Here is a 144,179-nt window from a genome sequence, read left to right as displayed (position 1 = left end):
ATTTTTACGTTTTAAAACACTACAGAGTATTAAAGAAAAATAAAGTAAAATAATATATATATATATATATATATATATATATATATATATATATATATATATATATATATAATTATATATATATATATATATATATATATATATATATATATATATATATATATATATAATTATATATATATATATATATATATATATATATATATATATATATATATATATATATATATATATATATATATATATATATTTCTATCGTTTGCTAGGTATTTTAATTATACGATCGAATTCACATAATATGTTAATTAAATTCCAGTTAAATTATTCTCATACATTAGTGCTCCGTCTGTTCGCACTGATAAATTGTTAAACAATCGAAATGCATCGCAACCAAAATTCGGCGGCAGCAACAACTTAAATCCACATTAGCGGTCTACGAATCAATCCCACGGGACTTGGGTATTAATATTCGATTGGTAATTATTCTGGTAATTAGTCGGGCGATTTACGATTAAATTCACCATACCACACCTACACAATTCCAAACGAGTCTAAGCGCCTACCGTGGGTAACGACTCGTACACGTTTCGGTTTCGAGACACGTTCTAATCACGTACGATTCGTGATTAATTGAAATATGGCATGGTTTTGCATGCGTTCGATTAAAACCCGAACATTATATGTACATTATTAGAACCGCTTGAAATTAAAACGTGGGGAAGTTCGCGGTTTTGCGCGACGACGACGACGGTCGGTTTTACTAACGACCGAAATGAGAATAAATTTCATTGAAATTCACTTTATGGTTACGACCCCGCAACCCCGTCGTATATGTTTCTCCTTATCTCGGTCTAGATGGCGACATTGTCCCCACGTATGCACGAGTCTGGGGCCAAGTTTGGATTACACCCAAACATGCAAATGTATTGGTGTATGTATACATACTAATATCAATATATTGATATTTATGAAAAAATAAATAGTACTTATATGACTTACTTTGCAATTTATATTAGTACATTTTATTACACGCATAAACGACTTAGTTTTATTTTAGTTACTGCATTGAGATTTCTGCACATGCTTAAGACCATCCAATATGCTTTAATCCACAGAAATCTTATATGTGTATATTTTATCATGGCAAATTTGAAATTGCTTACCTTCAGGCAGGGTTGCGAAAATAAGTTAAAAAAGACTGCTTAAACCACTAAGTTATATATTGTAAGTTAGTACTACATTTATTATATAACATTTTATTGCACACGTAAAATGTGTTTTAATATAACCATAATGCTAAATAAAGAATGTAAGAAAATATTTTAGGAAATATTGGCCAATCTTCTCTAGCTCCTCTCGTTTTTGAACTCTTGAAAGCTTGGAATCCGACATGACACTAGAAGAAGATGGATAAATTATGTATAAACATATATGGTGGACGATTGTCAAAAGAATATTTTACCCCTCGGGGGTTCCTCAAGGATCTAATCTGGGACCTCTGCTTTTTGTGTTATTTATTAATGACATAAATACAGCAATTAAAAATTCAAGTTTTCTTCTGTACGCAGATGATTTAAAATTATATAAATGCATTCGATCCATCGTGGACTCCTTCTCTCTACAAAGTGATTTAGACTCTCTGTGGAGATGGGCTTCCATTAACCGTCTGCCCTTTAGTGTCGGAAAGTGCCATATTGTGTCATTTTCTCGATCCCGTTCGCCATTAGCTTATTTCTACCATCTCGGTGGTAACATTTTGACTAGAGAAACTTCCACTATAGATGTCGGAATCACTTTCGAGAGCAAATGGAGGTTCTCTCTACACATACACGACGTCTGTGATAAATCTTCCAAGATGCTCGGCTTTGTTATGAGGAATGCCTTTCACTTTGACGATCCGTCAGTTATTCGCATCCTCTATGACACCTTAGCTCGTAGCATTCTTGAATCGGGATCTATAATTTGGAATCCCCGAATAGCCAAATATTCCCTTTTAGTGGAAAAAATTCAAAAAAGGTATTTAAGATACCTTTACAAAAGGACATTTGGTTATTATCCGTACTTATATCCCAGCGCCTTTCTTTTAGGAGCGTTGGGATATGATTGGCTGAGTTCTCGCAGAAAGCTGTATGTCGCTAAGCATTTTATTAAATTACTAAAAGGCGCTGTTGACAATCCAGCTATTCTTGAGGAATTCCAGTTTTGGGTTGCGGAACATTTTCGAGAATCACGATCGAGACCTCTTTTGATGGCCGTTAGGGCTAGTACATGCTCACTTGCCGACTTGCCTATAACTGTGGCCATCCGGTTCCTTAATACGCTGGCATTACATATTGACTTATTTAATGTTAGCTACGAGGATCTGATCCAGTTTATATCATTTAATTTTATTATTTTATAATTTTTTGTTATGTTTAAGTATTGTTATATTTATGTATATATACGTTTTTTATGTTTTACTAATTTAAAATTTGTTTTCGACCATCGTGGCGCATTGGGGTAACCTGTTAGGCTACGATGGTCTTAATTTAATCTAAAAATAAATAATAAATAAATAAACCTTATTTACAACTTACTTTTTTTACATGTGGTATGATTATAGTATAAGTACATAGATATATGAATGATTGGAACAAATTAGCATTTATAAGTAATTTACTCAAAATTGGAATGAGGCAATTTTAACTTAAAATCATTGACTTAAGATTTAAATTTAATTAAAAAATTTCTGTTGTACTATTAAAACATGTTGAAAAATTCTACGTCATATTTTGAAAATTGCACGTCAATTGAGAATCGGCATTTGATACATCATACAGACTTCGTTCGTATTATTTTATTTTAAACGATGAAAAACGAACGTTTTAAAAACCCCTCACAAATTGACAGGCATGAAAATAATAAATAAAATAAAAAATAGCAGCCGCACGTCATGTTACGGAACACGCCAACAATTCGTTGTATCTATTGCATTTGCGGTGCGGTATTATTGGTGTTGATTAATTATTAGAAGCGATAATATCGCGAAACAATATCGAATACACGAGATCGGACCTGTCAAACTAGTATCGAATGCAACTGACGTTTTATGCATATTATAATATACACGCATGCATAAACGGATATCAATTTCAGTCTGAATTTGCATTGTTAATCGAAAGGCATTCGTGATATGTATAGGGTTGTCCGGCTTCCATGAATACGTACATCTTTGTATATATGTATATTGTGAGCAAATTATACTTTAATTTAAAATTAAATAAATAACTCTAATTTAAAAATATTTAAAAATGATTGCTTATATAAAGTAGTAATTATAGTATTAATTTAAATTTTTCATAAATTTGAAAAATCCGTGATTAAATTGTCACACTTACTCAAAAGTCTAAGAATATTTTTTTTAGTTAACATTTTTAATTCTAGCTTACAAAACTACACACTTTTAATCTCAAGATCTTAACTCCGGCGCACGGCTAATTGCATTAGTTTTATGCGATGTTCGCAGCTGAATTGTGAATGATAAACAACGCAAAGTGAACATTTCAACATTGTGTGAAAATGCAGATTTTCCAACCGATTACAACGTGCTCAGCTTTAATGCATTCCGAGAGCGTTCGCCTATATATCAGCCGTAATAATAGCCCACCCGTGCGCTAACTCCCTAAACGGTACCGAAACGCTAGTAATTGCATAAAACATTATATTTTTATTCATGTACAGTATAAATGAATAAGTATTATTAATTATAAATAAACTATAATTTATACAAGTATCTTTATACTAGACAGTTGCTAGGATCTTTGGCTGTAGAGGGCACCATTTTTTGTATGAGATTTAGGCCTGGTGTTGGGGTGTGAAGGAAAGTTAATAGCACCCCGATGAGCTCCTTCCACCCCAATGTGCCGGTTCGGGTTTATAATCCGATGCTCGCATTCTAGTCAGCTCGTTAGTGGCGGCCTGTAATTGCCGTTGCTAATTACTGATTTTTATCACTAGATGGTGGTAGTACAGGACCAAACTCGCCGACGGAACTACAAAAGCTGTTTGTTGTACATAACAAATATTATCTGAAACTATACATAATAAAATAATTTATTATTTTAACGCGAAATCTTAAAAATAATGTCTAAACTTATTTTTTAAATGTAAATTGTTTTTTATTAATGAAGGGCTTGAAAATTTTTACCTTCTACTGCTGCGTTTTGTCCTAACTTAAATTAATATTTGTACAAGTCAAAAATGAGAGTATATAAAGAAGAAGAAAATAAAAAAACACATAATACGAACTAAACCAGCTCCTCCTAACAGACATGAAATAAATCAACGTGCAATGAGCGTATTAAGAAGCTGGAAACGACAGCCGTAGATAAGTCGATATTCTGACTTTTAAAAATGTATAACATAACCTGAAATTTTTCAAGAATAGTTGCAATGTCAACAGCACTCTTTTTTAGTTTAAAAAAATGGTTAGCGAAATACAACTTTATGCGAGAAAGCAGTGAATCGTATGGGAACACTTTTATAAGAAAGGTGCTGCGATACAAAATCAAATAATAACCAAATATCCACATAAATCTTAAGAACGTTATTTAAATAAAGTTGACTGAAAACAAGTATTTGATTACTTTGGAATTTCAAATTATAGATCCTGAATCTAGAATGCTGCGAAAGTATCAGATAACACAAACAACGGATCATAAAAGTGAAACGCGTTTTTCATAACAAAGTCGAGCTTCTTTACTTGCTCTCAAAGTGGAAGTTTTTGTGACAGAAAGTTCTTAATGATATCGTAAAAATATTCTGGTAAAGAATGATGCGCAAAAATTACATTTTTCGACACTTAAGAGTAAACGGTTGACGGAAGACCATTTACATAGAGAATCTCAATCACTCGATCGTATTTAAACGATTTTATTAAATTAATATATAAACTAATACTTGAGTTTGTAATTGATGTCTTTATATTTTAATATTACTATATAAAAAAAACAGAGTGTCTAGGATAGATTATTGTTAAAGTTATTAAAAATTAATGTACCTTATCAATTACAAATAGTCAAAGTAGTAAATCATTAAGTTTGGTAACTAAAATTCGGTAAGTTGTTATAGTACAACCTCACATTAAACATATTAGTTATCACCCGTACCAAAAACTCATAAAGTGAAGTACAAAATAACTACAACAAATACGCGCACATATTCTACATACCGAATCGAATTTTTCAACAACGTTAAACTCTATAAATGCCCGAAATCGCATACATACATGCTTTACAATATATCATAGTATTTTTTTCTTTGTATTTTATTTCATTATTTAGTGCATCCATTTCAACAATAATGCGAAAATTGCACGCAATGCGTCCGTCAGTCCGGCTCCTGCGCTTTCCATTCCGCGCCCGTCAAGCCTGATACAATCAGCGACGTTCAAAAACAGAAAAGGCAATTAAACCCGTGGATATGTTCATGAATGCCAGCTAGGGGGTTTGGGGGGACGTAATGGCGGGCGGTGGCGTCAAGGGGTTGAATCTCCGTTTATGATTAAATCATACACACAAACGGCGATGCACCCCTCCGAATGTGTTTTGGATCGGATCTGATGTGTGTGTAAAAAATTGACGTGTGCCTTATTTGTATGATGGATGTTAAGAGATGATATGGGTTTAATACTTGCAGATTTTGTGAGGTATAATTCTTGACGTTGATGCACAGTTTTACTGTGTTATTCAATTTCCATTATAAAATAATTTGATCTTTACAGATACATTTTTACCGAGGTCGAAGAAACTGCATTAAACAATACATTTTGTTAGTACCATCCGACCGTAAGAAAACAAGTTGAAAGTAGGTGTTTAAAATGTAATAAATAAATTGGTAATTAATCTTTATAATTTACCGATTCATTACGATATGAGATTGCATCCCCAAATGGACCATAGACAAAAGCTATTTGGTACTTTTACAAATGCAAATATAATAATGTTATCGGATTGGCAAATGCTAACAAACTAGTAGAATGTGCTATCTAAGATTACAAGTAAACCATATTGCTGAATCTCTAGTTGTTTAAGCTACGACCGCTAACATTTTTATAAGAAAGGTAGCAGATAAAAATATATTTTCATCCCCAAATTGTCGCATTTGGTCCAAACATTAAGAGTATGCAGAACACTTCTTCTATCTTGACCTTAATTGTTAAGATATTTAAGGGATCGCCGCCAGTAAAGAGTTATAGTGACAACCTTTTATAAGTATTTTAACCCTTCTGGAGTTCCGCAAAGTTCCAATCGGGTATTGCTATTGTTTTAATTATTCATAAACGTCATAGATACGAACATTACATTTTTTTATTGTAAGCCAAAGACTTGAACATACTTTAATGCGTTTAAATAATTTCCAACTCGTTACCTATGCAAATCTGGATTTATTTGGGAAATGGATTGCTGACAGTCGTTCAGATCTTTATTTCCAGTTAAGTTTTTTATTACCAGTTAGAAACTCGTTATAAATTATTACAAAAATAACCGCTTGTTTTGTCTAATTGAAACTAAAGTATGATTGTTTTACTACGGAAAATATATAGCTTTGATTAAGCCGTTAATTAAGTACATACAGTAAGGTAGTAATTTAGTAAAAGTATCGTTTGTATTTTATTAGACGTATCAGCGCCCGCCTCGTAACAAATGGCCATTTTATCTCGACAAAGCAGAAACACAAAAAATAGTTGCTTAAATTAAGTAAATAAGTGAATTAGAATTGCAAATTTTAAAAACGACTTATTACGCCCTTATTTATGCACCTAACTTGGTAAACAGGGTTACCACTCAATTCAATGAAAAAAAAAATTTTATCAAGCGCTTTTTAATAAAAATAGTATTCAACAAAAATAATGTATATGCGTAATATAATATTATATATTAATTTAAACTGTTTTATCTGCATTTCAAAAAACATATTATATTTAAATTATTTACCTAGCTAATATATTATAATATTTTTTTATGTATTTGTGTATTTGTATTTTCAAGGTATTTTTTTAAGTTTACTTTCAAATTTTTGGAATTTCTTTACGGCAACCCTGAGAGAGTACCTGTGCCATATAACCAACAGGGTGGGCTATAAATCAGCAACGGAAGGTTTTAATTACTCTTTTCTACGTGGTGCGCTACTAGCGAGCTATGAATATATATGAAGTGGTACGCAAAATGGGAATAAGCACCGTCGCTATAATTGCCAAGAAATATTTGCGTGCATAAAGTACCGGCTGGAACAAAGCTGTGCGGATACGGACCAAAGAAATGAATCTTGTTACCGGAATGGTTATTGAGAGGGTCGTTTTAATGACACGTCTTACTTAAAAATTCTAAAATAAATTGCTTAATTTGATTATTTATATCTTATTTTTATATTTTTTTTTTGCTATTCTCTGTTAGATACATGTAGCTCTTTATAAGACAATTACATTAAGATATTGACGATTTTAATAATAAGAAATTTTGCTACAAGTTCGTATTATTAATAAAATATATTTACAACTTAATAAAATAAATAAAAATCAGAAAAAAAAATGAAAATTATGATAAGAAGGAGGTAAAATAAATTTCTCCCATGCATATTAATGTAAAGTTTATATTTTAATTATTTTATTTGCATATTATTATATACCTGCACGTTTGTGTCTTTAAAAAGAAGCATAATAAAATATTAATATTAAATAGTAAGTTTATATTAAAACTAATGATAATAAACTGATTATAATTATTTTATATTTCTGTACATGATCCATTTTCATGTGCTTTTGGATGTTATGTATATGTTTTAATGAACATAAAATTATCATTGCTACATATTGTAAACGTTAAATATCAAGGTAGAGTACATAAAATTGATCAAACATTTTTTAAATTTATTATTTATAAACAATGCAAGTAAAAAATAATCTATAGAATTATTTTAATCGATTATACCTCGTAAGAATATATTTTTTTAATATAAAACAAGCAGACTGTATTATATATTAAATAAATATATAAAGAAAAAACATTATTTTTGTCGAATATTTTGTATGCTTTTTAAATTGGCTTGTAAGTGCTATAATAGAACTAACACAAGGAAACGTGGTATTTTTTTTATGGAAACCATATATATTAAAGAGTATTAAATATCAAAAGATTTTTTCATTTAGACTTTATAACTTAAAAAAAATAACAATATGCCTTTACCTACAATTAGTGTTTCTCATTTATTGCTGTTTTCTATTTCTCGAGGAATTAGAAATGGCTTCCTATATGAAATATATAATATGCATTAATATAATTACAGTTTATACGTCATTCTACATAGAAAATCTATTTAGTGATCTTATTAAAAATAATTTGAAGCGATATATAATAGATATTATATTAGAGTTAATAATTAAAATATAAATTAACGCAAAAAATAGTAAGACATGAATTGAAATATACCAGTACTTAATTATTACATCATTAATTTATTTTAAGTATGTTAAAGTAACAATTACTTGATACGACATGATATTTTTTTTCATGTTTTAAAAAAATGACGGACAAAAATAATTTTATCATATAATTTATATAGCATTTACAAGAAAACTTAGGTTCTTGTTATATTTCACGAATTTTTGTCGAAGACTAAATTATATAATCATTCTTAAGTCATTGATCCTTGCATTCATATTTTTTTATTGACCTGTATATGTTTGAAGAAGTAGAAACAAAATGTTAACTAATCGTAAAACCATAAGACTTATAAAAGTCAGTCATAAAACTTTTAATATTAGACAATGTTATTCAGAAATATTTGTCCCTTTTCTCACTACCTGCTCTGAACATAAATGTAAATTTAGCAGATTTTAGCCACTGTTAGCTTATTCAATTTTAATGGTTTTACCATTTAATCATTTAAAATATTAAAATATATTTATATTTAAGCATTCTTATGAATGCCTAAAAAATCTTAAGAAACATAATAATATAATTTTGAATTTTTTTGAAGAAATTTGCGGAAATTTTTTTTTGAGAAGAAACATTACTAACTATTCGTTCTAGTACACCACCTAATCATTTAATGGTAGTCTAAGATTTTTTCAGTTTTCTTACCAAACTTCTATTAACTATGTATTAAAATGATAACATATATTATATAATCAGTTCTTTAAACATCAATGTAATTAAACTGTGTGTAACTTTAAAGTATACAGGTAACTTTTCAAATGTCTAAATATCGGCTAATAATTTGATTATGTATTGTTAGTTTCTCTATACATATAAAATTATATAACCTATTTATTAGGAAGAAACCTTAATTAGCAAGTTTTTTTATTTAATCCTATAAAAAAATTATTGAATGAAATTATAAAAATTCAGAACCACAAATAAAATATACATTATTTCATTTGCAATAATGTTTATATTAATATTTTAACAGTAAATAATATTAGGTGTTAAATTTTTTTATTTTTACCAGATAATAATTTACAAACAAATAGTAAAAAAACTGCAAAATATATGTTTGTTTATCTTTTCGTTTAACCCTCTGTGAGCCTTCAACAAAGTAAGCTATTTTAAATTTAACCACTTATTAAGGCAGTGTTTTACCACCCCTCGTTTCCTTTTGCGGGTTTTTACCCGCGATAAGCGCCCTTACATTGTCTTGTAATAAGAGCTTCCTCGATTGCTCCGAACGAGAATTAACTCCGAAAGAAAATTTAGTAGGCCGCGGGATAGGCATTAAGACATTTAAAACGTAATTAATTATGATTTGTCACGGACATAGATCATTATAAAGCACTTTTTCTTAACACTTCGCTGGCAATAATTCATCATAATGTCTGATTACGAAATATACGCTTTTAATTTTTACGGCTTTGCTCGGATAAGAGCTTTGCGCGTAAATTCATTATAATTGCGTTTTTAAGCTAGCTTGTAATTATTTTTTTGCGCATTAAACGTGCTTAATTACATTTTTAAGAAATAATATTAAATCATGTATAATATTTTTTTTTGTATAAAATATATTACTTTTATATTCAATCTCAGGTAAAACAATATAAGCTTGGCGTCTTGCCGAAAAGTCTCAGTTCATTATTTTGTGTAGAAAATGCGTCATTATATCTCGTTTTGCGAGCCTTTTACGACGCAACTTTCTCCCTTTATCTGTCTTCTTTTATAGAATAGCCAAGATACCAGGAGCCATTACACGGGAGACAATACTGGCGTAGGAGACACTTGGAGGTATGTCATAACCGTCTACGATGTCGTAGAACTCGTACTAGCTACGTTGTGAGAATATAGTGCTTTTGGGACAACAAACATCAAGAGCTTTCCAACTCGGGGTTTGCGGATAAAATTTATAATAAATAAATATTAAATAAATACATATTATTTATTAATTTTTTCAAAGATTGGCAAAAAAATTATATTATTTTCAGAAACTAGTTAATCAGAGAGCTGTGGCAAATTTGAGAGTCAATAATAATTTACATCTGATTTTGATTTTCATCTCACAGCAGTGTGTAAATAAACCTCAATTTTTTCTTGAGCTGCCATATGAGTAAATAACTTAGAGGTATTTTGCAATTAGTTATGAAGTGTAGTTGAAAAAGCTCGCATTTGTGAAGATGAGAATGTGCATCAATTACTAAAATAATATATTTTTATTATTAGCTAATTAAACCTTTATGTTATAAAGTATATCACATACTGACTGTACAATTTAATCATGGCAAAGATAATTAAAAATTTAATTATAATATTAAGGTCATATAAGGTATACTTTGTTTCATTTAGAATTTTACTGTCAACGTCTTAAAAATACGTTATACAACTTGGTCTGAATCGGTTTTAAAAAAATATATTGACATGTGCTAGAGGAGCTTTTTATTATTATTATTGGTCCTTTTATTTTACTTAGAATGAGCAGATTTTAAAACTAATAACTAAAATTTATGTCACCGTGCTTTCACAAAGATAGAAATTAAAAACAGATAATCAACAAGATAAAGCAGTAATCACCATAGACCAAACATATATTAGGGATGGAGCATAAAAGCAAAATAATCTTGAAAATACTATTTTTTTTATTTTTACAAATATAATAATGCTAAAATAAACAATTTACTACATTATTGTATTTAAAATGATGACAATAAAATAAAATAAATAAAAAAATACTTATTTTTTAATTGAAAAAAGTGTAAGCGTTTATAAAATTATATAAACGATTTCTGTTATCGAGTTTGTAAGCTCTTACTTAGCGAGATTTAACAAGCGAGCTTTTCTCCGTAGATGTACATAGATAGGTAGGTATATATCTAGAAAAGAGGTTGAGATAAGGAGCGTCTCTTTATACGGCATCCCAGCCTCCCTCTTCTAACCCAGGATCCAACCATACCCACCCCATCTCGGACCCGCCTCTGGAACATCCAAATGAACCTACAGGTGTAAAACAAACTTTTCGCAGATCTAGATAGAGACGTAATGCTATAGATAGCAAAGTTTGCCATTGAGACGACATTGATTTATTGTTTGTTGCCCGGTCGTATTTTGCGAGCTTTATCGATTAAGTTTGAGTTTAAGCTCGAATGTTCATTAAGAAATAGGTCTTATTATTATTAAATACAGGTATAATAAAAAAGGTAGTAATCGTTATGAATTTTATATATAAGAAAAATAGCATATGGTTCAACATAGCCCAACCTATTATATTTATACTTAAAAGTAGTAATAATAATGATCAGATTAATAATGTAAATAAATGACTAAAATTAAAAGACCTGGGTTCGAATCCCATATAATGCAGTGTATTTTATCTGGAAGATCGTAATTAGTGATCAATATATATTTTTGATTTTAATGAATCACACAAATCTTCCTAGTCTTAATATATCTCATAGTTTTTGTTGATGCATACATAATATAAAATAATATTTTATAAAAAGTAAGTATGTATGCACAAAATATACGCAAAAAATATTATTAATTCTTAGGTTTTTTAATACAAATATCATATTTAATTATTTAGGGGATTTAAGTACGAGGTTAGTTGAAAACCTAAACAGGTGTTTTGGGTTTTTTATGTTTTTCAGACCGGATTTGACATTAGTATTTATTTAAATAATTACTTAGACTTATAAAGTAACATTTTATATGAATTATGTAAGTTATATTTATTATGTATTTTTTCATAAATATTCTTGTAATTAGGAAGTGCTATTTAAGTAACTACGATAATTTAAAAATCAACGCAATTTCATTATAATATATTTTTTTATTAGAATTGGAATCTAACCCAAAAATGTGATCTATTAAATAACAATAATAAACTAAATTATTTCTAGCCTTCAAAGATATTTATTTTTAGGAATTTGTAATTTATTATTATTAAAAAAATACACGTTTTTGGCAAATACATGGTCAATTATTGTAGATGATATTCTTCTTTATAATGAGATATATTCAAAATATATAAAACGATCTCGATTTCTTAATAAAGTAATGTACATATGTTGTCAGCATGTTTAAGTATATATTTTTCTGAATAAGCAAATATGTGCTACTAAAAAATTCGCGATTTACTAGAAAATTTCGTGATATACTATCACGATATTTCCAAGTATTTTAAGTTATATATTAAATTCATACAATATTTAAATTTAGTGTAAGATATCCTTAAACTTACTTATTTACCATTTATTATAAATTATACGTATACAGCATATCACGTGAATATATTCACATCCAAGGTAACGCACATATACTGCTTCGTGCTCGAAAATCTTGAAAATCTCCTTGAATAATTAAGCAAGAAAAGCTCGTCGGCTGTTCAATATGTAAATACCCACGAGAGAGAGAGCTTTTCTGCTAACTTCTACGGCCGAGATGATAATTCCAGAAAATGAGTCACGTGATTCAGAGACACGCCCATCGAAAGCTTTTCCAAGTATACAGAGCGAGTGGGCGGTCCACAAAGGCGGAGTTCCGTTTATCGGCACGCCTTTTGGGTACGCCCAGCGAGCGAGCTTTTAAACTTTAGCGAGCAAATAACAGTTAAAACACTGTGCAAACTTTTATAATACGCTATTGTGTTATTCGGTAAAACAAGATATAAAATATGTTATAGTTAAAGTTATAAAAGTAATTTTTTTAGGGTATTTTATATTATAAAAAGGAAAACAATACTTTTAATAACGCTATATTGAGAGGTATTTAATACAAAAATCAGTTATTGAGTTTTACCGATTTATTAGTTATGTAAAATAAATAAATAAAAATGTTAAAATTATTAAAAACTATTATAATAAACATTTAAATAAATATTTCACATATGCTAAAAAGTTCAAAATCAAAAAACGATATTTGTGATGTTGTTTTTTAGGTTAATTGTATTCCTGTTTCTGTTTATCTGTAAATGTAATGTAATATCAGAGCTTGTTTTTTATCTAAATAACGATGGCCGTAATGAAAATTAGTGGAAGCATGAAAAATGCAATTTATTTATTACAAATCCTGCATTGCATCATGGCAAACAAATTGCAAGATAGCATAATAAATACCGAAATAAATATTGTCAACGACTACTAGCTCAATATTAATTTAATTATTAATCACGATGTTGATCGTGCGATTATGAAAATATAGGGTAACCTAATCTGTATTAATCGATCATAATTATAATTATCTAATAATCACTAATTCCGGTTTCCCAGATACGAAAATTATTTAAGAAACACCAAGATCCATTTAGGATTGGAACTTGTTAGGTATTAGTAATCGACTTATACCACTGATCATAAGCAAATTATAAAATTATAAAAGCAAATTTATTCTTTTTACAGAATCTATTTGTATCTGTACATTAATTTTTTTCTGATATTATTATCAAGAAAAATAAAGTTTTTATTGACAGCAGCAAAAATATCAGATTTTTTACTATTCCAGTCAAAATTAAATTGTTAACATACGTCTAATAAAATATTTGACAATAATACTAATGCAACTAACTAAGAATATTTTTAATGTAATATCATTTAAATTATATTTAATATCGAATAAAGTTTAATTAATTTGAATTGTATTTTTGTGTGTATTTAAAAGTGTACTATAAAAATACTATTATTTTTATTATTAATAGAATTTAGAAATACCGATAGTGAAAATATGTTATAAAAGCCTTGTTTATAATTCTGAAGCTATTATAAGATAAAAGAAAATAAGATAAGAAATTTATTATAAAATCTACTTAAATTGTTATTTAAGTAGGTAATATTTTATGGTTAAAATTAATTCTGAAAATTACAAATAATTTTAATAGACTTTGTCAATAATTTGACAAAAAAAATTGATCTTTTTAACAAAAATTAATTTTTACTTTTAAAACTATTTTTAACATAAATGAAAGGTTGATGTTAAATTCAGCATATAATATTTACAAGATAATTTTCTCAGAGCGTAAATATCTTTTTAATTCCTAACAAATATAAAAAATAGCAATCAAGTTTATATATTTGATACAGATCATTTGCTAACTTATTCATAAATAATATAAACACACCTCTAACTAGTTATTTGTTATAAAACATTTTTTGCAACAAGGGTTTTTTCTATTTTTAATATGTAAAAAAAATGTTTACGTATTGTTTTATATATGATATTTTAATTATTATTATGATTAATATAGTTTACACTTATTTATGATCAGTATATATTATAACCGACTAGAATGTTTAAAAGTTAAGTATTAGTTAATAAAATATAATAATGATATCTTTCTTGAATAATAAGCAGATGTACTGAAATCAATTTTTAAACTGTATACCCCAAGTGCTATCTTTGTGCTTTGTAAATTTTATAGGTTTACTGTCAGTATCTGCACGGAAAATATGCACGCTCAAGGGTCTGAAATATCTTGAAGGTATTTCACGTGTAGTCTTGCAAACCACACGATACATAACACGTGGAATATTTCATCGCGGTCTGAATAGTTCGGTCTTTTGTTGTGACAAGAACCGTTTATTTATGAGGCATGTAGTCGAGCATTCCAGTCATGCACGAATCACTCTTGGCTTTCGCTCCTGAAAACGTCAAGAGATACTTGTAAATTTGTTTATACGGTATATGTTCAAAGGGGTATATAAATAATATAATTTAATCAAGATACCCGATTAAGCATTTTTTATAAATATTGTTTATAATTGCGATATTTTTTAGTTATGTATCATTTATCAAGACCTATTCAAATATCAAGATTTTAAGAATTCGAAAAAATAAAAAAATCTGAATAAATAAATTATAAGCTTTCATTAGCACAGTTTAAATATAACATATAAAGTGAAACTTTTTGCTCGTATTCACATAAAGACAGTATAAGGGACAAGTGTATTGTTATAGCTACCTTATTCGCAAAACATGATATGGGGGTGACATGAGACTTCAAAGGGTTAATTCTGTCACTTGAAATCCAACCTTTGCATTCTCTCGTAACAAAGAGGCCAAATTAGAATATTGCGTTTAATTAAATCATATATAAATTATATTTAACACACAACACCGTTTGACCGGCGATTTTCAAAGACACTTTACTGACGTTCGGTCTTGTAGGGTTCGTTATATATTATATATATAATTTAATAAGTTTAACGGTGTGCTGTGTCTGAAATGACAAGAAGCGTATTAAAGCCTTCCACGTCTGGACTTGAGAGTATTATCCAACTAAACAGTACATAACTTTCGAATACCGCGAACAGAGGCCAAAGTTGCCAGACTTGTTGGACCAGCTAAGACTGCTTCCCACATCACCTGCACGTCTGTCGGATACAATACCCTGAATTGTTAAAAGCTTCATAAACTATAAAGTCGATCTTATAATGCCCCACCCACCTCTCACACAATGGACAAGTTGTGATCTGGATATAAAACGAAATTCTTCTGAAACAATTCACGGATTAAGCGAAAAAATGGGAGTTAAACCCTTTGCGAAGTTTACAATATTTTATGAAAGTTGAGCATTTATGATATTTAAAATATTTCGTTTACAAAGGCACTTTATGCTTTGTAGGAAGCTGCGGAATGTCTTCCCTCAGGATATCGCCTTGTTTAGCAACCCCTAAAATACCTGATCTTTGAAGGGTCTAAACTGTGAAATTGTTACCTGTCGTAATTAAAAGATCAGATTACAAGGAGAGGCTAAAATAACAGATTGTGCTTTATATAATACATAATGTTGTATAATAAATAGCTATCGTTAAATACATGAGATACGTTACTAGATTATAAGGTATTAGCCTCATTACAAATGCATATTTCTGTGATGAATATTATGTATCATACATTATTTTTATATGTAAGCATAAATAACAATATAATTCAAAATAAAGCCTAGTAAAAGTTATTTTAAAACAATTTTATTTGAACAGACACTTTAAGAGTAATTGCTTATTGTGGAGTTTGACTTTTTAATTATAAATGAGTCACGATCGACAAAATATTATACAGATTTTATTAAAACTATTTTATTACCAGTAAAAATTAAATTAAAAAATAATAACTAAAACATATTTATTTAAAGGAATATCCATAAATTTATGGGTTGCAAAATTAGGTAGTTCTAAACGATATTTAAAATTTAATTTTTAATCTTTAAAACCAAGTGGTTAAGAGCGTTAACTCTTCTGAAAGTCTCAAAATGGCTCGTATGGGGTTCCGATGGAACTGATACATCGCTTGTTTTGAAGCAAAAAACTATTTTTTTTATATTTTATTTGGATGTAATTTAGGCTTTTCAAAGTTTCATGCATAGCGATCTTTTCGTTAAAATTTAAACCTACTGAGTTACGAGTGTTTAAATTTTTATACTTGTCGCCATTTTGCAAAAAATTGGATTTTGATAACGAACATATACAGGATGCTCAAGAATTCTATACTGTCACAGAAATTCAACTTTAAATATGTATAAATAAGCTCACACTGACCTTAACTATATTGCAAGTCTTATGAGCGTATGTATGGTGGGTCGATCGACTCATAACACTAAACGTGTTTTGGAAAAAAATACTTTTTTTTTTTTTAATTTTTTAATTTTTTTAAACGGTATCGTAAGTACATTTAAAAGCTCTATTTCGTATTAAAAATTCAAGTCTATATCTTTAAAAGGAACCAAATACAAGCGTTAAATAAATGCCAAATCGCATAAAAGCTCGTACGGGGACCCGGTCAATTTACCGTAAGACTCGTTTTTGATTAAAAAAAATAATTAAAAATTGTTTTTAAATGCAAATCAAGCTTCTAAACACTTTTTGCATACGAAATTTTTCAGTAGGATTTTATTTTGCAAAGTTATGACAGCTTAACGACCGGTATACCGGTATAAAGATCGGTTACCTAACATAATAATACTTTTTATCGTTTTTATGTTTTTTTTTTTAATAATATATCTTTCGTATTGAAAGATGAAAGGAGTATAATAAACGCTAAAATGGGACAATATATATTATTAGTAGTTATAAATTTAAGTAAAATATAACTAAATAAACCGTTTACTTAACAAATACAGCTAAAACGTTGAATAAAAAAATTAAAAAAAAATTATAAAAAAACTAATGTTGTACAATAATAAATTTTTGTTTGAAAAAAATGTGAGATGGTATATACATTTTTAATTATTACGATATCATTTTTAATTATTAAGTCAATATCTACATTGCTTTTTATTTGTATTTTTTAAAATATATTTGCTATAATGCCATAAAATAATATATATCATATTATATTTATTTAATATTTTGCTACTTCTCAAAAAAATATATATTTTTTATCCACCTGCATATATTATATATACATAGTTATATGTGTACGCCACATTATATTTTAATATTTAAGTAAAAATAAAACTTTGAATAATGTATTATTTGTACATCCACATCCAAAGATAAATAGATAGATAGATATATTGGCTGAAATTAGTTCAACAAACCGTGGATGATTTATTTGAAAAGGATAATCTATGTGTCCAGCTCCGTCGCTTCTATAATATCCTAGTTAATCTCTGGATTCAATGCTGTAATCCTGGAATCGCGTACAATTACCCGTCCAGGGTATTCCCGGGGCCTTCTTCAAATACGCATAACTCTATTCAAGTGTCAAACATTTACGAGCGGCACCTGAGGCTTTTTGTTCGCAAATCTACCACCCCTATATGAAAATACATATTTCATAAAATAACATATAATATAAACATCAATCAATAAATAATTTATATTGCACTATGGTTATTTTTAGTTTGATTTGTTTAAATTTATATTTTATTATAATATATATTTTGTATATTGTGCATTATATGATTCACGATGGCCTATAAGGAGACGCTATAGTACCTACGTGTGTAAACCTTTAAGTTAAATCTGGCAAGCTGTCTGAGAGACAATGCCCCTGTAAGGCATTATCTTCATTATATAAATATACGGTACGGATTTTGGGGTGGTTTCATGGGGGCAGTGGCGAGGGATGTTGCATAGATGGACCCATATGAATGAACCTATGATAGGGGTCTTAAACAAATACCGAGCTCTATTCGGCCTCTGACGGCTAATCTGCCACTTTGACGCTATTCGTTTGAACAATTAAATGCTGCGAAAAATTAAACAATTACTTTGGTCAGTCAGTGTAATGGGTAGAGATCGGATATGTTCGTTTATGTGACACAATCTGGTTTTAGAGTTTACTTAACGGATTAGAAACATGTATTTTACAAACTACTATATATGCTAAATAAAAATATTCAACTCTAACGGTGATTAACTGCTGGAAGTATTTTTAACCGACATTTTTATAAGAACTCTATTAAAGTGTTCTTAATTATCGTCTTTTTGAACAATATACATATTGCGTAGCAAGGATAATCAGAAAAAAGAAACTTCATTTACATTGTAAGTCAAGTCTTCTGCCTTTTGTTTACATACGCTCAAAATAAAAATAATATCATTTGATTAAATACTTTAATGTTCCACTAAGGTCTGCCAATCTTTGCATCCATCTCTTAAAAGTCAAAAAGAAAACAGCATTAAATGGATAGTAAGTGTAGAAACCCAGAACTCAAAGCTTATATTTACTAAACATATTGCGTAGTGTTTTTTCTCGAGAATTATTTCTCGAAATTTTCTTGAAAAAAGTGTTAAGATATAAGATTAAATTTGTAAGAATATTTTTTAAATATTTACTTAGGTTTTAATATAGGTCAGGGAATGACACTTAAACTGGCTTATTTTTGCTTATTAATGCTTTTTAGCTTTCTCAATTTTACTTTTAAGTTATTTTTTTAAATATTGTAGCATATATATGTATAAGCATCATTGGCATATAAGGATATCTAATTATAAAATAACATTTAATATAGCTTACTATGTTTTTTAGAAAATCTCCCTCGAATATAAGTAATAAAAGAAGACACTCAGATAAGAAACCTTTCCGAAGGTGTTCGTGCCAGATGTTTGAATATATGCATATTTTCTTGTAGTATTTGAATGATCAACAATTTTTTCGGTTTTCTATTACTCAAACCGACCGGCGGCTTTATGTGATCTAATAACCACCTCCGAGAAGAAGAAATTATGCATAGGAATCGGCAGAATGCTAAACGATTTTGGGCTATTTTCATTTTTCGATAATCAAAAAAGGTTTTTTGATTTTGGTTTTTTTTTGACAATTGTCTCGCGATTAATATTGAAAGCCGAAGGGGATTTAAATTTATTGTTAAAACAATTAGAAAATATCAATTCTGAGCTAAGCTCGAAATTTCAATGGACAATTCAAGAGAAATTATATAATCGGAGAAACCAGACATTGATGGCATTATTTAAATATTTTCAAAATCCAGAATATTTTACCAATCGGAAAAAGAATGACTTTTCCAGTTATTCTTGAAAAGCAGAAATATGTAAAATTGGGAAAGAAATTATTCACATATTATTTAATGGTTCGACGAATTATAACGACTCTCGCGACTCCATCAAATAATTAGATTATAATTATTTAATGAAGTCGTAATACCTTACTGTATTACATACATTTTTTTATTCATTCGAGAATTCTCATTTTTTGAGAAATAAAAATCATCGAGAAATCAGAATGCGTAATATTGCGGAACTCAGGTCCAAAATCTTGCTGCCATTATGACTGAAATTAATATTTAACAGAATATGCGCATTAAGAAGAAGAAATTTTACAATATTAGCAGATAATTAGACCAGTAAAAATATAAGCTTGCTCGTTTAGTACTGGAAAAAATTAATAATATACTTTTTTAAAGCTTAAAGTCATTTAAATTAAAGTGAATAAAATAATATACAACACATCTTTCTATACTAACATTAAAAAACTTCAAAGTAAATTTTTTATACCAACAATCAAACTAAATTAATCATGCCAAAAAATACTATGAAAATATTACGCGAGACCAAAATAACACATTAATTTTAATGATTTTTTTTTAATTTAAATATTAACATAAAACATCTTATTTTAGATTTATAAATTTATTTCTTAGTTAATTCTGGTCTCTAGTTAAGTTTAATCTTAATAATTTACATAACTAAATTATGTATTTTTACAACTAAATTATGTTGTAGTCATATTTTATCTTTTAAATTTGCTCTTAGCAACTATAAAATAGCTATAAGCGTGTAACAAGTATGTATTTTCCTGTATTATTTATTTTGTAATAAACATTTATATAAAAAACAGGCTCTTCGTGACAAATCATCAATTTCTTATTTTATTAAATGCGAGTTCTGTCACAGGAGTGAAAGGCCAATCGTTGGCTTTAATGCCAGCTTATTCAATCATAACAGTTTGTTTATGATAATGAATGATAAACTATATTAATAATATCAATTATTTTGCCCAACTTTTAGACTTTTAATATAAGAAATAAGACTATTATTAGGCATGGTAAAACTAAATCAAAAATTGAAAAGCATAAAAAAATAAAACTCATATTTTTTTTAGACTTTCTACTTTTTGAGCAGCTATCGTATATTTTTATTGAGAGACTACTCATTAGCCCTTTATAAATAAAAAAATACATGTATGTACTATATATTAAATATTTTCACAAATTTATAATTAAAAATATCTATTCCAATCCAGAAATGAATTATGATTAAAGTATATATATATGATTCACTTGCGCAAACTAGAATAAAAAGTCAAAGAATTTTAATTGAGCACTTTAAAAAGCTTCACTTTCGAAGCGAGCCAACCCTTTTTTGAGCAATAGTATATATTCGCATTATATGTAAAGGTTCGTCTTTTAGCAAACGTCTATCCGGATTAGGGCGAGAGTGTGCCAATGTGAGATAACCAAATATTAACTCAATTAGTAGGTAGCGTCGCGTCGCAATTCTGCCTACTGCCTGCGCCTTCCTCACCGACGACTTCTAATCCCTGCCCTGGGCATACCTCAAACACTCTACCGCAAACGGTATCATACCATAACCATACACCACCCTTCATGATGAATTTAATTCAAAGATTTAAAAATTCATTTCATTCAAAGAAATTGAAAAAAAAATATAACTAATTAATTTCGATATATATCATAAATATCAGTTGATATTGTGTATTAAAAAACTAATTATTTTATATGGATTTAATCCTATTATGCATTGTTCTATAACGATTGCCTCCAAAATATGGGAAGTACTACTTTAATGTACATGATTTTTTAAAACTACTTCAAACTAATTCAAAACTGCTATGTAACACAATGAATATATTATTATTGGACACATGTTCTATGTTCTATAAAAATAAAATAATCTTCTCTTCAAACGTTCCCATGAATTTTTCACGAATTGTCTTCAAGACCGTGCGTTAGATATGCATTGCTCTTTTAAAAAATTGCTGCAATAACACTGGATTTCAACACAAAATGTCAACTTTCAGCATACGTTCTCTATAATACAATAGAAGCACAGGTGTCTGGCATTTTCAAACAACCCCCATGCGCGATACTCTACGACACTATTACGCCACTTTACATGCCCCGGGGTGGTTTTTACGCTCAAGCTATTCATGTTTATGTCGAACCATAACATTGAGTTATACACGTTATCCTGAATGATAAGTATGGACGTTTGTACACGACGTTATCATGTAAATAGTTGGGATTAAAATGTAAAAAATAGAAGCATCATATCAAAAAATGTTAATATTGAAAATTCACATAGGTAGAAGAAATACTGGAATGATGGAGTAGTATTTAAGTGAGGACATATTTGGGATTCAAAGAGGATATTGTAGCGCCATCTGTCGCACGGGACGGGAGGAGTCCGATGGTCAGTTTAAATCAGTGGTGTCTCGTGACATATCCATATGAATCATGTGTATTTTTATATTGCTTAATAAATTTTGTACATATTAAAGAATGATTTATTTCTAGTTAGTAAAATGTGTGGTAAATTTAAGACAGGCCAAAACTACGTTTTAATATTTTTGACTTATGCTATACGTTGCAGATATGAATCTAGGATCATAGTAGCTCATTTACAATATGTTCAGTTTCATCTAAAAACGAAATCAAATGTTCTTAAAAGCATATGTATATATTATTGAATAATTATAAAAAAGGCGTATTTTTTAAAGACAGAATTTATATTTATTTAATCAAGTGAATATACATTAACCTGATTTTGTAATATTTTACATAAATTAATTAATATAAGACCTGTTTAAAAATATTTTTTTTACTAGGTTGATGGTTATATTAATATTTTAGTTTTGCTCATGCAGTTTACTTTCGCGTTGAGGTCATTATTAAAACACACAAATTTGTGATAAATTAATTAAAACACCGACGGGCTTAATAAGTGCGCCACTGAATTTTTGATAGTATGCAGACCGGCCGACTCGCAAATTATTATTTGAAACACATCAGGCGTGATAACACAAACGTTTATGCAAAATGTGCGCCATATTGCACGAAACTCTGCCACTACTTTTATGAAAAATTTGCCTATTTTCGGCTTGACCAAAAGCTCTCGATAAAATATATATATATATTAGTTTTAAATTGAGTGTATTTAATATACTAAAAATATACAGTAAATAATTAAATTTATAATATAAGCTGTATTAAGTATAAATTAAAATAATCATTAATAATATAGCGTTATATTACAAAAATTAATTTTTTCTTTAACTGATATATATGTATGTAATGGTAGTCCCAAAATGATTGTCGTTTTTTTAAATTTAAGTTTTAAAACTTTATTTTGATTTAGCTGTTGATATTTAAGCTCATATTTTGCTATATCTGTGTTGTACATATAGACTCTTTATTAGAGTATCCAATTCGAGTAATCGAGTACTCGATACTCGAGTATTTTTGTCTATTTTTCAAGTACTTGATAATCGAGTATTTTGAAAATTACTCGATTAATACTCGAAATTAAAAAAATTTGAAATATTTCAGAAACAAAAATAACTTTAACTCGGTCCGGTAAAGGTTAGCGTCTTGCTTTTATTTGGCGTTTATGCCCGAAATCCCGAGCTAGAGCGGTTACTATCAGGTATAATTTTTTCATAGTTGCATAGTTCCGGTCGTCGGCTATGTTAGTGAGTACGATGGAGAAATTTCTTTTGTGTTTTCTGTTCGACAGTCCCGACTTACCTAATTTATGGCAATGAAAAATATGAAATATCAACAAAAAAAAATTTAGGTTTTATGACTATGCAGTTGTAGCGTAAAGTGTTGTAAATTGTTTATACTGATCCCTCAGCATAAAATATAAATCAAAACAATTGTGTGTTTTAAAGACATTTAAAGTAAAGTCAGTTCTTTGCGAACCGTTTAGCTCTAGAGTGAAAGGGATTCACCCAAATACATCTTCGAAGGATGTAGATTTAAATTCTTCGCATTAATCAGAAGGAGTAGAATATTGTATATTGTTAAGAGAAAAAATCTATTCAAGAAGAATTACAAAATGCTATTTTGTCAATAGTCGATGGAAATAAGAGAAAAGCAGAGAAGGGAATGAAAGAAGAGAACATAAAAAGAGAGTTCAAAAAATTTTATATCTATAAAAAGCGAACAGATATAAATTAGAAGCCTTATCCAACGTGTTTAATGACAATGAGACCAACATCAACAGCAACGGAAAGGGTTTTTTCCATAACGGGAATAATAAAACCAAAGGTTAGCAGTTGTAATATTAAATTCGAGACACTTTTTGCATTATTGTTTTTAAAAAGTATGTTCGTGAAGTTAAAATAATTGTAAAAATAAACATACTAAGTATTTTATTTATTTATTTATATGTGCACGAATTTGAATAATAGCTATTTTGGTACATTTGGTAAATACTCGAAAGTACTCGAGTACTCGAGTATTTTAATATTCGATACTCGAGTAGTTGATGGTTCGAGTAATTGGAGACTCTACTCTTTATACAAAATTTCATGTTATATGAATTTCTTAAAAAAAACTATGACCGCTAAAACCATTGTGTGTATGGTGAGATTGCAAAGGACTTGTGTATTATGAAACTTTCAAACCTAGCCAAACAATAAAAGAAAGCTTATATTACGATTAGATGGATCGTTTGCACAAAGATGTAAAAAATAAGCCTGCACCTGTCAATAGAAATCGAATAGTTCTACAACACGACAGTGCGCGTCTATATGTGGTGAAATTGACTAGCTTGTTAACATCAAGAAACTTAGCTGGAAGGTTTAATCACATCCACCTTAGTCTCCAAAACTATCTCTTTTCGACTACATTTATTTTAATGCAACACTTTCTAAACGAAAAAAATCAAAATGCAGACAATGTGAATATCTATCGTTATCGCTATCGTTATATTCTGAATCAAAACATTTATTTTTTTGGAACTCATAAAATAAAACTTCTGGTGATTAGAAAAACAAAAAAACCCTGATGGTTTCAGGGGACTGAAATAAAAATCTTCCTGTTGATTTTAATACAAAAATATGTTTCTAAACTTTTTTTATTAAAAATAGGCTAAAACATCAAATTAAACATAAAATAGAAACTAGTATGGAAATAGAGCAAAATATATAATAAAAACACAGAAAGACTGTGTCTTAAACCTTTTGATTTATTAGAGATTTTATACCGATTCCTAATTATGCATGTTTAAAGCAGTTAAATATGCACAAAAGCTTAACGAAACTTGATTAGTTAAAACAATTGTGCTATACATTTTTAGCACAACTTTATGAAAAACTCTGATTTTTGAAACTGTATATTTATATAAAAAAATAATCAGTAATATAATGAAAAACTTTCACGGGAAAAATTTATTTATATTAAATGTGATTTAATATATGCATGTCTTAAATTTTGTTGACTTATTTTATTTCGACCCTCAGATACTATCTCACTGTTTGTAGAAATATGGATTTTTCTTTTCAAAATAATACACAAAATGGCAAATGCTTTATTATTTAATGATTTCGCGCAGTTGTATATTTTTTTGTATGTTTGGTATGCCGGCAAACGGTACTTAGCGAACACACTAGTTTAAGACAAAAATGAAAATGTTAACATTCTCCTTTCTTAGAATATGGACATTTTAAGTAGAACATAATGTTTGAAATTATTATAAGAGGATTAGAAATAATTGTGTCGTACACAATATATATATATTTTAATAACAATTAAAACAAGTAATATTTTAATATTACATATACATTAAGTTAAAGTATCAATACCAAATTACTAGTATTTTTATTGAATTAAAACTTAATAAAATACCGAAAAAACTATTGGTGTCATATATATTTGCTTAAATAATTTTAAGCAATTTTTCATTAAAATATGTACTCTTGCAAAAACATTGGTAGTTGAAAATCTATAAATATTACCGAAAAAATAAACGTGCTAGAAAAATTTATAAACAAACCCTGCTTTTGTATAAAAAAAACTGGTTACACAGTGTAATTATAAATAAAAATATCACATAAAAAATATTTTCCTTATTAATTTGCCAATTTGTTCGGCGTGCCAAATTACCTCAAAGTTCCAGTAGCTTGTTTGTGTTATTTTTTCCTCTCGCACACCGCGTTTTTGTTGTTAATTTACGGTTTTGTTTGCAGGTCCGCGTATCAAGGCATCACGGATCGGGTATTAATATCGAATTTCGATAATTATGTTTGCAATATGCGGACGTGGCTGATGGCGACACACAACATCAACAGTATCGTATTAAACGTCATTAAATCAATATATCGGGTCTCGGCCCGGACTGTAGGACTGTTTGCCAGAACAATGCTTGCACACTGATTAATTAACGGTGGTCCCTGCCAATAATTGATGTTAATACAGGTAACTGGCCGTGGACGAACAATGGTGTTCGGTTTGAGCGCGACACCCGCGCCCGCAATCGATCAAAACTGACCCGAAACGACGCGCCAACTAACTAATCCAATCATTTGCTATCCGATAAAATCCATTGGTCGAACCTAATCGGATCTGTGTGATTAAAATCTCTATTCGTCAGGTTTCTTTGCCGATTTTATCGCTCAATTGAATCTAGATCACATACAGCTGACAACAAACGTTTAGTTTTGTATAAAGTGATTTAGTTGTTCAGGCACTTCTATCATACATAAAATAAGCTTACATTTAAGAGCCCTGCATATGTTAAATAATATGGTCTATTTTAAACCAGTTGATCTTTTCAATAGATCTATGAACATTCGTCTCTCACAAATATCCGCCAAAAAAATATTTGCCTTATACATTTGAACTTAATTAACCTAGAAAACATATTTTGAAATATGAAATAAATTATTTAAATAATATTTATGTATATTAAAAATACAATAAATATATATTATATTAAATTTAATAATCACGAAATTATTTTTATTCGTTTGAAGCTATATTAATGAGTCATATGGTAGAATATATTGTTTTTCACTACACATATGCAATCAAACAATCGTCGGAAATTTTAACATCGCATTGAATGTCAGCAGCGGCATCATAATTAAATCCAAAATGAAATTTTTAGAACAAAACGACTGTCGCGTCCTATTATGTCGCCATCATATCGCCGCTGATCTGCGCCAATTTTGATTTTAATTACATTTGACAGGTTGGTGGGTATCACATTACGACCACCGGAATAAATCTGGACATATCACTCGTATCGATCAACGGAGAGGGGCTAAATGTACGTACATGTGGGTGTCCGCCATTTGTTTTAGAAAATAATTAAAATCTTCCCCTTGACGCCGTCCCAAATTACATGGGGTGAGCAGAGTCGCAACACAAACAAATAACCCTTTATCGGCGACGCCACCCTTGGGCCAATTATGCAACTCGTGTGCCATAGCTGCGTGCAACTAACAACTAGCTACTAGCAACTAGCAACTGAAAATTGTCAGATGCAGGTATATATTTTTGGATTTCAGTAAAAAATATATATTCAGTATCTAATCTGGATGATCACTTATTCTAAATATTTTATAAGAAGATTTGTTACGCCTGCCACTGCATATAAAAATTTGTTTGCTGGTAAAAGATAGTTGGGTTATTTGTTGATAAAAGACAGTTAATATGTATGCTATTTTTTACTTGTCAGATATATTTAAAAAACTGATGTATTAAATAAAGAATTATAGTGACAATTGTAACTTTATAACTTGTACAAAAAATGCTATCCTTGCCTTTGTCAGCAAACTGGAGATTTTTATTTTCATATTATCTAATTAGAGTTCACTAAATTTTAATAATTTAAATAAATGGTAATGATCTCCTTATAGATAATATGTGAAACATTTGCAATAGTTGCATTATGATATGAAAGTTCGATTTATAAATATCTCATGGCCCATGGTTAAGAAACACTGCTCTACACCTTATTATAAATATTTTTAGTAGCAAAAAAAGTAATGTTTTATTATAGATTATTATATTTTTGGGATGATAATACATACATACATTTATTTATTTATTTTTTTACAGCATATGTAATGTATGTCATAATCGTTTTCAACCAAATATCTTATTTAACAGAAGAGTAATTTCCTTATTCATAAATGTGACTAATAATGCTCATATGGATCTCGAAAACAATTAGTTTTTTATGTCAATGATACATCATTCGAAGTTGATTGTTTTTCTGAAAAATTGCTACATTTTTTAATATATTAATATTCGATTATGATGAAGCTCGTATTGGAAATCGATTTTTAACTTAATTGTATACTGTCAGCTGGCAAAATATATAATAAAGTTTCAGTTAATAATGAATTTAGTTGTATAATTATCCATGAAATCAGAAATGACTTTGTTGCCAACCAATATATAATAGCTAAAATCTAAGGCCCGAAAAAGACTATGAATATAACTACCCGACATCTTTTGTAGAATAAAAGGCCTGAACAAACTGCAGTGAAATACTGCAAAAAATATATGTAGTCAAAATTAACTTTTAAAACATATACCTTATAAGCCCAAATATAACGCGATATTTTTTACTCAAAATATTTTACTACAAAAAAAATTCGCGTTATATTCGGGGTTCAGAAATGACTTCACAGTTGCAAGTTTAAGATATATAATATAATATCTATAAATAAACCATTCAAAAACAATTTACGAAAGAAGTACAGAAAGTGGCTCTTAGCTGGAAATCATTCTATGAATAAAAAAATCATATTTTTTATAATACAATTTACCTAATTATTTTTTGTTTTATATTTTTCCTTTCATTCCTGCTCCAAATATATAGCACGTGCTATATTTAGGCTAATACGGTATATTAAAAAAGGGCATATAAACACGATATTTTTAAAGTTATAATTATTTACTATTATACATAACTAAGCAAAATATAAATAGGAGAGTATCTTAGTAAATATACACAGGCAAACTTGGTAAACTCGTTTATTAAATTACATTATCCAACGATAATCTGCTCTTTGAAGACATATCGATACAGATTGGTTCAACTCATCTGTTTGCATCCCATGGGAGTACAGCTGTGCGGTGATTTCGTACGAAAAAGTGGCAATCCGCTTTTAAGGGAAAACTTGCAGATTCGAAAATTACTAAAGACCTAGGAGCCGGTTCTAATGGCAGTTTTCCCCTGTTTGAATCCCCGAGGTGTGATCTGTCGAAGAATTCGAATCCGAAGCTAACCGAAAACCCGCCCTGAACTTGGTTCGATTAATGTATCGTCTCGAACGAATGCTCTTTGGAAAATCGACATTTTTGCGATTGAAACAATCTTGTATAATACATTTTGTATAATATATAATTTACAGTAATACATAAATGTAAATAACTGAAAAGATTATGATTACAACTTACATATATCATAGTCCTGTATCTGAAGAACAAACGCGTTGTCTTTTCGAAGAAGTTAAATCTTTTTCAACTACGTATTGTCATGACACAGCGTCAAGAATTGCCTCTTATTGGTTCAATAATTGAGGTATGTCATTTTAAAGTATGCTTCCAGAAGCATTTAAACACAATCATTATTATATCACATAAAACACAAGCATTGCTTATAGCTTTAAAAGTGCTTAATAGGACTTTTTAAGAACATTGATGTCTTGCTTTGAAAAAATCTACACGTATGTGTGGTAACCACGGCCACAGTATTGTTTTTAGAAAAAAAATAAATAATACAATTACACATTTATTTCTATCATTTTTAAAATTCAAAATTAGGATGCTTTTAAAAGTTTCATTATTTTTGCTAGATATGCTAAAACTAAATCAATAGTAAAAATGAAATGCTCTTTTAATAACGGAATAGGAAAACGCCATAAAATACGCCAAAACTTTAGCTTAAACCTAGTGAAAATACTATAGAGTAACACTTTTTTACTGAGATTTAAAGTGTGTATTGAAGAGAAAGAATTGCTGTAATATGTACCACATGTATAATATATTATTAAAATTTGCAGGGATATCAGTCACATATTATATAAGATTCTCTATTAAGATTTACGAACCAAATAAACTAATTTGCCAGAAGCACTAAAATCTTAATAAACCTTAACATATTATAGATAAGATGTATTGTAATGAAATCCAAATAATCAATGATTATATGTCATGATATTTACATATAAAAAAACGACGAGAAAGAATAGTATTATGTGAAACATATACAAATTGCTATTCGATATCGAACCGCTTTAAGTGTTTATATAATCCCAGTAGTCTAACGTCCGATCCAGAACCTCCACCGACGTCGATAGTTAACTTTTAAGGGCTGTTAAGTCGCTATTACACATTAGTGGCGAGCCTGAGTCCCTTAGCTAGAAGCGAAGTTAACGAAAGTGCCATTGGCACGGCCACACAAACGGCCCCAGCCATAACAACTGCCGATTTGCGAATACTAAATCCGACCCTTTGCGAATCTAGGGCCCTGAGCCAGAGTCCCATTTACATGCTCATCTATCGCCCAAGCGATGAATTTTATTGCTGTTTGCCCTTTTCAGGCTGTGATTTCATTCAATACAATCAAATGGCGTGTTTAATACGGAACGTTATGTAGGTAATGTGTGGAAATTGTATCACTAGAATCAGATTTTGTAGATCGATTTGTAAAACGTAGATGTAGAATTAATTGATACACAGCAAATGTAAAGTATAAATAATCAAAATAGATAGTTAAAACTTAAAGAGGGATAACAATTTTTTGAACCACCATACAATTAAAGTCTTATTAAAATTATCTAAGATTTTTTTGTAAATGTCAGTTAGGGTTGTGGAGAAGGTATTTCTAACCCGAACACTGCCAAGCGTTTATTTAAGAAAATACATACAGTGATATTACTCTTAAAAGTATAATGTGACTTGTGTTCTTTTGATGAAATAAAAATAGACAAATTGACAGAGGCAAAAACTGTACTGTTTGGAGTACTTTTTTTAGCACTTACCATCACAAAATCAAACTTAAGAAACTTCACTATGCCTGAATATTTTTATTCAAGACAAAATAGTTTTATTATTTTAAGCATTTACTACATATTCATTAGTATCTCATTATTAGAAGACCGTCACAGCAAATAAAATAATATATGTATAGACAGGCCTGCCGAAACGGGGAGAGAAGACAAATTCTCAGGGCCCGTTTTCCTTGAGGGGCCCAACTTTTGAAAAAAATCATAGCAAGAATATATTCCTTGCTATGATTTTTATATAAGATACAGGTATAAGTTCCATTAGCGGTTTTTATACAGATACAAGAAATAAAAGGAGCGGAACATTGCCTTCAAAAGCACCGACTTTTTAGGTAGTACTTTCACGATAAACATTATTATTTAAAGGGACAGATTGTAGTTTTTTGACGCGGCTCCGTTTGTGTTAAATTTTTTGCAAAGTATGGTCGACTTTATTGCTTTTTGAATGTTTAAAAAATATTAGACATGAGAGAAAATATTTCACAAATGGAAATTAGTAGCTGTAAATTTAGGTATTCGATCTGAATTTTCAGGAATTTTCTGAATTTTCAGGAAGAAACAAAAATATAACGAGAAATCAACCACAGCTCCAGCTGAATTATATAAATTTAATGCTTTTATAGATTATATTGTCGTTAATTTGACAACTAGATTTAATGCAGCAAAATAAAAAAAATAATATATTAAGTTTCATGTTCTCATTCTTAAAAAAAAAAATTAGAAAAAACAGTCTCGAATCATATCGGAATACATTTTCACCAGTAGATATATATTTTTACCAGTAAAAATATAAATTATCTGGCAGTTGCTAGTAAAATTATATAATTTCAACTTTTCTGTATGTAGAAATATGTATATATATATATATTTACATACTTTATATTATTTATTTACATCCGATGTATAAATGTGTATTCTTTGGTAAAGTTATATTTTCACTAGTAAATATATATTTCTACTAGCGAAAATATAATTTAACTGATTATTGACGCTATTATACTGCTCTAAAATATTTGCTGTTCAAACCAAAACCTAACCTAATGAAAGTTTTAAAACTAATTATAGTTTTAGAGCTTTCATTAGGTAAAGTGAAAAATACAAACTAAGCTATCTCATCTCTCAGGGGAAAAAAAAGCGGAAGAATAAATACAGACAGATATCGCATCTCACATATTGCTCCACAGTTTGTCTGCATTTCGATATTAAGCTATGTTTTAAAATATGAAAACTATCCTTACCGGTAATAATGTGGACTTCTAATATAAGTGAGCTAATCAAAGTATTTTCAAACCGAATTTTGATCAATAGGAGAGCGCAAAATAATTATCACTTCTCAGAAGACAAAAATTCACGTCAAAAACAATAAAATCGTGTTGGCGCCATCGCAGTGGGAACGCTCGGGAACAAGCGTTCCCACTGCGATGGCGACGGCACGATTTTATTGCTTTTGACGTGGATTTTTGACTTCTGAGAAGGGATAATTGTTTTTGCGCTCTCCTATTGGTCAAAATTCGGTTTAGATGTACTTTATTGGATTCTCATTTGTAATATTGTTAAAAAAGTCCTAATATAAGCCCTTGATAATCGAGCGTTTACACCGCGATGGCACGATTTTGTTGCTTTTGACCTAGACTGGAAATTCAGTATATGGCAACACTGAGCAGTAAAAAAAATAATACTAATTATCAAGTTAATATTATGAGTAGATATTTTTAATATTTTTTAATGTCTAATAAAAATATATATCGTAACGGTGGCTAATTTTTATATTTTTTTGTAGCATAGAAAGGGTTAACTAGTAAAAATATTATATATAAGATGCCATTTTTTTATGAGGCCCGGAATCATTGTTTTTCCAGGGCTCAGTTTTGCTCTCGACGGCCCTGTGTATGGAAATTTACTATGGAAATTTATTTAATATTACAAGTTACTTAATTACATTACATTTATTTACTTGTTATATACAATACAATGTCAATATATAAGATTTATTTTCATCTTTAGATTTAAGAATATTTATTTTTAATCTCTATTAGTAAGTGTGATGTATATGTGGCAAAATATAGCAAGTTTATGTTATTAAATCATACTAAGTGCTTTGCAGTAAGTGCTTTCAATGGACATTTCTTTTTAAGCGCGATTGTTCAGTATTTTAGTTTTTTAGTATTTCATGCATTTAATGACTGAAAACTATGTATCCAGAATTGCTTAGTCAGGAAATGGTTACCGAAAGATTAGGCTATCGGACACTTTATGCATGTTGGGTATAAAAAAGCAAGCATTTAAATCCTTAAATAAATTCTCTAGAAATATGTATTATCTAGACTTTTTTTCGAATATCTTTTACAGCATTTTTTGCCTTTAAACTTATTTTATATATAATTGAAAATAACCAATTCAAGTACTTCAAAATGTAGTTTAAATATCAATTACAATTTTCGTACTAAAAAAACTGATTTTTTACCATGAAGCATTGTATTTCATTCGTGAAATTTGAAATAAATGTTTTTATTTTAATAAAAATAATTTTCTTATAAATACATAAAAAAATCTAAACATTTAACATACGAACGTTCCGCCACATCAATGGTTGTGAAAACAGTTACCTCCACGTTCGAATTTGCATAATACAATTTGAGCAATGCTAAATTATGTTATCCAGCGTCGGGGAGGGAAGCCTTTAAGGAACTTTAAATGCACAAAGACTGTTAAAATAACATTTTCCGGCAAAGTTTCGCCCCATAAAACATAGCGCCTCCACAGTAGACTTAACATTTCACTGATATATCTCCAAACCCGCCCCTTCCTTTTTGGATTCTAACCGACATATAACTTTTAATGTCGTGAAATGTTATCGCATAGCTGGCAGTCGAAATCGGGAAGACAGTCTTCTTAGCGCCGATTCGCGACACGGCCGTCATAATAATAATTGCAGAGACAATGACAAAGAGATGGAGTTTGGATTGAGCCACCCGACCCCAACCGTACCCCGTTACAAGAGGAATCGAGGGCAATAAAAATAATAATCCATTTTACGACACTCGTCTTCCCCGAGAACAAAACCCGTAATCGGCGGGTTGTTTGCGCGCCGTATTATTAATTCGGCTGCTGGCGACAAAACAACTTTGTATTGAGGTACTTTCGGTTCGTTTTGCTTTGTATAATATAATATGAAACTAACTTACTCCAATCGACCGTAATAAAATGATAATATCATAGGAAAGTTTAGAATATTTTTTTGTTATCAGTTTTTTATGTTTTGTTATAATCAATAATATAAGATACTTTTACCTCTCGCTTGTGGATATCAAGAGCTGTATGGGTAACATGTATAATAGTATTTTATTGGTAGCTCTTGTCTTCGCTTATCAAAGTGACTAAAAATATCTAGACCAAGGTTAAATTGGCTTATGGCAAAAACACCATCAGTTTAAATCAGATTTATTGGTATTTGAAGTTTTAAAAATATATTGTTTGTGATTCAAAACATAAATTTATTTTGAAATCAACTCCAGTAGCTTACAAAATAAAAATGGATGTATCTGTACATCCGTGAAATTATGCAATTGTTAAGCGCTAACTTTTCTCTTCTATTATTAAGCCTTTTGTCGAGTCAAGTTGGTATTTCCTTTCCATAATTTTGAAACGGTCATTTGAACGATATCTAAGCTAACAGTGTAACTGGTTAGTTATAAAAATTTATTTACCCTTACATGGAAAAGCTTATCATAAGTCGAGTTAAAATTATATTAAATAGCAAAAGACAGTTTTAACTTTTTTTACATATCTATATGTTATAAACTTCTCTCGCATCCCTGAAAATGCTTTCTCGCACTCCATATTAAGAAAAAAATGCTTATTTGAGATCATTATTGTTTGTGTTAAATACAAATGATATTGTGAATATCGAGAAATTAAAATATATAATAAAAATCAATTTTTGTAACATAAACTTCTTGCCTGTTTCTGTTCTATTGATATAGTATTTTATTTATAATGTTTATTTAAAAGAAATAAAATAAGAGCAAGAATATATAAATATAAGTCATTTTATTTTAGTTTAATACATTCATGTGTATGTAATTCACCCTATCTCGATTATAACGGTTGCGTTCGAACACGAAGAAGATAATTCCGAACGGCCATTAATATTCATATCACCTTTCGAAGCTTTGAGCTTTTGGAACTTTTCACACGAGCGCCGAGCGGCAGGAAGAGCCTCCTCCTAGGGTGGAAGGACTAAGAGAGTTTTGCGACAATAAGCCAGCTTATGAAACTTGATCGAGGAAATTAGTACATGGGTAAGTCCCGGGCATACGAGGAATATGTAATGCGGCACACGGCGCATTCGAGAGAAGTGTACAAAAGAAATTAAGAACGGGTACAACAACATTTTGTATCGGAGGTGTTTTGTAAGGAGTTTTGGAGAGGGTTTCAGAGGGAGCCCTCGGCACTCATCAACGCCCAACGGAACAATAAGCCCGCCGCGAATGTATTCCGCTCTCTCCGCACTTATTCGGCGCGATTATAAAAGGAAAATTTGGTTTCCCTCCAAGTTTAATTGCTGTCGCATTGTTTGCCTTGATTTGATTTTGTATCTCTATAGAGCTCGGCGCAATAATAAGGGGTAATAAGGTTTTGTCGGATAGTTGCACGTAACGGCAGAACATCATACTTGTATGGATTTGTTGGGATTGTATCTTTATTTTCAGAGGTAAATGCGAGGCTCTGAGAATATTAGGGAGCAGCTAAACAAAATGTTATTACAACATAATGTTACTCAAAAGAGTAGCATAATAAAAAATACATTCTAAAATATGTTCCAAAGGACATTGTGAATATCTAAAATGTATAACAATTCAAAAGGTTAATATAAAACATCCAAACCGTATTTTTCTGTAACACCAAAATATCTTACTTAATCTCAAAGCTTTACAAATGATGATTAAACGTAAGAATTCATATGACCCGATTTATTTATGAAGTCCCATATTTGTATTATTTTTTGTGACGAAATTTATTAGTGCTTTAACAAAAATATTCAATCGTTATAATATTAAGAGTTATTATTTTTATTTTAATAAAATATTTTCTAAGCTTATTACAAACTTTCGCATTAAGACATAAAAATAATAAATAATATTTCTGAAATTCCAAAACCAAAAACTATATTATATAGTATTAAATTATTTACACTCAAACTACTTAAAATACTATTAGTCTAGTTAGCATTCAATATTCTAAAGACCTCTAAACATTCTTTAATTTTCACATCGAAATATATTATTTTATGCTGTAAATGTTTGTTTAGTATTGATTCAATAATTTTTTTAAATACTGTTCATTATATTAAAATTAATTATCTATGCTCTGCTTTAAGAAAATACTCAAAAGTTACTTGATTGCATTTTAATGTTTGATTATACTAATATATTATAAGATTTGTTAATATATTATGTAATAAAATGTAAACGAATGATAATATATAATTCTTAAATTGAATAGCGTTTTATTAAAAAAAAAAATTTTCAATTATTTTTTGCGTTATTAAAATTTAGTGCAATGATTTTACGAAATGAAAAAAAAAAATTAAGGTAATCTTGAACCCTTTAGCTTAAATCTTGACATTAGAAACTTACAATATTTAATAATAAACTGTGAACTAAGAAGGCAGAGAATTATGAAGAAATTACCAATAAAATCCATAAGAATTATGACCATTTTATATAACGCTCAACTACTATCAGGCTCAATCACTTCTCAACCTAAAATAAGGTGCCTAAAATAATTCTTCTACTGAAACTTGAAAAAGATTAAGAGGACGTCAATCATACAGACCAATATGCTTGCTACCGACAATGTCAAAAATATTAGAAAGATTAATATTAAAAAGAATGCAGCCAAAAATTAAAAATCTTTTCTAATCACTAATTTGGTTTCAGGAATTAGCACTCCACAGTAGAACAAGTTCACAGACTCTCGAGGAGAAAAAATACTGTGGTGCTGTGAATATTTCGCAAGCATCTGACAAAGTGTGGTATCCAGATCTTTTAAATCAAGCGACAACTTTCTCATTATATATTTTTATTACTTAAGTCATATTTGAGCGATCGTCACTGAGGAAAATTAATATTACTTAATACAAATAATTAACTAAGAGATAGAGGGGAAAAAATTCGTATAAAAATCATTTGTTGTCAATAGACATATTGTGTAATAAAGGAGAAAAAAATTATTTTTAAAGCTGAGTGAGATGTGTACAATAATTTTTTTTATTATTTTTTTTGTCACAAAGATTCAATTAAAAGATTTATTTAAATTTAAATATTATTATATTACTACAGACGTTAACAATAATTTTTGTTATTATTAACTATGCGCGATAGATCAAAAAGCTCTATAGTTTTAAAATAACCGTGTAAGTTTCATATAAATAAAAAAAAAAGTGTAATATCTGTAAAATAATGCGTATAGTTACAACCGACAACCCACAAATAGCCGAAAAATAAATTGTACAGTAGTGATTATATTATATATTAAAACAGATTTAGGGAGAATATATAAATTATTTTAATAAATGCTTTTATTACAATTATTTTATAATTAAGCGATAACCTACATGACAATAAAATTGTTCACAATAATGTTTTGTTATATTTTTTTAATTGGGTACCAAAAGTTTATACAATACTATTCTCCATATGTCCATTATTTATGTGATGGCTTATATTTTTGAAAGCACTAAAATTCTATATTTTTCTTTTTCAATGCTTCTTGCACGTCTATATCAATTGTATTATAAGATAATGAATAATTAAAACGACATAGCGAAGCGATAAGTATGAAGAAAGTGCGACGATCAGCAGAAGTTTCTATGAAAAATAAATTACTGAATGAACCTTACTTTTTGCGGAAGAGAATTTGATAGCATTGTTATGGTTGATATCTGGTATGCTCTGTTCCGTCATGCAGATCCGAGCGAAAAAGATGGAGATGTTTTTAACTAAGTAAGACATTGCTTATATGTTTACATTATAAATTGTTTCAATATTCTCTGATATCACGCTAACATAATTAGTTTTTCGATACTTTGTAAATAATTAAAACAATTCAAATGGTTGGTTCAACGTTTCTATAATGCGAGTGCGACTGCACGATCGTTCTTTATAATCTGTTAATTTTTCCGCGTTAAACTTCGAGTCCCTTTGAAGCGGGAATTGGCGGGTTTTGCCGAGTCGAGCACTCGAGGCGAATGAATGAGCTTTCAGCACAATACGCCCCACCGCACGAATAACAAGACAGAAACACAATTAGGCAGAAAGTTGTTAGGTTTTAGAATTTGCCGAATGAATAGACAAAGCCCCTCGTACAGCTTCGGCCCACCGCTCAACCGTGAAATATCTACATATTTTTAATTTTTGCTTTTATTTTTCATTGGGAAAAAATCGGAAAATTCCAGTGGTCTTGGCGTCCGATATGCCCTCGAGCTGTACACCAGACAATGAAGAATAACGTTTGCAATCGATTTGTGTTTTCAGGGGTAACTACATGATTTTTTGATGAGATGACGCATATAAAACGTTAAATTTATTTATATTTTAAGAAAGAAATATCTTGAATGGTTATCTGTAAGAGTAAATCGATATAATTTAGAAGCTAACTAGGAAGGAGCTTCTCAAAATTCTGAGAAAGCATTTAAATTAACTAGATATATTCAATTACTAATGATCTCGAAAGCATTCGATGAGAGGAAAGTCAATAAAGTTTGCCGTGAAGGGTTGTTTAAATTTAATAGCAAATATGTTAGTCACTAGATATGCACCTGATTTTTAATAATATAAAGCTTTAGCATGTAAAAATAAAGTTTAAAGTCAACAGTAGCGTACCAGGCTGAATGAATGCACATTTTAGCATAACAATAATATGTACTAACCTATGCAAATGCCCGTTGAATTGTGTTGATCAACCATAAGATATGATACTTAATAATATATCTCTGAGAATAACTTGCCATAGAAAGTCAAGACAAGTCATGAACATTAAGTTGAAAATCGCGGATTCGAATACTACATAAACCTACAGTGTTTTTTTTAATGTAAGAATTAGTTATTTTGTAACTACAATTCTAATCAATCAGATTAGATTATGTTTTTCTAGATTTTCCTGATCTTGTGGATAAATATCAAGGTTTTTAAACTAAGCTTAACTGCGATGCAACAATAAAAATGCATATTGCTTATTAAAAATATTTTTTTTGTTGCAATGGTTTTAATTTATTTTTCTGTAGCCAATTTTTTTCAGCTAAATAACCGACTGATCGACATTAACCTCAATCTATATTACATGTTCACGTTTAAAACGAACCTGGTTTAGTCAAATCTATGTGCATTAAATAGGAAGCAATGATAATGTTTATGTTTTAAAAAAAAAAAAACTCACTTTTCGGTCTCGGAGCCCGTCGACGGGAATTCAAAATTTGAAGATTTCATTATGAAGATTGTTGTATGATTGTTTATCTAGTTTAATCAAATTATTATTTTAATTCTTACAGAAATATGTATATATTTCATTTTCATAGTTATAACATACCTAGTTAATTTGCAATTCGAATATTTATATTCAGTCAAATCGAACAACACACAATGATTATTGTAGCGTAGCAAAATTTTAATAATAAATAATTATTATTTAAAACTGTTACCACGTTACTGTCGGCCATCTTTTTTTATATTTGAATGCTTATTTTTCATTGGTCAACAACAGAAGAATACATTAGCGGAGGTTCAAAAATCATCGTGTCAACTCTATTGTTACTTTTATTTTTTAATTATAATTAAATATATTTCATTTGTTTATGTATATTATTATACACCGTTCATACAATTTTCAGTTTCGTCTTTGTAACAATACCAATATTTCATAAACGCCACAATTTCATAATAAGTTTCTGTGAACATTATTGAGTTCTATCAATTCCAGAATATATTTCTAAGTGCTAATAAATAATAAATATTCATTTACTTCGGTTACACTATGACGGATTGCCTTAGAATATAAGCAAGTAATTGAAAATTGAATACAAACACGTGATATTACATACTCGAACCACTCATTGACATGACATTAGGTAAGTCTAAAGTTATTTATATTATAAAACACTTTAAAAACTTGATATTAAATTATCTCGAAACATGTATTAAATATTATTAATGCCTGATATATTTTTTTTAACATTTGCTTAATTTAACACAATTTATCTAATAATTTTTTTATGAAATAAATTAGGTATACATATTAACAAAAAATAAATTATATTTTATCATAAAACATATACTGAAATAAGTCAAAATGTTACAAAATACCTACGACCAATTTTTAAATTGATATTTTGCCACTCGTTTACTTTTACCATATAAATTATTTCCCGTATGATACGTGTATAGACGTGTACGTTAAAGACAAGTATGCATATCTTATAATTCATGACAGGTGAATCATTAAAATGATAGCTTCTCAATCAGTCTGAATATCTGCGGAGTTGGAGACGGTGCTTGAACCCAAAGGTATGCATACCCTGCTCGAGGACGTTAAGCTTAATTAACCCCCCCAGGTGGAGGCGTGGGGGTTGAATCGGGGCTGAGATGAGGCTAATTTACACCGCGAGGCCAGGGGGTGTGCACCGTTGGTAGGAGAGCACAAGGGTACGAGCCCTTCAGTTAATTAACTAAACACCACATTTGTGACGTGTGGGCACATTCGTATTACATTGAGTGTTTTTCGCGTGGTTTATGACATCGCCCGTCTATTATATTAAATACAGCATCATCGTACCTAGATGTATGAATACATATATTTAATCGATAATTGGAGATTTTGACGCGATGGGTGACCAAAGTCGGTCGCTTTTCCGTTGTTCGGTGATTGAATTAGCGTAACGGTTCCACCCTTTGGTGAAAAACGAGGCACCCTTTGCGTTTTTATGCCTGGGGGAGAGTTTCCAGGCGGCTTGTCACAGGGACACTTGTCCTGCCAGGAAACCTCCTCTTATTTATAATTGCTGCTGTTCTTTATGAAAGAGGATTTTTTTCAGCACCAGACATGTACGTACCCACACAGCTAACCCGACGCCTTTTTAACCAATTATGATTATGTGGAGTGGCGTGACGAATAAAAATTAACCAAACCGACGGACCCTTCGTACTAATTTGGATGCAGGACAGTATGTGTGCAGGTGGATTATTTTATAATTACACGCAATGAGATTGTGTGTATAATTTATTAGTAGAAAACCTTTTAATGAGAACGAATATATGAAAAATTATACTCTTCTTTATAATAAAAATAAATTAACCATATTCAGTGGTAGCTAATATTATTTTTATATTCCAAACTTGATTGAAGAAAGTAGCATAGCATGTTACATATCAAAGCTTAAATTTTTTTGGAATATAGTGTGGATAAATAAAAACAGAAAAGCAAGTTTTATTTGTCTTTTCCTTAATTTTCTGTAAAATGTTTTTTGTGTATACAAGATTATTTGCATGTAAAAATAAAAAAACAAATTTAAATGTGATATAAGTTGTTATTTTTAACATCCTTAGCTTACTAAAGCTTCTCATAAAGTAGTAGAAATCGAAAGAGTGAAAAAGATTCCAAGATAATTGATATTATCTGTACATATTAAAATCTTTTATATGCATATACTAATTACAAAAATTTTAACTACTATTTTTAAAAACAGTAACTATCATTTATGCATTTTAAAAATGAGCTTAAAAAAAGGAAATTTCTACTGATTAATTAAGATAATTGAGTGAAACAGATGCTGTAAATTTGCATTATAAAAAAATATTTTGCTTCAATTTTACATAATTTTACTTATCCATACATTTCCATAATATTAACTTTTCTCGCTTAAACAAGTCATTGTTTCAGCTAAACTTTTTGTAAATTTCAAGTTTTAATATTTTTTTAAAAAATATTTTTTATCAATTACATTTTAGGGGTCTATTTGTCTGAGGCACGTGTTTGTGCACCTGTTGCACCTGCTTAGTTATGGCACTGTATGTTCCTATTGTTTCGATGTGTTATTTTAGCTTATCTTAAAGGATTTATATTTTTTCATATAATATTTATAGATGAGATGAGTAAAAGTTAGAAAAACCTAACCTGCGATGATTGAGCGAAACTATAATTAATTATAATTATAACTCACAATCTATTTTCCAGCCACAAGAAAAAAATCAAAAATGGGTTGGTTTTTTTTATTAGTAATAATTCCTAAAATACGTACTGTAATTCAAGTTATTACAAACTATCTTAATATTTCATCCAGGGGCTCTGCAATGGAGCACAAATTATCAAGGCGTGACATAAAAGCTCAATTATTAGATTGTTGCTTCTTAGATAAATTAATTAAAATACCGTATTAAAGAATGTCAAACTATTTATTAGTATCTTAAACTAAAAACTTAAAATGAATCTAAAAGAAAGAGAAAATATTTGTTATCGTATAAAACTTGTTATGTATTCCATCGAATCATGAAATGATGAATCAAATTATCCATCAAATGGATGCTGGATGAAGAATATGGAGATTTGATTCAGCCGCGACTCGACCGGCGGCCCCAGCTCGAGTGCTTGCTAATTAATACCTACGCTACTAATTGGAGGTCCCAACACAACCCTTTCGAAACCACCCCCGTTCGATCCACCCCGTTCTAGTTAACCGCCGAACCTCTTTCGCGCTAACCGTTCCTCGATGGCTCGCAATCTAGAATGTATAAAATTGCACTTTAAAAAAATATTATATGATAGTTTGGAATATTCTATATTTTATTAAATATTTGATAAATTACTGTTGGATATTAAAAAAATAAAAATAAATCAAGCATTGTACCAGAATCACGAGGGTCATTACGCCGTTTGCCGTTTAACTGTGCATAACGAACGATGCGTCGGAAATAATCCTGATTCATTACATCACAGGTGTGAATTGGAATTATTCTATGCATTTAAAATATATTTAATTTCTAACTCGTTTTTTTTTATTACCAATTAAATTAAATTTTATATATGTTTAACGCGATATTCCGATTAAATTTTAGATTCTCAAAGGATATTTTGTATATATAAATCAGTATCAAAAACACAGTTTACTGCTAAAAAGAAACGCCATCTAAACATGTGTAGTTTAGTTAAGATATTTTCGTAAAAATCGGTTCAATTTCACGCCATTTTAGAATCATCTAATTAGCTATTTTTACTTATGATTTTTTCAGAGACCATAATAAGAATCACTTCTAGACTTTATATTTGAACAATTATTTTTTCTTCACATACAACATGCATTATTTATATCCTTAAGTTTAGTAGGAAAAATATTTAAACTTCCAGGGATTAATGTATGGGAAAATAACTTAAAAAGCTATTATAGTTTTTCAATGTATTTAATTAATTTACATTAAAAATATAAATAAATATATTGTAAAAGTACGTTTTATTGATACATATTTTCATTTATAACCTATTTACTCTGGCACTTTTGAATGAAATTAACATTTCTAAAATAACATAAAATGTATTGTTTAAGAAGCAACGTAATCTCTAATGGTTTTATATTCAATTAAATTATTCGCAAGTATTATTTTTTTTTACGTTTATTTTAATTTTAGCACGAAAAATTAATTTGTAATAATTTATGTAATCTATTTTACACATATTTTATCGTAATTATTACTTTTTATTCTAAAATTTAATACTTTTTGTAACCCAATCCGCCCAAAAGCGTATTTAATGCATTCCCTAAAAGCTGTCATTGGGAAATCTGATATATTTATTATGTAAAATGGCGTCGGTTGATTATCTGCCGTTTTGATGCTCGCCAACGAGATAATGACCGGTTATTAATCATATCGGCCATTAAAATATAAAACTAGTCAAAATTCGTTCTTTATGAACGCGTTCGAATTGAGATTAATGGACCGTCGATGGCGAAAACTCGCATTTCATTGTTCGCTTTCCGTTTTTCATCCTATAATAGTGGAGAAAATCGTTGTCAACTGCTCCTTTGTAATTTATGCAGATCAGGTGTAAGACTGGAATATCTGTTGTGCCAACAGTAAAAAATGTCTGATAGGATTTGGCGTAAAATTTATATCCGCTACCTGTTTGCACCGCTGACGTTAAACTTGATAAACGCATTTTTCTATAACATATTTGATAAATAGCTAAATATATTTATATTGTGCTACGCATTTCTATTAATACAATTATATTTTAGATATTTTTTTTGTCACACTCCATATTTAATTTTAAACATAAACGATTTTGAAAACATATATATTTTAACAAATTTTAGAAAAACGCTTACAAATATAAATGCATTTTCTGCATTATTTGTAATAATATAATGCAATAGCAGTATAAATAATTAATATTCCAAGTGTTATTATTACTTTAAAATAAACTATATTTTTCGTAGTTAACTTGCGTTCATTTAAAATTTCGAAACAAAATAAAAACGCATAAAAGACCATGAATTTTGGAGCGGCACTAGTCACTCGCGTATATTGAGAGAAAAAACGACTACATGTGTTGCTCAATTACACATATTGTTTTATTCTAAGATTTTTTAAACCTAATTTGAGAATGTATGAACAAATATTTTACGAATATTCGAACAATTATATGGGTGACAGTCAGACGAATAATTCGAATATTCGATTGAGAACCTTAATTACAACCTAGGTCAATAGTCAGCGACTTACACCACTCATTTATTAAATATGTTGGTTAAATTTAATACAATTTAATATTTTTAGTGTGACAATATGTTTACATATTTCACAATTACTAAACATAATTTAAAATATTAATAATGTTTCTCTTGAGAATATACGACAGTTCTGGGGATCTCATAAATATTTATGTCTTTGTAATAAAATAATATTTTATTTCACTCTAATTGTTATCATCAACTTTACATATATGATGTATATTTTTATATTGATTTTATTGATTTATAAATATTATATTAGTATATTCTAAATTCAATCGGATATAAAATCGAATCTCGTTAGCTTTCATTAATACCATAAACGAGCATCCTGCTGCAGGGCGGCTTTACATCCTCACGTGTGCATACATCCGACGGCATTAAACCATAATTTATCGCTTTAAATTTGTTAAATCCTTTGTCTAAACGAGACATATTTCTGACACGCCGTTTTATTGGTCACACACACACGCACGCAAATTTCCAGGACGGGGTAAAATACACCCCCTGGAGCGTAATCCGGGTACGTCACTCGCGCCCGCCGGGTTCCCTTGGAATCCCCGCGGGATTAATCCCTCTAATCCGGTGGCTACCATATAATATGACATTCTCCCACTTAAAATGTTAAATTTGTCCCTGATTTATTGCTCTAATAAGGTAAAGATCTCACGCGCCACTTCATCCGCTGCCATTTGTCATTGCAGCGCAGATTAGGCCTCGTTTAGTCGCCGAATTCGATAAGACACTTAGCGATTCGTTACCTGTTACGATCATTTATTATTTTGGCACCACCCTCAGTATCGTATCGCCCCCTTGGCGTCTGAAGGATTTGAAAAGTTTTAAATATTCGCCCTGTACTGATAACAGTAGGGTATAAGGGTACATCAAAAGGGTACATGTTGATACAATTTAATAAATATTAACAATTCAACATTTTTTTCAATTGTAAAGTATAAGAATGTGGGTTAGTTTAAATCAAATAACTCGATTTTAAATCAGTAGAGGTACACGAATTCGCACAACGTAAAGACCCGGAAACGTTAAGTGAGATAAGACTTCCATGAAAACTTTTACTGTTTCTTTAGCTTGTTTTGTAAGTGGCCTCAAACGAAAATCCATTGGCGCACGAAGGTTTTAATACATTATAATACAAATGTTTTATTATATTATACTTCTAAATAATTATGTCTTTTCAATCGACATTTTAATATGTGATTTTGTATTTAAGATATTATAAAGATCATAATGATCTGTTTTGGGCACTAATTAAACGTCTATAAAGACTAATTTTACTTTTCTGAATTAGTACAACAGTGACAATAGATGACCTTTTATCTTTAATCATAGTCGTCATCTGCTTATAAATTGCCATGTATGGATCAGTTTGGGAATGAATTTAAGCAGCAGTTCCTTATCCCGGTTATTTTTTTTTTATTATACTTTTTAACATATTTAAAGAAAATCTCAAGACTATTGAAAACATACACTAAAAACACAGATCTGTTGCGACCAAGCCATACGAGAGTGTGAATTTTTTTATGAAGTGGAAAATTTGCAAAAATATTATTCGAAATTCGGGCGATACATTGAAATATTTTTAATTTATTATTGAATAAAATATATATTTTCTGAGTTTGAGCTTTCGAGAACCACATCTCCGTTCCTTGTCTAATAGCTTATGACTTTGTACAATTCTCCATTCAAATATGAAATAATTTTCATTTACATTGTTTTACAAGAAAATGCATAATCTGTGAGTCTTTAAATATTATATTTTAAGTGTCATGTTTGGGCGGAGGGGGGGACCGCGAAAATAAGCACTAGGACGCAATTTTTCTTTCGGCAACCCTGGCAGCCACTGAGGCCTGGAAAAACCCTAACCAAAATCGATCGTACTAATCGTGTTAAAAAGTAATACTACTTTACAAATGTCTACTATTTTTAACTAACACTTTTAATTAATTGTTTGGGCGTAGCATTTTTAAATTTTAAAAATAATTTCTCTTAACCAGTGACAATTTTTTTAAGCTATTCGTTTTTAGGAATTGACCTATATAAAAACTAAGAATAAATATTTTTACATATATTATGATCATATATAAGATTTAGTATTATAAACAAATTAAAATGCGAAATAAATATCAAAAATAGTAATGTGATAGGTATAATTTATTAATCATTTCCACTAAATTTATAGTTGATAATTCTTCAAAAATAATATATAAAAAAGTCTAGCAACAAGTTTTTATTAAAAAATTATATAAAATTTGATAATAAATACGGCATCAACTTTAAAATTATTTAATAGGTGGTACGTCTCAATTTTTAATTCTCTGACATTTTAAAGAATTTATCGAATCAGATATATTTTTCCTGTTTTTATTAATATTTCTTTACTATTTGTATTTTATATAGGGTTGCGCATGCGGCTTGCTATATTATTAAATAAAAATTTTAACATAATGTAGTTGAAAAATATCATAGGTATCCCTTTTTGTGTATTGGTCATATAATTCCGTTATTCCATTCAAATGGTATGTCTTAATATTGCCAAATATTTTAAATTTATTTGTATCATATATGTGTTGCAGAAGAGTAACCTAACCTCTTTTTAGCATCCCTGCAAAATGGTTTTCACTACCTGGTGAATATAACTATACTCCAGACAGGGTTCATCGCCAGTTTATTTATTTGTGTCTCTTCGGATTAGTAATTTTCTTGTTCACTACTTTACTACTAAATAACTTTAAATAATAAATTTGCAAATTTTAAGTGTAATATAAAAATTTAATGCCAAATAACTATTTTAATATATTTACATATAGTTGAAAAGTTATTATATATGTCTTTTATTACAAGTTCATATTATGTAGTTCATGCTCGTATAAAATAAAAAAATAAATATTTAATGTTTAAGCTTAATAGTTATAAATTTACTATTGTAAAACTAGTTAATACTGATTATTAGTTTACAAATTTATAATTGAACATAATATGATCTTATCGGTAAGCAAACAAATAAGGATCAACTTACATAAGAGCACATAAACATGACTAAGAAATACATAAGCAAGCGTTATATAGTTAGCCTTAGCCTTAGTTAATAAAATTAAATATATCTTTATATTTGTGAATATTATATAACTAAAAAAAATTATGTATTTACTATTTAATTGAATGTTTACTCTATATACATCCTTACATCTTTGATTTTGTAATGTTCCTGTTTTGCGCATATTATACATATAATAGTATATGAACAGCTTGAGTTTTTCTCAGTTGCGCTTGAGGATCCTGAGATGAATGTAAAAAATATATAATGTTACTCTTTAATGATGTGGTTAATATACAAGTTTTTCTTATTGTTGATTAATGTTATATTTATGTACACATTCTAAAGAGTCGCTTTCCTGACTTCATCAAAATTAGATGATTATTTTATTGCTGGCGCTTTGTTAATTTATTGTGATATAAAAAAAATATTTTAATTAATTGAGTAATAAAATGTGATATCACGAGTCGCGCATGAATTATGTGGATCGCGGGACGCTCGCGGCGCCGCCCTAAGGGACCGCTTTAAATCTGTGGGATTTAAATAAAATTCTTGCCATTAGGTGTATCTTTGCATATTTTTCAAGTCGATTCCGCCCAAGTCATGTTGGGCGGGGGCGGCAGACCGTTTCAGTTACTCTTGACAGAAAAGAAAATCTCAGATCTGTGCTATTTTGCCTACGAAAATAATTAAATTATACCGGTACTAAATCACATTTATTAATTCAAAAAGCACAATAAACATGAATAAAGACTGTAAAAGATTCGGTTAATTACTCAAAGATCCGATCTAAACGAAAATGTATTTAATTTAAATTGCTAAGAGTAAATACTTCCTTTATCATATTACGCGTTTCGCGGTTTGTTTTACAAAAATATATGCGCAGAAAAAATGTTGATCAACGCAAATATAATTAAACAAGGGGATTCGAACGCCCTGTGGCGTTTATGCAACCTTTTTGTCATAAAAAAGTATAAATTAAATACATCTCGACGATTACGTGAAACGAAACTTGGCTGTATCTAATTATTGGATCTTCCAGCGTACCAATTCTTGTAAACGTTCGCAATTAACAGATACGGCGAGACCATCCGAGCCGAGCTTAGTTTCTTAATTGCAACTGCAGCAATTCGGTTCCGATGCAGCTTTTATATCGAAAGAAATGTTTTAAAGTAAAGTTTTAACTTTGGACATTTTTATTTTTATTTCAGGAGTATTTTTGTTAATCAATCAAGAGTCGGAAACGTTAATGACAAATTGAAGGTGGTTTCGCCGCATCGATTTCTACATGTGTTATAAGCGAAGCTAAACCGAAGGCAATTGGAAAAGATAAAGGAAAGCCTCACCACTAATGGGCCCCCGGGGGGCTCTTGAGACAGAGGGCCTTTTCCAAAGTGGAGACAAGGGTAAAGTTAGACGAGAGGGAGACAGATATAATATTGCGAGGAGTTTCCTGGAGAGGTTCTTTTGAATATAAAAATAAAATAAAAAATGTTTTATGTTTTTAAATCGGATTTTATATCAGAAATGATCACGGGCGATTAAGGAATATACAAAATAAAGACTAGAATAGAAATAGTAAATGTAAATTGTCTAGCTCAATAATTGTCAACTTTACAGGCATAGTAAAAAAATTGCTGAATTTTTAGTTTTGCAGAGAATTTTGCAGAAATATGTCAAATTTTCTTTAGCTGCTTTTAAATGCTTACTAATAATTTTGAATATGTAAGATTTTTAAAGCATATGTATCTAAATGTTAAGAGCAATTTAGTATTTTTCTCCCAATATTAATTCTAACAAATTACGCTATTGATTTTTATTATCAATTATTAAAAAAATAATAATGATGTCAATACCGGTATTGACTATTTTTATCTCGGTAATACCGGTATTGAAAATCCCGGTATCATTGAAATTCTTAGTACCAACAATATGGACTTCGTCCCACCATTTTACTGTTACTAACCCTCTGTCTTTCACTAAAATGGTCACAAAAACTTTCGGTGTGGGAATTCAAGTAAACGATATTTATACGTATTTTGAATTTTATTTTTCATGGGTTATTATTAAACATATTTTTGGATTTTGGTCTTCAATAATTAAAAAATCGCGTTCTCTTCTGATGCCCGACTCACATATCGCTGTTACCAACCGGCTCCTAATATGCTCGTATTGCATATTGCTCTGTTTAATGTGAGCTACGAGGAGCTGGTCTAGTTTGTATTCAAAACTGATTATTCATCAGTAAGGATTAACTAGACAATAATGGGATCAAAGGGTTTTCAATAAATTACACGCAAGAATTCTCCGGTGCAATGAATGAATATTTCCTTGTTACAAAACGGTCACTGGAAACAAAATATAACCAGAAGACAAAAAGCACCGTAAGGTCACAAATTCCCGTCGCACATTTCGACCTCGAGGATGTCCATCAAGCAAATATCACTTTCTAAAAGCGTATCTATATTTTGTTGTTCTAAGAAGCAAGTGCAACGATTGGCTGGATGATCGCGGCATGCTTGTGATTCGTCACCAAGCTTTGCAGCCCTGAATATATAAGGTTGGACTCCAACGCATACACCGGCAGACACTCGAAGAGACTAGCGGATAATATACGGTCATGGATGCTCATAACCTGAGAAGGACTCCACCATACGAGCACCGCAATAGAGAAGAATCAACCTCCGCTATACTGTCGCTAGAACTCTTAGGATCTTCCACGGACTTCATCCCTGCGCCAGCTTTTCCACCACTGTCTGTCTGTCGCAATATGTAATATAATCCAATAAAATTTTCACTAGTTTCCACCTGCGCCTTATTGGCTGTGAAGTCACACCCCTCAGGGTTAGAATCCCAAAAAAGTTTTTATTTCATCATTTTTTATTTATTTTAAATAAATAAAGAAAACAAATATTTATTTCAATTTAAATGTAACCGAGAACGATTTTCGAGAATATCATAGAAAATAAATATTATTTACTTAAAAACTACGTATTTTCTAACTACGTTCAGTAAAAACAGCGTATTTTATTAATTACTTTATATTTTAATTGATGTACATACGTATTTTTATACATATATAAATAAATAATATTTTCTATATGTAGGTATGTATGATTATTTATTGCTCACTTATCTTATGAAACTGAACATATCATTTAGAAAATTTATTCAATTCAAGTGTTGTTATATGAATACTTTTAGAAACAATGTAATTAATATAGTTTTAGCTTTCCTGTATATTATTTAAATGAGCTTAATAATTTAATAAAATAAACTGTATTTAATTGTCTCAACCATACAAAAATGTTCCATGTATACATACGGTTTAATTTATCATACGACCCTCTCTCAACCTGTGCAAGGATAGATTGCGAATGCCATCTCAGCGTTTGATGACAAATTCATTTGGGGAAGGGTTTTTGTTCAACGTCCTTTATGCGGCAATTTATTTTTAACTACTTACATGCAATATTAATGTAATTACTACAATACTATTAAATGCAAATGACAATCCATATAGATATATAATATTAAATTCATCTTAATATATGTCTTACCTTTATACCGTTTTTTATATGCGCATAAAATAAGAGCATCCTTAGCGAAAAGACATTATGGGGTAACTAACACATAAGACAGGCAGTTAAGATTCCTAGAGTTAATACGGGCGGCATTATGCGTTAATCGTTAAACGTCCCACGACTGTTATCCACTAACCGAAACTTTGATGGTGTCGTAATCGCGGTTGTATAATTTCCAACTGCTCAACTATGTAAAAACACACTGGAGAATATTCCAAAGTCAACTCTGAGCAAGCTTAAAATAAGGTTTAGTATAGCTTGTAGTGGAACAATAACATAATATCATTCGAGTATCGTGTCGAATCCAACTAAGATTAGCTTTGCTTTGCGGACGTTAAGTTTCGCATGTATTTTGAATAAAGATCACATACTGATCTTGTTAAAAAAAGTTAATAGAACGGCTAGCCATAAATCGAAATGACTTTAAGTGAAGCGTTTCATTTGGCTCACTGGCGACTTTTCAGCTATTTAATTGCCAGCGGTATTAAAGGTGACGCTTAGACAGTTACATTGGTTCGAGACACATTGTAGACGGAATTTTACGACTTCTACAAAAGCTAAGTTTCCATCGGAGAGACCTCAGACAGCATCCGTGGTCCTGTGTAAGCACGAAAATAAACGTGAATGAGCCATTACTTACGTACTGCTGTATGTGCTCGTCTCGGTTGGAATGTGTCTATTGGGATTTATAAGCGATAATAATGAAATATATAATTAGGTGATAAGTCATGCTTCGTACTTTATATATAATATTTAGCAACATTATAAACAAAATTGTAACTAACATTCTTAATGGAAAATTTCTATATGTAACTAGATTCGAAAAAACTTATCTGCAAATTCATACGTTTCAACAATTCGCACATTGTTGCTAAAAAATCTTTCAAACATTTATTTAAATATTTTTAAATTTGTTTAATATATTTAAAGATAAAAAACTTTTTTATGTTTATTTTATATTTGCTTTTAATTTCTGCGTATTAATAATAATGATATTTTCTCATTTTTCGAGAATTTTTATAATTTGTTTTTGCTAAATATTAAATTTGTGCAACTATTTTTAGATGGTTTTAACCACTGCAATTTCAAAATAAAAAAATATATTAATTTACAGGTGTATTCAGAGCAGGTAGTGATAAAAGGAACATATATTTCTGATTTACACTTCGAAAGCATTGTTTGACTATATAAGTTTAATGGCCCATTTAAAGAAATTATGTTTAACAAACATTTCCTTCTAACTTTCTCGAATATTTACATGCCAATAAAGCATTAAGAATTCAAGGATTAATAGCTTAAAAGTGATTATCTTGTCAAATATTTGGCAAGGATTCGTTGGCCGACAGGATCAAGTATACTTTTTCAATTTGCTTTTATACAAATGGGTAGATTTTGTCTAACTTTTTGATTTCTCTTTATGGTTTTATATAAAATTCCCTACAAAAGCTTTTATAAAAATACATATTTAATAAATCACAAGTGTTCCACAGAATAATTAATTTCAATTAAAGAAAAGGTTCATCCCGAAATATGCTTTGCAATTAACCCTTTGAATGCGTTAATCATAAATAAATATTAAATTGTTTTTTTAAAAAATGCAAGTTTTACCTTGATACTGTATTTAAATGTTCTGATTTTTAATTTTTTTTATTTAAAATGATATTTTATGTTTATTCTCCAAAAAAAGTTTTTTCTTCAAAAGCGTTATTTTTACTGATTTTTGCGTAAAGAGATAAAAAATCAATTAGGCGATTTTAGACGATTTACGTTATATATAATATGCAGATATTGTTAACCTATTTACCCACCAAGACTAGGCTTAATTAGTTTTTCTCTGGTAAATATTTTTCTTAGGGATTTAGAAAAAATGTTATTTGGTTTTTAAAAGTATTTCGTTACTTTTTCAATATAATTTATTTACAACACAAATTAACCTAGCTTAAATCCTTGTGCTACTTCTTGAAATATCTTATTTTAACTCTAAGTGTTTATTTTTAATTTACATTAATTAAATAATTTTAGTACTTGATATTTTAATCCATATTTTAACAGGGCAGCTATGTAATAAAGATATGCACCTTAAAAATATATAGAAATACGTGACACGAACACGACGTTCAATATGTAACAGTATTTAAAATTGTATTACATGGATTGTTTGTTTTCAAGATATTGCAAGTAGAGAATAGTATGTATGTAAGTTTGGAAGTAAATATTTGGTATTTAGGCACTGGTATTACATATAAATAAATACCTCAGAGGCCACAGGTGCTCCACGCTTGCCTGGGGTACGAATTGATTAACCCGTACACACTAATTGCGGTTATTCAATAATCGACAAGCCAACCCGTAACTCTGTGTTAACTAAGCAGATAAACTTTGAGATTTGCATCATATACATTTATACCCAAATAAAGATTATATGTATATTATATTCATAGCATACATATTTATATAGTAATAGACCAGTGGTAAAGTCGATAATTAATGCCTTAAAAACATTTAAATCCCATATAAAAACTAGTGCTTTTTACTTTTTAATCGTGTTTTGGAGATTGGAGTTAGTGATTATTAAATAATAAAAATTTCGATAATTATTAAAAATAAGATTTGTCTATTCTTAGGGATGAATATGAAAATAAATAATTAAAATAATTTTGAGCTAAATCGTGCATATTCTCAAAAATATTTCAAAAAATGCCTAATCGAGAATTTTTATAGCGCCTTTTTGCTAATAATTAAATTTATACAAATATTTTTAAATGTTTTACAACCGCTGCACATTTTTATACGTTTTCTTGGAAGCTTTTATTAGCGGTCGGAAATATTTGAATGATCAATTTTTTTCTCATCAACTCTAATTGGTCTTATTTTCGCTTTGATAATCTGAAAATTACATTAATAATCAGATAAAAAATAGCTCCGCGTGAGAGTCGGCAGATTGCAAAAATGAATGGAGGCTTTTGTATTTTAAAACTGTTCATCGTCCACTGAATCATATTTTTTTTGTCAGCTTTGGATACTCTTACACTTCATTCCTGTACAAGGATTTAGTACGCCTAATTACAACACGCTCCGCAATCCTAGTCTAAATTAGGTATGCGTGATCTTGAGTGTGTTTGCGATTTACATCACCGAGGGTTAGTTTGCGGAATAGTTTAGCACAGGTGCTCGTATATACAACATTCATATGTACATATAAGGCGCACGTTCATTCGGACGATTAAATTATTATCACCTCTCGGTGCGCTTTCTGTTTAAATATTGTCGGCCATTTAAACAATTTCTGGTCGGATGCATTCCATTCCGGGGGATAGAGAATATGATAAATTTGTACGGCAAAGGCGATGATACCATTTTGGTTGGATTGACTTTTCATTATTCAGCCTCCGCTTTGCATAGTAATGTAGCAAACGCAGTTAATTAACCGCATTCACGTGACAGGGTGGGTACGCATGCCTCTACAAGAATTTAATACATAATTGGAAGCGTCACGAAATGTTGTGTTAACTATCAGTCGGGATATTTCAATCATCATGATATGCAAAGGAATTACATTTGTGTACCATATTTGCTATTTATCAAAGAGAATACTGAATAAATATAATTTGCAACTATTATTCTTTTATTTTTAAGACCATGAAGTATAAAGACCGATCAAGAGACTAAACCTAATTTTAGATACAATATTCCTTAGTTTTCGTCACAATTGAGAAAATCCAAAATATAACACTAAATTGTATGATCCTTTTTTTAACAGTACATTGTACTATAAAACATATTTTAATTAAAAAATAATATTATTATCATAGCATTACACATGTTTTTGAGGCCAATCGTAATTTTTTTAGTAAAAAGCAACATCTAATTACTAGATGTTGCGCTTTTACTAGATTCTAGTATATAATAAATCGTGAACTACTCATTATGAAAAAATATAGTCTGCAAAAGTTATTATTAATTTTTAGTCTCGTTGCTATTAATTTTTCCAACAATTACTTTTTCACAAAATAAAACAAATTAATAAATATTATTCAAGTGTCGTACATAGAGGCTGTAATTATAAATTAATGTGTTTCTCGTTTCATTGATGCTTTTGCATTCATTTCATTATTAAAAAAATACCATTGCATTAACAAAGCTTTCTAATATAATAAACTTTTGCGATAATAACTATGCTACACAGTTTAAATTAAAAATTAATTGCTTATTCGCCGTAAAGGAGTTTCGGGTCGCGGTTCTAAGTTTGTGCGGAGTCATAAAAACACCTAACAATAAGATCGTTAATTTCCACCAAGTTTTAAATTAGTTTTTACCCCTTTTTCGCGCTCTAAAAATTAAAGGGGCAATTTTAAATTATAGATAATGATGGCAAAAAACGAGCCAACCGTCTATAGTATACACGTAGAAATAGTGTGCGTGACTAGCTTTTATCTGAGTTCATTTAAAATATTTGTTTGTGTGTTTATTTTATTTTTTTAATTAATTTCTGGGACATTATCGGATCATTAGGTATTGATTACGGATTTTAATTTCAAAGTGTTAAATATTCAGGCTGTCATTGATAAATTGCCCGTGGAGATTATTTTTTCTCCGAAGCTGCGAAAAAAGCGATTAAGGTTTTCCCAGGGAAAATAATTAAATCCAAATAATTACCTTTAAAATAAAAGAACAAAGCAAACCGCAGCACCCCTCAAAGCGACGGGGTCGGCAATAATTATTATTCAAAAGACTTAAAAGATTTATTTATAATCTCACCGGTGGGATCTTATCAGGTAATAAAATACATTTTTAATTCCGTTGCGAAACTGAGCGCATCTTGCCGAGAGTGAGGGAGTCTGGCATTGAGGCCATACACGACACAACTTTATCACATTATTTTTTAATAATACTAAATCTACAAGTCAAATATATTACTAAATTTCGCTGCTTGAAACCAACTTAAAATTTGGTTTTATCTTTGGCTAGTCCAGAACAAAAACTAATAATAAAACGTTCTGGTTTATTTTTGGTTTTAGTTTTAAACAAATATAAGATAAAATCTTATGAATTTGTCATTACCATATATATATGTAAAATCAACTAGCATTTTCTTATTTTAATGACCAACCATAGAAATTATGATAAATAAACATTATTATAAATTAAATCAGTAAAAATAATTATAAGTAAATAAATTTAGCGTAATCATATAAATACATATTGTAAATAATATATATTTAATTTTATCATTTATCAAAAACTACACTTTTAGGACTTCACTGCAACGGGTTGTGTGGTACATAATTGCAAATGCTGAATATATGAACAAATAAGTGCAAATAAGCTATAAGTAATTTAATCGCAGTGAGCAAATATTTTTATGTAATTTTAAAAACTAGAATTTTATTTCTTATTTTAACATATAATACATATTCATGCTAGAACAAAATAACGCTATAAATCTTTATATCGATAAAAGACGTGGACAAAAAACAAACAAATAATTTGAAGTGGGGTTTAAATAAATATTTTTATAAAACACATTAAATAACGATCACTTATTAAAAATACATTAAAAAAGTAAAATTTTAATTTTCCTTAATAAAAATCAGGTGCGTACAGTGAGATACATTTCCTTTCGCTCGCTCGCGTGTTAAGTGACGAGAGTGAGTGAGTGAGAGATAAGGACGTGCGTTACATGCGTTCCACGCGACCACTTCTTCTCATTCACTCTCGTCACTTAACACGCGAAGGCGAAGGTAATGTATCTCACCGTACGCGTCTGGTAAAAATATCTCTCATTTTGTTAAATCTTCCATTTGATGTCAAAATCTATTTGGATCTATAAAATAAAAGAAGGTGACACTTGGCAATGCTGGAAGGTAGTCGGCTGTTGACTAATCATATATACAGCGACTCCAGATCTTTTTTTTTAAACAGAGCAAATCTACATTTCTGTGAATTCAGGTCATCAGTATATAATAAATATTTCGAGTTCTCAATTGCCGCATGTATGTCGTTGATGAAGATGAAAAGAAGCAGTGGATCCCTGTTGTACCACATAATGAGCGAAATACTAATCAGAGCGACTCAAAAAACAGCTAACAAGACGGTTTCAGAAACTGAAGTTGCTCAAAAAGAAGCTTATTAAAAAAATTGACAAATGCTTTTTTTTTAAATCGGCATATGTTAAATCGATATGGATTGTAGAATCGAAAATTTTCGTCACCGTCTTAGAAAGGCCGTGAAATGACGCAGACGAAAACCGTGTTTTTATATCTGTGAAGAATTATAATAAATAACTTATTATAATAGCTTGACTAGTAACATTGATTAAGTATGGTTTAACAAAGGAATGCCACCATGTAGTCTAAAGCTTTTTTCTATTATTTAAGAAAATCTCAATCAGAGATAAGTAAGCTTATTTTATTTAGAGCGTGTTTTTTTATAAACTCATATAAATACACAAATAAAAATATTTTGGAAACGTCTTTCAAAAAATTTAAAAATTAAAATTTTAATTGAAAAATAATGAAATTGAGTTTTGGTCGATCACTAATTAATGCTATATATAACAAACAACCTTACTTTAAAGTCTTTGAATTTTAAAACGCATTGCAAAATTCCTTATTAAGAATACATAACTATTTATTGTTTATAATTTATTTTTATTTCAATAACATAGTTTTATGTTGGATATTATATTATTTATATATGAAAATCAAAATATATTTCTTTGTAGCGTGTATGAGGCACGGAGAAGTTAAATTAAACCGACCCTCTAGTGGTGGCAATTTTAATTAGTCTAAGATCGTAATTAAGGACATTTTTCATTATTATCATTATTTATCTTGTTTCACTAGTCTTTAGAGCCCAAAGATGTAAACAATTTATTTTCTCCCTTAAGCCTGCCGCTACCGCATAAATAATGGTCCCATATTATAACATTAAAAATATGTCTACAAACAATATATAATATGGTATATATTATATTATAACGTAAAATATAAATAAGTAGTCGTCAGGCAAACAATATTATCCCCACGTTTGACATTTGTTTGTATCTCAAAAACGCAAGGTCTTAAATGCCATTCAGTTTTTTGGATGTTACTGTGTTGAGAGTATTGCCATAGTCGAATTCTTAAAAGGGCTGCAAACTCAGGAGAGAGACAAGGGCGTTTAAGCTCTTTGATACATTGCGGCCCACGGCGTGATATAAGTGGAAAATCGATTTATAATACATTTTCTTTGGGAAAAATGCGCACAGTGGCGGCGCTTTATTATTATGTTCGTGTAACTATATTATTTGTAATTTAAATAATCATACCGATAGTATAATATAACAACAAAGAAAACATAGAGCGTACTCTTTTTCGTCATAACATATATCTAGTATTTCATAATTAATACTGATTTAATCATAATAAAAAAATACAATACATATTTTTAAATTATGTTTTATCTCGTTCGTTAAACAGTATATAGCATAAGATATTCAAGCAGTTAATGGAACATAAAAAAAAAAGTTAGCAACAACTCTGCTTTAGGGGCAATATATAACAAGCAAACTTATTATTATAAACTTGCCCTATTACTTAATTATCAAAACTTGCTTTTACATATATATGTAATATAATATAAAATGTGACTTTTAAATATTTTTGATATTATTGATGGTAAAATAATAAATATACACCTATTCGTAAAATAATATATATATTTGGTAACATTTTTTGTAAAATATGAGTTTGGAAAGCTATCGTGTACTACATGCTGACACAAGCAAACTAAACTATTTCTTACACTAAGTATTGCCCAAAATTATCCAAACTAAAGGAAGCATGTTAGCAATAGCAAATATATTTTATGTGTTCTACCGTGACAATGCTAAACCACGCGTTTTATTAAGACTCGGCCAAAAATTGTTTCAACTAGGTTAAGATTTTTTAGTGCATCAACTATAAAACCTGGACTTTTCACCTTCAGACTATCATTTATTTAAAGCTTTGTGATTTGTTTTAAATAGTACAAGCTTACTAGATTTATTTATGGAGTTTTGCTAATCAGTATCAGAGATTTTTTAAGAGAGAATTTCTTCAGCTACTAGAAAGTTGTAAGAATGCAATGTATCTAACTGATTCAAATAATTTCTGAATTTACAAATAAATGATTTTACAAGTACAAAAATGGTACGAATATATGTTACAACCCTATACAAAAAAGGGCAAGAACATAAAAAATATACGAAATAGCATATATTGTCGATTTACAACATTTGTGAAGCACGATAAAAATATTCGAAAGCATTAAGAAAGACCTAGAGTCGCTAAGTGTTTTCCTAAATATATCGCACTAAGTATTCTATTAAATATTAAAAAATATTAAGATTAACGAAGCTTTCCTCGGAATTTACTAAGCTGATCGTAATACACTCTCATCTTTAAAAACAATAATTTTAATAATATTTATGATGTATTCCAAGTTGGTTTCCGAGAACATTTATTGGCTTAAAATTTCAAGCCAATTGTTAATGGGGCATTAACTCTAACAAAATTTTAATAAAAAGAGTAGATTGCTGCAATACAGTAAAAATATAACCTACAGGTTATTTCTATACTTCCACAAAGTGAAGTGAAATCTTAAAAAATTAAAAAATATGAATATAGCCCTTAAATAGCAAATCGAGACTAATTAAACGTATAACAACGGTAACCATATATACAAAATTGTAGCAATTACCTTATACAGATAAGATATGTGTATTAAAATCTAGCAGAGACCCTACAACGTGCAATGGGAGAAATATGTCAGCTACTCTTAGCAGTTTCTGGCTTTAGAGCTAAATTATATTGCGAGCTTGACATCGTCAAATATAATATATATATATATAAAAATAAAGCATTGAAAATTCTTAGTCTGCAAAGCGGTTAACTTGTGATAAGCTTGGTGATAAGAAAAGCTTAAGTACGTCGCGTGGTTAAACGGAAAATATCTCTTTAAAGCAAGATATATCCAGGATTTTCAAGTACGGTTTTTCAAGAAAATATCTTCAAAATCAACTGAAGAGGTTGTAAAAGTTAGACAGAACAAGATACGGATTAATTAACACGTGCTGAACCACTAATTTGAATGTAATAAAAGTTTGTATATTACAAAAATAATGTAATTAGTGTAAATAATATATGGACATATATGATATGGTCATTGGCATTAAAAATAATAAAAATCATAATGAGTTGAAGGAATTAATTAGCGGGGCTGTTATAGTACGTTTCTTCAAACCTCAAGGAATTAAGATGAACGTCTGCATCACGAGAATGCTTTTGAAAAAAGGGAGGCAGTGCATTGAATAAGACTTACACACCATGAAATATGCACCTTCAATATATTATGATTCAGATTTTTACGTGTGTAGATAAGCCATGGATATAAGGAATCATTAATAAATGGTAGAGAGCAGATAAAATCACTTACGCTTATACACTTATCACACGAAATAAAATTGTACTGAATCAATTAGAAGAGTCCATACAAAAATATTAATTGGATAAAATCGCTTATTTTATTAATTTTAAATGATCTTTAAGTTGAAAAAATACAAATTTTGATTTAACCATGTTAATAATATAATACTAAAATTATATAAAAATATACTTTGGTTTATTTAGGGTTTAAAGTATAATCGCAAATTTCATTTGAAAAAAATATATTTATAAAAGCAAAATTGAATCGTACGGTCGCCTTTGATTACTCCTCCTTGCAATACCTATTTGGCCCTCCCTATTAGGCGTCGGGGTTAGGGGCGCCCCTACGCACCTCCATACAATATTGATATTGCATGTATGAGAAACTTTTCATTTTTCAATGTTATCTCCAAATTGGATCGCCACGGGGTTATTTAACTTTTTCTCTCGCTCACTCCCATAACCGACGCTGAATAACGACGCCAAATACCTGAATACTAGCGACGCGGACAGCGAAATTCGCTTTTGCCGATTCCGGTTTTGCCAATCATGTCGCATCTGAATTTTCATCATGACGAAGCCTACTCCAATCCGATAATACCAATAAAACGAAATGGATGAACTTTTTCAATGTAGGCTTTGTGAAACATTTTTTATAATTTCTATTAGTATTATATGAAAAAGATGGAAACTGTTTTAAATGAATTGAACTGAATTGGTTATAATGTTATTTAAGAAGTAAAACATAAGCTGTTAGGAATATTTACAAAGATATTGTTTTCTAAAAATTAGGAATGTATATTTTCTATACAAACGAAAGTAAAACATAGTTATTTTTAGATGATAATTTAAAATAATATACAATTTACTGTATAATATGAGTTATAAATAAGATTTTATTGACTATTTTCTGACAAAGATTAAATTTAAAATATTTAAAAATAAAACAAAATTATTGTGATATTAAAAAGATGTGATTATAGATATAAATATATATAATTAAACTAATCCACACAACTAACTATTTTCTATTTATTTCTGAACTTGTATAGTTGGACACATTACAATTTATTTTACTAAATTTATTATATGATATATTATTATTGAGAGCATTTATTAAATATGGTAAATTAATTCAATAATTTTGACACAAATATAATATCATATATATATGTCAATTTTGAAACTTTGAACAAAAAAGTTTTACGTTACATTAATTCGAGCAAAGTCAATTGTACGGTAAAAGTTTCTCGCCAAAGCCTTATCAAAAACAATAAGCTATTATATTTAGCGAAATTTCCTCGTTCGCCCCCTAGACGGCGGATACTCGAAATTAGCAATGCATAAGAGAATTACATTTTAGACAGTTAAACCGGCGGAAAGTGGAGAAAAACAATGGAGCGGGGAGACGAGAAAAGTTTGCCAACTGAGAGGTGTTTGGCAAAGATTTTAATAAGCGCACTCTTTTATAAGCCTTCGTTTACGAATTTTTCCATAGAATTTATTTAAATACAATATAACAATGATATAAATTTATTTCTAAATTCTAAAGACGTACATACGTTAAGAATTTTACTTTTAGGCAATAAGTAAATCACAAAAATAAATTGGAAAATTACATGTGACATAATTTGTCCAGGCCCTAGACAAATTATCAAAAGTGAATTTCAATGTAAATAATCCTGATGTTTCATGTTAATATTCGACAACTAACGATTGTTTAAAAAATAAACATAATAACTAATGTAAACATAGGTGGCAATATGTTGTTAATATTAACCTCACCATGTTTTGTGAAATATATATAATGAATATGTATTCTGTTTTTTAAAATACATACATTTTTTTAAATAATACTTTATTTTACTATAGCTAAAATACACTAATAATTTTTCCTTTTAACAACTAATCGCAAGGTGTTTTTTTACTAAATTTTGCTTGGTGGCCGGGCGATTTCGCAGAATATTAGCAAACAATTATCTTTTTCCCTATAATATTTTATTGAAATTTAATATGTAACTTCCTTATGATATTTCGCATAAATAAATTGAAACATACCTTTTGAAAATTCATCCCTTGACGCACCTATATGACGCTATATGACGCACCCCAAATTTAGGAATTCTACACAGATAAAAAAATGCATTTTATAATCGGAAAAATAGGGGTCTGCCAGAATCTCAAAAATATAAAATTAATACCTCTACAGATGAAACATGGCAGAAAAAGTAAAACGCTTATCCAAATTTGGAAAACATTTAAGAAAAGATATATCAGAATAATATCTACCTTTCATAACAGCCAGATGATAGACAAGGGGAAAAAACCAGAACGACTGGCCTTACAATATATAAGCCTCAATGTATAATAAACTGTAAAAATATATGAGGTGTTGATCGCACTGATAAATATGTACATAGTTACCTATTATTTAAAAAAAAAAACAATGGAATGAACAAAAAATGTTTTTTTTTCATTTATTTTAATGCGCATTGTTTTATTCGTTTTAGTGTCTATTAAAATTTGAATCGGGACAGTAAAATTAAATTGTGAATAAGACTAAAGGATGGATGCAGAATTCAGTGGAATCTATCGATTCTGTAGACATTTCATCAGTTTCTGCCACATCTTACCGTGCCCGTTCTGTCGATCCACTAGAAAGGCTTTCGGATAAGCTGAAAAACCCTCAAGTAAATAAAAATAGAAAGTGTAAATATGTGAGAAAAAAATGTCGTGCTTCTTCTGTTTATGGATTAAGGAAAGATACACCACACATGTGTAGAATATGTTAAATTCCTCTTCATATTGACGAATGTTGTTATACTATCAAAAAATGTGAATAGTGAAAATAAAAAAAAGTGTAAATAATAAAAATAAATATAAATAGTGATATAGTGAGGTTTATAAGTGTAATGATGAAAAAAATGTGTCTGTGATATTTGTAAGCAGAAAAGGAACGCCGAAAAATTTGGTGAGTGCAAATTATATTATATTATAAACGGATTTTTTTTTTATAAATCGCCTATACAAAAATTTGTAGACGCATTTAAACATATATATTATAAAATTGCAAATCCCTGGTTTGTCACCATTGCAATCATTTTCAATTTACACAAAATATTAGGAATGAAAAATACATATTTATTCGTTCATGAATTGAAATTGTTTTAAGTTCAATAATATTATTTTTTTCAATTATTTTACAATAAACTAATTCAGCGATAATTTATCTGAATTGTAGCTTTGTCTCCCTGAATTCTTAATCTGTAAATCATTGCCGTTTTCCAAATGGTGAGGAAATTGCAAAACAACAAACACCCGGTAAAAATGTTCGTAAGTTAATGAATGATATTTTTACCGTAACGATTTTATTTTTTAATTTTGCAATAACATACAGAATCTTAGGTTAAAACCCTTTGTTAATTAATGTATTCGTTAACCGGGATATTTCGATTTATTTTGATTGAATTAGTTTTATGTTTACCTAGCCAGACAGTTTAATCCGCAAATTTATTTCTGTTCAAGAAGTATAACATAAAATATTATTTTTTATATGAAATAAATAATTATGGTTCATACATTTCATGAAAAAAATTCACGTGCACCAAAAAGGCGATGTCTCATTGCATTGCGTCGCAATGGGATAAGACGATTCTTTTTACAAAAATTTGAAGTAAAATATTATTTATTTTTCATTTGATAGCACGTAGAAATAGTATGCCACCTCTGATTTTCATATAGAGACAAACTTGATGGTACCCCAGTATTTTTTTAATAAAATAAAACGCATGACGCAGGACTCATGCCTGAGTTCACGGCCACTAAGCAATGTCCTTTCAAAACTCATATACGAATTCTTTGGCGTTAGGCTGTTAAAATAAAATCAAATTTTCCAAAAAATAAATATCTAAGGCAATTCAGTAACTCGCAATATATATAAGCGATAATTCTTATGAATGTTATTATAAATTAAAATAATATATTTATTAAAATACTTATATAACATAACAGTTGGTGTTATGCTAGTTGCTTATGGTGTTATGCTAAGAATTACTTTGAACACCTGTTAAACATCCAGTTTCAGGTTGCAACTTTTAAAAATATGTTAATACTTAAACGAAACATCGTAAGTACTAGAAAATATGTGGAAAGCCTGAACCTACTGTGAAATTATATAAAAAAAATTAAATGATTTGTTTATAAAAGTAAATATATTTTTTTAATGTTAAGCAATATCCATGCAAAAATAAAAAGAATATATCCAAAATATTTATTTTAAAAAACTTGTACCCTACTTAATGTATCAAGTATTCAAAAATAGATATTAATATATGTTTTTAACGAACTTACGTTTCATTATTTATTGAATATCGTATAATTCTTTGCAAACTTTGTTGTCATAATCTATTTAAGGGTAAAGTCGTCGATTGACACCTGGCCCTTCCCGTGAACGGGCGCTTAATTTAAAAAGCTTATTTTCATACTTCGCTTCTGCTTTAATACTTAAGTTACCACCTTGTTAATTCCGCACATTATTTAGAAGGAACCCTAAGCCCGTCTGCCTACTGAGTTACACTAACTAATGACGCTTGGTCCGTTGCTGGAGAACGAAATCGAACACTGCGCCGAAAATGAGGTTATTTATAATAAAACATTTTATTTAAAACTAAATTTTCCCAGCAGTGGCACATAAATTTTTATTTATAAAAAAATGCGCTATCATTAAAAAAAACGGTCCCAGCTGCAGTGACATCTATTGATTATATATTGTATAGCACATAATAATTTATAATTAATATTATAGATGTCACTGATTCTCAGACTTTCAGTCTGGTTGTTAAATCTTATTTGTATGTATTTATTATGTCTGATTGACTTACTCAGATAGTACGGATTTACGTCGTTGTAGCGCATTGGGTTTGCGCCTAATAAAATAAGTAAATTATTTAATTAAATAAATGTTTTTAATAAAATGTTTTAAGTAATAAGAGCAATATTTTAATATATACTGTGGGATAAAAGACAATAACAAAATATGTCTGTTGAGCTTCAGAAAAATATTAGATTAACTCATATAGGGCAGTATTTGCAGATTTATTCCATAAATATTTTATAGCAATTGAAATATTCGTTCATATTTCGATCTATTTGTGGTAACCTGTTATGTCACAATGGTCTTAATTTAATTTAAATAAATAATTAAATAATATTAAACAATATTAAGTAATTAAAAAAAATATATTCGACGCATAGTCATCTTGAAGGAGTACATAGCTTCTCGCGGATGACTAATTTAATAGCTTAAAAGTTTCTTCTTCGGGCGCTTGAGAAATTATTCGGGTGTTGCATGCTCTCCCTCACCTGCTTCATACCCAATTTGGCAAGATTCTACCGGGAGCATTTGCATGCTAATGTCCTTCGGGAGGAAGAAGGTCCTCTCTCTCACGAAAAAGTTGAAACACTCTTTTCTGTTTTAATTTCGACGAACAAAGAATTAGGACCGGTGTAACGACTGTTTCACTTGTTGGCAACTCGGGCACTTGGGAGCTCGGGTACTTTTCTCCCGCTTTGATAACGACCTGAAAATTACAATATGCCCTCGTAAAAATATAAAGTTTCGTTTCATTATCTTGAAGAGCTTTAATTTTTATTTAGTTTTTTTATACATTATAGAACAATATAGTATACCAGTGACACCAATTTCGCCCGGCGCTATCTAACGTGTCACATCGGACTTGTTACAGCGATTTCCAGTACAGCAGAACATTTTTCCAACTGTAGAAGTTAATTTAATTTTAACTGATAACAATACTCTTACTCTGGTCTCGCTCCGTGTAGAAACAAATTCAAAAACTAATAAATCGTTCTGTTGAAAAACGGTAGAATAAGAGCCGTAGCATTGTAACTCAAATGCTTAATATTTTTTTTATAATTGACTATATAACTACAAAAAATAATTGTTTTTCTTGGTTATATTTTTAAATGCAGTTATTTTTGTATTTATTTAGGTTCTTAGAGAAAAACAAATTTATTTTTTAATATATAATTTTATTTTTAATATATAATAATAATTTTTAGCATACAAAATAAATAGATAACTAATTAATTTGATTAAGAACAATAATACTATACAATATTTTACTACAAATAATAACTCTATTTATATATATAATATCAGGGCTTTTTTTAAACAAAAAAAGCCCTGATATTATATATATTTTGTTATTATAGTAAACTGGCATAGCATGCATAGTATATTTTTGTATACAAAATGTGTATACCTATGTATGTTTTGAATTATTTATTAATCTTTTTTTTAGTACACGATGAACATACTACTTAAAAAAATTGACTATATATCATACGTTAAAATAAACAAGACAAAATCGTATAAATCACTTATCTAACAAATCGCAGCACTTTAAGTAACTTCCAGCAATAAATTGGTTCATTTATCAATTTATATATGCTTTAAAATATAATATAAACGAGCGTCGATATAATGTGTCGTAGCGCGCCGTTTAACCCTTTGCCAGCCTCAAAGCAAACAAGTGTTATTTCTGGAGCGTATCTGCGGCCCGATAAGGAACGGAAGGGTGGCTACTGGGGGTTACTGGCGATGGGGGTGAAAAATCAAAAAGCGCAACGCCGACGAGCGGTAAGAAAAATAATAAGGGTTGGGAGGACGCCCAAGAACACTCCGGCATAATTTCCGTTACGAATGAATGCACGTCCTATAATATGATATTTCTTTTCACTCGCTATGGCAGCAAATTGAAAATTGATTGTTTATTTTCCTCTTTATTAGTTTTGAAACGTGTTTGAAATTGTGGATTTATTTATTTGTGTTTTGTAATAAATTATTACAAAAAAATATGTAATTATAATCTAGATGCATTTATTATTATGTTACAGCTGGATGCTTATTATTTCGATAAATTATATTATATTTATAATAAGTATAAAATAAATGCATTTGCATTTATTTTATAAATAAAAGCAAACATATTTTGTTGAACTTGTAAGAGTTTTCTGGGTATTAGCCGCAGCTTTTCTTGTTTGCAGTGTATTTAAAATGATCATTAAAATTTATAATCAAACCATGTGTGAGGTCCGTAAACAATGGTTTCCAAACTTAATGTTTTTACGCTCCATATTTTAAGAAAATACTTGCCACCTTCTCCCTCTAATTTCATAAAATAATTCAGAAACATTTTTAAATAGTCATATGTTTTTTTTTTAAAAAAAAAGAAAAACGTAATTTACAGAATAATAACAATTAAGTTTACTTATAGGTATATTTATATTTGTATTTGTTCTTAATGCTACGTATGAGCTTTATCGGGGCTATTTTTTTAACAGAAAACAGGGTCAATATTTTAATTTAATAGCAGGTAATTTAGATAATCATATTTCGCAAAAATAGGATATTACTATGATCCACAAATTTGATTAAACCAAAATGAAACTAGATTTTCAATTTCAATATATTGTTCCAATGGACTATCGCATGATTAGTATATCAGTTGCTCATTTTTAAAAGTAGTCAAAACAAATACGTCATGTTGGTTATGGAAAAATAGATTTTGTACACAATGCTAACATTGTGAAATCAAGATAATTATATTAACGTGAAAAGCATCAAACCTTGCAAATGTACAGTAAAAATATTTTTGTTTAATTTAATAATATTTCTGGACTAGAAGACATTTTAAAAAATATAAAAATGTCGAACATATTTTTTCGTAATTTGTGATTTCCAAAGCTGATTTTTTATGAATGCTTTCACTTTGTATTTTTAATCAGGGAATTAATTTGTGATCCATGCATTTATTTATTTATATATATAATTTTTTTAACTTTAAACCAAATATAGAAATTTAAAAATAAATTTATCGTTTCTAAGTAAGTTTGCTTATTCCTTGTGGTATCAACAAAAAAATCACAATTTTCCCTTTAGGTTCGAAAGTCTTTTGAATCACTACTATTGCATAAGATAGCCAATGCACTTTACAGTAGTTTAGAATGTGACGTGTATTTTTTTTACGACTTTCCAAGCTACCTAACTTTTTATGGACTGTGTTTAATTTTAGTGAAAAAGTTCCTCGCACACAGTTTCTGATAGAAGAGCTGCTTTTTAACTAAGTCATGTGTCTTGACATTGGCTATGAATTTATTGCAGTTATTCCACTTTATGTTGTTCTTATAAAAACTCAATCATATTAAAAAAATATTGTACGTCGCTTTTCCAGAAACTGAGTTGTAAAATGGCATAAATTGCCATTAGTATACATCCATCTGCCAATAATAAATCTAGACTTTAAAATATTCGTAAAAAAGATAAAATACTACTTTTTTAGGTACTTATACATACATAAGTGTACATGATAAAAACTAATTTTATGCATATGTTAAAAAGCCGAGTAAATTCCTAATCCCGCTTTCCTTATCTAATTATGTTTATTTTGTGGGAAAAAACTGTTGCTAAAATGAATCTCTAATCTATTTCTGTTTAAAACACTAACTTAATGATCAGACAAAATATAATAGAATAGTAGTGTGAATTTAAATCATAAAAAAGTTGCGTTCATTATAAAAAAATAAGGCTATTCTCTGTCCAGATTAAGCATCAAAGAACTTTTCTAAAAAAATAAAAAATGTTCAAAAGGTAGATATTAAATTATAGGAAACTGTGCTTGACTGTACTTTTATGACGTTAACGCCTAAAAACTTGTTCTATGATTACTCAAATTTATAGTCTATGATGAATATGTACGAAAAGAAGCGGCGTTCTTAAGTTAATTCTAAAATAAAATTATTTATACACATTTCTGTTATGTGCCTCTTAATTTCCGTATATCTTCTAAGCAAAACAGTTATGCTATTCCATTTTGGGATTATTTATACTATAGAACAATTCATTGAACGCTCTCTAATTATGTATTACGCATTGAGGCTTCATTTTTTTTTTAAATTATATTTACGAAAATATTCTCCCAAACTAAACTTTATTTTACTGTTTTAATTTTATCTATAAAATAAATAGTTATTATTATATCAGAGCCTATAATAATATTGGAAATATAAATATATATATTTTTAAAAACGGTAATTGAATTATTATATTAGCATACTCCCGCAACGTTTGAAACTATTTCCGCGAAGAAAATTGTTTTCTCCTCCGAAGCGCTTCGTTCTCTCCCTTCCGCATAGTTCCATCTCATTCAACCGCGTTCTGACACAACGAGCTTTATGTGTGTATACGTCTGCCAGATATGTTGTGTTTAGGTTACTTTGAAATTAAAGATGGTTTTGATAACAATTCCATCATCAGCGCGAGAGGGAGGAACAACGAGCGGCGCTACGGCCAAGGCGAGAGGAAAAACTCAATTCTATAGGCTAAGAGGAAATTGGGGTGATTTTTCTCTTGCTTCTTTCTTTCCCGTGTCAGCCAGGGGTTATCAACTGGCCGGGAACCCGTTCTCTTCCGATGACATGTCAACGCGATGCCATTGTCCGGCTTTCTTCTCGCGGAACGTTAAAATTTTCTTACAATACCGAGGTTCAATTGAGACATTAAATCACTTGTGCGGATATTGATAGAAACATTTTTTCACAGAATATAATTTGAAACATAGTCGACTTATATCTAATACCTTTATTATTATTTTAAATATAAAATAAATTACTATAATTATTTATATGCGAATATATTATGTTTATCTAGTTTTAATGTTTAAAAATAAATATTGATACGTATATTATTCTTTTTTATTAATAATGAACACAAATTTAGTTAGCATTGCATCTATATGTCATATTTAACTATGTACATAAATTAATAGTATTCAAGAATTTATTATCCCTGCTTTTTATGATAGGTTGAGTATAAATATTGCGCTGTGTATTATCATTACTTTCACTGTTTTTTTTTACTTAAGCCGTGAGGGTGAGGGATGTTTCTTCAGGAAGATGGGGTGTTTGAGAGGCGGTATGTTTTACGCATTGTAAATGGTCGATTAAGGGAGTCTGGGGTGGTTTCGCTTATAGCCTACTTGATACAATAGCTCAAGTGATTTTATTTAGTCTATAATTGACTTTAAACACATTTTTATTTTAAAGTATAAAGACAATACATTCTTAGTACTTAATGTATTTCATTCGCGTCGCGTATGGAACGGTAAAAGGATTACGGTCATTTGAATAAAATTATGAGGGAAGCCTCTTTTGATATTGCATGCAATTTCATTATTTTATTATTCTCTTATGCGAAGTGGGACGAAAAAAGGTAGACAATAAAAGAAATTGCCTATCGTGCACGTTAAGTCGAATCGCTAATTTAATATGATTCCTTTTCATGTTAGTTGTTTTTCCCTATCCCCATTTTATATGTACGTATATATCGGTTACGGGGTATAAGATTGAACGTTTTCTGCGGTTTTGACGTTTAACGCAAGATTGGATTATGTGACCGCGAAACAGAAAACGGATTGCCCGAAATGAATCAGAAAATGCGAAACGGAATATGATAAGAAGAAAAATTGGCTGAAAATGAAAATCCGATCAAATATTTCATATTTGGCAAAATTGATTATAGAATAAAAATCTTATTGTACCAAACCGCTTTTGGAGTTCATCGCTCTTAGAGAATCTTATAAAACCATTTGATCAAATACAGTTTTATACCCACAGAGCATTTCCTTTCAAATAACGACTCCGGTAATGATCAATATTTCCGCTAGGACTGATCCTAATGGAACATGTAGTTACTCGCTCTATATTACATATAGATGACCAAAGTCTTTCAGTGTTTTTTTTTATATGTATATATAAGAAAATTACAGTTCCTAGCAGTGAGTAAATATTGTTATGGAGATTTTACAAATTGGTTTAGTTTTATCATTAAGCTAAATATATTTTCCTTCCACACACAAACACGAAACCTACCTCCTTCTTTTGTATTTAATATTTTTGCTCACTAAACACACAATTATTTTACTAAGTACTTACCGATATCATCCTCAGCTGTTTAGTATTTATTGCAAGCATTTTTTATTGTGTAGATAGATTTATAATAACAGGGCTTAAAAAAACATGTACTTGGATTTCATACTTTTTATTTGTCCTTTGGTCAAATCATTGGTTTTAATGGTAAAATTTATATTTACATTTTACACAAACTACAGAGTTTTTATTTATACAGTCTAAATTATTAATAACTTACAATAACAATTGCACTAATAACATAAACAATATATGCATGCATATACTATGTACATAATATGTTATATGAATATCAACGATTTCATATTACTTCAAATTAAATTATATTTTATATAAAAAATGAACAAATAGGTATACTTGATTTTTATTTACATACATGTTATTATTTTTTTAATATTATATATTTAATATATATGGTATATATATATTATAAAATGAATTTTGTGAATGTCACATATGGCACATCTTATATCATAAATTCAAAATCAACAAAATATAACGAAAACTTATTAATTAAATAGGTGATACCTATTACAGTCTATTAATATATTAATTACTATATACGATAATGTATTATACATATCATATTTTAACTGTCTTCTCTCAATAATTAAATTGTCAACATTCGTATTACGTATACGGTATTTCATGTATATGAAAAAATTGTCATTAGGGGTGGGTATAAAAATCACAACACGCTTTTTACCGCCTAATAATAGTATCTGTTGTAGGGGCTGTTGTTGGAGTATCCTAAATTAGAATGCGCACCGGCGTTGTGTTGGTAGTTAGGTACTGCGCCCTCCGGGGCGCGCCCTCAGTGCGCGTCTCAGCTAGGAGCCCCAAGGCCCAGACCGAGACCCAGGTTCGACCCCTTGGGTGCCAGGTGAGCGGACGAGTACGGAGACTGTTGCTGCTGTTGCTGCTGCTGCTGTGACATGTTGTTGTTCATGTCGCCGGGGGGAGGCCTACTGCCTCCGCCGGGGGTGGCAGCGTGGCCGTTCATCATGCCGTGGTTGCCCATCGCTGAATTGTTCTAGTGACAAAAAATATCAATTGAAAACAATGCCTAAAAGTATAGGTTTTGATTGAAGGAAATATTTTCTTATAGAAAAACATAATTATTTTTTTAATTTAATTTAATTTATTTTTAATTCTTATAGAAATTTGATATTTGTGTAATTATATTAGAGAAGTGTCCAACAAGAGTAACATTTTTTTGTTACGACATAACATTGACTTGTTGAGACTTCATAATTTGAAGCGATTCTTAATGAAATACTTTACTCTGCTTGTGATATATTCGAAAATAAATTTATAAATTAGTAATATACTATAAATATTAAATTTAAATTTACTATAAATTACTATAAAAAAAATAAAATGCCAAATCGAGATTTTTTATTTCACGAAAAATTTTCTGAATTTTCAAAAATTTTCGTAGAGCCTTTTTTGTTAAAAATTAAATTATTTTTTTTATTTCGTTGCATAAGAAAGGCTAGTTGTCTAAATTATGCATTCTAAATTAGTCGGTATTTGAATGACCTAAAAATGTTTACAATTCTCTCAAATACTTTAATTAGTTATAATATTAACAACATTAATAATCATATAAGTACTGCTCTGCGTGAGAATCGACAGATTCCAAAAATGTATAGGGATTTTCCATAGAGTTACGACATAAAATTTGTCTGTCGACGAACTTAAATCTCGTTTTTTCAATAATACAAAAAGATTTTTGTCTTTATATTGTTTGAAATATGAAAAGTTTAAAGCAACAACAACTGTAATTGACAATTTTCACTACGACTTTAAATTCCTTACTTGACGCTCTATAATCAATCGAAGTAGATCGATCCATTCTGGTCTTTCGATTGCTTTCGTTCATTATAACAAATCATCATTTTATTGAAGTTTGTTTTCTATAACAACATCTAGTTCTCTGTTCATTAATAATATAAAGATACCTACAATAATATACTGTATTAATAAAATAACATACATTTTATTTTATTTATTAAAAATTCTCGATGAAATCGAGAAGTGAAGAAAAGATTTCTCATTTCTCAAGAAATGAAAACATCGAAAAAACTTGTTATTTTTTTATAAATTAATTTCAAGTTGTTGCTGTTTTATGTAAAGCGCATTCGCGATAATATGTCAAGTCCTAAACACACATTTATATTATAAATCATTAAAATATACATAATTAGACATCAAATTAAGACATTTTCAAAAATATAATTAATAAACTATTTTAGCCATCGTATAATAAAATATAAATTTTATAAATCTGTAAATATATAATCTGCATTGAATTAAATATTGTAATAATGATATTACTGTCTATGATTTTTATTTTTAAAAAAGTGACATTCTATAGTTTCTAACCACTAAAGTCTGATTTATTACATAATAAAAATAATACTAACCGGCAGAGGTGGCAAATGCGTTGTCTGTCTCTTGATGTGTGATAGTGGCGGAGGATTATAAGCCATGTTTGCAAAAACTAGTCGTTCTTCGTAGTCGTACTCGCACAAAATTTTATTTTCACACAAATAGAAGCGATCGCCGACACAAAATCTGCAAAAGAAAAAAATGATTAACCAAATGGCATATACAAATTAAATAATTATCTAATAGCTTCATAATATGGTATAAAATTAATTTAACCTCATTCATTATGACGCCAAATTGAAAGTTTAGTAATATCATAAAAAAACATAAGCGTCCAATTCCGTTTGGTATGTTTTTATGTGTTATTTTTCACCATATCAGATTCGCTTCGATTTTTCGACTCTTTTCTTATCTCTCAAACCTTTTTCGCGTGAATAAATTGATTAGACAAACAAAACGGACGCGGCGGATGGTCCAATTGAGATTCGGCCGCAAAGCACCCAAAGGCGTCTGATCAAGTTTGAACACGTAAACTCTTGCGAGATTGTTCCGCAAATTGCCGGGGCCCGGAGTCCGTATTGAATCAGGGCCGGTGTCATATAATATCGACGGGGGCGGAGGCGTCTTTTAAACCATTTTACAAGTCATGTGGGAAATCAGCGGCCCGGTAGCCCTTGGCCCCGACAAACAAATGCACAAACAAATATATTATCATAGACACGTGCTGTCACTGGACTGTGGGTTGAGAGGTAGAAAGTAAAAATAACTTTATCAACATAGTACATGTAATAATTTCGATCATATGTATCATATATACATAAAACAATTAGCTCACTGTTCATATACATATATGATTTTATAGCCACGAAACAAGCCTCAATTCATGAATTTTTTTTTTTGTAATACTATTATTACCAATTAAATAATAATTTTAAAGTAGCATTTTGATAGCAACAACTTGTTTTCAAACTACTTTTCTTTATTATTTTTTGTAATTGTATGACATATTGTTACTTTATTTTTCTATATCAAAAAAATAATAGACCACTAAGTAATTTGTAATAATATTTGTTATTTTCTGACATCTAATAATATTTTAATAATTAAATTCCCAAGAGCACTCTGTTTTTTGTGATACTTGAATTGTTTATTTTATTGTCGTTAAATTCGCAAAATAAATAAAATCAAACTACATTCAGGGTTAACCGCTGAAGCTTTGTAGTTTAAAAAATACAGTATACCCTTGATTATCCGAGGTAATGCTGGGAAGGATGGGCACGGATAATCCGAGCTATCATTTTTATTCGTTTTTTAATATGTATAATACATAAATATTTTTTATTTTTTATTTATAAAAAAAATATTACAAAATATCGTTTGCTTTTGCCAATCACTCAATAATTTTCAAATGTCAGTACGATTGTTTTAAGAAGTTTTATATTGTTTATATTCATATACTCTTTAGACATGTCATTAGAAATCACTGATAAATTTAATTGTTAGTATCTTATTAACTTGTATTATCACTTCATTCATTTTCTGTTAAAGTGACAATAAAAATGATATCCGTTTTTGAAATCTTAGATCATTTGAATAATGAAACCACTCCTCAATATTTTCCCGATCGACATTATCAAAGCATTTAAAATTTTCCATTAATCTGCATATTTCATATATATCACTTATCTCAGTCTCTTCAAAGTTAAAACCACATGTTTCCACGTTAGCAATAATCTATATCCTTGATCGAACAAATGTTACTGGATTTACTTTTTACTACGATTGTGCTATTCCATGTATAGCAACCAATGACGTTATTTTTTCCATAAATTGGTCAAACGATAATTTTTCTTAGCAAGAGTTTTGGGAAGATCAGCATAGTAAGCCGTCTCATTGATGATATAATACCTTGGTCCATGGGGTAAATCAAACTTGTAAAAATTTTGCTACCGTCAATATGCTTTTATTCGGAATTATCTATTAACAATACTGGTTTCTGTGACAACCCTTTACTTTTTAACAAATTTCTCACTTGAGATATCTATTTATATACTTCTAAGATCTCTCTATCCAGAGATGCTTCTTTTTGGTTATAATAATGAACAGGAACTTTTTTTTATTTGAATCCCATAAAAAAATCTAAGCTCTTTTGCTTTTCAAATCACATTTTAATTTTATTAGCTGCAGATGTATTATCGCAACACATGTCTGTTATAAAATTTTTTAATAACATCAAAATTTAAAATAAATTTAAAAAATAAAATTTATTTATTTTAAGCACTGATTAACCGCACCCGGAAAATCAAGAGTACAATAATAATTCTGAATTAAATTTTGTTGAAAGCGATTAAAGCTTCTTAGAACAAATGTTTTATGATGCTGTAAGCGTATTACAATTTTTTTTAAATGTCTGGATATACCAAAAATGTTATATCGATAACGGCAATACTAAATTATATTTGTACAAAACTGCTGATCAAATTCAACATCCCAAATTTTGATTAACAATTTCATAGTATTAAACTCGTTGTTATTAATTTTACAAATTTAACAGACCTTCAATTTTATTAATTTCAATAAATAATGCGATTTAAATCCCATACTCAAATATAGTATGTATGAATAGCATTCTATAAATCTCTCAAGTGCCATCAAAGGTCTCAGTTTGTACAGCACAGGAGGGAAATAACATATCGGCATTAATAATTCACACGTACCGTTCCATTGGCGACGGAAGTGGAGACATCTCTGGAAACAAGCAAACAAAATAAACAAGTCGGAGATGACATGAACTACTGACAACTCGCGCTATATCCTCACACTTGACGAGATTGGATGAGGGAATCTGTGTGCCTTTGAGGTAACGCTAAACGAACACAAAATGCTTTCAGAAACACTTACAATATTAGCTAGAGTCATAAATTGATTTTTAATCTATTATGTATATGTTTGAATGCTTCATTGTGATTTGTATAATGGTTTGATTTAATGGTCGGTTTTGGACAAAAGTGGCACGGTTAAGCGACGCTTTGGTTCAAATTTAATCATATTTGAATTTGAAACGCATCAGAAGAGCAGTCGGGGACCGAAGGATCGACGGTGGTGCACTATGAATAAACAATCAGCCGGTCCCGAATAAATTTTGGCTGATGGCCCAACGAAGGGTCTTGGAGTTCCTATCCGAGTAGTTTAGTCTTATTGCATTTACGATAGAGGTGTGCACAGGTAAATCCTTCTCTCAGGTGCCCTAGCGCTATACACGCGGAAATTGTTTCACAACTTTTATTAGTCACAAATGTCTCTATACGAGGGATATTCGAAAAGTACAGGTACAAAGATCAGAAAATATTTCTAAAGCATTTTAGTACAAAATTGATTTATAATACTTCAAAAAGCTTAAATAGCTATTTTTAAATTGATTCAATAAGGACAGTGCCAATGAATACACGTATTATTCTACTTTAAATTTATTACCCTAATTAGTCATATGTGCCATAAGCAGAAATGTCAATAAATTTGCTAAAAAATAATTGATTCATTATCATTTTCAATACGTACTGCAATAAAAAATTCTCGCAGAAACGATAATATAGCCTGAGTAAAAGATCATTTTCACTTTTACTATACTTTCTTAATAACCCTTGTTATGTGTGCGAATAAAACGCATTTTGATAAAGGTTAAATATTGCTTTAAGGACGGAAGTAAAGCAGACACTAGATACCCTTGCGTTTTGCTAACTGCAGTGTAGATTGTATAATCAAGTTTTTATATACGTCAATTTAAGCCCATGACCCATAGGTCACGAGTTCAAATATGTATTAAAAAACGATAATTACAAATACTGCAGTTTTATAAGATATTTTCAAATATAAAAAATAGTCATACATATGTAATATGTATGAGATTATATTTTCATTGACACTTTAGTGAATTTATATCGTAATGCATTCTGGTAGATATATATTTCTACTAGTGAAATTATATTCTAAACCTAACTTGATCTAATAAAATTTGTAGAACAAAGTATAGTTTTTGAACTTTCATTAAGTTAGGTTTAGGCTTAAACAGCAAATGGATGATTTGCATCTAAAAATTGGGCGACATAGAGCAGCATAATATTTCAGTTAAATTATATTTTTGTAAATATAAATGTATTTAGATATAATTTCACTTCAACAGTCAGTGAAATTATATTCATATGCATATGATTTAAAATTGTATAAATGCATTCGATTTGTTGCGGACTCCTTCTCTCTACAGAGTGATTTAGACTCTATATGAAGATTAGCTTTCGTTAATCGTCTGCCCTTTAGTGTTGGAAAGTGCTATATGTTTCATTTTATGGATCCCATTCGTCATCATTTTATTCCTACGATCTAGGTGGAAACATTTTGATTAAAAAACTTTCACTAAAGATCTAATATAATAATATAATCACTAAAGTGGAGGTTCTCTCTACACATACACCACGTATGTGATAAATCTTCTAAGATGCTCGGCTTTGTAAGGAACGTGTTTCACTTTGATGATCTGTAAGTTATTCGCGTCCTTATATTTATATATATTTAAAATCCCAGAACAATAAAATATTCCATTTTAGTCGAAAACATTCAAAAAAGGTTTTTAATGTACCTTTATAAAAGGACATGTGGTTATCCATTCTTATATCCCAGCACCTTTATTTTAAGAGCGTTGGGATACGATTCGCTGAGTTCTCACAAAAAGTTATATATCGCTAAACATTTCCTCAAATTACTGAAGGGTACTGCTATTCTGAGGAATTCCAGTTTTAAGTTCCAGAATTAGAGTCTCCAATTCAAGTAATCGAGTACTCGATACTCGAGTATACTTGTCTATTTTTCAAGTACTTGATAATCGAGTATTTTGAAAATTACTCAATTAATACTCGAAATTACAAAATTTTGAAATATTTTAGAAACAAAAATAACTTTAACTCGGTCTGGCAAAGGTTAACGTCTTGCTTTTATTTGGCGTTTATGCCCGAAGTCCCGAATTAGAGCGGTTACTATCAGGTATAATTTTTTCATAGTTCCATAGTTGCATAGTTCCGGTCGTCGGCTATGTTAGTGGGTACGACGGAGAAATTTCTTTTGTGTTTTCTGTTCGACAGTCCCGATTTATCTAATTTATGGCAATGAACAATATGAAATATCAAAAAAAAATTTTAGGTTTTATGACTATGCAGTTGTAGCATAAAGTGTTGTAAATTGTTTATACTGATCCCTCAGCTTAAAATATAAATCAAAACAATTGTGTGTTTTAAAGGCATTTAAAGTAAAGTCAGTTCTTTGCGAACCGTTTAGCTCTAGAGTGAAAGGGATTCACCCGAATACATCTTCGAAGGATATAGATTTAAATTCTTCGCATTAATCAGAAGGAGTAGAATATTGTATATTGTTAAGAAAAAAAATCTATTCAAGAAGAATTACAAAACGCTATTTTGTCAATAGTCGAAGGAAATAAGAGAAAAGCAGAGAAGAGAATGAAAGAAGAGAACATAAAAAGAGAGTTCAAAAAATTTTATATCTATAAAAAGCGAACAGATATAAATTAGAAGCCTTATCCAACGCGTTAATGACAATGAGATCAATATCAACAGTAACGGAAAGGGTTTTTTCCATAACGGGAATAATAAAACCAAAGGTTAGCAGTAATATTAAATTCGAGACACTTTTTGCATTATTGTTTTTAAAAAGTATGTTCGTGAAGTTAAAATAATTGTAAAAATAAACATACTAAGTATTTAATTTATTTATTTATATGTGCACGAATTTGAGTAATAGCTATTTTGGTACATTTGGTAAATACTCGAAAGTACTCGAGTACTCGAGTATTTTAAAATTTTAATATTCGATACTCGAGTAGTTGATGGTTCGAGTAATTGGAGACTCTATTCAGAATGTCTTTGAGAATCACGATCGTGTCCTCTTTTGATTAACGTCGGTGCTAGGACGTCCGCACTTTTCGACTCGCCTATGGCACATTGACCTATTTAATGTCAGCTACGAGGAGCTGGTCCGGTTCGTATCATTTAATTTTGATATTGTATGGTATTTTTGTTCGCTTCTTTATATGTATTATTTTAATTAAATATGTTTTTTGTGTCTTAATAAGTAACTATGCAAAAAAATTGCATAGATTAATATGTGGAGGATTTTTTAATTTTTTAAAGAAAATTTAAGGGATTTGTTTGTGATTAATCATTTAATATTCATGTTTTACTTACAAGTTGTGTTATTTTATTTAAAGAAATATGTGGACGGTATCTTTATTGCAAAGTTTTTAAATATTATTTTATCATGGTGTGCCTTTTTTTTTTAATGATTATATTTGGTAGCGTAACGCAATTTTTTTTTAATAATTTGCTATAAGCTGGTACTTTGTCCATTAAAAATATGTTGTATTAATGTTATCAAATTTACTTTTATGACTACTATTTTATTATGATTCGAAATAACTCTAAAGTTAATATCTTGACTACAGAATGTAGTATTTGTACACATAAAATATATGTTTAATTTCATCTCAACCACAAATTAATTTGTATTTATTTAAATATTTTCCTCTGAACGGTCAGAATTCAAAGAATTTCCAATTTCAGACAGAGCGCATTTCGTTGAAAATTAAATTATTGCAATCGCAATAATAATGCTGCTTGCGCCGTTTCAGTAGCGAGCTGCGGTGGCCGCCACCGCACAGGCATTATCCAGGTTTAATTATGTCATAGTATTTAATTAATTCGAGGGCAAATCTGGCCCCGGCCATGCTGAATGGGGCCCCCGAACCATTGTTTGATTTTGCCAGTTTAAAGCGTTTTAGAATTCATAATTTATATCCCGCCAGCATTAACGGTATCAATGGCGACCACTGCGGAACTTTGACGCTGCAATCGTTGCTTTTATTCAATTGCGAAATTTAATTATTCAACATGAGCGACAATACGACAGATTATAATTTTAAACTATATTGTTCAAATAATAAAAATATAAATTTAAATGCATTTATTTTATTAAGAAAAACTATAAATGCAACACTAGTAAAAGCATACATATAAGCTCCTTGAACTAAGGCAGCTCTAGATCATGTAAATTTTATATTATATTTTTAGAAGCAATGTTGGTTTTTTATTGGAAAATTTTTAAGTTATCCACATCAATTTTTTTTATTTGCCAGGTTCTTGTACAATATGGTTTGAGTTTTTCTTGCTTTTTAGGAGATGTCATATTTTCATAGTTGAAATACTAGGAGCAATATGACATTATTAAATAGTGTAAGTTATTAAAATATACAAATAAACTAAAGGACGATCTATGAAAAATATATAATTTAACAAAAACAAATTTTTGCCCTGCTGTATATTATTTATTACGCAAAGCAAAAGCGCGAGTATTGTTTCATAAGTATTGCACAGGTATTGTTAAAACGTTGCGCATGAGGCTCGTTACGTTCGGAAATAAAATCTCGGCTCTCGTGGCCGTTAATTTTCCGCTCGTTTGTACCCCGGCCGCGATGACTGGAAGTTTTACCCGTAACAAATAACACCGAATTCAAATGGAACCTTTAAAACCAACAAAAGATTATCCTTATCGATTCGCCGGTCGGGAGTCGATCCCGTGGCCGCGTTCAGGAGCCAAATAATGGAGCCGAAAGCAGACAATGAATTCCTCGACAATTGAACCTTTCTGGATGTACCCAATAACTCTGAGCTCCTATTGTGCGGCCCAAAATGAAACGGTTATACTACCTCTCGCCCAAATAAATTATACCATCGCCGAGCTTATGATTTAATACGCCAATTAACATTTCAATTCTTTGTTTTGGCCGGGTTAAAGGGACGCAATAAGAGGTCCCCCTCGTAAATCATTTAAATAGTGAGATTACACCCTCAAAGGACGTAGGCTGTTGGCGCCTTTTGCAAATTGTTTAGGCGCGGCGCCTTGGGATTTTCGCCCACAAAGGTCAAACTGGTTGAATGGTTGATAACCAAAATATTATAAATAGTATTATTTTTTATAAAAAATAATTATAGTCATTTCACGTATAGCTCATTAAAATATAATTAAAATAGAAGCCATTTATCGATGGTGAATTGTTTGATTGTTGAAGCTAAAGAAATGTGTCCAATAAATGGATTTATTTTATCAAGCAGTTTTTCTGTGAGAATAGTTCCTAAAACTGTTAAGCATATTATAAAAATAGTAACAGTAACTATCCATTTTTAAAGGCTTTTGTAAACAGTTAGTTACTAAGTGAGTTACTAGTTTTGCACCAGTGTTTAAAGTGACTAAATAATTGGCTTCCAGAATTAATCTTCATAGAACAACCATATACAAATGAAGTTGAAAAACGTTAACAAAGTATATTCTGAAATTAAATTGATTCGATAGTGGCAAAAATATATTTTGAACAATTTAATATTAAATAAATATGAGGCTTGTGTAAGTACAAAATTTATTGCATTATTTACTAACAAGCACATTGTGGGAAGCATCTTAAACTGGGATGTGTTATTGAACCAGTTATGTCAGTGATGAACTTTACTTGCTCTCGTGAACTTAAATTTCGTCAGCTCCACGACTCTTTTTTATCAAATATGAAAGTCGAATCCCCTGACTTGTTTTATCATACAGCAATTCCATAGCTTAGTGAGCTTGTTTAAAAAAATAAAAGCTCAGAGAAGCATATGCAAATTTTTATCAACGAAAAACCCCTCTTTCGGCATTTATTATCGAATATTAAATGCTGTAGAAAATAGCCTTTGCTGCAGATATCATAGTATTTTTAAACTTACCCTGTTTTGTTCTAAATTTTGAAAAAAATACTTTTTTTTCAAGCTCACACGTATTATAAACATACAGAAATCAAATACAATCTGAACAAAAAATATAATATAACCATTGATTCGCGAAGAAGTTGTAAACACTATATAATGGCTATCAAAATAAAAACAGTGCTCTAATATAAAACATACATTGCGTTTAAAAATTGGGAAAAAATGGCGTTTTATAATCACTTAAATTTTGCTTCTTGGTTCGCTGAGCCCAAAATATTTACGATCTGGCCCTAACAAAATAAATTTGCCTACCTTTTTTACACAACAAAAATATTTTTCCCCAACTAACATAGTAACATGTAGATATTAGTTGAGATGGTTCTTTATATACTTAGCACTTGATAGTATTTAAGTTTTTGCATTAAATATTACAGTTTTATATTTTTTTAATAAAAGGCAAGAAAATCATAAATACTAATTTTATTTTTTGAATTGCTTGTCATTTTAAAACTAACTGTATATGCAAAAATAATACTATATTTGATATACAACTAGAAATAATATATATATATATATATATATATATATATATATATATATATATATATATATATATATATATATATATATATATATATATATATATATATATATATATATATATATATATATATATATATATACATATATATATATATATATATATATATATATATATATATATATATAATTCCTAGGAATTAAATAAAATATAAATCATAATTTTCATTGCGAAACCTCTATTTGGAGTCTGGGAATTTTTTAATTTTCAGCTATCAATTTATTAGTTATTTTTTCACAAAAATATTTTTGTTGTGAAAAAATATTTTTGTGAAAATTGCATGTATAATGTATCGTAATCTAGCATAACTAGCATTATACATGTAAATAAAAATTGTTGTATTTTATAGAAACGAAAAGGGTATAATCACCATGAAATTTATCCGAAAATATTTAAAACGAATCTTTAAAATATAACCTAATAAGTAAAAACAAATAGCACAATATTGTTAACTATATATAAATTAAGTTCACATCATATCTTTGTAGCAAAAAATAAAAAGTTGCTATACCGTTCTCGATTCAAATCTTAATAGCGAAATTAAAAAGTTTGTTTGTGACTAAAGATACCAAAACTGATTTCAATAACATAAAAATAGCAACGTAAAACTTTCCCAATAACACGTTGTGAGGTTTATTTAATTTGTTAAGATTTTAGATTTATTTGATTTTTTGAATTCTCCGTTCTTTTTAGTGTTAATTTAAGTGGCAATGGAATATTCGTTCAAAGGTGTGAGATTTTTATAACATATGTATATGTATCAGAATACCAAGAGCAAAGTCAAGTATTATTTTACTTAAAAGTAAAGTTGGCCAATTTCTACAATGATTTTCTTGCTCTATATATTATTATGTAATAAGAAACTATATACATATATGAAGTAAACAATATGTATACCCGAGTAAAATATTTTAGTAAATGAAACATATTCCACTTAACAAAAGCAGGCTCTTTCTTCTTGATTAGAGTTTTTATCTTATGGAGCTTTTGAATTTATTATAGAACGGTATAAGATTGTTTAACTTTTGAGTGGATTCTCCTGGTTATTCATGCTAAATCTGCTGCCAAATGTCACTCGTTTGAAATAAAAATTTAATGTATTCGTGTTGTATTTTTCAATAACATTAAACATTTCAAAGTATATGCGAAGCCTCAAAGTACGCAGACAGTTGTCAAAAACGGCGAAACAATTGTGCTGCCGTCACAAAGCGGATAAATCGCACACGTAAAGCGGGAAACAATCGAGCGAAACGATAGCGCCCTATAATATTTTACAATTCATTGTGCGGTGTGTGCCTTTTTAATAACTGATGATAATTTAGTTGAAACAATAAAAGGCAGGAAGTGAACCGTGGCTGCATGCGGGACGATGAAAAGCGTCACATTTCATTTTGCGCTCGTCCGTTATTGCGGATGATAATGGATGGCCACTAAAAAATAAATATACGACCACCTCACAAAAGGGCTGCTGTAAATAACGGCGAAACGGACCAACAGTCGACGTAGAGCACCATAAAGAGGCGACTCAATTAAAACGAGGATTGAGCGTCCGAAAATGATTAAATTTGGAGTAAACAGCAACAGTGATGGAAGATAAAAACTATAAAAGAGATATTAGAGTACATATGAAAATAATTAAAGCTGGTATGCACTGCAATACCTCTTACCTAAGATTAATATTACTTATATTCAATTATAAAATCAGTTTTTCGTAATTTGATTCTCAGTTATAAATGTTGTAATAGATTTAATGTATTTATCATTCTGAAAAGAAATTCTAATTTTAGAGATATTGTGAAGGCATATGTCACAAAAGTTATGTTAAACAATGTTATCTACATCACTATTCTATCTTAAAAACTTTTTCTCTAATGCCGATTATTCGAGCTGGAAAAGTTCATACTGTATCGGATGTTTTGTAAAGTCATGGCAGTTACTGTATTGCACTTACTTGTGGACAAGCCTTAATACAGTTATTAAATTAAAAGTTGAGCTAATCATATGTTTAAAGAAAAAGGGAATTAATAAGTCGTTGATTTTTTTTATGTGTATAATGTTGAACGGTAACATATAATTATTATCCAATGCATAGCATAACTATTGAACTATTCCATAGTTTAACTAATTATTTTCTTATGAAATAGCGCTAATTCATAATAATGAATAGAATGCAAAATTTTCAATAACACTTTTTCATATATTGTGTATATGATTCACGTTACACATCGAGTCGCATCACAATGGGCCGTAACTCGCGAAAGTTAATTAAATTTTAGAACTAAAGTATTAATAAAATCGCAATTCAATAAACAGTCCGAGGGTGAATTTCAACATGCATTCGGTATTCACTTAGCGGCGGCCGTAAACAAATTGATAGCAAAAAGTTAACACAATTAAAACATTGACGTGAATTTCGCATTAATTGATACAAATTAAAATTCGACAAAGCGCACAAATCAAGTCAGATTCATATTTATTTGATATCATATCATTGTTGAGTAGAAAATAATTACAAATAAATAATATGATATTCATAAATTGATAATTATATAATTAGCTGTGTATGTGGGAAAATATTACAAGATCAAGTTAATCATGTATTTGTATTCCTTCCCATGGATGTGATAATTAGTGGCTAACTTACATCTATTAAAATAACCAAAATATTGTACACTGCAGACTTAAAAAACTGAAGCCCAACTTTGATTCAAGATATTCACAAAAATATAAAAAATATATATTTTTTATTATATATTATTTCATGAAAGATCTAGAATTTGTGATTTATTCCATTTCGAGTACTGTCTGTCTCAGTGTATATATTTTAATATAGTACCTCGTCGTTTTTTTGTATTGTTATCATCTAAAAAACAATGACGGTCGTTTCTTCGTGAAAATAATAATTTTAATTAAAAAACACCCTCAGTCACAAATGATTATCGGGGGTAAGTGACAGGAGGGTGGATGTCATAATAACCACTTCACTTTGTTTTCATTCGCCCCGTTACGCCATAACTGTCAAGTTTTAATTTTTTGATTTTATTTTCAACCAGACACTCGTATAGATAAGAAACTAAATAATTACCACGCGGCTTACTCATAGAATTAGAAGCACTTATTTTATTACACAAAATTATATTTTTAATGTACATGTTAATATTAATATATACAGAATTAACTAATCAAGAAAATATTTTATTTTAGTATTATATTTATTACATATTATAATTTTAGGCAGAGGTGTTTTAGGTAGTAATATTTCCATTATATTAGATTTTTTATGTACATCGCCATAATTTGTGATAAGGCGTGGAGGATGCTCGGCTTTGTTATGCGGAGCGCGCGTCAATTTAATAATTTACTGGCGATTCGCATTCTGTGTGCTACGGTAATTCGTAGCGTCCTTAAATATGGCTCCATTGTTTGAAATCCAAATAAAGCGAAGTTTTCCTTGTTATTGGAAAGAATTTAAAAAAATCTAATATATCTCTACAAGAGAAAGTACATGTAGTATCCGCATTTGATTCTGAGTGCCTTTTTGCTATGAGAGTTATGATACAATTCATTGAGTTTTCAACATAGTGTCTACTTAATCAGTAATTTTTTGCAGTTGCTAAGAGGTCGGCCACTTTAGAGTGCCCTAGAGAGTCGCGATCGCGTCCCATATTCTTGCTCGTGGCGTGACTAGTGATTCTTCTCGAAATGGTTAATAGAGAATTTCCCGTTTAAATTTTGTTAAAAATTCAATTTGTACGAATAGGTTAAAATGTTTTACAACCACAGCATTTTTTATACCGCTGTATAAGAAAAAATGTGTTCGTGCTAGAAGTTTGAAAATTTACAAACTATTTTGAATGCTAAATTTGATTTTCTCAACTACTCTAATGGGTCTTATCTTTTCTTTCATAATCAAAGAACTGCAATAATAGTAAGATAAGAAGAAATTGGCAGATTACAAAAATGTGTGGGGTCTACGATCTTGAATCTTGTTTTTTCAATAATCCAAAGACGATATTTTTATCTCTATCTTGTTTCAAAAATTTTCTCTACGATTCGGGTATAATCAATCGAAGTAGATCAATCTGTTCCAGTCCTTCGATTATTCGCGTTTAACTTAGAACATCGAGAATGTTCTTAATTTATCTAAAAATAATGATTAAAATACTTCGTTCTTTGACTCATAGTGGTATTAGTTGCATTGCATTTAATTAAAAAAGGTATGTATATATTGCATTTAATAAAAAAAAATTACTTATATCTTACACAACTTTATTGCGACATATTAAAAATTATAAATAAGCATATATTGTAATAACTCTAGATACTAATATACATATGGAATTATTACAGTTACTACTACTTAATGCTTCTCGATACCGCTCAGATTTCACAAAAGCGTCGGTAACGTATTTATTATAGTTATAGAATAGTATAGAAATCAAAATCGACATTAACCGGATGTCTTACCTGTGATTACACTGTTGACAGGCGAAGCATTCTAAGTGGTAGACGTTGTTCCTAGCTCTCATGACCATTTCAAAGGCTGGTATGACTTTGTTACACGCCGCGCAGTAACCGGTGTTGCCGAAGAGCCTGCGATCAAATCACGTTTTGGTTAATTAACTTATTAGTTAATTATTATATCAACGATCAATTTACGGTTAATTAATAACAAAGCGACGTGAATCGCCGGGCACGCCGGGGTGTATTATAATTATTGCATAAATAATTAATCGTGTGTTGCTAATCAGTCGGGTGCAACTAATATTATGAATATTAATATAATGCACATTTAACATTGTGAATTTTAAAATGTTAATTAATTCCATGATCATGTAAAATCATTTCCTAATTATAATTATGTTTATTGATTAATACATAATTATTCTTTTCATAATGTATATATTCAATAAAAAATATATTACTGTGGCGATTAATAGATACGGTAAGATATTATATATTTCTAGTAAAAACATGTCTATTTAATAATATGCTAATAACTAATTCATATTTAATTTCTAATAATTGATAATATCTTACCTTATCTGTCTGGTGTGTAAGCCACCATAAAAGATTAATTGAATTAAAAGTTATAAAATTATTTTACTAGTGTTGATATACATATTTTGTTCAATGGGAATAGCATTGTTTATCTTTTTTATTATTAATTAAAATACATAATAGATATACAATGATATTCGCCTTTACTGTCAATAATATACAAATAATAATAATTATAAATAAACTTTATTTTATCAAAAAATACAAATAGAATTGTACTTTTAATATGGATTATAAATGTGTATATGTAATTGACCAAAGTATGACTAGATTATTGTACTTTTATATTTCATAATCAGATTTTTCGTTATTAATAGCTATCAAATATTTCCATTAACATAAATAACTTTAAAAAATAACTAAATTTTTTTTTTTATAAAAGTAAAAATAATCTTATGCTTCTACAGTTTTTTTGATAAATAATTATATCGTTATCATTTTAAAATAATAAAATATAAATCTCCGACGTATTTTAATTGGTTTTGCCAGTTTGATTAACTGTTTCATTATATATTACTAAATATCATAAGGTTCATCTGAATTTATCTGACTTATATACACGGAAATTAATTTTAACAATTTATATTGGAAAACTCTGAGTTTTCATCATACATCGACAAGTCAAGTTTACGAATTAAATAAGGTTTTTGTGCACAATATAATATAATAAAAAAATAATAGCTAACTATTATATAAATATATCACAAACTGTTATAGAAATATTTTCTGGACTTGTAGCTTTGTTTTGCTAATATCCTTTGTATACAACTACAATTTGAATAATTAAATAATATCAATTCTCACCTGAGATAGTCCCTTTTGCAGAGTATCAGATTAGCTTTCGTGTAAAGTGTCGAACCGACTTCTCCCAATCGACAATCGCAGCATCCGCACTTCAGACAGTCTTCGTGCCACAAAAGATCGAGAGCTTTCAGCAAATACCTCTCGGTTATATGTTTGCCACAGCCGGCGCACTCTTGGGGCACAGCCCCCGTGCCGGCACCCGACTGGGGCCCCACTGGAGCCCCAACAGCCGGCGCTCCGGCCACCGTGCCGGAAGCGGCTTCCTTGCTGGCGTCCATGGTCATTGCAGACACCACGGATCCAACACCGCCGTTCACCAATGACAGGGAACGCCTGTCGCTCTGCAAAGAATAAAAAAAAATACTTTAATACTGAATCATTACACCGGTAATATACCATACACTTACAACACACAATTATATCGTAATTATTATTTCTTTTCAATACCACGAAATGTTCTAGATAGATTGCTAGTGATACATACTCAATTTTTTTTTTTGAGATCACTACTTTTATATATAGGACATTAAGAATAAATTAATAGCGATTTTTACAGTAAATTTTAAACAACATACAATTAAATTAGAGAGTTTAATGTGTATAAATGTTGAACTTACAAAAGTAAATCACACAATGAGGCCCAAAATATATAATACATATGTATACAAGTACCTACTTTTAATTTATGCTTCGAGTATTTCGAAATAATATGTTTTCAGTGTCCAATATAATAATGGTACTTTCCAATAAATCGCAAATTTGATATTTACATATTGAAATTAGTAATCACCTAAGTGCGCTGTTCGGTGATTACTATGTATTAATTCAATTAGATATGGTTAATTAGAAATTCAATTCATGATCTAATTACAATTTTGCAATGCATAATTATGTTTGCTAAATATTAATTAGGTATTATTATCATTGATAATATAAGTTTTGTAATACTCATGTTCCAGCTTCTTAACAAACTTGCCAAATAAAAGGATGTTTTTGGTGATAGCTATAAAGAGCGGGAAAAAAATGTGGGATGGTGCTCATATATTTAAGGTGTGTGTTGTTACTGTTTTTTTAATATTTTTTAATGTTTATTATCGTTTGTATAATGGCTATCGTGACGCATTGGGGAAACCTGTTAAGCCATTATCATCAGATTTATAATAAAAAAAATCAAATTTAAATAATAATATAATTAGTATAAATTATCTTTAAGTTTTCTATGTGTAAAAGTCCTACAGTGCTAGAAAATTATTTAGAATAATATTGTTGTACTTTTTAAATGCACATAGTATGTTATTATTAATTCACTAATTTAAATTGTTTTATTAGTTCACATATGTGCAGACAATTATTAATCAAAAATATTAAAATAACTGAAAATAAATTTTGTCAAAATTAATAAAATGTGTTCTATTTCACTGACGAAACTGATTAATGTGCTAATTATATGACTTATATGTAAATAATATAAAAAAATAATACTCTTCTTCAATCATAATATATGATATATTTATTCTTATTATGTTTGCTTAAAATTTTTATTTTAAATTTTGAAAATAAAAATAGTTATAAATTTAATAAAATTCACTTAAAATTATGTTTAAAATTTTTAAATCTTGAAATGAGTAACTTGTGAATTAAAAAGCATAAAAAATACATATGCATATGTAGATATATAAAACTTAAAAATAGTCTGATTACATCACTGGTTATCACATAAGGAAAAGTTATATGTTTCACATTAAATTATGTAACAATTAGTCATAAATTTACATGAATATAAACATTTGGTTTATTTATATGTGTATGTATATTATACAGATAAGAAATCATTCTCATTGGTTATCAGAACAAAAACAATATCGTAATTATTACATTAAAATATATTTCTTATTTAATTATTGCTTATCACATTCTTTACTACATAATGAATAGGTTAAAATATAATAGTTAACTTATCATTTTGAAAATAAAGAGTAATATATCTCGAATTAATTTTCATTATTTCACAAAAGTCACGTACGTCTAGAATCAAATATTCATAGATTAATTAAACTGTAATTAAAATATAACTATCAAACTAACTTTTTTAATTAGACATAATTCAATGAGCCGCCATAAAAAATACCAAAAAAGCAACACACATGATTTTAACAATTTATGATAATATTTCGCACCGGAGTCGTAATAAAAACGTCGCGCAATTAATTAAACAGCCATTAATTCCCATTTAGTCCTAGCGTTCTGGGTGTTCACGTGTAAAATTAAAATAGTTTCCAACTAATGTGATTATTTTTATTTCACGTAATTTTTCACGTCTCGGCTTTCGAGGGTGCTTTTATATAGACGTGTATATATTTTTTCTACATACGTAGAAACAGAGCATTTTCATTATTTCAATTTTAATTAAGTCGCCAGGGCCGGAATGCGGTTTATTTTTCCGCTAAACGCCCTCACGGAATAACGGGGCACGGCTTTAAAACCAGTCACAATTTTTTTTTATGCATTTATTATCATCATCACGCTATAGATAAAAAATGTTTTGATTTATAAATAGCTCGTATGACACAGCAGAGTTATGAATGTGATATTTTATTTTCAGGCGCATGTGTGTTTACGTTTTCGGTACTCGTTTTCGTCCCAATTAGCCCAGATTGATTAGATTGCAAGCTCTGGTCGAATGTCGGTGATTATAAACGAAAATAATGGTCCGTAATTAATATTTACATACGGCTGATTGTTGTTCTGGTACTGATGGCTTAAGCCTGTCACGGCTAATTAATTATGATTTGTAATGGTAGCCGGCGGAATCAATCACGTCCACTCGTGTCATTGGCAAGTAATTAACAATATTAAATGGAAACGTTAACGGACCACGTGGCACAATGGCGCAAAGCTCATATGCGTGCACAATTTACGCTCGAATATCGTCATAATTGATCAATGTAGTTTAATGCATTTAACTATTCATCCCATGAGATTAGATAACCGCTTAAAATCACCTATGCATAAATTGATGTATATTTTTACAATTTTACTCATATAAAACCTTATTGATAAAATCATAGTACTATTTAAATATACTAATCGTTAATTTTATTGGATTTTTTTAAATTTAATACGATCTATCTACTAATTATATTATTGTAGCAAACTGTAAATAATTTGCGTTATTCTTCCAATTTCACATATGTTTTAACTTAAGCATATATCGAAATGTAGCTGTGGTTATCAAGTGGTGTAATCGAAATAGCTACTTTTGAAAGTCAGAGAATTTTCGTTGGAGTGTCGGCGAATTATTGTCGACTGTGATATTGTATTGATGCTGAATTATCTGCTGAAATGTCTTGTGCTGGAACTCCTTGGAGTTGAGTCTCGGAAGCGTCTTCTCTGCCTGTACCTTTTTCTCTGCCTACCTAGTGTCACATATTTTATATTGTTGATTCGAAACTCGCAGATGAGAATGTTGGTAGGCCAATTGTATCGCTTTTTAAACACACTCACGAAATATGTTTACGCCTTAAAAGTGAAACTTCTACCTGGCCACTTTCGGCGATCATTAACTGAAGGGTAAAAATAACAATAGCCTTTTTGCGCAGACTTGAACGCAATGCATTCTTTCCAAACAAATCGTAGTTTTTTTGTGCTAACTAGTGATTAAAACCTCTAGATGGATGTGATAATGGGTGATCTGTTAATTTTTAGCAATTGTTTAGTCCCGAGCTCTCTATTTCATTGTTAAGCCAGTATTTTATGTTAGGAGTACATTGAGTATTTCTTTTATTCAAAACGGTCATTAAAATGACCTTTAATTTAATTATGCAGTTGGTTGAAATCCCCTGAAAACGATTTATAAAGCTGCTATTTTTCATAATTACATTATAAATGTGATATAATGCTTATTTAAATATATATTACATATATTATTGAATTATAATATATGTAATTTATGACAAAGTTTTTGTTTTAATATATGTAATTTATGATTCTAATGAATATCATTTGCTATTTATATTATTTAAATATATGTAAATTAATAAGTACTATATGAAAAAATTAGATTATATTAAATATAATTTTCTGGTTATATTTTAAAGTTCAGTATTTTTATATTTAATATATACATAATTTTACATTATTAAATTAACGTAAACACAAATTTATCTTATTTTAAGATAGTTTGAAATTTAAAAATTCAATATTTTGTAATGTTTTATATATATGATAGATATAGTAACGAATATTCAGAATGATTTTCGCATTACCAATCATTTCACTTAAAATTTAAATAAGAAATATTTTCTTTATAAAAATTTGAGTGTTACACATTTGTGAAAATTCTGAATTTATATTTTTGCAAATTTCTACTTTAATTTTACCATTTCCTTGTCAAACGTTTATTTAAAAAAATATAAGCATAATAAAAAAAGAATAAGTAACATATTTCTTACGATTCTAAAAATATTGTATTTATTGTTTCTCTATTTATTATTTTGCTTAACCCTTTGAATGGTATGGCCGTACATGTACGGCGGTCGAAATTTTACTGTTTTGAGGTATCCCATATAGTTACATAATAACATGTATAACTGAAGAAATATTAAATAAAAAACATTATATTTATATAATGTTTTTTGAGAAAATAATACCAATAAATGATTTTTTAGAAAATAATACCAATAAATTAAGGAGTAGATAAATGAATATAACAAAAAATATGTTACATTATTTTTATATAATAATATTGCGAGCCTCTAAATTGATATAAAAAATTCCACAAAAGCTCCATTATTTATATTTAGAAGTTGATCCATTATTTATATTCAGAAGTTACCCGATTGCTTGTTATTTAAAACATACGATACATAAGTAAATAATTATAATAGTATCGTTTGATTTTGTAACAACTTCTGCTTGATATAAATAAAAATCACGACAAAAATAAAAGCGTGATGATTGTGGGCGTTCGCAAACGTCACACACGATATTATAGAGTTTAATTTCGTTTAATCAATCATAACATAACAATCAATTAGTGATAATTTCGTGCATGTATATGTATACAAACATGTGTATATATTTGGCTAACATACTACAGTACCGTATTCGAAATTAATTAAACCAATTAGGAGGTATATTGATCGCGTCCGCGTTAATCATATGCATTCGCGGTACAGCATTTTAATTAATTAATATACAAAAACTAATGAAGCGACGTGTGTGAATTTTTAATTGACGTCATTATAATTAGCCGGACACAAATTTGCCGAAACGCTAATAAAGTTTGGCGTCCGCCGAGATTCGATTGAAGCCAATTGTGGATACGTTTCCCGAAATATACGACTAAAACACATTTGGGAATATGCTGTACTGATACTCCAAAGTAACAACTCGTGCTCTATGTGGAATTGGCATTAATACAATTATCGCAGATATGTAATAATAGAATATAATTAATTAGTGAAATAATATGCTAAGATTAAATTAATATGAGGATATATGTATGTGTTTTGTTATCGATTTTATGTATCAGAGATTTGTCTAAATTTTTGGGAATATTTTTTGTCTATCACACATAGTCTTATTCATTATCAGTGCCGTAACGAAGCAACAGGTATACAGGCAAAGCCAAAAGAGGAAAGTAAATGACATAAATGTGAAATTAACACCGCAAATATTTATACATTGCACAGTTCATATTATAAATATATTTAGTATTAAGGCTGCATCCAAAATGCCAGATACTTTATTTTTTCTCATCTTAAAAAACACAGTGAGAATGTCTTTATTTTTATTAAAAAGTATTTTTTCTAATACAAGGTAGTCATCAAGAAACAATGCAATTCAGTGGCGTAGCTATGGGGGGGTGGAGGGGGCGGGCCGCCCCGGGCGGCACTTGCTTGGGGGCGGCATAGTCGCGATGGGATCGTCTAGTGTGGTACCCTGAATGCACTAAAACATATATAAATCCACGAATAATCGAATTTATTATTTTAAGAAATGCTGATTTTATGACCCTGCGAAAAATGTATGGGGGGGGAGGCGGCAATTTTAAGGATCGCCCTGGGCGGCACATAGCCTAGCTACGCCACTGATGCAATTAAATAGTTATTCAATTCTTAAGTAAAGAAAAAACTGATTTAACTAATTCGAATGAACTATAAATTTATATCTACTTTTTATTTGTTAAATAAAATATGGACTAGTTAGTATTTGAAAAGACTACAATTTTTTTTTTTAATTAAAAATTTTCGAAAGCAAAAAATCTGGAAAAATTGCCATGTTAATTGAGTATTGATTCTTTTTTAATATTTTATTGTTTAAAATAGACTGCTATATATAATTTATTCAGCTATATTAGCTAAATTAATTAATGAAATAAATAAATAAATACAAGCTCGTGTGTCAAATTAAAAGTATTTAATTTTAAAGCCTCGACACTAGCAATTATTATATTTATTATAGAAATAATATAAATATATTTATAAACAATTATATTATATTTATTTTATTATTTTCCACGAAAATCAAGTTACGACACTGTTTGAATATATGAACATAAATATGTATGTATCATATTTATCCATCGAAACATAAATATTATGATGAATTATTGTCGGCAGTTTCATTCATGGATTTTTTTATTGGTTCAAAGCTTGACTAAACAAACGGAGACATCTCGTGGCGAGCTTAATAAAGATTTTTATTACGTACGGCGCGAGAGAGGCCCTCCGCAAGGTGAATTGGAAACGATTTAAAGGGATGAGGGATGAAGATTGCAAGCCAGAAAGGGGTGATTTAGGGGATGGAGAGAGAAAGAACGGGAATGGAGGGTAGCAGTGATTGATTCACTATAAACCAACAATTTAACGCTCGACTTCATCAGATTCATTGGATTTGCGATTGTTGCTTACGCGGTCAGACCGGACTTATACCTCCGTTTTATATACACTTTTATTGGATACTGTGAAAAATGAAGACGGTATAAACGAAATAATACATCCGATAAATAACTTCAAGTGAAAAAATATATCAAATGTATGTATGTGTTTATTTGATTTTAATTATAAAATTAAGGTTTGCATTGTATTAAATTATAGAAGCGAGGGTTGAAAAGAGACCTTTCTCTAGGCAACGGTAAACATTCAAGGGGGTTAGTTTTAGTTAACAAAAGACTACTGAAGTGGCCAACTTGAACGGGGGATCACTTCATTCGAGTAATCTGCGCTTTTCCACTTCGGCTTTCGTCGAAAGACGGAAAAGCCCTCGTGAAATCGACCGAGCCTCAAATTATAGTGGATACCTCTGTTATCGACGTAATTAGTAAACTTTGATCACAAAGTGAACACACATGCTATTTGAAATATACTAATTGTCGTTTTTAATCTGTTTGATTGCTACAGTTCGGTGTCCCACTTGTCATTTTTGGTGTTAATGGCTCTTTAAATCACTCGCCGGCGAATCTTTAAAAGTCAGATGTTTACAACGGTGAAAATAGAACGCAACAAGAAAAACGAAGCTTCAAGACAATGGCTTTGGTAGTGCTGCCACACCTTGATGAAAAAGCTTAGAATTTATGCCAAGCAACTGATGATGAGACTGTGTCAAAAGATGCTCTACAAAATATACCTAAAATAATTTATTTATGACAATACATGTATAAACCGATCCATTGTTTGATTAAAGACAACTTTAATTATCACTTTTATAAAAGTAATATTTACTGTAAATGTTGTTTATTACCTGATATATTTATATATGTCTTTTTGAAATATATAATATAACAATATTAATGCATTCGTAAATTTCACATAATTTTATAATCAAAAGTTTTTCACTTCTCATGGGTATCACTATTAATATAGTACATATGTATATAAAAAAACTAAACTTAACCTAGCTCTACTATTTTTCAATTTAACCTAAATACTATATTAATTTTACTGTAGCAAAAGTTTGTAGTAATATATTCAAAATAATTAAGTAGAATCAAATACATTTATTTACTACTAAATAAGCACAGAATCATTACAATTTGATTAATTTATTTATATAATGTATTCAATGCATAAATTAATAAATATTTAAATAACAATTCTAATTTATTTGCAACGTATATTTAATTTTTTGTAAATATTCATACATATAATAAATAATTTAATATATTTTCCATTAATAATAGATATTGAGTTATCATACTACTTTCTATGCTTTTCAACCAATTCAACAATATATACCAGTGACTAATACTAGTGTTATTAAATTTCTAACGTGTCTGGGAGATCAGAGTTAATGATTATTATATTATTATGATTTCGATCGAGCATCGCAGATTAGGTTTTCCTACATATTCCTAATCTCGCAGATGCATATCGTAATTAATATTTTAAATAAAATTAAGTTAAAAAAAAATAAATTAAATATATAGTAATGACATTGATTTCAGTCTGATGCCTCGCTACTTAGTAGTTGTTAATTGTGTTCAACCGGATGTAAAAATTCACAAAAGTAAATATCACTATTTTATTTTACGTGATAAAATTAAATCACATAAAACGTAATAAATTCTTATTTATCTATAAACTGCAAATTAAACGTGGAATTGCATATAATTTTTAAATTGACTTTTTGTTTTATTTGTAAATATATATATACGAATATATTAATCGTATCAATATTTATGCAATTATATAGATATTTACGTTAGCGATGATAATATGTATTATTATAATAGCAATTACATTAAATATAATAAGAATTTTTAATAAACACTTTCTTATAAAATAAATATATCATTTATTAAACGGTGCAATAAATATAAAGCTTCTAACAATGAAAAGCGAGTACCTCCATTGTGTACGTTAACCAGAAAGAGTGGTACTTATTTAGCAGATTGCTTCCCTTTAAGTTTTTCTTTAATCTAGGAGCATGGCTGGGACGGTGCGAATAACTTCTTTCCTCAGATGAATTACGAATATTTCCAGAGCGAGAGAAGTAATGAAACATTCATACGCAGAAGGGACAGAGAAGCTCTACTCCCTTATTACTTAGACTTAATTTGCTCCATGGGAAAGCACTTTCATTTATAATGTTTTTGATTAGCAGCCCGCAAAACCTATTCCGTCACACTTGCACGGGGGTAGAAAAAATATCGATTTCGCACCCCTGTAATTTTAATATTGCTAATATAAACTAGTCAAAGACAATCTAATAAATTATACTTTTATTACATTATAAAATAACTCGACATACAGAGTAAACTATATAGAATCAAAACAATGCAACGGTGGCTGCAGTATGTGAAACTTTTTCGCTGGCAAAAGTCAAATCTAGCAGGTATCCAGTAGAAATTTTACCATCTGACATTCCGACAATGCAACTTCTTCGATCAGTTATCCAGTTAGTTACTTTAGATCGGATCTAACTTCGAACAGTTATGTAGAAAACAACACCGCGTCTACGTACACACGGAATAGTTTTATAAAGTGAAACTTTGAAACGTCCGAATCTAAACAGATCATTCCGACAATGGACATAACTTTGAAAATAGTTTTTAACGTTTGTATTATTTGTGTGGAAGTTTTAAAGTTTAATTTAATTGCATCAGGCACCGAATTCGATATAAAGACGTAAAAATAAATAATCAATATAAAAATAATTAAAATAAGAGTGTCTGAATCTAAAAGCGTTATCTATAGACGTCACACTGGGTAATCACTTAAAACGCTCTTAATTTATAAGCAATTCAATTTTCTTTCAATTCAAATCACATTTAATCATGAAATAACGGTTTACAATAACAGATATTTTTAATCAATTTTTTTTAATTTACGCTGCTAAAGTATTACATAATGCTTGTTATAAAATGTATTTTAGTAATGCCAATAAACATTATATCTAATAATGTAAATATTATATTAGCTCAAAATAAAGCAAGTTAGAAAATCTACATATTATATGTATATATTTATTTATGAAATTATATTCTTATGTAAAAATAATATTTTACCTAAGAATAAAACTATTATTTATTTAATAGTTCAAAGATAAATTTTTAATTCTATACAATATTTTTCATATATTGATTAAAGATTGTATAATATTTTTCGTTTTTCATTTGTACCCGAATTATTTTAAAATTCTTTTTACAGTGAGTTTACTAGAAAATTAATTTAATTTTAAGTTGTATATATGATTACTATATTAAATAGCTCGATTTTACTAAATTTAACTAAAATTTTAATAGCGGACATTCATATTTGTTCAACTGCAAAGATCATATCTATAAAAAATATATATCCTTGTGTTACACGTCACACGTTATCAAAAAAATTGCACATTTTACCTAAAAAATAATGACATTAGTAGATTATATTCAAAAATTTAATAACAAAAATTATAATTTTAAAAACACAAAATATTTTTTTATAATGATTTTTTCTGAAAATGTTTATTTTTCTTCTTTAAAAAAGTATTAATTAAAACTCAAGTGCAAAATTTTATTTTAAATAGCTGCAAAATATTATGTATCATTATTAGTAATAAAAATGAAATATATTTGTTCTAAAAATTTCAATATATTGTCAATGAGACACAGATGATATATTTAAAATTTAGCGAAAAAACTGCTTCTACTTTTTCGATTTGCACTAAAAAAATATCGCCTTATCACAGATACTGCACATTAAGTTTATAGTGTTTTGGCAGACGGATAATGACGAGTTATAATTAATAATAGTCATTGATAATGATACAAATTATCGGCGGACGAGGTCCCGCCGACCATCGCACTCCCATCGTGTTCCACCAAAGAATGATCGTTGCCCTCGCCGTCGTCACGTCAGTGTTACTAAAATGTAGCCAAGTTTCGTGTCAAAATAAATCAGCCCTCCACAGTATAAATACCAAAGCTATAAAAAAAGTATGAAAACCAAAAATAAGGTGATGGATGTAAATTATATTTATATTACCATCACCAAGAAAATATAAATTTAAAGATTATGTGGGATTTGCTTAATGACTTTAATTACTATAATGTTAATCATATTAAAAAAATATTTAGCTACTATTAATATAATAATATGAACACACTTAAATTTATTTATTATGATTTAATTATCAAACCAGAGTTTAAATTTAGATTTGTTTGATTAAAGAACTATATTCAATATCTGAGTTATTGATAGCAAAATCAGTGATGTCAATAAAACTTCTACAAATCAGATTGATTTTATTTATCGGATCTTAAGGTCAAGCATGTCATTCGTAGTAGTAATCCAAACACCCTCTTTGCTATTTCGTAAGGCCGAGGCGTGGAGAGCGTGAAAATGGCATTAAAGAAATGAAATTAATTACCGTAAGTGAGTGGTCGAGAATGGGGTGTGAGCGAATGGGGTGGGTTTGTATGGAACTGCCGTGTTATAATTCATTGTGGTTGATTCACCGCCAAGGACGTGAACAGGTGTGCGCCATACTACTTGATGCTCTTTTGTTGGTAGAGTATCGCGAGCCGCTAGCAATTATGACGCAATTTCATCCGATAGGATGCTGTAGACGTGAAAATGGCGACAAACTTGCTACATGGTTAGTTGGTTAATCTATTTAAAATTAAATAATTTTAATTAAAAAAATGGTGTTAACATTCCGATCAAAATTATGCTTATTACATAAATATTATTAAAAAATAAATATATGTACTTTTTACAATCATATTATTATTGTGATATTATTTATGGGTAAAACACTTATATGATACGACATTCTACTCGATTTGAAAGTTTCGCTAAGACTTTCCAGAGGTGGCGAGGGAGTCTTTATATACATATATTTTGATACTATGATATCTAAACCAGACTGCAAAAGACACTAAGCAGGCCCTTTTAGTTAAATTGAAACTTTTATGTAGGTATTCGCAAAGTAGACACAGATGGTTTGTAGGCAAAGTCGAAACGTTTGTTAATGGTCCCCGAATTTCGTCCCCGCTCTCTAACTGCTTCTAAATCCAATTATCACAAACACGTCGATTTTTTTAAGACACAAATTTATTTATAATCATTAAGAGCGGATGCTTTTCGATTGCGCCAAATGCGTAAAAAAAGAAAAGTGATCGAACGCATTCGTCGGTTAATCTCGGGATGAGTGACGTGAAAAAATATTCTTAGAGTTCTTAAAAGGTGTTGATCTCGTTTTTAATGATATGCTTTAATGTAGTGTAAAGTAATCCCCGTGAATAAAACGAGCTCTAAGTGCCTTGTTTCATAAGCTGATTAAGGCATAAGCTCCATTTAACATCGAAGATCGAAAACACGTTGATCAAGAATTGAGCTGTCAAAATGCGAACCGAAACTGGTTTTATATTAATTCTAACGCACTCAAGACCGCAACCGATCAAATTAACCGGCCGATTAAAATTGATGGTATATTGACTGATAATAAGTTCCAAGATTGAGTGAATATAAGCTTTAACTATTTTATATACGTTAAATATATTTTAAGCATATACAACACAATCCAAAAAAATCCGAATTGTCTAAATTACAATATTTGAGAAATCTAGTGTATTTTTTTTTAATTTTGCCTTTTGAAAGTGGATTTTTTTTCAAAAATCCCTTAAAAATATTCTAAATCGAGAATTCTTATTTTTGTAGAGCCTTTTTTTGTTAAATAAATAAATTTGTACGAATGTTATTATTTTTTTCATTTAAATACTACCACCCTTTCTTATACAGCGGTATGAAAAAAAATGCAGCGGTTGAATAACATTTTATTCAACAGCTGCATTTTTTTTCATACCGCTGTATAAGACAGGGTGGTAGTATTTAAATGAAAAAATAATAATAACGACTGTCTCCACTTCTCTAATCGGTCTTATCTTTGTTTTCGTAATCTAAATACTACATTAATAATGAGACAAAAAGAAACCGCTCCACGTGAGAATCGGCAGATTTAAAATATGTATGGGGCTTTTATTTATATAGAAAATTTTATTAATATAGAAAAGTTTTGGCTAACAATTTTTTTGTGTAAATTAAAACAATAATAATATGATATCTTTTAGATTTAAATATTTTTAAATACGAGTCAAATATTTTTTTTTTAATTTTCATAAAACACAAATGTTTAATGTGGGACATTTAGAAATAGCCTTTAGAAAAACAATCTAGAAACATAAGCATTCAAAGTGTCGCATTAAAAATTTGTCAAAATCGTTATAGTTAACTGTAGCTCATTTAAAACCAGAGACGCGATCTAAGTACAAATAACAACTTCAAACCTTTAACTTATATTTAAAAGTAGCCCATAAATCATTATTACACAAGCATCCAATTCGGCTCATATGAAAGTATCTTTATAGTTTCATATAAACTTCACTTACTTAGTAATAAGACTATTTTAATTTATAAAAATCTAATATTTTAGTCTGTCTACGGTTGAAATTAGCTTAATGTAAAAAATCTTTCATATCTCATACATTAACGGCCGAAGTTTCGCTTTAATCAATCATAAAATACGTTCGCTCCTTTTCTCTCTCGTTGTCAAAGTTTTAGCATCCGACAACATGGACTCGTGTTTATTTGCATTAGCGTAATTTTATTGCATTAGCGTAATGTCGCCGTTTCCGGAATACGTTATCCTCACAAATACGTATTATTCGGATGAAACGCTCGCACCAAAAGAAAGAAAGAAACCAAGAAGAATTACAAATATGCGATAAAAGCAGTCTAATATCGTGAACGAGCAACCTTAAACTCGGATAGCTTTTTAGTATATTGTAGTGGAACACTCCGGTATTGGATCGGTCCATTAAATTATTAACTTTCACGTCCAACGAGAGAGCGGGTGAAAGAATAGGGTTAACTAAAGCGATCCAAGAACCCCCCCATTGCCCAGAACGAGATAGAAACAGACGGTAAAAAAGTTCCCTTCTTTAACATTAAGTAATGAAATGAAGCAATGTGTGCGTATACGTTTCGAATTATCCCGCATTACCGGAATAACTCAATAATTCACACTTGCAAGGATAATGGACGACTTTTTTGTGATGGAAATAAACCCTCGTAACAGGTCCTGTCATTCGTCGCTTAGTCTGTTTAAAGCGATTAAAAAAACTGAGAAGAGGGGAACGATGTATTTATGTTTAATGCCCTAATTATGAATGACATCTGCTGGGATTTATAGACCAAAGTGAATAAGCTCTGAAAATCAGTATTCAATGGTTTAATCTTTTTTTAAGAGCCGTTAAACCTCTTTCCTGTTCAAAAGCTCATTATTTAGTAATATACATATTATAAATAAACTGCACAGTTGAAAACAGCAAACGTCTTCATGGACAATTAAAAATTAACGAGTGCTTCTCCGCACATATGCCATGGTCTTCTTTGATGGTGAAACACATAAAATGAGGGGCACTTGAAGTATTATTTCAGCGCGATGTTTCAATGCTAAAAGAAATGGTCATGTTTAAAAGCATTAGTTTTAATTACTGTATTCTAAAATATCTGACTCGGTTCATTAGTCAGATGTTTAACAGCAGGAGCGCTAACAACACGGCTGGTTCCGTTCTTTTGATGAACCAATTAGGACCAATTTGAGTAAAACACGAAGAGCGTTTCCACACAAACGTTCTACATAAATCGTTTTTAAACCATTGCTATAACCGTTTTTAGAGAGAAAAAATAGAAGGTTAGTGTTATCGAGAACAGATACATTCGTTAAGGTCTATTTACAAAAATAAAATGTCAACAATTATTTAATTACAAAAAATGTAGTATAACTTAATTTTTATATCCATCTATAATAATATTTTTTTTATTAATTATTTTGCTTAGACTAAATACTTTTTAAAGCTTATACATTCGTGTATTAAAGTTTAATTTTCAGAAAAATGTTACAATAATACGAAATTATATTCTTTAATTTGTAGCATAGTTTTATTTTCTTGAGAATATATACTTTTTTAAAACTATATTTAATATATTAAATACGAATCACACGTAACTAACGTAACGAAAATATATAATTTATTAAACATTACAAAAAGTTCAATATTTAAAATTTAAAAAAAAATTAAACCAAGTTACCATTAAAGTTGAGCGTAAAGTAAAGAAGGTATTGAACGCTTAAAGAATACTGCTTAACAACAATTAAATTAAATCGTATGCTCATTGATGTATTTTATAAATAAGTACTTATCTCAAAATATTTTATACTAATAAAAAATATTTGCATACCGCAAATGTCATATGCAAACTATATAATTATTAATCATGATCCCAATTAGCGTAGCTCGAGAAGTGCTAATAATTCAAACGGTCGGCCAATATTTGACGTATTCAATTATAACTTGTCACAATCGTCACGCGCCTAACTAATGAAAGGATAAATTTACTGAATTGTGCAGGTCCGAGAAGCGCGACATAGCAATAAACAATAACATATAATATATATTGTGAGAGTTAATATTAATTTCGTATGTCGGCCAAACTGCCGGGGGAGTTTAGTGGGTGTTGGCGTCTGATTTACAATATCCTACTAAAACTGTCACCGTAATCAGACAACGCCACATATGGATATACTACACGTGGAATGATAAAAAATATGCATTCAGATTCTTGGTGTATTAATGTGAACGAAACAAATGGCGATTGGAACACGGATGTAGCCGATGTCTGTGAGTCAAATTTTTAACAACAGTAACCACATGTAAAAACAACCCGTGACACGTTGGCAAACATCCGGATTTCGATTTGTTTGCGTGCTAAAGATCGATCTCTAACACATTAAATAACATATAAATATAAAGGGAAGTTATCCTAGGTTCAGTTGAAAATACTAAATTAAGTATGTTCAAAAAATATCCATGAGACAAAGGTATATGGTACCGCATGAACTATTGGAACAGTGTTCAAACTATGTGATGCAATGTGTAGGTAAAGCATTTTAAAATGCAAATTCAAATTCACAAATTAGAATTCTCAATTTTAATTCTTGATTTTCTCGAAAGTTCTTGATATAAAAAAATATAAGTAATTTACGGCATTTGCTTATAATAATACAGTTTATTATTTTAGATCTGTAAGTTTTTGATGAACAAATAACTAAACGATCGTTGAACTTTGATGAGATGATAATTTGACGTAATGGACGCGAATAATCGAAGGACCAAAATCAATTGATTACAGAACGCCGAGTTACAATACAATAGAATTTCTGGCTCCCGTATTTATTCCCGAATCGTACAGAAAATTGTCAATAACAGCTGCTACTATTTTGCATTTTTTATATTTCGACTAAAATAATGATAAAATAACCTTCTTAGATTATTAAAAAAACTATGGTGTACCTCTGCATATAGCCCCCATACATTTTTACAATCTGCCGATTCCCGCGCAATGCGGTTTCTTCTTATCTGATACTATTGTAGTTGTAAGATTACCAAAACAAAAATAAGCTGATCAGATTAAATTAAATTTAATTTCTAAACAAAGCAAATCCGTTTAATGGCGATGAGTTTATTTAAGTATGTTTTGAAAGCGTAGTAGAGATAATCTGTCCTAAAAACATAATTATTAATATCTTGTTTCATAGCCATAGCGACACTGTCAGACGAGCATATATAAAATAGTCTCATTATTAAACCAAATATTGATGCATTGATCACTCAAAAAAATCAATACAGTGCCCACATTAGTAATACTATGTGATATGTAAAGTTGTTATTAATCCATTTGTAATATTGGTTATCTGTAATCAAAAAAAATTATGAAATTGACAATTTTTTGTCAGGCAAAAAATTGAACAATACCATTTAGTTAAAAATGTTTTTTATTTTTATTACAAAAGTTGAACATTTAATTAAAAATGTTTTTTATTTTTTTTTTTAATCTGAACTAAAGTTAAGATTAACTAATTAAGAGTGCATTTCTTTTATATTAAGGTTATTAAATAAAATAAATATTTGATCATCATTTTATAAAAAATAAAATAATTTTAATATATAATTAAATTAGGATATCCATTTTTTATTTCCGTATTATATTTAAAATGCAAATATATTTATATTGTATATATTATTTTTATAGACAATGAATTATAAAAAAATGTAGAAGGTCTGAACCAACTGTGCAGTGACACAGTGAACGAATTGCTCGACTTTTGATTGTCGCATTGTTAAATATTAATGAGTCAAATTGAGGTTGTTATCCTTGTCGTCGTGGACGGGTTTTATCCGGTAATTGCGAATAATGTCCTTCTGGCGGAATTATACTCTCGAGCATGAAAGAGAGAGAGAGAGAGTATGCGAAGACCGGTGTTGACAGCGTGTTGACTTATTGTCAACGTTATTTATGTTCGAGGCGCCTTCGCCGGGAAAATATTTATGTTCGTCTGGCAACACCGGCGCAGATTTTCTCCGGCCACAATAAGTGCAGCGCCGGAATGGTGAGACAAAAAAAGGAAAGAGGAGTATCCACTTTTTCCGGGGATATTTTCCACTTGAGTGTATTGAAATTTGCGGAGGTTGATAAATGTCTATACATTTAAATATTTCAAAATAGTTTTTTTATATTTAATAAAATGAATATCATACATTTTATACTTATCAAATAAACAGTAAAATTCAACCAAATAAGAAATCTTGTTTTGAGCTTCATTAAAAAGCTTAGCCATAGCATGCTGTTTCCTGCCTAGATTTTAAACGTGTTCAGTACGGAATAGCGCAATCCGTAACATCTCAAACTAGTAATTCTGAGGTTGCGGGTTCGAGCCCCTGCAGCGGCACTCGAATTTTTATTTATTAAAAAATGTGCTATTATTAAAAACCGGCACCAGCTGCAATCTATCGATTATTAATTATATTACAAATGCTAATTTATAATGTCACCTATTCCCAGTCTTGTGGTTAACACTTGTAGGTATTCATTATATCTGATTGACTTACCCAGTTAGTACAGATTATCCCGTTGTAACGCATTGGGCTTACCCCTATCAGGTTACAACGAATAATTAAAAATAAAAATCAGCATTACAATAAGAAAGAATAAATAGCATTAAACATTGCCACTGTTTTTAATACTTATTTTACAAAATAATATCTTTTGTTTGCTAAAATACTAATGTATTCATTTTAAATAAATTAATTCACACTTTTAAAGTATAAGTTATCTTAAATATTTAAAAATATTTACAACACTTACACTGATTGTATTTTTATTGCAGTTTTTAAATATGTTATTTTTTTACAATTATCTTAATATTACTCACGCATATCTTATATTGTTAAACGAAGTCTTGACACCGTATAATTATATCTGTTAATGAATACATTAGGGCGACAGCTGTTGGGGATATTTAGAGTCATTTACATTTCAACCGTAAGTGTTAAAGTAGAAGAAAAAGTCGACGAAAAAAATAGAGAACACAGCATCTGATCATCAGCATCGCATTTAAGAGATAAAAAGCACTAATTGCCGAGTCTCGATACAGACGACAAAATATGACAACACATGGGCTCGCATCCCAGTCTCATGGGATCTTAAATTAATAACATTATGTGTATTTTCTGTTATGTTATTTTTTTTGACATTCACTTTGAAAACTTGTGCCATAATTATTACTGACAGAGACACTTTATATCCGGGAAGAAAAACAGCAATTAAATACGGCATTTAAGGCGTAGAAAAAATAATTGAATTAATTAGCGACACTCATTTAAAACAAACATTGCCTATCTGCGTAATTTGTTTAATAATTGAGTTAGATTACGTTTTACTACTTGTGTTATAATTATATAAATTTTACTGCTTCGTTAAGCAACATTGTTATTACCAAGGTTGATATTTTTTAACAATATAATTAACATATTGAATATATGTATAAAGTAATATTGCGCTATCTTATATAAATTATATAAATAAAATTGGCTCTTTAGTTTGATATTAAACAATAAATTAAATAAATTATAAAATACGTATTTATTTTTGCCTTGATGAGTATTTATATTTTTTTCACTACCGCGCATACAAAAGAAAGAAGAGTTACGCATTGGACCAAACGCATATTAGCTTCTATGTATTTTTATGAAACTCCAGTGAATACAATAATAGGAATAAATTGGACAAATTGTCGCATACATTTTTTGTTTTGTTAAAAGTGTTCGTGTTGAACATACAAATTGAGTGTGGAGTAAATAAAGCGGTCACGGTGTTGCAGCAAATGCACATTTAGCACTTTGATGTTGTTTCTGGGTCAAAATGCCGTGACGGTGTTTTCACTGGACAAAAGCGCAAGGAGTTATTATACGAACATCGGAAAAGACAGCATCCTGTATTTGTGTTGTCATAAAATCGGATTTATTACTCTTGAGCTTTGCGGTTTAACAGGAACGAAAAAAAATCGTGTATGCATATAATAGCTTCAAAAACGCAGGAAGTGGAATATTAGCAGGGTAGATAGAGAGCTTGAAAGATACAAAATGAGAGACGTGTCAAAACAATTAGCATCCGCTCTTAATGAATGGTGGAAAGGACGTGAAGTGTAAAATATGTAGTAATTAAAAAAACACCTGTCTTAATTAACCGATGTGTTGAAAAATATATTTACAGCACCATTTTTAACTGGTTTAAATTAATTAAAACTATTGTTAAAAAATAATATAGATTTAATTAAATATGACATTTCGATTGTTTGAACCAAAAAAAAGTTTTAAAAACAATGTTTTTATTGAATTATTTTATTCATAGTTTATTCCTCTAAGCATTTAACCAAATATTGGGTAATTTTGATGTAGTTTTTTTAATTTAAGTTTTAACGTCTAATCGCGCTTTAGTCATTGATATAACCTCAGTACATATTTTGTTGTATATATTTATATATATGTATCTCTCTAAAAAAATATTGGACCCGAAATTTATTTTTTACCAAGTGAGCAATTCATACAAAATTGCATGTTATATGAATTTCTTTAAATCGGAAACTATGGCCACTAAAAATATTTGTGAAGTGGTATGTTATTTTTGAATACCCGTCAATGATAAAGATGTGGGAGACCGGGGTCCAGACAATTTATAGGCCACAATTTACCACCAGCAATTATTCTCTAGCAGTTTACAACCGCGTTAATTGATCGCATAAACTTGCAGCTCATGCGTTAAAAAAATACCAACTCCAAGATATCACAAATACCTTAAAGTTTGATTTTAATATTATATATTATTAAAAATATGCTTATGTATTGTAATGTATTTGTTTTAAAGTATAATTAACATAAAACAAATCCAGACTAATATGATGACGAAGTTTTAGATTATAAATATGATTAACGATGTTGTCATTGCCACTTAAATATTACCTCAGCTAAAAATAAACATAACATATGATTCAATAAAATATACTACAGAAAAGTAAATATAATATAAAATTTACCACAAACAACTCTTGAAATATAATATCTAGTGGATACTTTATTACAATAAATTCAAAAGTTAACCTCACTTAAAGTATTACAATTAAATATTTTTTAAGGCAAGCATTATATCATTTTAAAAACATGGCTAGAATATGAAATGATCTGTATTATACAAAATATAAAATTTGTCACATAGTGCCCAAAAATCAGATAACAAACATAAAAGCCACTACATTTCATCGGACAAGATTATTTAAATGCTTACTAAATATGTTGCTATATCAAAGTATAAATTAACTAATAACAATTTTGATTGACTTATTATTGATTGATATACATATATGTATGTTAAGAAATTAGCAAGTAATCATAGAAAGCATCCCAAAAAAATGTAATATCTACACCGTCAAAAAAATGATAGTGGATTTACTAATCGAAATAGTACCTGTTGAATCAATAGACAGGATATAAAAAAATATAGTTCCAGTAAATTTTACAATCAATAAATGTATTTATATTGATGTACTACATAATGAATTTAAATGTATAATTAGTGATTATATAATTTAGCTAAGAATACATGTATACGAGCCAAGTCACTCAAAAATTAATATATTTTTAAATAGGAAAAATCCTTTAAAAATTGAAACTATTTGAAAAACAGCAGATTACCACGTGAATTAAATTACATATATTTTAAATCCCATATATATTTTTTACACGTGGAATCATGACGCGTTATTATCGCGGGGCGTCACGCGAGCAGTAAGATTTATGCCGACCCGAAATTGGTCATGTTTTGTCATACGGATCTAATTCGATATATACACATTATATGTACGTGTGTGACATGTGAGCTACACACGACACGTGGCCTTCGCCAAAATGTCGTACCGTTCAAACGTCGACTAATTAGAGCAAACGTTGATAATTAGCTCCGGTCTCTGGGACGGATAAGCGCTTCTCCGAACCGAATGCTGATGAAAGAAGAATGTGTACCTGGGGACAAAAGAAAAGAGGGTTAATTAATTGATGATTAATATACTTTATTGCAATAATAAATAATTATTCTTAAAAAAACATTACTTCATAAATCTATAGTATAATGATTGTGTGTGTATTACAAATCTGCATTCCAATTTCAATTTTAATTTGATAAAAAATAAAAATTTAATATTAAGAAATGTACATACTAACTTATTACAGCAATAATTTTATATATCACTACGAAAATTTTTTTGCAGAAACTTTTATCGTATAAATACAGTGGAAATTACGAGTGTTTCGCAATACGAGCAAAAATCATAATAAATTTTGATTTTATAAACAAGTGATGTCTTGCAATACGAGCAGTACATATTGCGTCACTTTCTCTTCAACTGAGCCGATGATACTTTTTGGAAAATATTTTGCCACTCAGTCTGGCTATGGATAATGTTTATGTTCATCCTTCAGACCTTGCGGATGAATTAATGGAGGAATTCGAGTTCATTAAGATCAAGTATTTTCATCCCAACACCACTGAAAAAAAACTTTACACCAAATCACTATTTCAGTGATACTTCGAAGTGACCAAAGGAACAAATCGTACCATATGATGAAATTACCAAGAAAACCCTTATTCTGTTTGGAGAAAACTGTGGCTTAATTGCATTAACGAGTTTGTTTTCATTAAATTGTGTCCCCGCGAAAAAACATGAATCTGGAGGTGAATGAGGATGATATTCAATAGTTGCTGGAGGAACAAGGCCAGGAGCTAACCACCGAAGAACTAATAAATCTTTATTTAAATCAAAGCAAATCTTCATAGAAAGATTTTTGAAACACCATTTTATTTAATTCAAATCTTTCGTTCATTTTGGGACACCAAATGTTTTGAAACACGAGCACGTTTCCCTAAAAAAATACGCTCGTAAACCAAAGATTAACTGTGATTGAAATAAAAACTCAAATACTTGCATTCCATTGCTTAATAACCTGAGCATGTAATCAATGATAAAACTAGCGACATAATTTTTTTACAAAACGTTTAGCTATAAATTTATAAGCTATTGCAAAATTAATCAAACCTATTACTAGTAAATTTGTTTCCACTATTCTAAAATGATATGTAAATCTCACACCTCTAAAATAACAACGAATATTATAATTTAGTTTTTAAAAGAGACAAATCTAGAGGGTCTTATAATTACTTAATTTCAATAAATTAAAATAAATCATAAAGTTGTTCGTCCTTCTTGTAAAGTTGGCAATTGTGCAGTTAGACAAATTACACTTGTAACTATTGATATAAATAAATGTCCACTTATTTAATTTAATCATTTTAATAATGCATTAAATGTTTACTTTTAACAGTTATTTCGATCAGTTAAAATTAAGGCAAAAATCACGTTTTACACCATAAAAACGATCGAAATTTTACAATTTAAATCGCGTGATCCAACACAAAGCAAAATCTTCGGTACTACGACAAAGCGATTCAATAGCGAGCAAGTGAAACGGTAACGGTTTTGCGTAAACGTTATGACATTTGGTAAAACGGTTCAATCACGCGGAAAGCGATTTTACTGATTTTTTAAACCGTAACTCGGAAAGGTCACGCGGTTCGTGCTTACTGGATCATGTCTCAGGAATAATGAAATAAAATCAAATTTTCATTCAATAACGCACTCAATTATAGCTTTAGTTAGCAAGCATATTTTAGTATTTGAAACAGTTTATTTTTGAGCATCAGTAGTTAACACGATTTCTATCGATAAGTATCGATTTTGACACTTTAATTAATATCATATATGTTTTGATAAAAAGAAAAAAAATTGTGTGGCAAATTTGTGACAACGCACGTAGGCGAAACGTGCTCCGTTTTGTGCAGAAGAAGAAATCATCACGCTTCATTAACGATTCAGTTGCCTAACCTGGTAACTGACAAAATAGAAATCGTAAACAATCGAGATTTTTCAGATGTGAAAAAATTGTAATCGGCTCTTAATTGAGCACGATTCTATAACAGTTGACACACTCTTTCGTCGCGGGCGTTGCAAAATGATAAAACGGCCCTGTAGCGAAGAAACCAGGAGCGGATGGGGAAAGCGGATCTGGCGTCTGAGCAAAACACGTGTTGCTCTTGGACGCTGACAAACACAAACAAAAGTTAATGAGGTTCATTATGACTTGGATTCCATGCAGAAAATAAACATGGAAAAGGACAATTACACACTGGCATTAAAAAATTACAGTTAAATTTAAATATAATTATTATAATATTTACATATTAAATATATCATAACTATAAATTTTATTATCGAATATGTGTTATACAAATTGATTCCTAATATGTACAAATAAATTATACGGTTATTTTAGAACGATTGATTATAATTTTATTTGTACATTTCAGCTTATGCATTATTAGTCGTATGATATTAATTGCTTTTTTTTTGTATTCACCCTGTTTATGTGATTTTGAATATTTATAACCTTTTCGCCACATTGAGATTTAATCGCATGAATATATATTGCGAATGTAATTCAACAATTACGTCAGGATGTTGAAAGTTCAAAATTATGACATACGATAAGGTATATTTATACATACACGTGAAAAAATATCACGCATTGCCACTATTCAATTAAATTAAAGGGACAGTTCTAACCCATGCTTTATTCACTCACTTTTTATGTTGTATTACCATAAATTACAAGTACATACATCACTTTATTAATAGCATGTAATGCTTATTTTTCAACATTTTTACGCCCTCTTCTAATATGTAATATACATAATAAAAAAATACAATGCGTGCTGAAGAATTTCAAGTTAATAGAATTTTCATATAGCGTAATGAATCGTTACACGCCGGCCGCGTAAATTAACCGGAAGATATATTGCCCGTGTTATTTATTAATTAATTACCGGGTGTTCCTGAAAAAAATCTGTTTACCCGATTCGTACATATTTTCCGCAGGAATGCCGAAAATGCGCGTGGAAAATTACAATTACACAGCGTTCTTCGGATTCGTGCTTTCCAACTGTCTGCTGTTTCATATTTTAATTTGTAGCAAACGTATTAATTAATGTTTGGAATTGAATATGGAATTACTAGTAATGTGATTTATAATGTTTAAGGCACCAGAAAATTGCATGTACATTTTTTTTTAATTTGCAAAGTAAATATGCATTAGTGTTATTATAGCAATACATTAGCATATATGTATGCAATAATTATTTGATAAAATAAATTTAGTGTGTTACTATTATTACGTTATTCATACAATGATTATTATCTATTAAAAACGCTGATATCATATCATTGTTTTTAATGACACAATAGATAAATTCAACAAACATCGGTTAACCACAAAATTAAAATATATTTTTAATTTTAAAAATGCATTAAATAATAAAATGAATGAGTTTTATTTCAGTTATATTAGATAACCCTAATCTGTAATGATCGATTGGAATCATTATTATATAATAACTATTAATTCTGATCTCTCAGATACAATAGAAATTAAAAACACTATAAGTCCATATGGGATTCGAACCCAGGTCTTTCAACTCATTAGTCAATGACTTATACCACTCATGTATCGTGTTGGTAATATTAAATATTTGTATACAGTACATCAATACAATAGCAAACAACAAGCCTATTGATTCTGAGGCTCTCATAAATACAATATATGTACTCTTATCTATATATAATGCGTTTGATTGCAATGAAAAAAACAACTTCCTATTTGTGTTTTTATGCCCTTGTCAGCAGCACAGTTCGCTTCTAGCTGCAGTTTTTTTTTAATAATTGCATCTAACAAATAAGTGGGCTGCATCCGCCAGAAGACAGGACATTGCTTATCAGGTCGACCCAGTGCATTCACAGACGAATAAACGCCAACTGATAAAGTGAACGAGAATGCAATTTAGCCGCTTGTTCGGTAAAAATTGTATATATGTATATAAAACATATGTAATATATATATATTTATATCAAAGCAATAAAATATATCATTATCGTGTTTGACATTCAAAGAAATTAAATTCACAAAAATCTAACATCCTGTGTTTTCTGTGGCGCCTGAATAATTTAATAATAAGAACCAAACATTTTTATTCGGCCCGAATTAAGGATAGTCCATTTGCGGCGAATATAATAAGTCAGATCGGGGCGGAACTAAGAGCAACCTTAGAATGTTGAATATCTGAAGCATTTCTATAATTAATTTGGACTTCGAAATTAAAATTTCACATCGGGATATGAATGTTCGATGTGCGCCTAGACCGGAAAGTGTAGGAGCGGGACGAAAACGGGCAACCTGGGGAGAGCACCCCGTTCTTTATGTGGGGTAAATTTAATTATTAAATTCATTTCATCATTCGACAAAATTAAAAATTATATGAAATGGTCACGTGCCGATCTGTGTTTGACCAAATGTTTACATTAAATATACAAGCAATGCATATTAGGTTGATTCACAATAAGTAAAGAACTGCAATCGGAACATGCCGTAATAAATAAACTGTGTTTTTATTTATAAGTTATATCATATATGTAGGTACTAAAATAATACAATATATTGCCAAATTAAACCCTAGACGCGATATTCAAAACTTGCAGAAAGGCAAAGATCAGAAAATTTGAAAAGTTGAAAACGGATCTTTTTATCACAATAAAATAAAGCTTTTTACTGATGGGGAATAAACAAAGTCGTGAAAGTTTATACAGCCTTATTTAAATTTATCAATTTTTCGGTAAGAACAGTTGTGTTGAGCAATTTCAACTAGTAGTTTCTAAATTTTATCGACTCTCAAATTCATACTGATATTTTAAAATTATCGAAGGATTCTCAAAAGCAAACGAGAATCACATATTTTCTTAATAAATAATAATATCTATTCTAAATATTTATATTTATAACACATATTTTAAAATCAAATAAAAACTCTGAATATTCGTTTCCTTCCTTCCCAGCATTAGCTCAGATAATCAAGAATATAATGTATATACTAATTATAATAATTTACTTGACATAAAAAAATTTACATTAAATATAATTTAAATTTGTACGATATAATTGCCTTTCATTTATGATTTTTGTTAAATGAAATTATGTTGGGATGCGTGATGCAATAATAAAAATGGCAAGAGCGATTACCCATATTTTTATTAATATGTCCTTTGCACTCTTCCATAATTAAATCCCTTCTTTCGTGCTGAGGGTTCTGCCCCGCTTCGGGGTCTATTCAGGAGACCGAACCAATTATTAAAGTAAACAAGTGGGTCCCTTTTATTTTTCGTATGTTGATAAAAAAATCTGCTAAGCACATCACGTGTTTGCTTAACGATCGATAAATTTTATAAAAATAAAAATATGCATGTAAACAATATATTTACCCATTATTAGATGGTTTTATTCGGCACAGTGCTATCTAAATTTACAGTGAGAAGCAAAATATGTTTATTTATTTTAGCATGATTATATTCTGCAGCTATTTATGAATACAGCTTATCTAAAATAATATATTATTAGTATTTCCCGAGCATTTTCTATATGTAAACTTTCTGAATGTCCATAAAACTTACGGATTACTAAACGATCGTTTTTTAAATATTTTATATTAGCTTAACAGCTACCACAAATGACTTTCCATCCATAAATAAAAATATTCTAACGATGATTTTTAATAGCAGTTTTTCATTTAATACAGAACGAACCTTGCATTTTTTGTTTAAGGAATTAAGACCTGGTAAATTAGCGGAAACGGCAGTATAAAAAAATCGCTCCCATTTTTACTAGCTAAATATCCCTCGAACATAACCATTATATAATATTTCACGACGGTCAAGGTCAAGACAATTTGTACAATCTTTTTCATCCTTAAGTGTTATGTGTATTATATAAGTATACTCAAAAGATTCAGCTATAGTTGATTATTATTTACTATTCAACTCCAAACAAAATTATATAAATGGATTTTTAATAAATTTTCCTTTTTAATATCATTTATAAATTACTTATGCATGTACGTAGTAATAGTAGTATTAGGTAGTAATAACGGAGGACATTAATGAATGAAAGCGAGCACTTTGACGATGATTCCCAATATTCGCTTTGACTGCGTTGGCCGTCTGCGTTATTATGAAAATGCCAATGGACTTATTATTAAAATTGCTTTTGGAATTGTTTACCCCATCGACGCTTCACTCCCCTCATCAGATTCCCGTATCCCCCCACGGTTCTTGTCTGCCATTATCCAATCCCTTACTGTACCCCCTCCCCCGCACCTCAGCGGTGATGTACAATCCCACCCCGATTTTTGACAGGTCTCGTTGCGTGAGAAAGGGCCCCTTTGCCGTCAAATGTCATATGCGCCGGAGTCGTAATAAGCAACAATAAAGATCACTTTAGCTCATTGTGTTAGGAATTATTTACGAATTCGAGTGAAAGCGTCCACCTGATAGATAATGATCAAATGACTGCTAATTTGATTTAAATTTCGGTATATTGAAGTCGTAGAAGACCGCAAACTAAAGGGTAAGATGATAATGTACGTTGTCGATAAAGACCTTTAATTTATACTTAATAAAAACCCTTGGAAAAAGCAATTTATATGGCTAACTATTTTTATTTCTGCACCTTATTATTTTAATTTAAGAAAAAATAATCAGTTATGAGTTTAAATAATAATATATATTTATTGTTGCTTCAGTTTGACAAGTGTGACATAAATATTTTTTGTAAAATTATTCGGGTAATTATTTAAAACAAATATTGGGTACTTCAAAGTATTAATTATATATACCCAGACCTTAACACGATATATTATAGATTGATAATTTGATAATTTTAATAATTACGTATTTGTTTTTTATATTTAAAGAACCCAAAGGCATTTTTGTTAAAAATTAGTTATAATTAAACACTCAGATTTCTTGATGTTTTTTATTTCTTGAGAATTTTTTACGAGAATACTAAAAATATATGTAATATTATGTATAGTATGTGACTATAATACAATATATAATATTGTTGTGAAAAAATATTATTGATGACAGAGAACTTGATGGTCGTTGAAGAGAAAAAAACTTCAATAGGATGATGATTTGTTAAAATGGAAGTGAATTGTTATAAGATATCCCTTTGGATTATCACAAAAACGAGATTTAAGATCGCCGATAGGCAAATTTTTTAGTGTTACTCTGTGGAAAGCCTCAATACATTTTTTCAATCTGCCGATTCTTACGCGAAACGTTTTTTTTTATCTAAATATTATTGTAGTTCTTAGATAACCAAAGCAAAAACTGATTAGAGTAGTTGAGAACATCGATTATGATTAACTTTTTTTTTCATTCAAATACTTCTGACCTTTATTACAAATTTCCAAAAAATGCAGTAAAAAACATCTGGCACAAACCTACATGCAGCAATAAAAAAAATCAGCGGTTTTATTTAAAGTATTTAAAAATACTAGATGTCCGTCCCTCACTATCATGAGGTACCGCAGCTAATATACGTATAAATTAATTTCTAATAAAAATAATGTCTATGAAAATTCTTGAGAAATCAACAAATATTGCAAGAAATAAGAATTTTTGATTCTGTATTTTTTCTCTGAAAATTCTCGAAAAAAATCAACAGTTATAATATCTACTAAACTTTTATGTCCAAGTGCAGAATTTTAGAGATCCTTTCTATAGAAAACAAACGTATCATTTATCGCAAAAATTAGTCAAACTTGATAGTTGACATGTAATTTTATCAAAGGAGAAAAAAACTTATTATTCTGTAAACTATCTTTATAAAAATACAATATCGCTACCTCTAATAAACATAAAAAGTAGGGATTATAAAATCCTGACTAACTGAAAATTAAGACAATTTTTAAATTTATTATATTTTTCTTGTTAAAATCTAAGTAAATGGAGGTATAAACAAATAAAATTACATGTTTAAATATATCTAAACTACGTTTATGTGAGTTAACACATCCCTACTTTGAACCCTTTATATTCTTTTTTAATGATAAAAATGGGATTTATCTCCGGTACTTGTATTTCATTAAATTGTTTAATAATTAAACAATAGATTAAACTTTAATCTATGTTAATTTTCCATGAAAATTCAAAAGACTTAGAATCAAGACTATCTACCACTTGATGGAAAATTGTATAGAAGCATGAAATGCCCGTGTGGTCATCAAATAGATTGGTTATATCGTTTATATGTAGTTAAAATATCATTCGTAAATATTTTAAGCAACAAGAGGACTATTATTAAACCTAACACCAGGAACGCTATTAGATAAGTGTCTGTGTTTTTACTAATAATCGAATCGAAATATAAGTGAAAACTATGCTACTTCTATATTTAATTTATTTAATGCACTACCTATGTGCCATAAAACTTTAGCAATGTCCAAAACATTCTCTTATAGACCTTGAGGATATGTTTTAAAACTCTATGAAGCTGATAAATAGCACAAGTAGGGCATTAAAATCCAAATTGTTTATGTATTAAAAATTTTCATTAATTTTTCTTGCAATAGGCAGTAAACTTATAGACAATGAGAAGCATATTTTCTATAATTAATATTAGATTGTTTATGATCGGTAAAAAAAGTATATTAAAACATGATCTTTAATATATTTTGATCGGATTTATTGCCAGTAATTCCAATAGATGAAAGGTAAAAATATTACAGGTATTAAATGTGGCAAAAAAGTATTAAATAAATTTACAACACTTCACTTTCAACGACAAGTATGCTATACTTCTTAAACACGCAAACAAAGGCGGCGAGTCGTTCGCCTCTAACGAGGTGTAAATAAATCGCCGGTGTTGTGTGACAGTTAATTAAGGGATATTTGTTAAGGGCGATTGGTATTTTTCAAGTGTGTGTATGTGTGCTTATTAAAAGCTTTAGTAAAATTTAAAATGGCCTTATTAGGTACGGAACGAAGGCAAAGCCAACACAATACGTCATTGTGCCTTATATCGCTATTGCATTACGACCCCCTTAACCATAATCAATACGACATAACAAGGCGCTACGGAAGCTTAAAAGGGAATCGCCAACGAAACCTTAAAATTGCCCTTAAAGCCAGGGGTACAAGGGTCGAAATTGGATACAAGCAGCGGCCGGTATCGCGATGTGTGTTTTGATTAAATTGCCGTATAATGTATTTTATACGTTTATCGATAGATGGAAAAAGGGCATTAGTTCATATATTAGCAGTCGAGGGAAAGAATCGGGTGCAGTCAATAGATACCAACAATTTTATTTATTTTTGTGCGTGTGGATTTTATTAAATAAAATATAGAAAACAATGAAGTAATCATCTTTTTAATTTGTTAAATTATTATATTGATAATTTAAAACTATATCCAATATTTTTTTTTATGTATATATAACATATCATATTTTTTACAAAAACACGAACAAGCGACCTTGCTCCAACATTAGAGCCGGGTTCGCGAAAAGTAGAAAAGTTCTGTAGAATTATGCAATGAACATATATTTTATTAAACACGATTTACGTTATTCAAACTATGATATTTCGCTACGCGGCCAGATATTAAACCGTTATTTTTTTAATATGAAACTCATATTATTTTGGATTAACATATAACTTAAAATATCATACCAAAGATGTTATCTGAAGTGTTGATTAAATCGATTAATTGTATGTACCTGTAACAAACAAAATGTTTTATTAGCTATGAATATTTACTATTGCTAACAATATTTATTATTGCTAGTGAAGAGAGAAAAAGCTAATTTTTATATTATTTATTCATTATAAACAAATGGGTGCGATTTAACAATAACTTATTTTAAGAGATATGTGCAATGAGAAGTAATTGCTTGTTTATTTATGTAAGGTTAATCTTCAGATTTTTTCTTTGGAAAAGGTTCTGATGCCGCTGCTCGCTCATACCTAATCTGTTCAAAAGCATTACACAAACAATTTGTTATATGAAGCAATTACTTTATATATTGCTCATTTAAATGGTCCTCTAAACAAATTGTCAACACAAACAATGGCATAATGAGAAAATAATATAAAAACACTTTGAACTTTTGGTTTATAGAAATTATAATTTTTTTATACATTAACTAAATAATATTTATATTATTAAAAAAAAAACAATAAACAAAACTTCATAATTGACGTCATTGGTATAATCTGCATTATTATACCATTAATAATTAAATAGTACATAACATTTAAAGATAATGTTATATTTAAAAAAACCAACTGTAGTAAAAATTACAATGAACTAGTTAATAAATGTATCTGGTGTTATTTTATCATTTTTTTATTATTTAGACAAAATTTGACAGCACTTTTAATATCGGTATCGAAGAAGGATGAACCAACGGGCAAAAAGTGGATAGACGCAGACCTATGGTCAGTGCGATGGTGTGAGTCGAAGGGTGTCGGAAAGTTGTGGACTCAAAAGAGGGTCTTCTGAGGAGATAGCCGCAGCACTTAGGCGATCAAATCATCTCATTCTACACACGTGATGGTACTGTTTCTCACGTTGAAAAATTGCATCGATCTTATTCGCGTACATTACTTGTATTAGTATAGACACTATGTATAAGTGTGTACTTAATGAGCCTAAGAGTTTTTGCTTCTTTGCTATCTTTTAATTGGAAACGGCTAGGGGGTGGAAAAATAGACGATTACACTGGGATAGTGAGTTACAGACTTATGTAACTCACTATCTTAGTATAATTCTGGCATATAACAATTATTTATAATAATATATTCGGAATAATGTTTATATTAGCATAAAAATAATACATATATTCTTTTTGTCTCCCTCGCGAAATCTCCTTCTAGGGGATCATTAAAACATAAATGAATGAAAAGCAAACATTTGTTTTCCCGTACAAAGATTGTATTGTGTACGGACATTTTTTCGTTTATAATGGCGTATGATGGGTAAACATAAAAGCATTGATTACCAATCTTTGAACGGAAATATTATTTATAAAAAAATATATTTATTTTCTATTTTTTATCATTTACCATATATTACTAAAACAAATAATTTAAATGTGTATATATAAAGATATTTAATACGTGTATGTTATCGTTCTTTAACATATATAATTGATTATTTTTATTGATATTGTTTAAAAATCGAATTTATGACCTGACCTAATCTTTTTTAAATATGATCTAGAAGCGTTATATAGAGTTTAATTAATTGATATGTTTAACAACCATCGTTTTATGTTTGTGTCGGGACCTATGTCAACGGTTGTGTACCCCTGAGCAACCCGTACTGGTTACTTGTTTGTTCAACATTAAAATGGGATCACAGCCACATGTTAATCACCAATTTGAAAGCATGACAAATCAAATAAACCCAAGCTGAGGGTAATGGGCAAACAGAATGACCGTGCGTTTATTTTCAAGTGCTGTATACATATTTTTTAAAAACGTAAACGTATCAAAATAAACCAATTAATTAAACTATTGTTAATTGCCGTATAATATAAAAACCAAACATTTGCAATTGGTATATAAGCAACTTATCAGCAATATAAAACCAATAAAAATAATCAATTGATTGTGCCAAAGCATAATAGATATTTTATTGGATTAGCTTGTTATGATAAAAGTTAATTGTCAGGAATTGAAGTCATTTCATATAATGTATTTTTTATTTATTATTATTCTATCAATTTACGCACAAGTCGTAGTAATCAATTTCATACGCCAACGCATTATAATCCTGAAATCCTCTTTTCATTAAGTCGTCATAAGCTCTTTCATAAAACGTACAACCACTTAGAAACGACATCATTAATCATTTCAATAATTTCCTTTCGTTTTCAATATGCAAAAGCCATTAAAAGCCAACAACTACACCTCCAGACGTGACCTCCCCCTTTTCTATATATGCAGCAAACACGAATTACCACTTAAAGAGTTATTTAAATGAAATGGAGCATTTTGATTTAAAATTTCAATTTTTAATACAATACAACAAATAAAACTAAAACGAAAAGTAAACATATAAGTTTAATATTAAATATCTTAATAACTTTAAAACGCCTCTTTATTAACTCTTTATTAACTATTAGCTAAAGCAAAACATTTTCTATCTCAATCCCAATGTAACCCTTTATTAAATACCAGTATTGCATACTTTTAATTTTTTAAACGAGTTCTATGTAAAGGCCATTTAAAATTGCTAAAAAATACGAAGTTATTGTGACTGATGTATTTAATACCGTATCTTTCTTTTCAAATATCCTTCGTATTAAAGAGTATGAAATTCAATGTATATTATAATACAAGTAAAATTAAACTCAAGTTAAAAAATAGTATTTTATATTATATATAAACTGATATAGGATTTTTAAATTATTTTTCATGACTTCATTGTGGGAACTTAATTTGAAATTTGCCATCAAATCACAAGGGGCTCTAAGTAAAATTCGCTTTAAAAACCCCTGATATATATTGCTTACACTGTTCACACGATGAAAACACCCTTCTAATACAATGCATTTAATAACGTTACAGTAACGTGTTGCACGCTATGCCACTAAGCGCAGGGCGAAAATAATACATATATTCTCTATAGCATAGTATTATGCTTTTAAAATCTGTTAGGGTATAATTAATGCAATTTAATTTTCGCCACTGCATTGTCGGTATCGCCGCGGAAAAACATTAATTAAAAAGTTGACAATGATTTATAATTTCCATCGTTCAAGAATTTGTTTTAAATATAGAAACTAAATACAATTAAGAGAATAATAAAAAAAAACAATAATAAAATTATATAAGTTATTAATAAATAGTTTTCTTAAGACATTACATACATCACGGAGTGCTAAAGATCCACGAAACATAGTTCAAGATGTGATGATCTCATTATTTCATCATTTCTCCAATATGTGTTCAAATAATATAAACATATGTATATAACCGTCTAGGTTTTTATAGTTATTACATTCGAATTATTATCATATTTATTTATACAATTAAGTATTACTAGGGTTGACTTGAAAAGGAACACAGCTGCTTTTTGGTCAAATCAATTTCTGTCAATGGTTGACGTAGCTCCACTTGGTGTGCGTTTGGATGAACTGTCTTGTGTTTCTAGTCAGATATATCAAGTAAATGTTCTTAATGAAGTACTGACGTAAGAAAATTAAAAATGGAAAGTAAAGTATATGCGCAATATATGTGTTTATATACGCTTGGTCTGATTAGTGGAAATTTTTAGCTCGCCCACACTCAACGCGACACCAATTGCAATGATTAATTAATGTAATTAGATTTGTTTATTATAATTATATATAGCATCTGATATATTATATTTGCATTTCATAACCATTTTAGTTTAAACAGGTAGAGATTTAGCAACCTTGCACTTATCATTTCGCATTCCATTTGTCAGTACAATACAATAGCCTTTTTTATTAAATACAAACAAGATATTTTCTTTAAAGCTAAAGTAGCTTTATAGACGAATTAAGTTGTTTTTAATTAATTATTATGATATATCCGTGTGATTAAGAAAATCTAAGTTAACTTTGTCTGTGATGATAGATCGGAATAGAAATTATATAATAATTAAAATTTTAATTTTAAAATTGAATACCAATAAGATCCATTTAGAATTTAAGCCCAGATCAAAACTAGTTTATCATACTGGTTAAATTGATTAGAATATAATATTTTTTATGTTTCACAATTCTTAAATACAATTTTAAAAAATAATTCTGATCTTCTAGATACGATATGAATTAAAAAACAATATGATTCATATGGGATTCGATCTCAAGACTTTCAGATCAATAGTACTACTCGTCTACTGTGTTGGTTAAGTTATTTGTATTTGTAGAATTGTATGTTAATTTTTCGTAATATTAAATTGTCAATAAATCATAAAGAGTAATAACATTTTTAATGCAATTTTAACGGGTATTGCGTCAAGTTTTTTAGCTGCTTTTCTGGATATAATTAAGGTTTTTGACAAAGTATGGCATATGGGATAAAATATAAAATAAAAAAAATACTACTATTTATATGAAATCATTAAGTCATAGCTGAGCGATAGATATTTTACAATAAAATATCAAGACGAAAAATCCTCTGTCTGTCCAATAAAATATAGAGTACCTTAGAGTAATGTCTTAGGGCCGTTACTGTATTTAATGTATACGGCAGACAGAAAACAGAACTACCTGAGCAACCTTTGCTAACGACAGTCATTAGAGCTTCTTGTGAAAATCCAAACACAGCGTCTTTTGTTTATCATACAAGAATGGTTGCTTATTAAGAGAAATTTAAATGATTACGGAGAAATCGACTCAAAAGTTAAAGAAAATAAAATTATTTATAATTGTCGTAATGAATCCTGGATAGGCGATTCATTCACGCAAAATTTAAAGATTGAATTCTTGCTGAAAAGAAAAGAAAAACAGATTGAAGTAAAAAAACATTGTCATAAAGAAACACCAATATATCTAAAATAACTCCCCAGTTATATATTTATTGTAAATGGAGCAAGAGATATAAAATAACTAGATAAATCTATTTAAATTACCTTTAATTTTAATTAGCTTACATTTTTAAATTTTAAACTATAAACTACATTTATTTGTAGTTTTTGTATACATATCAACTGTACAAATTTACACTTTAACCTTTTGAACGCGGAAAGCTACTAAAGTTTTTGAAAAAAACCCAATTGATTTTTTTATCTCTTTACGCAAAAATCAGTAAAAAAAATGCTTTTCAAGAAAAAACTTTTTTTTGTGAATAAACATAAAATATCATTTTAAATGAATGAAAATTAAAAAATCAGAACATTTAAACACAGTATCAAGGTAAAATTTGCATTTTTCAAAAAAAAACAATAAAATATTATTTTTTATTAACGAGTTTAAAGGGTTAAATCATTGATAGCTTATGTATTGGAAATTTTATAATTGTCTTTTTTACAATTTTCACAGATACTTGCACGTGACGTGTATTTTTAAATAATATTTTTTAATTCATACGCTGATTTAAAATATGATATAACTTTTTTTTATTATAAAGTACAATTATTTGTGTGTTAAACTTTATTTTATATCATTTAATAAAAACCGTCTAAATATAGTAAACTATTTTTCAAACAATAAAATGCACTATTAACGGTATAACAATAATCACTACTTATTACTTTTTCGGAACGTACACGAGATGTGAGTAAAATATATAAAAAAATATTATACAAGGGAAGAAAAGTTAATAAAAAGCGAACGCTAGGAAAACAAGACGTAGGCACGAGGAGAGAGAAAGAGAGAAAAGGAATCCAATAAACAAATATATCTCGTATAAGGATCAGTGTCTCAAAGTCCGGCCGTCTCACGGACAAGCAATATATTATAAAACTGACCTTCGTGCGAGGTCATGTTTCGAGAAACATGTGTCCAAGGTGTATGTGTGTAATATGAAATGATTGAATTCCTTGCAAAATTTAACCCTCCACTTATCACGAAGATTTTCAATAAAGCCCCGGCCGCGTGTTCCGTGCACCATATACTGATATTCGATTTTTGTGTCAATAAACATAATATTTTATACGTGGCCGTTACTATTGAGAATATTACTGCCGCCTGGATTAAGGGCCGAAATTTTATGAGATTGAAAAAAATATTAAATAAATTGATCAATTGAATATCGATGTTCACACAACTCAAATAAAGCAATTAAACATTAATAATTGAGATGATGAAAGAGTAATTTAATATTACATTATTAATAAAAATACAATAATTAAAACCATATCATTGCTACCAAAATTAAATAATTTATTAACCTTAAATATTCACATATGTAATTGCTAATAAATTTGTGGTTTAAGGTTATTTTGTACTATATATTTTAAAGTGATTAAGTTTTTTATAATTTATATTTTCTTTACTTTAATGCCACTAATTGTGGTTAGTTATCTCAGCTGTGGTTGATACACATCATGTTTAAAATATATTTTAAAGATTTCTAAGAAAATATCGCACTGTTTTAAAATTAATTTATAACAACAAAATGTTTAATTATTGTACTGAGAATGTTTTAATTAAATTTTATACAATTATAAATAAAATTAACATAGGTATTTCGTGTAAATAATTAATTAATTAATTGATCATAATATATCAATTCACAAAGTTATTTTTTAATAATAATGAATTACATTTAGCAAAATCCTTACACAAAATAATTCCTTACATTTTAGCTGGTTAAATATAAAATATATTTTTGGCTCTTAAGTTTGATTAGACAATTTACAAAAAATCTTCAGGTGGCCTTTATTCAACTCCAACTTTAAGTTTAAAGTGACTCACTCTATAATTGTCAACTGAAAAGAAGGACAACGAACAAACGAATGTGGTATTTATAAATGCGCCACATCGAACAATACGTTTAATCTTATTGAAGATACACTAATAAGTGTTTTATACTTGAGTTAAAAAAAATTGTACCTACGAGCTATTAATTAATTATATTTAACATCAGTAAAACAATAATAATAAATTAAATTAATTTAAAACAAATTTAAATTGTTTCTTTTGTCTTTAATATCTTCATACATTGTAATTAATATTATAAACAAAAAAATGGTATATTTGAATATTGATGTCTTAATTATGACCTGAAGAGTGTCATGTCGCCAAAATATAACAGTTGCCTGGCTACTAGTAACAAACAGGAGCAAGAACACAATGGTCATCGCTTCAAAAGGACAAACGCTCTATATTACGTATCGTCCGTAGTAGACAAAGCGGATGCGATGCGTTTTTAATAAAACGCGGAGATATGGCCCCGAGATATAAGGAATATTACATACGAGGGCCCGAGCATGGGATGCTGGCCCATACATACGTACGGACGCGCGTGTGTGTATATAAAGGTAATAACTTCTTTACAAGTCCAAAGTCCGAGGGATTGAAAAGCAATTTCACTAGCGGACACCCATCCTCTTATGTCGGGACGCGCCCGGACTCAACACAAATAATTCTTGGTTTTTCTCTTTTATCCTTTGAACAGAAATAAGATTTGCATCAACCCTGCCCCCTCCCCCTCGCCATACCCTCGCCCCTCTCCCCTCGTGGTCCCATCCCTACTGACTTGTCCCATTCGCGGGTGTCTCGTACGCAAACACACTCGACCCTGGAAAAGTTTTAAACTGGCGGACAATAGTCGTTATTGGATCATCGATCGATATTATAATTAAATTTTTTTTATTATTTTTTTTTAATTAATAGAATACTAGCGTGTTCATTATTATGTTCATCATTATACCTATCAAATAAACTTGTTTTAAAAAAAGTTAAGGAGGCGCATTTATTGTCAAGAGCAAAATCATGATTTTATTAAGACATGTTTTTTTTAATTTTACAAGTTAGAAGGTTGAGAATTACTGGTTGATTTGCATTTTAATTGTTTCTTAAGTTTATGATTTATGTTTAGAAGCCTTATTTTTTTATTGAAAATAAAAAAATACACATATATGTAATTATTTTGAAAAAAATATTATATTGACAGCTTATCATTATTTTCTATATGCAATATTAGAGAGGTATTGGATTAATTAATATAATATAACATTTATGTTCTAAATTTTGTTTAATAAAATAAAAAAGCATATTCAATTTCCCCTTGCCTAGACCAAATGTTTAATACACATAAGAAAAAAATGCCAATGCATAATTTAATCAATTTTTTTAAATTCAAACCAAAATCTACTCTTTCTAAAAAAACCGGCTTTTAATACACCTATGTAATTTTAGCAAGAATAGACTTTTTTGCATAAAATATTTATTCTAGATACTGAAATAATAACTAATTTATTTTAGATTTTTTTTTTTAAATAAAATAATTTTATTACAGATTTTTAATTAAATCATTTTAATAATCGTAGCTCGTATATTAATTATAATTCATAATAATTTGGTGTTTAATTCTTTGAACCCAAGATACTAAAAAATTACATCTAGATTATTTTCAACCAAATCAAACACCAACCATTCAAAACAATGAGCTCGACTAATCACTTCCACCTACTGTTTACGAAAACCGCGACTAATTCTAAACTTCACAATGATCGGAAACGTTTTTCATATTATATTTTTTTTATTATTTCACGCCCCAATCCGTCCCCCGACAAATACGTTCAGTTCCTATTACATTATACGGTCAGGGAGGACGCGCGCCATTGGGGCACATAATATATCCAATTCCGGGATGCATATGTTATGAGGTGCGGTGCGCGGGGGGGAAGCGTGCGTGAGTCGGGCCGTGAGCCGTGAACGGACAGCCCGGAAAGCCCGGGATAATCGGACACAGATTGCCCGTTTGCCAAGAAGTGTAGTTTTCTATTGGATTGTTTGCGAGAAAGACATTTCATATTTAATTTTCGTTTGAACATTTCCTTTATAGAGATGGCGAGGACATGGTGAGGTAGCGTATCTATAGGTAGTCTATCAATTTAAAAGACAAATTTGATGCTGATTGCTTTAGTTAACAAATGATAAAATGGTGTCTCTATGTCAGGGAAAGCCAGGACAATATGTTTGAATCGTCCTTTGGTTGGTTATAGCCCCATCACAAGCCTCCACTGCGGACCATCGTCCGCGGAGTAAAGCCTTCATCAGATGCCCATCCAGAAGTCTTCGTCACTACGGTTTTTTCTTACAACGCCTCAATAACATATATATATGTATGTGTGTGTGTAATTATATCTCCAAATGGCAAAGGTCGTGTGATACTTCATTACCGTAGGTGGTTTTGATCTGTATTATATTTTTGTCATGTGTTATATTATTATTTGTTTTCGAATCGGTTCGATGCAATTTTCCCGATCGTACAGTTAACCTTTCCATAAGTATGTTTAGGGACAACACCCACATCGGCCGTCTCAGAAACGTATTTCAATAAAGAAGGTAATATCTTTTCTTTCAATCCTCGACTTTCATATCTCGTTCTTGCCCAGTAACAGACGTCGCTACATATATTATTTTCCATGCTGGATCGCACCCCCATCCACACAGCATCCAAACTCTGCGGTAGCCAGCCTTCGATATATTATATATCAACGTGCCAAAATATCACACGTGACGAACGCGTTAGACATGTTAAAAGTTATTACAGTAACTCAATCATAATAAATATTTATTAAAATCCTCAGCAACCTCACGTCTCAAAATCCTCAAATTGATTCATGATTGGCAGTTCCATCCATAACCATAGAAAAAACGGAGCTTACACAACAGTGCAACGTTTAAAGTCAAGATAATAAGATAAGCAAATGTATATTTTTTTAATATTTTTAATAAAATCGGAGCAAACATATTCTTTAATATTTTAATTACATTTTTTTTATATTTATCTGTATATTTATCTCGAATCGGAAAAAAACATTGGTCATCCAATATGGCCGGCCAATGAACACGTTTGCATTAAAAAACATTATATTTTCCAATTTCGCAACGAGCGTAAATCGAAACCGATCGCTGGGGAGCTTACACGACTCTTTTGTTCGTTAATATGTAAAATATCCGAATTGGGCACGTTGACGGTGGCGTTCGCGAATTTCCAATCGGCACCGCCAATTTCCGCAACCTATGCCCGCTTGTTTTCTTTCGATTCGTTTTGAATAATTGCAATTCTTTCATGCCAAATATAAAATTTGATCCCCTTGACGCTTCCCACTGCCACGGCCCCGAATTGACGACACCTGATTTAACCCTGCAGCGACCACCCCACATAAAATTTAATGAAAAATAATATACACGTCGAATCACAGAAATTCCGATATCAAAGAACAACATTTTGAGCTAAAGAATATTTATGATAAAATAAATAAAAAATAATAAAAATATTCATTAAAATTAAAAATTGAGCTCGAAACTCATAAATAACGTGAAGAGCAGAGGGCTCATGTTGGAATCTCCGAAAGGGAAATCTAAAATCTATTAACTGCATTTTTTAATATTTCAAATTCAATGACTGTAAATTACAGAAATTGAGTTTATTTGTTGATAACATATCTGTAAATAAAATATTATTTTAATAAAATACATTTTTATGCTTCTGAAAATTACCTTAATCTTGTAAATCTTTGATGAAAAAAATCGATAGCTATAAACTGCATCGAAGTCAAATGAACTTGATCTAATTTTCCTTAAGATTTTTTTGTTGAAAATCATTTGATTCCGTTCAATTACTTAAATATATCAAGCATAACAATAACTGTCTTAAACACCTTGACATTTATTGTTAATATGTAGCAAAATAGGAAATAAATATTAATTTAGAGATCTATTCTTATATTATTATGTAAAGCGATTCTAACTTTAAGTATTTTGTAACAATTTAACCATCGTTTTAATAATAATAAAATCATTGTTCATTAATCTTACATCATTTCCCTTTTTAGTTCATGTATGACTTGTGTTTTTTTGCGACAAAAATTCAGAACTGATTATTAAAAACATTTTGTAAATCAATTGACAAAACAATTTTTTTCACAAATCAATACAGTCAAATATATTTTGATATAATTTTTAACAAAAAAAAAACCACAACACAAGTTGATACAGTTATTAGCTATGATTTTATTTTCTCTGCTAATTTATATGTTTAGCCATTTTTAATGTTATTATTTCGTGCAAGGGTGAGAATATTTTTTTAATGAATATGTGAAGTTTTCTATTTTTAGCTTGTAATAATACATTAGTGTAAATAAAGTATAGAGCTTTTTGTATAGCTACAAAGCAGTGGTCGACGATAATAATACATTAAAGTAGCGTATCCAATTTCAAGGCATATTGCATTTAATTAATGGTCTGTTTACGGCTCAAATTACCGTGGCAGCTTTTAATGGCCGATAAACAAATCACGAAACCCTCGACGGAAGGGTTGCAACGGGCCTGTTTACAATGTAAGACGAAACTAGCCTATTGTTGTGATTCAATTATATTTTATTTTAAATTATATAAATCATTATTTAAAGGCAATTATTTTTTTAAGTGTAAGAAGATTTTATTTTGATACTCAAATAATAAAAGTATTTTGAAATATTTAATTATTACATAAAATAACAATATCTGTCTAGTCAATAAGAAAATTGTTTGTTAAATGGTTAAAGAATGACACTATTATTTAAATACATACATAGTTTTTATTATAATTTATTAACTAATTGATATTCCCTTATTGCCTGATTTCAATATTGAAATGTAATTTTAATAAAAATTATAGTAGATACGTCGTAGTTAGGAATAATAATTATAGTGGTTTATTTAATTTAATATTTGCCATTCTTTAATTTATAATTAAGTTTCTGATGCAAAAGTAGATCAATATTATGAATAATATTATAAACTAATCTGCTTGTTCTTCTTTTGAATCTTGCCAAAAACAAGTTACATATAACTCTTATGTTGCCTATTAATTATTAAAATTTATTATAAAAACATCAACAAAGGTAGACAAGACTATTGGACTGCACATTTGGATTTACCCATTGTGAAACTATATGAAATATGTATTTGCCTTTACCTGTCTGAACTTATGCACGTTATGCTCCATTTTCCATCTGCCTTTTTGCACATGTACTAGCTATAGGTTAAGACGTTCCAGCTTTCAGCGGGTTAAACTCTCCCTTCGCTACGCAACATACTGGTTATAAACACATGTGTATACACACACTTGAAATTTAACAGGAAATAAGGGCGCAAATCAAAAAGTAATCGTCTAATTTGTCAAACGGTAAATTGATCGATCTATTTCGATTATATGGCCAGATAGCTCTCGAGAGCTAATTGTCCAAATCGGCGCGGCCATTCAAAGAGTCACCGTTTATTGTGATGGTGGAGCCCGAGGCGACCCTTTTTTATTATATTCGATATATGCCCTTCGACATGCCCTGTTTGCTCCCACTTCAACCGATCATAATTACCTTTTGCATATTGGACCGATTCCATAAATTCGAATCTGCTTTGAAAATTCTATTGTTTGACAGCAAAAGTATGTACGAGATTTTGATCAATAAGGATTGTTTTATATTATTTGTGTATATTGAACTTTATAAATTAAAAATATAGTTTATGCATTATCGATTTTATGAACATTAAAATGTATTATTATATGTAATTAATATGGCCATTTCATGATCGAATAAAAATATGAGCAATTTAAAAACTGTTGATAATTAGAATAATACAAAAATATATGGCTATTGGAAATACTGCAAAGATTAGAATCAAGAAGTTTGTTCTCTTTGAGGGTTATTGTGACTGTATTAAATAATAAATAAAATATGATCTCAACGAATCATTACAAATGACCATCGTACGATACATGTCTGTAGAAATAAGTTTAATTGAATTTAATACCAACAAAATAAACGAGCGGTATAAGTCGCTATTGACTTAAAAGATCTGGGTTCGAATCTCATATGGATCTTAGTGTTTTACAATTTCTATTGTGTCTAGGAGATTAGAATTAGTGATAATTATATAATTATAATTTTGATCAAACATCACAGATTAGGATTACCTAGATTTTTTTAATCTCACGAATAAATATCGTAACGAATAATTAAAATCGAACTAAGTTGTACATAATATTAGGTATTTAAAAAATAATGAGCAATTTCTATCTTATAAATATTAAACAAAAAAATATATAGTTTTTTACTTATATAATTGTAACCTCAGTTTACGAGCATAATTCTTTTCGTAAGTCTGCTCGTATATCAAAACAAATTTCCACGTAAGAAATAATATAAACTCAATTCGCGTCCTAAAACCCAAAAATATTAATATGTCGTAAAAATGATTAATTCAAAATACTTGTATATTTTTAATTATAAAATAATTTAAAAAAATATTTATTTATATCTGAATCACTGTTGTCCGTCACTGATCAATGATTTTTTCATGAAACTTTAACTAAAAACTATTCAATGACACTTATGAGGATTTGGCAAAAATGTGACATTGAATTGTCGCACTGCTATATTTGTATTTTTCCATGAAATTTTGCACTGCTTCCTACATTTAACGGATATCGCTGATTTAATTTGAAGTGAGTGGTTTCTCAGTCTCTTCCAATCTCCCTTTTATGTAGCCTTGTGCTGTTGCTCGCGATGAAGTTCTATTAGTTCTTCGATGGTCAGCTCCTTGTCATGAATATCAATCAATATCTCAAGAACACAAAAGTTCATGACCAACTCCATCAAAGCAATTAGACCATAGTTTTCTTCAAGCAGAATTAAGGATACCCTTTGTAACCCACACCATGCTTTTGAGATGATCTTGAGTCAGCTCAAGATATATAATAGGTATGATTTTTTTGGTCACTTGTCACAATTGTGATTTTGTGTACAGTTTTTTAAAGTTCGAGATGACCTTTAGGTACATGGGGAGGAGTAATAGAGTGCTATTGAGAAGAAAGAACTTGATCTTGATGAACTCAAATTCCTCCAATAAGTCGTCCTCGAGGTCTGGATGATATGCAGGAGCATTATCCATAACCAACAATACTGGCATGAGTGGCAAAATATTTTCTAAATGGTATATCTTCACTACAAAAAAATCATCGATTGTCGTGAAGAATCATCCGCTCAATTGGGGAGAAAGTGACATAATATTTAGAGCGCTCGTTTATCAAGTCAAATATGATTTAAAAATTGCTCGCATTGCGAAACACTCGTAAATCAATATATTTATACCTAAATATCGCATTCCAAATCTAAGAGAATTATTTTATGGACACCGAATGCCCAATAGAAAATATTGTATTACGACACATAATTTATTTATCAGATTATTAACAATTTTTTTACATGAACCAAAATGTAATATATTTATAATCTTAAATAAATAAAAATATTGACAACCGTAACTGAAAATTAGCCAACCTTGTAATTGTAAACTTTACAATAAAAAAACTATATAGGTGACTTTAATTCATTTAAATAAAGAAATTAAAAGATTACTTTTTAGACATTTTTCAGTGCTGCTTTTAGTGAAAATGAAATTGTCAAATCATCTTAAGACGCTTTTTATGATTCTTTGCTATTTTGAGTGAGTAATGTTAAAGTTAAAGGCCATTTTAAAGTAGTTTTCACATTGATCGTCAATTAACAGTAAATAAAAATAGCAATATGGTAATTTTTATTTAAAGCAAAAAAATTTGATTTGGTTCAATCATGTGTGAAAAAATTAAAATTGATATCCACTTAATAAAATTGATTTTATTTCAACCTTATTTATTACACATTTATTTAATGTTATATCCGGTCAGTTAGAATCGAGTATATGTATATATAATAAAAATATAATAGTAGCAGAGCGCACTGTATCCCAAATATCGCAAGAAAAAAATCCCGCATCCAAAGTAATAATTCACAAAGATGGGTCACGACGTCCCATCGAAAACTAATTTTCCAAAATACGTATCGGTCGCTATTTTTTTTCTATATTAAAACCAAAAGTCGATTTTCAAATGTCTCCTAGTCTGAATACGGCCGGGCCTCGGCGACGCCGAATTGCTCATAAAAAAGCAATATCCATTCTGGATGTATCGACTTTGGGCAATTTAAAAGTTTCTAAAACTGTTATTACACTCTCCGTTTTGCCCAACCCTCGTCAGGGGCCTCTTCATTATTTGCGCCACTCATCAATTCGGGGAGAAGAGGGGGGGGGGGATTTTATTAAAATAAATACTCGACACAAAAATTATAGACGTAAATTGGATAGTCACTGATCGATTGCCGAATATATTACCAATAAAACAATTTACATTTCGGACGCGGTCTAGCCGTCCTATATTAAAATAAGAACAAGGGGTGGGCTGCTGCAAAGGGGATGCCCATCTTATTACTTTTTTCATAACCTTACAGCATGTGACTTTCGTGATTTTTTTAGTTCAAAACGCCATTGGTTATTACAAAGTTGTTTAATATGTCAGTCGAAGTTTGACGAAAAACAAGTACGGCCGTAAATCTTGTAATAAAAATTAACGATAGACACATTTAATGATTAAAAGTATTACATATTATCTACAGCACGTTTTTTGTAGAAAAACAATTAGAAGATTAAAAATCTAATTAGGCGTACATATCTTTGACATTTGAACGAAAACATATCAACATTTTTTCGACCCGTATCCTATATTAAGAAATTATACAGCGTTTTTAATTATTTTAACAAACAATTTAATTAAAATAACACTAAAATATTGATAAGAATAAAACGTAGATATATTGTATTAAAATAATTATATAAAATATACGTAAATTAATTGTGACGCGTAACCGCACGTTACAGTCTAATTGTGGTTTTTAATCATTAATTTTTCGTTATATAATAAAGTAATAAAATAATGCAAGTATTCAAGTTTTATAATCTAAGATATATTGTATTTATCAAAAGCTAATTAATAAAATATTAGTAATACTAAAAATAATAGTTTACTAAGATTAATAAATAATAAAATAATAATTATATAGTAAATCGATTATAAATTTTATTAAAATTTTAATTTTAATAAAATAAATTACTACTATTTCATTACACATTTGAGATTAAAATTAAAATCAATATGACCAAATTAAAAATTTTGTAATATACGACAAAGTAAACTTATCAAAGACATTTTCACTACGCAGATTTTTAATAACAAACATTTCCAAATATTTGTTTTAAATTAGTGTCTCTTAAAGACTTTTGCTTCGCAGCTATATGTATTGTGACTAGGCTTTAAGTTTTTCATTTCTCGAGAAATGATTATTTTAATTTTTACTTCTCGATTTTTTCGAGAAATCTTTGTTTATCAAATTCTACGAAAAACAATTTATAAACAAAAATATAGTATATTATTGTTGATATCTTTATATAAATAATAAACAGAGAACTGAATGATCGTTAAATGAAATCGATTAATTACAGTGTCGGGTTACGAAGGAACTTCGAACTCCCATATTTATATCCGAATCGTAGATAGGATTGTATATAACAGCTATTACTACTTTACATTTTTCATATTTCAAACAATATAAGAATAAAAAAAACTATTGTTAAAAAAACGAGATTTGAATTTGCCAACAGCCAAATTTAATGGCGTAACTTTATGGTAAGTCCACATACATTTTTGCAATCTACTGATTCACATGCAGAGCAGTTTTTTCTTATCTGATTATTAATGTAGTTATTTTATTTGCAAAGCAAAAATAAGGCCAATTAGAATAGTTTTTGCCGTTCAAATACTTTCGAAGTCTATTAAGAGCCTCCAGGAATGCATGCATACTTGCAAACATTTGGCACAGACAAACCTTTTCTTATCCAGCAGTATAAAAATTGCATTGGTTGTTAAGAAATAAAAATACTCCTACAAATTTAATTTTTATCAAAAAAATTCAGCAAAAGAAGGTTTATCAAGAAACTAGAATTCTCGGTCTGGAATTTTTTTCAAGAAATAATTCTCGTAAAGAAAAACTTATTGTGACACATTTCTAAAATAATCTATTTTATAATTCAAATGCATACTCCGACATCAATTTTTATTTAATTGTTTCAGTATTACATTTTCTAATATATTTTAGAGGTCAATTCACAAATAAATAATTTAGTAACCTAATAGTGTTAAACATTAGAATGATAATAGTCTTTCTGCGAATTTAATTAGTAGTATATAATAAAATCTATCAGCCATAAAATACTAATTTTACACAAGTAAATATGTTTACACCTGTATTGATATAATTAGCACAATGTGGAAATAATGTAAAATCATCGGAAAAGGGTACATACAGCTTTATTTATTTGTTTCGTTAAAAGCGCCATTTGATCGTCATTATGGTCTGTTAATTAATGAATGGACTAATTGGAAACGATGTTATAAAACCGCGGCGGCTGGCGACATTGGATTGATAAGGAAGATGGCGGCACAAATTAGTGGCATGTTTTGCTTTTGATTCCTCCGACTAATGAGGAAATACGAAGCCGACTGTTGACAGAAGTAAAAGTTACAGCAGCAAGCATTCGGTTGTATATAATTTAAGAGTAAACTGTTTATAAAAGTATGATGTGTTTGATTGCATATCATATCAGATATGTGTTTTAAACGTCGGCATCATGAATATGAAAAGAGGGAATGATTTCACTTTGATCTATATTAGTCATATGAAACAGCAAATCTCAATCAGTAAATAAATACTAAAATATCAACATCGTCAGTGTAAAATAACCGGCTTAATATTATAAGCACGTTTTTAAAATCAGATCTATTTGAGAAAACTTCGTGCTCTCGATTATCCGGTTTGCAGATTATCCATGCTTGCAGTTATATTTTTTATTAATATTTATAAATTAGGATAGGATTATACTGTATTTTATTTTTTTAATAGAAATGCCTTTTGCCTTATTCTATATAATTACTAATTAATAAACAAATAAAATTTACTGTGACAAACAACTAAATTAAGTAATAAAAAATAATTGATTTAATTGTTCCTATTATGATTTTTGTATGTTTTAAAATATATACATATATATATGATAAATATAATTATATATAACGAGTATTGTTAATTTAATAAAAGTAATACAGAATTTTCAAAACAAACGTTGCTTATCATTGTGCAGTTATCGTAATAATACATATTTCACTATGTATTACAAGCTACGTTATCTCATTCATTGAGTAGTGCCATAGCGTACTCTTCAATGACCTCTTCATTTATCAACAACCATTAAATCTGACACTTAAGCAACAATTCTAATTACCAGTATTATCTATCGGAACACACACATATGCATACTTTCTAATTGATATAAAAATAACGCGTCACTTTTATGTTACAAAAAAATAATATGTACGAATGAAAAAAGCAATCTCCATATCTTTACCAATCTTGTATCTTTTTAGCGTTTAAAGGGGTGGATTCGTGCGCGGGTTAATTTCACATATTCCTAATTGCACAACGAAAGCGTTTCGTATAAATTATTTTTATCTAAATTAACCTTGTACGTTACTCATTGTTAGGCTTAATTAATTTAGATAAAAGAATTTTATCCACGCTAATTGCGCTCGGAAATTTTGCTCGCTGATTTTTCCGGTAAAAATATATTACGGCGTAAAGCGATTTTTTTAAAGAACTATTTTCCCAATTAAAAAATACTAATAAGTGTCATAGCAATCAGTAACTTGTTTAGTTGAGATTAAAAGTTGACTTACATGCTTTCAATTTTATCTCAAACGCTTTGTGGGTATTTGGTAACCATTAAAATTGTAATTTATCCAGCCAGCTCTCTCGTTTATTATTGCTGTGATTAGATAGTGACTAAATATTAAAAGCAAACACTTCGTTAAGTTTGTATGATAAAAAAATTAATAGCGTATTAAAATATGCTAAATAAAGAACAATCATTGGCGAAAAATAATATTTTAAATTTATTATTATAGAGCTTGTATTTGTAGCAGTTTATTTTTTCAGTATATTTTCTCTAACCAGGAATCTAAATTCCAGAAAAGGGATTTTATTTAAAATTTTAATAAAAATATTAGGAATGACTATGACTAATTTAAAAATAATATTCTATACACTTTTCATTTGTTTTTTAATTGTATCATACATAGTGAATATGTTTTCCTTAAAAACGCTATTTATATAAAAAAATATTATTTCACTAAAAGATTTGGCTTAAAAACATTTTTACTGTCCATAAATAATAAAATCTTTATTATTTTAATTTCAGCACTATGAAGCAATAGTTTTATGATTTTGCTTAAAAATAAAGTTCGTGATCTTAACTTCGACATATTAGACTATATTTAGTCGAACTCTTCAGATATTTTTTTATATAGCATTGTATAATAAAATTAAGTAAATCCTAATATTTTATAATAACGAAACTAAAAACAACTTTCAGAGTTTGTGACAAATAAATTTTGTCAAAAACAATAATGTTTTCAATGATAAATTATTAATTCAATAAAAGTTGAAAAAACGGTTACTGTCGTTAATTAATAAAATCTTGATTATTTTATATTTAGCCTTCAATTTAACACAATAGAGCTTTAGTTTTACTTTTTTTTATAAATAGATGATTTTAATCTCGACATAATAAACCAAAATTCATACTTATAATTTTATTCAAATTCTTCAGATTTTTTTTATATTTTCCTTAAAATCAATGTAAAATATCACTATCTTTTTTATTTATTTATTATAAAATTAAATAAATCCGATTTTACTTAAACAAACTAAAAGCAACTTTCATAGTTTAGTGACAAATAAATTTATCAAAAAATAAAACACTAATAATTTCACTGTGCATTTTTTGATATAATAAAAGCTAAAAAACTACTGTCGCTGATTCATAAAATCTTTAGTTCGATTTAAAGCAAAAGGTGGTAGTTTTATTTTTTTATTTTAAGATGAAGCTCTTGATTTTTAGTATAGGAATAAATTTAGTTAAAAACTAAAACACTACTGTGCAATTTTTGATATAATAAAAACTAAAATACTAAAACGATATTATCTATTTTAAATAAGAACTTGAATGCATTACTTTGCTTAAAAAGTAATTAGAAATAAATGTTGAATCTTGTGACTGTTTTTAATTTAAATTACTCCATTAGAAGAAATATTAGATCATTATATAATATATTTGATCAACATTTGAAGACAATCAAGCACAATTTTATATGGTTATTTGCTTTAAATTAAAATAGGTACTTAAAGAACTAGTAAGAATATTATATAAATGAAGCAGTTAATTAGAGAACATTGTTCATTTATTGGTATATTTCCCAAGTATTCTATCTTATACGGTAAGTTAGTTAGTATATAATTAAAACATATAATTCTTCGTTCATAAGTAAAATTAACTAAAGCATTCTAAACTATACTAATAAATAGATATTTATTGGTAAAATAAAAACACTAATTTTAAATCTTTAAATTTTTATTTTACTTTAAAATACACAAGTATTGGAACTTGAAAAAATCGCTCAATGCTTTCCTTTTTAATTTTTTTTTTACTCATAAACATATATCTAATTTAATATATTTTCTGTATGATATTAGCAAAGATTTTAATTATTTTCATTGACGCCTACATTTACGGACCGTCCTATATTATGATAGCTAACATTTTTCACCTAAGAATATCTCATTAGGCTCATAAAATTATTAAACTAACCGTTTTGAATTTGTACACGGTTAATTCAAACATTTTCCTCTTTGGCGTCGTCAATTAGTCGAGTGCAAACTCGCAACGGAGCACCGCTAACAAGTCCTCTCGACAAAATCATTTAGCAGAAAAAGGATTTGATGTCGCTCGGCTAATGAGCCCACTCCTGTCGGCCTTTCTCTCTGCTGCGGTCTCTCTCTCTTTCACCGACGGTTCATCTATTAATTAGTCATTATGTTGACGATTCTCCCTTTCTCTCTCTCTCCACAGGCAAAACGCGGTGAGTAATTGCAGCGGCCAATTAACGTTCGCCCCGCGAGGGCTATGGTTAACCTAGACACACACACATACATATAAACCGAAAACCTCAACGAGGGATTTCCACCAACTTACCGTTGTTAATGACGTTAATGACGTCATTTCATTAACGGATAGTTACACATGTTTTTAATAATTTAAATAAAATATTCAGCAAAGAAGTTAGAAATAAAATATATACTACATAAGTTAAGTATATCTCTTTCAAAGAATTTTAATATCAACTTTTATTAATATATCGATGATCTAACGTGAAAATTTACTACTCTTTTTTTAACTAAACATAAGGTGATTATGCAAAAAAATCTTACGTTAAAATAAATGTATGTAAATGAAATAAAGCCTGTAAAAAATATAAATATTTTTATAAGATCAATAGATAAATCTTAGTAACACAGTTCTTTGGATATGTAATTCCAGACATCTATTTTATAGTTTTCAAATATATTTCATTTTGCCTCAATCTCGTAAAATAATCATAATTTTATATGACTTTAAATTTACATAAATGTATTTTTTAACAATTAGACATTTTTAATATGTTTAATTTTAATTTCAAACATTTTTTCTACGAATTATTGTTCTAATTAGAATTGTGTTGGTAAACCACGAAACATGTAATACAAATATTTCAACGAATCCTTATTCATTAATGAGTGAATTGTTTAACCACAAGGTAACGCAAAATTAAATATAAAAATATTATACTAAATAAATAACACATAGAATCAAGCCAAATTTTACAAAAACTTATTTTTAATTCAATAACTCATTATTTACTTAACTAATTAAAACTTATAATACAATAAATATTTAATTAATGCTATTAATTACATCATAGTAACTGGAATGAGTGATTCATTAATAACGCTGTTTAAAATAAACATTACCCAAGTATTAATGATGAATAAATATTTTAACAATAACTTTTAATTGGCAATTACTCGAACAATATAAAAATATATAATTTTATGAAACTCTTTGATCTTGAACAAGAATAACGCGTAAAGAGCTTTGTTGTTTACATGCGTAAACGGCCACGTGGTTAAACGTCAAAACGTTATTATACTCGGTGTTTGCAAGCCTTCTTGTTACAAATAGATTAATCGAATATAAGCTATTATTACATAAATAAAATCGTATAAATACCTTCATAAAATAAATGGTGTGTGCTTTTTGCGATGCTTCCGTAGATCCTACTCTTGACGACGTTGGACGTAAATTCACAACTTTATATTAACTTATAAATATGTAATTATTTTAATGTGTTAAATTAGGATGACATTCTTTTTTAAATAAATATCAACTGATCAACTTAAGTTGTCCGTCATAATTAATTCACTTTTGCACAAAGTCGCAATGTCAAAAAATCACTCGCGTGCGCGTATGACTGTTATTAATAGTTTTTAGTAGAGATCTATAATTGTTTCTAGCGAATCCGGAAAGTCCGGATTTTCCGGTGTTTTTCAAAGAATCGTAATCGGCGATGTTATCCGATGTTTGGAATGGAGCGATAATAGCAACGCGACCCTCCCGTTCGGCGCTCAGCCGACGAATGAGCCGCGAAAAGCTCAGAGGCTCGCCGGTTAAGAGGGCCACTCACTGCGCCGGCGTGTGTGTGACACTTTATAAACAAAACTCGGTGTGCAAATACACGTGCGCAATTTAGGGGTGTATGGGTTATAATTAGCTAAAAAAAATATTTTTTTTTAATGAGGAAGTCAAGTATAATTAGATTATAAAATAAATTAAAATATTTTTTATTTAATTTCAAAACAATAACTCTAATATAAAAATAGCAAATTTAATTAAGAACGTCTCCAACCCCTTTACCTCTATTTATGAAATCCACAATATAAAAAAATACTTTGATATTTATACTTTAAATAGCACCATACCCCAATTTTTTTCTCAGGCAAATTTACAACATAAAAAATACGAAATTTAAATACAGAAACGCATATCAGTTTAATATTGGTATTAGGCTACGCTATATATGCAAGTTCTTATTTTAGTTACTGCATTGATACTTTACTTGTATTTTTACAACATCAATAATGTCATTATGTCAATAATATTGAGCCATTGTTAATAGCCAACAGTATTTTTATTAATTTACTAATACTACTCCTTGTTGCTTTTTAGTCGCTGATACAGTTAGGAAGATACAGAATAAAGCTTCAATGTTAGGATATAAATAAATGTGACTGATATATTTTAACGGTGTAGCACGGGAAAACTTTGAGTAAATCGAATCATCGCTCAACATCAATAGATTTGAAACCATCGAGAAATTCATAATCGAAGGCTTATTATTTCATACTATTATTTTTGACATGCTATAATTTTTTTTAAATTTATCTACGTAATACACAACTTATGTGAAATCATCATGAAATCTAATTGACACACGCGTTGTGGACCAAGAAAAGAATATGAATTTCCGCAAACCTACGCCACTTATAGAAACTTTTTATGATGTACAAGAAGTAACGCTGATATCAGTTAAGTGCAATGTCTAATCTCTTTCATAATATACTATTAAAATTTATTGTACTAGCCACAGTTACTTCATTGTCAAATCCTTGACCTCTAATGTTACTGATTTTCATCTGGCGTTTACAAATTTTGTAATACCGACACCTGATTTTCGTTCGTTAAAGAAATCTATGAAACTTTTCTTTATCGTTCATTTTCCACAAGTAATTATCAAATATCCTAAAAAGTTACTATGTGTTCC

The 144,179-nt window shown here is 29.2% G+C and overlaps 1 protein-coding gene across 3 annotated transcripts; it reads right to left on the bottom strand.

Annotated features, from left to right (window-relative positions):
• Nucleotides 1-71,931: 71,931 nt before the first annotated feature.
• Bx (LIM domain-containing protein Beadex) lies at nt 71,932-142,996 on the bottom strand. 3 transcript variants are annotated; one of them, XM_088184708.1, is made up of 6 exons: nt 142,589-142,979; nt 110,782-110,886; nt 89,484-89,824; nt 88,086-88,211; nt 74,258-74,408; nt 71,932-72,861 (listed from the first exon to the last, which is right to left on the bottom strand). In XM_088184708.1, the coding sequence occupies exons 3-6, from the start codon at nt 89,765-89,767 to the stop codon at nt 72,655-72,657; spliced, it is 768 nt and encodes a 255-aa protein (XP_088040834.1). In that variant the 5' UTR covers nt 89,768-89,824; nt 110,782-110,886; nt 142,589-142,979; the 3' UTR covers nt 71,932-72,654. The 3 variants fall into 3 exon arrangements, 2 of the variants coding, with proteins under 2 accessions (XP_088040834.1, XP_088040833.1); XM_088184707.1 differs by lacking the exon at nt 110,782-110,886 and having other exon boundaries at nt 142,589-142,996; XR_015809373.1 differs by lacking the exons at nt 71,932-72,861; nt 110,782-110,886 and adding an exon at nt 72,911-73,916 and having other exon boundaries at nt 74,169-74,408; nt 142,589-142,996.
• Between the last annotated feature and the right edge of the window lie 1,183 nt (nt 142,997-144,179).

Source organism: Plectrocnemia conspersa, unplaced genomic scaffold, assembly GCF_051122295.1.
Source record: "Plectrocnemia conspersa isolate PC_06_02 unplaced genomic scaffold, ASM5112229v1 ptg000004l, whole genome shotgun sequence".
Lineage (NCBI taxonomy): Eukaryota > Metazoa > Arthropoda > Insecta > Trichoptera > Polycentropodidae > Plectrocnemia > Plectrocnemia conspersa.
This window is presented reverse-complemented; position numbering and strand designations above follow the sequence as displayed.

What these genes read in the sequence shown, in the direction of transcription:
- Bx (XM_088184707.1), bottom strand. An exon ending in TGCAAAAGGGACTATCTCAG is followed by an intron (nt 88,212 to 89,483) that starts GTGAGAATTGAT and finishes ATTTGATCGCAG; the next exon opens with GCTCTTCGGCAACACCGGTT. An exon ending in TGTCAACAGTGTAATCACAG is followed by an intron (nt 74,409 to 88,085) that starts GTAAGACATCCG and finishes TTTCTTTTGCAG; the next exon opens with ATTTTGTGTCGGCGATCGCT.